The sequence below is a fragment of the Bactrocera dorsalis genome, chromosome 4, assembly GCF_023373825.1.
Source record: "Bactrocera dorsalis isolate Fly_Bdor chromosome 4, ASM2337382v1, whole genome shotgun sequence".
NCBI classification, from domain to species: domain Eukaryota; kingdom Metazoa; phylum Arthropoda; class Insecta; order Diptera; family Tephritidae; genus Bactrocera; species Bactrocera dorsalis.
The window spans coordinates 41,614,281-41,758,459 of record NC_064306.1 but is presented as its reverse complement, the minus strand read 5'-3'; positions in this window follow the sequence as shown (position 1 = coordinate 41,758,459).

The window sequence follows — 144,179 nt, the reverse complement described above, 5'->3', positions numbered from 1 at the left end:
GAGAACAGAAGAAACCGTTTTGATTGCCACGTAAAAACATTCGTGGCCCGTTTTTCCTGATCTTCAATTTAAGAATAATACTAATTTCTGATCCAAATAGGCTTAGATCGCCAGAGTAAGTCCGGGTTAGTTCCGATATCGTAGAACTTATCAGCCAGTGACCTTAATGGCTTCCTGTAACAACTTAATTGCAACAAATATATTTCACAAACCTTTTTCCGTGGCATCGGTGTTTGAGTAAGAATATAAGAATGAAATTAACAAATCTTTCAAAAATTTTGCCGAGTGTCTTCAACCATTCAACACTGCACTTCCACAACTGGAAAAAATCTAATGGCTGCACTGAGAAACTAACGTAGGATTAACTTCGATTCTAATAGCCAAAACAACCAGTTCCCCAATTCCAGAATCCACTCAGGTTGGAGTAAAAGCCTTTTGTTGCAATCCAACGCAGTGATTGCCTAGCCATGTTAGCAGTGGTTGCAAAAATAACAGTTTCGTTATGCTCTAGAATATATATATATATATTTGCTGTAATAATTTAAGAAAAGCGCTGAATTAGCCGGTTGACTGGTGCTCGCCAGAAAGGATTGCGAAAGCAGCAATCAGCGCTGAAGCAAAAATATGAAGGTGGAATATAGTTTAGAGCATACTCGTACACCTACATATTTACATGCAAACCTTCGTTTTCATACTCAGTTGCTACACATGAGCGACGTTTGTTGCTATTGTTGCTAGTTTGTTGGGGCTTACAATGGTTTTCGTTAACCATTTTACAAGCCCGAGTCAACGGTACTTTCGACACATGTGCGTCAAGTTGCTTGTATGTTCGCATGAAGAGTGCTTTACAGCCGTCTGATCCGCACTATTTATTAAATTACAATAAATCGCAAAAAGGGTTACGGCGACTACAATATTTACTTCTTCAGCCATAATTTTATGGCTGCGACGCATCAAACGCTTTGCATTGGACGATATGAGGAGATTTGGGTAGAAAGTACGACATACGAGTGATAAGACAGTGATATTTTTAATTTTTGATACTTTTTGTGTGTGAAATACTACTTCATTATTTCAAGTAAAGTTTGTAAAATTTTTAATTTAAAGTAAATTGATATTAGTTGTAGTTTATCATGCGATTTTTAATATAGAAAAAAAATGATTAACGAGTTTTCTTGAAAATTTGTGTTTCCAATGATATTCCGGCTACGAAATCGTTAAATATATTGTAGAAGTGTTGTGGATACGAATAAAAATAGTTGAGTGGTAGAATCTATTCAGTGAAGGTCATGAAGTCGTCGCCTAATGCGAGTTGTTCAACCCGCTCTCGATGATCATAACATAGAAAGAATTAAAGAAAAAGGGTTTGGAAATCGTGGTGTTGTCATCATATACATTGCAGAGGATCTCAATATCTGTTATGGATCCACCCAAGGGCGTCTAAATGGCATCCCAACCGAGACTAGACTGGGACAAGTATATGGGAAATTGAATCAACCATTAGCATGCAAGTATTCACTGAAATGGAGCCAATTTTTAAGTAGGTTTTGACAGTCCGGGTCATTCTTGAGCATATGGTAGATCTCATATGAAATGAAATTGATGAGTATGCTGAAAGTGGTAGTTGTAGTAATACTGAGTTATGTATAATATATTCTTTATATACATTTTTTTAGAGTAAAGAATTGTGCATATAATTCCTACCCGTTCACAGAAACTATATCCCACACAACATTGCCTGGTAGACCGTCTCGAACCCAATCAAAAAGTTAGACAGTTAGCCTTTGTAATGTATTAAAGGCTCCAAATTAGAGGTTTTTGAAATATTAGTGTCAGAGAGAGCCCGCTTGTTTCACTATATACTACTTCTCGTCCCACCGCAAATTAAGTTCTTCTTTTTCTTTTTTGGCGTAGACAGCGCTTGCACGGTTATAGCCTGGTCTTTCCATCGGAGTGGAGGTCTTCCTCTTCCTTTGTTTCCCTAGGTGGTTACTGCGTCGAATACTTTCAGAGCTGGATTGTTTTCAAACATTCGAACGACATGACCTAGCCAGCGTAGCCTCTGTCTCTTAATTCGCTTAACTACGTCAATGTTATCGTATAACTCGTACAGCTCATCGTTCCAACGAATGTGACATTCGCCGTTGCTAATGTTCAAAGGAACATATATCTTCGGCAGAACCTTATATCTTGAAAACTCGTAATGCCAACTCATCAGATGCTGTCATCATCCTTGCCTCTAAACGATTTATTATATTAGGACGAAGATGACGAGAGGACTTTACTTCTCAATTGCCTACTCAGTCCGAAGTAGCACCTGTTGGCAAGAGTTATTCTGCGTTTGATTCCAAGGCTGACATTGTTGTTGGTGTTAATTCTGATTCCGGGATAGACAAACTTATCTACGACTTCGATGCTATGGCTGTCAACAGTGACGCGGGAAGTGGCGAGTGCGACAAGTGTTCGTTTGATGTCAGGAGATAGAGAAAACAGAACTAACGACGTGTATGTTGAGACTAATGATAGCAATATCAGCGGCAACTGTACGTTCTTATAGAAGATTGTAGCTTCTCTATTGAAGAAGTCCCACGATAGGGAGTTGCCATGTCTGCAGCCTCGCTTGGTATCAAACGGCATGAAGAGGGCCTTCCCGATCCCTGATAGAGCTTTTGGTGTTGTTCAATGTCACCTCCTTTTTGTGCTGTCAAAAGCAGCTTTGAAATCGACGAAGATGTGGCGTGTGTTGATCCTCTTTTCACGGATATTTTCCAAGATTTTGCGCATTGTGAAAATCTGGTTAATTGTAGATTTTCCAGGTCTATTGTAACACTGATATGGTCCAATCAGTTTGCTGAGGGTGGGCTTTATCTTTCAAACACGATACGCTCGATAGAACTTTATATGCGATGTTGAGGAGGCTTATCCAACGATTGTTGGCGCAGTTTGTAGGTTTAAATTCTAATCGTTGGGCTTTCGTCTGACCATATTCAGCAAAAAAGCTGATGCATGCTCCTAATGCATCAATCCCCGCCGTTTTTTTGTTCTCAAGACTGGTAATTGCTATTCGAACTTTTTCATGGTCGGGCTCATTACCCGTCTGATCCATAGTTGATGTTTTGGGAATCGGGTTCACCATTTCCTGATGTTATGCCTTCAATGCCATTCAGCAGGTTGGAGAAGTGTTCCCTTTATAATAGACAATGTTGTATTTTGAAAATTAGCTTAACAAACAGTTCTCGTATCTAAGTGAAGTACATATGAAATAATATAGATACAATGTATGACACACATGTGAGTTGCGACAGACATGCTCATACATACCTTGTTATGTGCATGTCTATGTACATATATGTAAATATATACATAATATGTGTGTAGATATATTTTATTTCATACATTTTTGTCTGCGCTGTGAGTCTCTGTTTTCCTTGTGTAGTGTCTAAATTATAGTGCTTTTCGTATTTACTTATTTCAAATTCGAATTTGAGAATTTAAACATTTGGTAATTTTTGCCGCCGCTTGCCATACAAGCACGGCACCAAGTAAAGAAGCTCGGAATTATTGCGTGGGAAGTGGAATTATGTATGCGTGTTGCTCTTGCTGGAAAAACCAAACCAATCAAGCCTCATTTGTGTTGTAGTGTTGCTAAATACAAATCGAATTGTGGCAATGTCATCACCAGCCCCACCACTACCACCACCGCAAGAACTGTTGAACACTATCTTCTTTGATTTCGTTTTTTGCCCGCTTTTCATTATTGTTATTGTTGTCGACATATATATATATACATACATATTTTGCTAACCGCATATGTCATGTCTATTTGGCTTTTTAGAATTGTAGACTAGATATGCGAGTAAAACTAAGCCCTCACATCTATACTCACACGAAGTGAATCTAGAATTGCTTCTGCTGCCGGTGGCGGCACAAATTGTGCTTTTAATAAACACTTTGTGAACAATATTAATAGTAATAATACTGGTAGTAAATTGTTGCATGCCACATGCCTCAATTGAGTGCAAAACGTTTGAATTTACTGTTTATTGGTTAGACGAAAGTCTGAATGTTCAATTCTCTGTCTGCCTGCCTACTTCCCTTTTAGGCCTGCAAGTTTGTTTTTGCTTTTTGTAAATTCAAATGTTCACTTGTTTCTTGGTGTTTGCATTGTCTGGCAGCAGTTTGTGGCAAATACAATTATTAGACGGCTACAACGGTAAAAGTGCAATCAAATGAAAGCTCAATATTCATTGCTGTCATCAATAACGCGGCTGTTTAATGATGTCTTGTGCTATAATAATAAAACAGTTTGCTATAAAAATCATGACAAAATGAAGTGATGATAGTAAAAACTGTTGTGAAATAGTGGAGGGGCAATAAAAATCGTATATACTATATGTCTATATGTGTATATTTTTTATTTAGTTGATGATCCATTGATTATAGCGATTCTTCAACATTTCAAATCCATTTTTGTACATAGTATGATTTTGTTCTTTGTTTTAAAATAAGCCTCAGTTTCAGCAATCAACTCTTCATTCGACGAAAATTTAATCCCCGTGAGCATTCTTTTGAGATCTGAGAACAGGAGAAAGTCGCTGGAGCCAGATCTGGAGAATACATAGGATGCAAAAGCAATTCGAAGCTCAATTTATGGATTTTCGCTAAGGTTTTCACTGACTTGAGATACGGTGCATTGTCTTGGAGAAAAAACACTTTTTTTCTTCAAATGCCGCCGTTTTTCGACGATTTCTGCTTCAAACAGTTCAATAATGCATTGTAATAGTTTGTCTTGATGGTCCCTTCTTTTTCAAGGTAGTCAATAAAAATTATCTTATCCCAAAATACAGATATTATAACCTTGCCAGCCGACTTTTGTTTTTTCCATGCATTGGAGCGGGTTTATCGTGTGCAGCTATCTTGGAAGACCGTCGATTGGACTTCGGAGTAAAATTATGCAGCCATTCATTGCCACATCTCGACAATAAGACGAGGGTTTATTACACTTGAACATCTTCAAACACTGCTCCGCATCATCAACTCGTAGTTGTCAAAAGTGAGCTCACGAGGCATCCACTTTGCACAAAGCTTTGTCATACCAAAATATTCAAGAATGATATGATATACACTTGCAGTTGATATCTTTGGAGTAGTTGCTATCTCGAAAAGCTTTACTTTACGGTCATCTAAAATTATTTTGCGTACTTTTTTAAAGTTTTCGTCGTCCTTTGGGCGTCCACTGCGTTCATCTTCTGCGATGCTCATTTCAGCAAGCCAGTACTTAACAAGCCACTTTTCAACTGTTCTTTTCCCTTGTGAAGACGAAAATATCTACGAATTCGAAGGTATGACTGTCCAACATTGTTACTGCCAACAAAATGTGAGTTATTTAAATAAAAGTAAAGCGCAAGAGATTATGATATAAAAAGTATAAACCATCTCAAACCACTTCGAAGATCGACAGTCTCCGAGCAAAGGTTATGTTTTTTGTTTGGTGGGATTTCGTTTACTTTAAGCTTTTTCCAATGGCGCTGGACATATTGTGTTCTAGACCTCATACAAGTTTGATGACTCGCCAAAAACGTTTGTAGCTTGAATTGGATGTGCTACCAAATCCATAAATGAGCGAATTTCAGTGTTTTTAGATATCGGTCTAAAATTTTGCCCTCGTCTAAGAAACTGCTCGCTTGTCGGAATCGCCGATATTGAACCGCTGTAGTACACATGTATATAAGTAGGGACCAAACAAACTAAATTTGTTTAACGAAACGAGTTCTGAATTCTCTCGAACACTACATACAGAACAGATGCGATATTCTAATATAAATTTGTTCGTATACTACTGCGAAAGCAGAGAACTTGCCATCAATTAACTACCGACTTTCCACTTGCTGACCATCACCCTTTGGTATTCAATTTCAGTCAGCTTGATAAGCTATGTTTTTTAAACTTATTTAGTGCTACTTTAGTTTCTGTTACTTAAGGCATGTATCGTCATTACCATGCAGTACAATTATGGTCCCATTTCGTTCGATCCAAGGCATTTCCTCAGTAGTAACGGTGTCACTGGTGTTGCTGGTGCCGATCTCCTTGCTTCCACAACTTCCAACTATTTAGTTTTTCTCATATCACACAGTATTTGGAAACTATTGAGTTTGCCTGTTTTTTTTTTCAAAACTTTACTGACACACTATCACGTCGCAATTCCTCTTGCTTTCAGTTCCAACATGACTTCGTTGACTTATGGCCGCTAATCAACTTAGATGGACCGAACATCCGCTTTACAACACTTGGCTACTTCTTTTCCCTACAAAAACTCTATTATTGTTGTTTTTTTCAAATGAAGTCGCACCATGTTCTACGCATTGCTTATGACAGATCTAAATAGCAAGTTTACCCTCCTTCAGTATTCAGGACTCTGCCGTTATGGTCCAACATCACCCCCGGCTATTTGTTGTTGTTGCGTTCCTTGCATTTGTCCATGGACTTCGTGTTGTCATAATGCAGGATTTATGTTTGCTCATATGTCATTGCTATTGTGTAGCTGTCATAGCTATCTATTACTTCATTCGAGTTGGCGGTGTTGTTAGAGTCGTTGTTGTTGTTGTAAATCAAATGGTGCACCACTTGAAAATCAAATCAACCATTCAACTGTAAATCACAATAAATAATCATAAAAAAATATTTACCAACAACAATAATCATAATAGCAGTCAACAATGCCTGACACACACACCCACATTTAGTAAAATTAATGAAATTCTGCGGCATTTTATCTCATCGTGGGTTGGTGAAAGATACAGTGGAGTGTGCAATAATGGAAACCTGAAGCAAAAGCATTTTTAAATTACCGAAATATTTGAAGTGCTTTAAATGGAAGATCAACGAATCCTTATGGCGCTCAGGCTCCAATTCTCAACAGGGGCTGTTAATACTTTTAAGAATATTGTGATACCATATGGTCAAATTTGATCCGAACTGATCCATTTAAACTGGGCACGCAAGCTGAATCCATAAATAAGTATTGATCTTTCCATTCTAATCCAGGAACCTCAATAGAAGGTAGAGGAATTCATGAATGCGAACTTGAGAACTTGGGCCCTACCACACTTTGTATTGAAAGGGTTTATATCATGGGAAATCGTTCTACGTATGATCTTTATGGACTCAAGTGAAAAAACAACACGAATTAGAAACTACAGAGTCCAGCAAATACTGCCCAATGGCAAAGTAAATTTTGTTTATTTGTCTCATAGTTCTGTGAGTAGAACTTTAACCTTCCTAACTTAGAGGACTTCAGGTTTTCTTTGATTACTTAACTACTTTGTAATGTGATTTGTCTTAGGTGACCAAATTTCCACTTTCTTTGGAATCAGTTTATTTCATTAAGCAAGAGGCCTACAGGATAATTTTTGTAAAAGGTTAATATGGTAGGCCAATAATCCACGCACCAGTTTGGTCCTATGCTATTCCAAATAGAGTTCACTTCCCAAGTCCCAGAGGAGTAGTGATCGTTTAGGATATCTGCGCTTGACGCGAATTTTAACAGACTCTGCGGCCACAGTATCGATATCTCTTCCAACGTATCATACTGTGGGGTTAGACAATGCTGAGGATAAGTGCCTAAAGATGTTTGTTCAGAACAATAGCTGTGAAGCATCAGTGCATCAGAGAGGGAGAAAAATGTTTGAAAAGCACAACTTAAGACAAAACCATGCTTTTATATTACTCGCCACTGTACTACTCATTCATACGTTGGTAAATATGAATTTCTCCTAATAATTTTTATTGTGTGCTATTTTATTGACAAATCGGTACGCATAGCAGCAAGTGAAAAAGCATACTTCCGGCGGCGAAAAAAACAACAAATAAACAACAACAAAATAGAGTTAACAAACGACGGCAATGAAGCCATTTCGCGCAATTGGACACACAGAAATGTGTGTGTGAGCCGGACACGCTGCGACAAAAAAATTTAACAAATTAGACGCGTTAGAGGTGGCCACCTTATGACGAGGATGCTGTCAAGAGCAGTGACCGTTATGTTTGCGGTACTTCGACGCTGCATTTTTTTACACACCATTCTATTGTGCAGATTGTGGACGCTTATTTTTTATGCCTTTATGCGCGTTTTTTATTTTCCACACATTTTTTTCCACTCGAAGTACACTTATACACACACGCAGTCATTGTACGAGACGAGCATTGTCCGCGAAGTTAAGGGCACTCGTAAGGGTGACACACTGCTGGGTTGCGCTGGCGCCAGCGTCCATTGTAATACCTTTTGCGAAAGACGGGGTTGCTGTTGGAGGCGAGTTCGCCTTGCCTAATGGGCAGCGGTCACATAAATGCGTTGGTTCAGTTCGGTTCGGTTGGCTTGAGCCGAATTGTGCGGCATTTATGAAGTCATCTTTTGCGTTAGTTGGACTTTTCTTTTATTATTCTCATCTCGGTTGCATGAAGCGCGCTTCATTGATTCGCCGGGTGTGGGGGATTTTCATAACAAATGTACCTATCAGTCAACCAGTTCGGGCAGTCAGTCAGTTAGTCCGTTAGTGAAGCGCATTGTTTTGGAAGTGCTTTGCTCGTGTGACGTGCGCCAATTTGCCAAACTGACCAGAAGAATTAGTTTACTTTGTATGATTTTTTATTTACTTTGCTTTTCGCTTTTGACGTTTTTTATGAGCTGTTATTATTGTTGTTTGTTAAAGCTATCACTTGCGATTGAATTCCGGTGTAATAAAGTGGAAACAATTTTCTTGCACTTAAAATCAAAGACATTTCGGTGGTTTTTATTTTTGTAATGGTGGATGGTGGTATTTGATGGATATGTTCATGCTTAGTAATTCTATGTAGTATTATGAGAATCTGTAGCCAATATAATGTATAAAGTGCAAAGACGTGTACTTCTGTTTGGTGGATGATTTTTAATAATTGTTTTCTTTTTTATAAAAATTTATATATTTTGGTAAAGTAAAGAAAAAATTAGTTGTTAAGTTAGGTCACATATGGTAAATTTCGAGGCGGATCGCCTTTTGGACAATAGAAGACCTCCTTTATAATAACAAAACTACAGGGCATCAATCAAGAGACCTTCGTGTATCAACGAACCGCTTTATCACAAATTCGCTGTGATAGCTAATGGCGATTTCGGCCCAGTTGGTCGGACCGCTCACGTATATAGTAGGATATTTCAACCTCTTTAAACGTCTAGCGAAAATCAGTTCAGGAGGTTAGATGTCTGATGCTCCAAGATCGCGAAGTATCATAATTAGATTGCTAAACACAGTCCTTTGTGAAGTCAGTTAAGAACTCCTGTATTTGTATATTACTTCTCAACGAAGCAGCTTGAACCTATGAAAACTCTGCTTAGGTACTTTATTTCTAATTCCGTTACTTCACTTGGATGTCTAAAAGTGTGTCAAGAGGTATCTTGGTCTTGAGCTGGCAAAGTCAGATCTCCAGCCAGCCTCTCAACGAAGCGCCTTGAACCTATCACAATACTTCTTAAGTACTTTATTTCTAACTCTGTTATTTCACTTGGATGTCTAAAAGTGTGAGATTCGAGGTATCTTAGTTTCGTTCTGAAAAAAGTGGGACATTCTTCCTTATGGTACTAACATCCGGTTAAATTTTCCATCGTATCCATATATCTCATTCGGACAGTGTTAGTTATAACTAGTATAGCTATAGGAAGACGATCTTTACTGAGTCAGAGGCTCACTATACCTCTTACAATTTACCATTGATCAAAAGAATCACGCAATTACACAGGTGTTTAAGACCCAACTATCCAGTACTGAACCGCAAGAAGCCAGTGAAGCTCTTACCTGCTCCTATTCTGTAGTAAGCGCGACTAGAGAACCTGACATAGCGAGTTTATTAGCCTTGTAGTTTCCTATCATTCCGCCATTACCAGGCATGTACAATGGTTTACATACTGAAGTAGCTCGATGTCAAAGACTAATTTCTAGCATACGGTGAGTAAATTCAAGGTTAATATAGTCGCTTTACTGCCCTCCGTAGAAATAAATTCATTGCTACCTAATTTCCCAATTCGCCCTTTTATTAGATATGAAACCACATTTTCTATTGTAATGATATTGTCCCTCGAATAGAAAGTTGATAAAATTTAAGCGCTCACCTTAAATATATATCATACAGTGATAGGTATTCTAAATGGGCACTATTGGCACAAACGCGGTGAGGCTTAATATTTTGGAAATCGAAACTTGTCAAATTGCTTGGAGGAGTATGAGTTGGAAACACTTTCTCCTCCATGGTCCAGTTTTCGCTAGACCACAGTAGAAGCATGTCGCTTAACATATCTCCAATGAACCAGTCGTATACGCTGGAAATAATATTAGCCGCCTCAATAAATTTTTGTCGGACTCAAAAGGGCTTTGTTGATATGCGACGAAAATATCGAAAGATACACAACGGAGAGATGTTTCCCGCTGTCAAAGTGAGATTATTTGTGGCTTGACGAACATTATTCCGATTACCTAAACTAAACTAAGTCCGCTAGTGAAGAGAAAAAAAGTTACGAAATAAAGGAAAATTATGCAACTTTAATGATAGTTCAATTTATATGTTGGATAAATTCTATAGTAATCCGATCCTAAAATATTTTCGGAGATTCTACCGCTGTCTTGGACAATAACCTATGTCAAATTTCATGAAGAAATCTTGACAAATTAAATAGTTTTCCATCCAAGTACTTCAATTTAGTCGGTCAGTTTGCATGACATCTATATCATATAGGGGTCCGATATCGGCGGTTCCAGCAAATGGTCAACTTTTAGAGAAGCACAAAAAGTATACAAAATTTCAGATCGATGTCACAGTAACTGAGGGAGTAGTTCGGTATATACAAACGGACTGACGGAGATGGCTAAATTAACTCAGCTCGTTACGCTGATCGTTTATACTCGTATATCGATTTTATATGGTCTCTGAGGTTTTCTTCTGGATATTACAAACATAGTGGCAAATTTTATATGAAGTTCAGGGTATAATAACTGGTATAATAAGCACTTTGGCGTTTCGATATAGGAAAAACAAGTAAAGTGTTATGTTCTCCGAATTCTCTCGAAACTTTGAAGCACGTTTTCTAAATTTGTTAGAAGAGAGGAAGCAGAACTGTCAGTCTCGTAACGGTTAATGCCGATGAGAAAAAAAAATTATTAAGGTCATTGCCTTATGCAAATTTATTTTCAGATCTGAGAATATTAGATACCTATATACTATTATATTTACTTTCCATTCAAAAGAGATTCAGCCTCCGACTTGATTACATTTTTCGCATACTAAACATCTCCAAAAAAAAGGCTAATGCCCAGAAAAATTAGAAAACTAAAGGGGGTAAATAAAACAAAACGGTAGAATAGGCGGCAAGGGTCGAAGTGTGAAAATTTTAAAATTGACTTGTGCCTGCCACATCAAAGTGCGCGAAGGAAAGTTGCCACTTTTTGTTGTTTTGTTTTTTGTTTTTGGGGAACCTTGAACGTACTACTACTCCTCAAAATATGATTTGCATAAATTCATGTGAATTAGTGTGAGTGTATTAGTGTAAGTTCGAGGAAAAAAGGATTAATGCAAATTGCAAGGGATATATGTATGTGTATGTGTGTGTTAGAGCTATGTGTGCACACCTACACATATGTAAATGTAAGCTTATAAAGACATAAATTGGCAAAAGGTCACTGAGCACTCACACACCCACCTAAACATGCGAGTGGATTAGCTAACAAGCTGACATGTAAGTGTGTTTATTCAGCTTCCAGCACGTTCATGTATGCATCTGTGTCTGTCATTGCTGGTGTGTTGCTGTGTTTGTGTATTCAGGTCCTTGCGCCTGTAAAAATATTCCAACTCACGTACAATAAATTTGAATTATTTCAGTAGCTTGTAGCCTTTTGCGCATTTGAATATGAGGCTGTTGTCCTCACTCCCCCCTGCCACTCCTTCACCTAAGCTAGCCGTTATGCTGAGCCGTTAGTTTAGTTTTTGGTGTACTTGTTTTGTGAAAAACTATAAGTAAAATGGATAAACACTTAATTTATCAAAATTCAAGCTTTTATGCTAATAAAAGGCGTCGCAAGCCCATCACCACCACCGCCCCTCATCCACTACTTCCTTAAATCATATTGAATGGGTCGCCGAATGTTGGCACAAAAGCTAGAGGCGCTCTGCCCTTATGCATACTAACATATATATGTATGTATGTCCTCCCCTTCCGTTACCCTGCTCCGCCACCTCTCTTTCCACAATGCCCTCAACTTCTGACTACAACTCATTCGCTGCGCTGAGCTTACTATGGTAAGGACGATAGAGTCGCCGGTACCGGTGCCCATAATTTCGCTTATCAACATTAGCAGCTCATATGAGTTTATTACGAGCATTAGACGAGCATCTTTTACCCACACCCGAACAACAGATACACATACGTGTAGTGGTGGCAAGAAATGCAAATAAATTTACACACATAAAATTTGGCTACATGAAAATTCATATTTCTAGTCTTGTTTATAATATTTTATGTCCTGTGGCAGCCCTCGGCAGGAGCAATCAGCTCACCAATATATTTCCGCCGACACACACACATAAGCAAATATGCGGCCACGTCCAGCTAAAGAAACACGCTGTTATTCACTAGGAACAACATACCCACACACACACACAGTACATCGTATGTGCTTGCTCCTGGGAGACCTTGCTTTGGCAGCGTTCTATGAGCGTCGAACTTTTGTTGTGTGTCCTCGCTTCGAGCTATAGACGATTTTACAGTTACAGTTACAGTTGGCAGTTAGCAGTTTGGTTTTTAGCGGTTATCAAGGGAAAATTATCAGCTGCTTTGCATCTGAATGTACACAAATTTCCTCCACATGCGATACGAGTGCTCAGACGCTGGCATGGACCGGCCGTGGCATAAGAAGTATCCCATATGAAGTTGTAAATAAATATGAGTAATGCTTTGAGATAGCTGTGTGCTGGGAGTCACTTGCCAAGCAGCAAGTTTATTATGTGCAAATGTGAAGAAATTAAATTTAGAGAAATCTTTACGAAGGCTTTAAAATTTCTTTTGCCATAAGTGGTTGAAAAAAGATTTTGTATTTGAGCATGCAACAAAGGAAGAAGAAATTAAATTTTTAGAAATCTTTAGGGAAGCTTCTAGTATTTGAGCATGCAACAAAGATGGATGCCAGAAATGAGAAAATACTGTAGGCTTTGCAGCTTTTCTTCAATGAAGGCGAAATCGCAAGACTAGATGGCTGGTAACATGAATAATGTTTATGGTTCCGCTACTGAAACTGCCTATCATATGCAATGTTGGTTCGGTCGATTCCGTTCGGGTGTTCTTGATGCCAAACACGCAGCACGATGTAGAAAGGAAATTGTCGAACATATCGATAAATTAATGGAAATCGTCAAGTTCGACCGTTATGTAATAAGCACTGTAGATTACCCCTCAGGTAAACGTGACACAATTCGAGCCGGCTCTGAAGCCGATGGTTAATGGTTATAAAGAGAGTGTCACTACGACAACGTCAAGCGAAAATGGTAGTGGTCGAACCTTGGTGAGTTGACGAAAACGGTAGCCAAGCTAGAACTGTACGGCGGTAAGGTTTTAATTGTATTTGATGGGATTAGCTAGGAATTATCTATTATCAGCTATTCTCTTACGGCCAAACACTTTAGATCTATAAGTAAATGACCAGAAGAGCCCAGCTTGTGCCAATAGAAGAGCATTGTGTTCCATCAGGGCAACTTTAGACCACACACATGGGTGACCGCCAGAATATGAGGAGTTTGATTGGGAGTATCTTATCCTGCCGCTTTACAGTCCGGTCCTGGCACCAAGTGACTACAAATTAACAGAAGTATGTGAAAATCTTCTATTCAAGTTTTTTCCAATAGGGAACATCACGAGATTCATAACTCAGTACCACGACAGTCGGGTCTAAGTAACCGGAACTAAAAAAATTTTTATCCGATCAGGGAATATTAACTCGATACCATTCCTCGAAATAACTGCAGGAATGTTTTGAAAGCTAAGGGCTCACATACACTTTCAATAAAACTTCATGTAGCTGGGTGGATAGTTAAACGGATATTTTTGCTGCAGACTCCAATTATTTAAACTGTGAACGGCTTATCGGTGGAAACTCTTTTTATCTTATTCCTTATTAGTGTAGACATCGCACACGCGATTATAGACGAGTTTACGTCAGCGCTCCAGTCGTTCTTCCAATTGGAGATTCCAAGCGAAGCCAGGTTCTTCTCCACTTGGTCTTTCAACGGAGTGGAGCTTTTCCTCTTCCTCTGCTTCCCGCGGCGGTACTGCGTCGAATACTTTCAGAGCTGGAGTGTTTTCATCCATCCGGACATCCATCATCCTAGCCAGCGTAGCCGGTGTCTGTTAATTCGCTAAACTATGTCAATGTCATCGTATATCTCGTACAACTTATCGTTCCATCGGCTGCGGTATGCGCCGTTGCCAATGCGCAAAGAACAATGAATCTTCCGCAGAACCTTTCACTTAAAAACTCATAACACCGACTCATCAGATGTTGTCCTTTTCCATGCCCCAGCACCATACAGCTGGATGGGGATAATGAGTGACTATAGAGTTTGGTTTTTGTTCGTCGAGAGCGGACTTTACTTCTCAATTGCCTATTCAGTCCGATGTAGCACCTGTTGAATTATTTTTTCAGGAGTTGATTGAGGAAGTCGCACGATAGGGAGACGCCTTGTCTGAAACCTTGTTTGTATCGAACAGCTCAGAGAGGTCATTACCGATCCTGACGGAGTTTTTGGTATTATTTAACGTCAGTTACACAGCCGTATTAGTTTGGCGGAGATGAACTCTGTTTATTGGTTCGGAATAATTAATACTCAAATTGGGGTAGAAAAGTGCAAAGAAAATTTCCTAGGTTTTTGATAGTTGTGGCTTAGGGGCAATTAAAATATCAAACACCATGTTCGAAAAAAGATTAAGGCTGATATATCATTCGACTGAAAAATGTTTTGTTCCTTCAACCTAAGGCACCCTATAATCGCTATCGTAGAATGGGAACGGGTAGGTGCTCCTGCATCCTCCTGTTCTCTACTACTGGATAGCTGGGCCTCGCCGCTGCTCGGACAGCGATGGTCCAGAATTGGTACCAGCGCGGTCGCAAAGGCCTTTTGGCCCAAGATAGATCGCAGAAGATCTAGTGATCTCTTTACCCTCAGTAAGGCTAGCCTCTCATTAGTGATGGGGCTCTTGACGGGCCACTGCCCTATTGGCATACATGCTGTAAGACTGGGAACCTTACCGGACACCGCATGCAAAAGCTGCTTGGAAGAAGATGCGGTAAAAACTAGCCAGCACTTCCTTCTTGACTGCCCTGCTTTGGGAGGTCAAGACTTAGACCCTTGGGGGCACATAGCTTCAGACTACCCGCCTACCTGGCGGGCATAGAAAGTAGCGCCTCTGCAAATTGTATTGGATACTGAACGGTTTGCCGATATCTAAGTCCGAACGCGGGAGTTCGTTTTTCAATGGCTTTACAAAGGACTACTTCTATTAGTCCATGTGCGATCTCTTGATCAGCCATCTAACCTAACCTAACCTACTAAGATTGAACCTGAACGAAACTACGTTCCTCGTTAAAATTATCTATTTTCGAATTGATTCCAATTAGTCAAAATGCCAAGCGTGCAGCATAGTCTTGTCCGTTCTCTGGAAACAAATACTTTACATGAAAGCAGGAGGCTCAAATCGAAAATTTCCAGGATTTGAGCCTCCTGCTTTCCGAGACATACGTACATATATAATTTTAGATATTTTTTTTTTTTTTTTTTTTATTAAAGCTAACATAACAAACAAATTATTATATTAACTATTGTACGCAGCACTAGCATCATAGGCTTTCGGCTGGGATATTAGATATACTCAAACTTAGTGTACTCAAAAAATTACGCTTCCTAATTAAATATAATGCCAAGAAGAAGACAAAGAAAAGCAGAAAATCCTACCTTAACCCCAATTTAACGAAATTTTATAAATAGCACACACGCATCATTAAGCTCCCTCCGATCATTTGTTTTGCGAAAATTTCATTGATTAACATTTTTACTTACCTTCGAACCCTGAACTACTTAACTCACCGCTCTCCACCACCTTTGTGCTCTGTACTGTACTGTAATCTGGAAATTATGCGGGCACAAAAGCAATTTATTTCCAAATTGAATCGATTAAAATGCAATTGACGCAAACGAAGTGCCAACAAATTTCACTTTCAGCCGACACCTATGCACTTAACCCCCTCACACCCGGCCACAAACACATAAAGCAACTCCCTACATAACAAATCTTCTAAGTACAAGTGATTTGACACGAGCACGCATACATTCACACACACAAATCGTTTTCGAAATCATTTCAGTAGTAGAATTTCATCGAACACACACCACCCAAATGATTACATCATCAACATTATTGCCATCCTGCTGCGCTGTTGGCCCGCTGAAACAGAGCGATGGCGGGAGTTTATGTGAGCATAAGTAGATATAAATTTCCTTGAACCGCCTGCAAATCACATTGTCACAAATCTAATCGATTCGCCGTATAACATTGACTGCCAGCAAATGCTATCGAATGTCTTGAAAGCCTCGACTGCTGAGCGGACGCGGCGCCTCGCAGCTCGTATGTCGATTATCCCCATGGGTAAAATTTATTTGCTGTCATTGGTGTTGTAAGCAGCGACAGTTAAAGGATTTACAGTACAAATGCGCGTTGTGTATTGCTGGTGTGAGGGAGTGTCATGAGTGGGGGAACAGTGAACAGAAAAAAATACTTCGATCATGTTGCGGTACATTGAAGTTGCTTTATTAGTTTGTGTTGAGGAAGAGGTTAGAATTTTAACTGAATTACATTCACCCTACTCTTGTTTTCATTCAGGGTTTCAGATTAGATAAGCGACCTTCAAACAGAGATTAATTCTGTGAATTCTTGCAACGTCTGTCAACTTTGAAGTAGCGTACTTCGTATAACACACATCCTTGCGATATGTGTTGGGTTTTTAGTAGGGAGAAGCGTGAAAAGCCGTAGTCCAAAACTTTAATCCCCAAGCCTAACCTATTTCCAACGCAAGATTCTCCTACGGAACCACCTCTATTCGGAGGGATCTTAATGATTTTTTTGGTTAACTTGCTCTAATTAGAGGTTTTGTCGAGAACTTTCAGCAGAAACAATGGGGAAAAAGTAGCTTTTTGCCGTGCCCAGTTATCTTTAGGAACTGTGGAATACAGTCTAATGTGGTTGGTATTGACATTACGGAGACCGCAACTTTAAATACTTCAGAAGCTTACAAATTTCACTATTCAACATTTCACTCATTGATATTGGCTGTAAGACCATAGTAGATCGGACAGCGGTTGTTATGATAGCGGGTATTGCTGTCGATCGAACGGTGCTTAAAGTATAGAAAACAATGCGTTGATCAACGCCCCAAATAATACATGCTTTTTGTAGGTTTTTTTGGTTCCAATTTGTCGGGTGGAAAGAACACCTTTTCCACCTTGTTCGGGTTCGAGGCCAATCTTAACCTTTGCCGTGCAGTCCGGCATGCGGCCGCAGTGCGACTCCACAAAAATTGAATTTTATATTCCACCTGCCCTTAGGCTTAAACCACAGCCACCACGAATTTCCCCAAAGGGACCTATCCTAGGAGTAGTTTGAAGCGAACTTCAAGGGCTAACTGCTCCCCTGATTTAAGTCTCCATTCAGACCTTGTAGCTTTTGCTAGATTCTGGATAAATAGATGCTTAACCTGGGTCATTCCAGATTCGCGTGGTTATCCGAGCTCTTTATCGGCAATGGGCGCTAGTTTGACTCCAAGTACGCCATTCACTGAGAGACAGTCGATGAAGATGTTGATGGCTCCACTGTGAATGGAGGTTAGTGCATGTCTGAAGTTGGTTGCGTCCAAAATCTGGTCGGCTTACTGTATGAAATTGTCGATGTTATCAAGTAAAGACCTCTCGATGTTCTTAGAATACGACTGCGGCTACAGGGATGACTCCCATCACAGCTTCGGCAGCGTTTCACTACATCCAGGACCATATTATGATCATTCGGCAATTGCTTTGTATAGTATGTTGCCAACAACGTTTCTTTGGCCTTTTCCCAGAAGATACTAGCTAGTGGCTTGAAGATTATATTGTGGCTCTGTACTTTGAAGAGAATCACTGTCGTATGAGGAGTGAGGGATCACAGGCTGTAGAGTACACCAGCCTGCGAAACCCCATTTTTAATTATTCTTAGCTTATAGGTCGGGCTGGATAAATGGAAATTATGGACTTACTTATAAGAGTGTTAAGGTTTATTTTCGAAAGTTTGACAAAAAATTTGGGTTACTTTGTCCTAATAGTTCGAGCCGAGGCTATCATTAACGAAGTAGTATTTACATGTACTTCTATGAATACTTGAGAGATACTGTGTCAAAATAGTGGAAATAATCTTCTGGGATGAGCTACCCAAATCGAAGGAAGGATACTAGATGGTAACCTAACTACCAATAACTTCTTGTTAGATTCTTCGCAAAGTCTCTTCATTACAGACCACGACAATTTCTTGCTTCAAATATACGAGTACCTTCTTCTCTCGTTAATTATGTAAGCAGTTGTATTACCAGTACTTTTGTAAGCAAGACTCATGATGTTCTTTGGTGTCTCACTAATTAAACGCCACTTCACTTGAGACAGCATGCCATGCCATCAGCCATAATACCGGTCGTCAGCGCCTGCAAGTATGCTAGCATTTCCTTTGAAGAATATTTTTCCTCAAATATTTTTTCGTCTACTAACATCGGTACTAACTTCTTACTTATATAGTATGCAAATATATGTGTGTGCAAAGTGCTGCGAACTGTGTTGCCTTATTTAGTAGAGCGTTGCTTATTTTTAATTAAGTGCAGGAAAAAGTTGTGGCGCGTTTATTTTTCCCAGACACAGCAATGCGCAAGCTTCTTACTGTGTATACGCGCGTTTCTTTGCCTTCCTCAGTACATTTTTTTGTGACTTCTTTTTGCTAGCTTCCTAAAAGAGAAGTGAAAAAGTTAAGGCCTCACTAGCTTGTTAAACAGCGTGTAAGCAAGTGCCGCTAAATTAACGGTGTAAGTAATTAAAACCCTTTTTGCCAGCTAATGAACTCGCTGGAATCAGGTGAGCGCAGTCGGCAAATAAATACAAGCACAAACAAACATATACCCTCGAGTAAGTGCTAGTCAACTTGGCAAACAAGCAGTCAACCGACAAACCATCCAATCCAAATAGTCAGTTAGTCAACCAACCAACGGAGTGGCCAAATATTCAACTAAATAGTCAACCAACCAGGAAGTGGAAGTGTACTTAGCGGAAGCGGTGAAGGCTAAGTGTGAGTTTGGGGATCAGTGCTGTTTATTGGTCAACTATGTATAGCTGCTTGGGACTAGAGATTTTTATGCTTCATTCTCAGTGAGTAGCCCGTTAAATAGTTTAAAATATTTTTAGTTGACCCGCGCCTCGATCTGCTCACTGGAATAAATAAATTGTTTAAGCTTTAGGAGGGGAAACTCGTTTCAAATATGTGTATTATTTCCACATTATTTTGTTTTCAACACTATAGAGACCACTTCACTACAAAATTTAGCTTTACGAGCAGAGGTTTTCATACTTTTTCAATCTCCAGATGTTTCTGATAATGAGTGGCTTATATTTGGGTTCGAACTTCTATTAGGAGTGACCTAGGAAGTCTTAACTTGACGAGGTTACTTTATGGAATATCTGCTGTTTTTCCACATTATTTGTATCTCAACCTTTCTTGCTGTATCACTTTCTCCCTCTCTGTCACCATCTTACTAGCTAAAAGGTTGAGGAATGACCTCTTGATGCCCCTAGGAGGCAATTGCGTTCAAAACAGGTGACTGCAGGGATGATTTCTCCCAAAGAACCCCTGCTGGAACATTCTGAAGAGGAGTTCATTACGCTTTTTTACTGGGAGCATACGGACCTCACTATGTAGGTTTTCGATAGGAGACATCAAGAGGCATCCTATCGTAGTCCGGAGTGAAGTATTCTAACAAGTCTGAAGCTTCTTCGTCTGCGTTGCACTACATCCAGGCGACCATATTGGTGTGGCGTAGTTGAGGACCGGCAGGCCGATTGCCTTGTATTGTCAACGTTTCTTTGTATTTTCCCCATGTGCGGCCTCCAAACGACTTAAGGGTTTTGTTGCGGCTCTGTACTTTGACGATAATCGCGGTCGGATCGGATTCTTATCTCAATCAAAATTAGCTGTCTTCTTTCCAATATATAGATACTATCTTTTTTTATGCCAAACTGACGTATTCAAGTGAATTCTTTCAGTTCAATACTTATTTTAAATAATGCTTCTTGAAGTATACTTTTGGTTATTCACCACCACCACCTTAAAATTACAGTGATTCTTTAATTCACACCAATATTTTTATCAAATAATATTTTCACATGCACATAAAAGCCACTGACATGAAAAATCGACCAAATAGGCTTATCTACCATCGCAGAACGGAAAAATTAAAACACGAAAATTGCCTCGTTGTTTTTGAACTTTTGGCCGATTCGCTATAATTACTGCAATTAAAGTCAGCCATAGCAAACAAATATTTCGAATGCGTGTTGCAAAACACCCACACAGAAATGCATAAAATCTACACGTACGCAGGTAGTTTGATAAGTCAGTGGAAATTATAGAATAGAAAAAAAGAATTTTCAAATATTCTCTACTCAGGGTTTTCAAAACGATCTATTTTCAGTATCAAATATTCTTTAGACAGAGTTTTCCAAATGAACTCTAACTTCCACTATAATATTTTTGCTCAAGATCTCTCCAAAATTGTATCATCATCCGTAATATTATCCATCGCTGATTCGCCAATTCTCTGCTCGCTTCTGCTCTCTTGTCAATTATATCTAAAAGCAACGAGAAAGTTAGTGACTTCATGCAAGAGAGTATGCGTATATCTCATTAAAGTGGTATATCCACTATATCCAATGCAACCATGTTTGGTTTTGTATATTTTAGTTCAGTTTTGTTTTTACCCATGTTGGCTCAGATGCTACTCGCTTGCAACACAAGTGATACTCGCTTGTTTGAGTGTCTGGTATAGTTTGTTCTAATCGCTGGAGAGTAACGTTTGGTTTGACTTTGCACAATTCGCTGTAGAGTAACGCTTGGCGAATCGAACAAACTATACCAGATGCTTAACCCAAGCGTTACTCTCCAACGGATCGAAGATAGTTAATTTCATAATGTTGTGACTTCATAAAAATTATTCTTGTTGCTGGACGAATCCTCTACAGTTCACGGTGTAGACTTTTATTCAAATAAGACCGACCTTTGGGATTCTCAAAACATGTTTGTTTCATATCGTACGCTACAAGTAGCTCAAAACCAGTCACCTGAACTTTCGACCGCTGATCTGTAAGAATCTTTTTTGTTTAAAGCACTTTCGGTCGGTTAAAATGTTTGTGTTGGACATAATTCTGCGTATACTTTTAACTCGGGTTTATTACTTATTTTCTCAGTTTCTTAAAAGGTTACTTGGGTTTCCTCGGGTGAAAACCAGCCTTTTTTCAAATTTTTTTTTTAAAAATATCTGAAATTTTAGAAAAATATTTAAAATTGCGACGTAAAAATCTAAAGTGAAAAAGATTTTAGTTAAAACTTAAACGAAGAAAAAAAAATTGGATTTTTCAGTGAAAATTTTGCGACATTTTGTTTCAATTAGTTGTAATCGAAAAAAGCCCTTGGCCCAAGTTTTTAATAATTGTATCTCAAAAATCTGTGTAAAATTTCATGAAGATCAGTTTCGAGAAAAAGCGACAACGCACTTAGCTCAGCATCGAGAGCACAAGTTCTCAAGGCTGTATCTCCGAAACGGTTACTCGGATCAACTTGAAAATTTTGGGCAATATTCTAAAGATTTTTTACAATTTAATAGGACAATAAAAAATCGACTTTTGAATCCCGTTAACCCATGTAACCCCTTAACAGCGTTAAGAGTATTGTTTACGAAATATCGAGCCGCGCTGATCATCGTCATTACTTAGCTTAAAGTGATTACAGGTTGTATTTACAGTTGAGTATGACATAGAGTGATGTCACATATTTTGCATACGGCCCTCGTATGAAATCCAGCTACATATGTATGTATGTATGCATGTATGTATAGTTTACAAATATGCACCGGTTAAAATTAACGCCACATAATTTGCTTGTTGCCATTGCAACCCTTCAAAATAACTACAAGCCAACTGACGTAACTCCGAGTACGTAAATGGGAAAGCAAAAAAATTTTAATGGCAAATTCGGTGGTGAGTATAAATTAGCCTTGTTTGGGGGGCGCAATACGCGCTGGCAAATTGCATTGACGTCAAAAAATGGTTGTTTAATCAATTTATCAACATGTGCAATTTTTGACATATCAATGCCGTTACGGCAATTAAATCGATCATACAAGCCCACATAGCATTATAGGGAAAAATTAAAAAAAAAACACTTGTTTACACATGTATGTGTTGGGTAAAATACTACCGCTGCCAATTAACCTTATCGCAATGTTATTTTGAGTAATTGCCAGAATGAAAGTTTTTCCAAACAGCTATAAATAGCATACTATAACAACAACAACAATATCATATTCATCCAATTAAAATATTAGCCTTAAATATACACAGCACTCACCACAATTAGCACGCGCCTACACCACTTAGACCCCACTACTCACTCAAACATATTCGATTTGTAATCGAAGCCGCAACCAGTCGGCAATGTACGAAAAATCGTTTGTCATTTGTCAATCGACAAGTGGACACAATATTCATGAGTTGAAGTTGAACAACTCCCATGCCCTTAAACTGCACACGAACACACGATGCTCAGCTTCCCAGAGTCGCCGTCATTTGCCTGCCTTTGACCGAGGCAGCAATTGAGAAACTATTTAAAATCAATCAAATTTCGTTGTACGACAACAAGGGCACACACTCACACCCCACGCCCACCAACTGTGTGCGCACTACATATATCCACACATGAGTGTGAGAGAGAGTGTGTGGGCGATCGCACGCCTCTTTCGCCAATAACCCTTCTGTCAATTGGCTGACCAAACGTTTTCGGCCAAAGGATGTTTTGCTGCCTGTGTGGCACACGCTGGTTAACTTAGCTAACAAACAACAGTCATTAATAATTCCTGGCATGTTGTTGTCGTGCGCAGCGCATCTCTATTACACGCTTTCACCAGTGACCACCAAGTGGTCCTCTCTCTCGGTATTGAACCGCAAACGGAATATTCACATGGCGTGTTTTTGCGGTTTGACGCTTTGCGAAATATTCACACACACACTCGGTTGATATGCTTTGAGGTACTGTGTGCGCTTGTGTGTAACTGGAATTTCCATGCCACGTCTGCCTCAACCCCAGCTCTTTGTCCAATCATTTATCGATGTATGGTCGAACATGACTTTCGACTTTTTGGCATATCACAAATATTTCCTTTATTATCTGATGCCATGCTGACGGAGGACGGGCTAACGCATGGCGTTCATTTAAGTGGGTGGTTCGAAGAGACCGCTCATTTTCGGCTTCTTTTTCAACTCACTAATTTTTTGTCAGATCATTTTGCTTATATTAAGGTTGCAATTTTGGTAGGAAAGCAGATTGATCAGGTTGACCAGTAATTAGGAAGGTGAGAGAAGATTTAGTTAGTCTTCTGGACATGCTTCAATGTAATAAACCTGTTGCTAAGATTTGTTCCAAAATTTCACTACTCTAAGGAGCACTGTAATTCTACAAGCACTGTGGTATAGAAGATCTTAAAAGTTCGATTGAGTTCACCGCCTTAATCTGGAGCTAGAGAGATCAGCTCAAGATTAGATTAAGATTATACTGGCCGTTTGTCACGCCATTCATGGACCGCCTGTTTCTCAGTAATGTCAGATATTCCTCATTCAGGACATCAACGCTTTTTGCGAACTTTAGGAGCCATTTGATGTTTAATTTTGATACTTCGTCTAGTCTCTTGCACTGCGAAGCTTCTAGACATCTAGATAATGCTGAACAGTGTCTCTCTCATGTCTGCATTTTCTAAATCGTCACTACTTATGACTATTCGGCTCTGATGTGTTGGCAGTAGGTTTCGGCCTCGCATTAAGCCAACAACCGTCCTGCAGTCCTGTTTTTGCTTCGGGGCTCTTCCGCATTATATGGGCGATTCTCCATGTTTTTAAGCTTAGTCCTGATCTGCCTGTCAGTTCTTTCGAAAACTGTATTGTATATCGTTTCGAATCCCCGTTAGCCGGTTGGCACTTTTGTCAATCTCATCAGCTATTTTGTTTTTCGGAATTCCTACATGGCCTGCCTCCCTCCATTAGCCATGTTTTCTCCGTCTGTAAGTTCCGCTAGCAAGAGGTTTTATATAAGTTTATAGGTTAAATGAGAAAAGAGTTGTATAGACTTCTACTGCTCATTCATAGCAGAAATCAGCCCAAAAATACTCGGAAAAAATAGCACCAAAAGAAAAGGTTGGTAACTTCTTGCTTCTCATGAAAATATCTATCGAACTTTTGAGTTTCAGAGTGTCATTTTTCTACTCGTTATTTCAGAAAACCTAAACTCTCTTAATAAAGCTTCCAACCAGAGGCTACACTAAAAAAATTTAATATTTTCTACCCTAAGACCTTACTACTTGCAACCCATTTTATTTTGTATTCTTAGTTTTCAAGGCCTGTAAATACCTTTGATGAAGGAAAAAATATTTGATCAAGAAAAACTCTACATGAACTTTCCTATGACTTTACAACTTTATACCTTTGTACCAAAGACATTTGGATCGTTGCTGGTTGGTTGCTATACAAAGTATATTCGAAAGAATTTCCTTGTTTGCTACCAACTTGTGTAATTAAGTTCAAGCCCTTTTGCCTAGAAAATCAGATTTGCTATGAAATAAATTACTCCCTGGAGCTGGAATCAAATCAGACGGCTTTGTCATGTCACTGTTTGACATCTATAGAAGATCGAAGATTAAATGAGAATTAGACTACATAGGACCTGGATCTTAACTTTGATTCGAAAACCGGAAGTCCACCAAGTCATTCCCAAACCTCAAAGTATATTTCTGTCATGGAAGGGATTGTCATAATTAGCTGCAGACGTGTTAGCCTCGACAGCTCCTCTATTTGTTCATTAAAAATCACTCACATTCAAGTGACATTTTTGATAATTGGTGGCTGCTTTTTGTCTTGTTATGTTTGATACTAGAGCAAGCATCATTCTTCAGTATCATCATTACAAGAGTATAGAAGGTTTTTTGATGTATTTGATCCGTTTCTCAACAGAATACGGTATGTAATACCTCGGTTCATTGCAAGAGATTGTATTCTTCCAATTTGCTATTGCAATAAGGGCAGAAATCTAAATTTTTTGAGGGTTTCGAGTTCAAAGTTGCGTTTGTTGAAATGAACTACCGTTACTGAAACATCTTTCGAGGACTAGATGTGTAGTCATAACTCCGTAAGAGAATGACTTCCGTATTTATATTTAAGACTGATAAGAGTCTTCTGAAGATAGATCTTGGAGTTTTCGTCGATGTATTAAAATGAACTGTATATACGAAGCAGTCTAGCTGAATCTAAAATATTTGAAAAATATTTCGCTTGAAGTATTTTTGAACAACCCCTTAAAGCGTGGGTACTTTTTGAGTGCTTAAACTGTCATAGCGGCACTTGTTGTGTGAGTATGTACTCGCAGTGGTCGGTCAAGCAGGATCATTTATCATTTTTATTTTATCATCTTTTTTTCGTGCATAAAAATTGAACCAAACAATCTGTACGCAAATTGATGGTCAGTCATCAATTAAATTTGTGCGGACAAAGTGGACACCATATGCATAACGGAATATTTTCGAAATTACTTAACGCGAAGTGTTAAAGAGCGGGGGAGTGTCCATCCAAAGGAGGATTGTTGAAAAAGCGTGACGTCCATTTGTAAGCTCAATTAACTGATGAACCGACACGTGGCGTGTTGTGGGGAGTGGGGTCTCCATTGGCGCCGAGTTGCTGATGCTGCTATTTTTAGACACACATACGCGCACAGAGAGATATTTTTACATTTATAAATGCGTTTTTAATTTACACATAAAATTTGTGATTTATTAGATGATTTTTAAAAGCGTACAGGCGACAGCCAACGAGGCGCTTGGTGGGGTAACGAAGGATGGCAGAGTGCAATAAAGCGTAAAATATGTACGGAGATGTGGTGCTGTGTTTAGTGGCAAGCGCATTTATTGCACAATATTTATTGCCTACCTTACCCCCGGCTGTAAACGAGGCTTCTGCTCAACGCCTCAGCGCGCTGATGTCTTTCCGATGTTTCGCGAATATATTTTACGCTGCAACTGTGTCTTCGTACACAAGCGCACCCACACTTACGGTATTTGCATGTACCGCTCAGTATTAGAGCATTAACTTGTCAAGCCGCAAAATGTGAACATATTTTCAACATTTGAATTGTTGCAAGTTGCCAGCGAGCTCAACGCCACCCGCCACATATACACATTACTACAGTTGTATAGAGTAGTCAACACCCCAACTCTCTCTTTGTCTGTTGTATGTATGTACTTGCCGCGTTTTTGTGTAATGTTTCATGCCACATTTTACACTGGTATGCGCGATTTGCTTGCGCTCGCGCGATTATAAAAGCTTTTCGCAATATTCCGTCATAATTTATTTGCGCGCACTCGCACCCACACATACACAAATGCACATAGTCGTTCAAAAATCAAGACAGCGAAACCATTGCTTCCTCCATATCAACTCCCACACATATATTTTATTTTATTTTATAATACTTGCAACGCTGCTTTACTCCAGCAGCTATTGAACTCCAGCAACAGTTGCAAGTATTTATGCTTATTACAGCTATGATTTCCTACCCTTACCCCCAACCCCTGTCGCTGTCATATTTCCGACGCCGCTGTCTGTTGCGGCTCGTCTGGCAGCTCGCAAAAATGCGCCGCTTTGCTTTGGCGTAAAAAACCGCGAAGGCGAACATATTCAAATGAGAATTTATGGTTGCATTATGAATTTTTATAAAGTGCCGCCGCCGGGTGATGCTGCCACAGCCTATTTAGTTGCATATTTGCTACTTGTAGATGCGAAATTCATCCTCATCTGAGACTGGAAATGATTCACTAAATGCCATAAAGCGAAAGGCGTCGAATTGAACTGAGGGAATGAGAGGAATATTATGGTTAAAGTAGTGGAAATGATGGATGCTATTTTAGATCCAAAACTTTAAGTTGTAGTTCAAACATTCTTTGATTAGTGACAATTTAATGTGATCTGCTGAAAATGTCGAGATACTATAGTTTGGCTACATAGGCTCTGGATTTGAAATCTGTTCCCAAAAATGCTCGTTTCCTTGAAGTCAATTGCCAACCTAAAGGTACATTTGTGTCATGAAAAGGCTTGTCATAAGATCCATTAGCTGTAGACACTTAAGCCTCAAAGATATCGCATTAGCCCATTAACAATCGCTCCTTAAAAATCCAAGCGTCATTTGTAATTTCTGCAGACCTCCTCTTAATCTGTTATATACTAGAGCAAGTAAGAATGGCTGTAAAAAATTTTTTTAAAAGAAACCCATTGAAAGTAAGATGAAGCAGGTTAGAAGGCAGTAGCCATAATCAAGCGAGTCAAGATATTGTATTAAGAAGTAGAAACATCTTCCGATGGATCATATCTACTTGCTATATGTAGTTATTTTGTCATGATAGCTGATCTTAAACTATTTGATAAAATCGTACATATACATAAGAGTTAAAAGTCTACTACTGTAACTCCTTACATTAAGTTAGGTTAGGTTAATCTGGTACCCAAAAAGCCATCAGTGTAATTCTTTGTGATACCAGAAGGAGTTCAGTTGCTAAGTCCAAGGGAGTAGTCATCTTTTCGGATGACTGCGCTTGATAGGAATTTTAAGAAGCTCTGCGGACTCACTATCGATGCCTCTTCCCGTGTATCATACCGTGTTTCGCTGGTGCCTTGCTCTAGACATTTCCTGCAGTCTTCTCGTTCTGTCAGCCCCATCCTGTGGGTGTGTGTCGCCACTATACAGTGACCAGGTAGTATTTCCTAACTGTTTACATTAGTCTTCCATAGCAGTTCTGTGCTTAAACCTTCGTTGAAATTAAATAAAATTGACAAATAATGCTTGGAGGCCAGACATACTGGCAGTTCTGTTCCAATGTTTGAAGTATAAAAAAAATAAATTAAGATTTGCATTGTGTCCAGACGTCTAGTATGATCCCTCCTCTATCACTCAGACTGATAAAGGCCCAGAATTCTGAAGAAATCTTGATTCCTGTTTGTGCTGTTGCACCAAAATTCCCGACTCCGTGGCCTAAAACCGGCAGCTTGCATTTGAGACTATACCTACTTATATCCTTGTAACTTTCATTTAGTTTCTTAAGGCAAATGCTTTGAGATTGATTCAATATCTTTCCCTGTCCACCCACTCTTACTTATGGAATAGTTCCTATATGATACGGGGATCTACCGTGATAAGGGGTTTCTCTTGCATCATTCTAGAAGCTGGTGCCGAGTGAAAGAGTTCGTCGGCTAGATCGATCCCGACTACACCTTTGTGACCCGTCAGTTAGATAAGGTGAACTCGGTTGCAGGCGGATAGGATGCATAGACGTTCTATGAATTCTTTAAACTGTAGCGTTTTAATCTCGTAAGATGAGATTGCTTTTAGTCCTGCTTAACTATCGCGGAGTATAGCAATATGTTCATTGCTATAGTTACGCTCGATATTTATTTTAACTTATAACAAAAGCTTCGGCTTAAAAGATGTTTCGAAAATGTCCCATGGTTACGGAAAGTTTAGTGCGCGGACCATTCATCACCAATGCCTTCGGCCATTTTAAAGTCGGTGCTCCACTGGATAGTACTGTTGCTCAGTAGTCGCTTGAGCATAAAGCTAAACCATTCGACCTTATGTTGAAGGAAATTTAAAATTTTAGTTGCCTAGTTTTGAGATATCGACCTGAAGTTGCTCATTCGTCAGAACCCTCCATATTCGACCACTATAGAATATAGCGGTCATAGACACTGACAGATTAGAATGAACATCTTATATAGAGAACTTTTTTATTTGACAATTTATCTTCATGAAATTTGCCAAAAATTATTGTTCAACGCAACGCTAAGTTAGGTAGAATGGTTGATGTCTCAGCATGGCGAGGGATCACACTTAGACTGTTATGTTCGGTGCTTTGTGAAGTCAGTCGAAAAAGTCCTGTAGTTGGATGTTAGCTATAGGCAAAGCGGCCTGTACTTATGGCTCTTCTGCGTAACTGTTTTATTTCTATTTGCGATATTTCACTTGGATGCTTCAAAGTATGAAATCCGAGGTATATTTTGAACTGGCAAAAGCGCGATATTTGTGTGTCGATATTTGTGTTATGATGATGCTATCTCATCTTCTTTCACACAACTAATGCAGCTGACATCCAGTAAGATGTTCAATCTTACTGCATGAATGCCGATCGGACAGTGTGCAGTTAGAACTGCTACAACCATTGACAGGTGGATGCGAAGAGCGACCGATTACCTTGGGCTAAAAGGATCTGCGACTACCCAGCTGTTGGTAGTTTATCACCGCATGCTAACCTAATCGGGAGACCAACAGTCCAGTTGTAAAGCACAAGAAGTCAACATAGCTCCTATTTTCCGCAGTAATTGAGACTGAACTACTATCCGCTTAGCAAGCGCATCAGCCCAACAGTTTTCTACAATACCGCACCCAAAACAGTCTAATCATATTATAAAATAGTTCGATGCTAGAGATAAGAAGTGTAGACCTCACTTCACTACTTTTGAGTGCACAGTCAGCGAACTCAAGAAAAATTGCTACTCTAATTCGGAGTGGATAGTTACCAATCTGAAGCAGGCCTTGCTATAAGACAGGACAATTACTGCTATCTTTATGACAACCACATCTGCGTGGAGTAGTTTTTTCTAGCATCATAAGATTAACTATTGTTTCATAGATCCAAAGAATTACTTTTAGTGAGAGTCACCTACTTTTGCAAATAGCAGTCAGGGCAACTAATTGCTTCCAATGTTAAGTTTCAACGAGAACTTGCTGTCTATGATGAGCGCTAGAGACGCGTTCCGCTTATTAGTGATAAGAAGTGCGCCAAGGGTTTTGTACTTCCTATAGAATAAAAGAGGCTCAGCGTTACTGCGATTTATAGAGAGGCCGTTTTCAGCAACCCAGCTGCTTATGAGGTTGAGGTACAACTGAGATAGCTCATACTTTGTATTTAAAAATTTTCCCTCAACCATGAAGCTAGGAATTTCTGCAGAATAATAAGCATTGTATGATCAGGAGCTACCAAAATCCAACAGAAGCTAATGAAAATCATATCCTCTACTGCCTTTATTGTAACACGTAAGAAATAAATGAAACAAATATGTTATGTCCAGTGATGAGTTTATCTAACATTTGATATGCTGTCCAAGACCATACATACACTCACACTCATGTAAGAAAAATAGACAATAAGCTGAAAGGGACATTTCCAAGGGAGGGACCATTTGAAATTAAAATTCTGAAGTCATAAAAATGTACTTGGACATACACCCACCCACCCGCAAACACACTTGGCTGATGAAACACAGAGAACGTCAAGCAATTTAAGGGCTGAGTCCGAAAACAAAAGCCCCGTTGACAGTTGGTCGCGTGGCAACATTTCAACAAGCAACGACTGTGATCTAGGAGTGAGCGGGTTTTCCATGCTTATATGGGAGTGTGAGTCTATGTATGTATGTATGTATGTGTGCGCCCATGCACACACGTATAACATAACCTACGCGCTGACTTGATAAGCTGAGCGGGCAGGCGTGCAGAGTTATGCCGGTCACGTTGCACATTAAAATTGCCGCAGATGTCATCAGAGCGCGTTGCCGTTGATGAGATTTGAGTGCGACGCATATACAAACACACCTCTATATCCGCTATGACACTCCCACTGACAGTTAGTCAGGCGCCTAGTCAGGTTTGTTGCGCTGAAATGTTGGACACTTCGTAAATGTGAGTGACAGTGGGCGCTTAAGAGATTTACACATCATTTTGGAGTAACAAAAATTAGCACGGGAGAGGGCGGCGAAAGATATGTGCGTGTAAAAAATTGGTGAAATGCGAAGAAAAAAAAATCAGACAAGCTATGGAAAATGAAAATTAATGATTTGTCCGAAAAAATCAACGCATCAGTGGGCCTGACAGCTGCCAGCAAACGAAGTGAAAAGCATCACCTCTTTATATGTGTTTGTGTTAGTGGAAGCCTGATGAACTGTTGCCAGCGAAGATCCTCTGTGTGTGCTGTGCCTGAAATGAAGTAGTTGACATGCTTTTGGCTTTGGCATCATTACTGATTCTTCACGCAAGTGCAATTGAGCCACTCAGTCAGCTGATTATCCATATAAACATATATTTCCCCACCCAGGACTTGTAAGCGATGGGAAGGGAGGAAAACTAACGCGCCGCTTTAGTTGTACGCCACAAATACACACTGACAGATAAAATGTCGCTCGTCGTGTCTCGTCTCGTGGATGGAAATGCATAATCAGCATAATGACATGTGGCGCTTGTCAGCTGCGAAACGTGTACAACCGTTAGCTTCAGTTAGTGAGCGCCCACACTCTCTTTCCTTCACTCTAGCCACGCAACATGTCCCAGCAACAGACAGACAGCTAGAAAAAAAAATAACAAAACAAAAAAACAGTTAGCTCTACTTCCTGCTGTCACGTGGGCAAGGCAAGCATCAAAGCGCAATAAGTGAAAATTCGAAAATTTCATATGTAACGGTAAAAACAAGTGCCTTATCATTATCGTCGACACAGCGTTGATACAACAACAACAAGTGCGCCATCAAGCGTCTGACACAACGACACTTTCATACAAAGATATATCACCAACAACACATATCACCTACGACATCAGCGCCGCCTTTGTCTTCTCGTCTGTTGGCCAACCCACTGACACACACACCCGAAAACATATATGTATGTAGCTGCATAACTGTGCATTTTTTTTTTGCCTTTGTGCCAGCTGCTGCTGTCATATTCATTGTCGTCATCGTTCGTCGTCATCATCATCATCAACGGCCTCGCCGCATCAACTCGGCGTCATCAGGCAAATCAACAGCAGCTTAAGCGTTAGCTACTGTCGTAACATAAAAAGCGCACAACAACAACAATATAATTTGGAGTAAATTTTTGTCAAGACAATGTAACCGTTACAATTGCCACTGGAACCAGACTGTGATGCTCAGCGTTAGGCTATCGCAAAAACACCTGACAATCGTTATGAAAATGACAACAAAATGTTGCATACCTTACGGCGTGTTTGGATTCATATTCACATGTGCTCAGGTGGATAAATGTGATCTGGTGTGTCCTAAGTGGCTTGTAGGAAATTTGCAGCCAAAAAGTACTGAAAGTTTCTACAAGTGTTCCAGTATTCTTCTTCTTTATTGGCGTAGACACCGCAATTGGACATTCCAAGTGTAGCCAGGCACTTCTCCACTGGCCTTTCTAACGGAGTATAGGTCTTCCTCTTCTTCTACTTCCCCCGGCGCGTACTGTTTCGGATACTGTCAGAGCTGAAGTGTTTTCATTCAATCGGACGACATGACCTTGTCAGCATAGCCGCTGTCTCTTAATTTGCTGAATTATGTCAATGTCATCGTATATCTTGTACATTCCTCGTTTCATCGAGTCGGTATTCGCCGTGCCAATTCTCGAAAACTTTCGTATCTTCACCTTTTATCATCGTCCATGCTTCTGCACTATATAGAAGGAAGTGGATGATGAGTGACTTATAAAATTTGGTCTTTTGTCGTTGAGAAAGAAAAGGGTTCCCAAGTATGGTATTAGAATTTTTGAAAATCTGTTGTTATTTGAATTGACAGGACTTCGCAGAAATATATATTAGCTATACATATGTACTATAACCTCATTCAAAGTTTATTTGACTAAATTTTCTGCGAAGCCGAAGGTAGTTTAATTTTCTGTTTTGTTATGCTAAGACACTTAAGAAAAATATTTCCTTTACATATATCCTATTTTTATTGTCTTCTACCGCTACTCGTATCGCTATACAGCATTCTTTAGCCTCTTCTACTGACTGAGGGCATATAGAAACCCTTTCCAAGCGATAAATAGTGGTTTCAAGATTGTTGAACAAGATCTGTAATAGTATATCGGCTGTGGATGATTCTTGGCATAGATTTTCGCATATGCCACAGGAAACGACCTCCAGGTATGGTGGTTTTTTCCTAATTAAAGTCCATTCTCTATTGGATGAGCGTCTGGTGGCTGTGATGTCCAATCTAAAGTAACGATACAGTTTCTAATGAGTGTAGAGTCTGCTCCAATGTTTCGGATCCATTTCTTTTTGAGATATTCAATAATGATTATTTTTGTCTTGAGGAATGTCAGCTGACTTTAGTAAACCCTTTTATATAGTTTTTGTCATTACAAGGCGTTCAGGTTTTCTGTGATGGTCGTCGAAACCTTGAATCCATGAGCAGAGAAGCATCAGTAAATATGCACCTTTTGGAGGTACTTAACACTCCTTTGGATACATGTTTGTTCTGTTCTTAGGCAAACATGTCTCAATGGGTTGAACAACAGAAAAGTCGTTTCATCTGCAAATATTACATTGCTTCAACACGGTTTCTGTTTTCTTGCGTTCAATGCGACATGTGTTACATCCATTAGGCCATCGATAAACACCGCTGGGTCTACCAGTGTTGATATATTTATGATGTAGTTAAGGGGACGAGTCTCCTTTTCCCTTTGCCTTGTCACTGGTAATTTTCTTCTTGACGGTACTTGAAACTGACGGTCCATTAGTGTCCCCTCAGTTGGTTCTCTGCAAGAAGCGTGATACTTCACTCTTTGTGAGCATTTAGTAACCTCAGGAGTTTGAAGTCGATAACCTGACTCCGAAGGTTTCTAAATTTTAGGCAGGATCACACTGTTCTGCAGGCTGGATCCAACAGCCAGTATCCGCAGCATAGTGCCGGAGTGTTGGCAGTCTTCCAGAAAGGGTTCGCAATCCCTATTGAAATGGTATTTGACAAACTTTTTCGTTCGTATGTGAGTGGTGTTGGGACCTATAGAATCCGTGCCCCTGCCAAAATTGAAGCTTACCATTTACATGTATGCTACCTGGAGTATTAGTCCTAATATTGTCACTGCTGCTCATATTCGTTGATTGCATTTAATCATATACTGAAGATGGATGAGTCGTTCAGAGGGTATTGTTCGCTTCTTCCTTCTAATTCCCGAGATGCTTACTAGAAGCCATTTGGGGTGTTGAAACTATCATTTCAAAACAGCAAGCTTGAGGCTGGCTAATTAGTCCGATTTATTTATATTACTTTTATATTATGCTGGAATTTAGACCGATTCATATTCAGCTAGTGGTTAAAATCCATTTTAGGCCTAATTTTATTAATATAACTCATATATTAACTGACATATGCTGCATAAAGTCAAACGGATGTTCAAAGGTTTTATATGAGGTTAATTGGACTAGGAAAACCATTGACCCATTATCACATTTTACCCATTTTCGACATAAAAGAATATTAGTATGAGGAAAATATGATCTCTGAATATTATTATCTCAAAGATTGACCAATAGTTTCAGACATACTATGTGATTACTGAAAGTCAAATATTGGGTATCAGGAGGAGACTTGAAGAGTTATATTCAGATATGTCTAATCTGAAGCTCGTGGATTGAGCAATGCGAATTCTTTCTACTCTGACTAACTGTTAGTAAAATATACGATTAGAGTGCCTTGAAATATTTGGGAATTTGCCTTTTAAAAAGGTAACCAAAAAGGGAATTAATGAGTTATAGGTAGGACAACCGATAAAATCTAAATCAGCTATGTCTAGTCCTTAGGAAACTAAAAGTCTGAAATTACCACCGAAAATCCTCAGAAGAAATTCAAAGAAAGTATTTCCTACAGCACACGCTAGGTTTCTCAACACTTTCGCACGATTTCATCATATCTTTGCCCATTGTAAAACCTCTCAGGGCACCCGCCCAGCTGTTGATGTGTTTCCTTTGTCTTGCTTAGTATTTTGTTTTTCGGTTTTGGTTTTTTTCTTGTGTCGCTGTTCACTATACGCCTGTGTTTTTCGGCTTTTTTGTCGGTATACCGAGCACAGGTTGACTGCCGTTTGTCGCAGGAGCGTAACCACTTGCCACCTTTTCCCCAACCGAACAGCTTGTACAGGTGCTTATTCATCCATATATCCATATGTGCGTTAATATGATGAAGTTTAGTCAATTTCAAGCGAAAGAAGCTTTGTTTTGTGTTTTGGTGGGTGTGTGCGCTGTGGTTGTCATGTGTGTGCCTCTGTATGTTTGTACATATGTGTGAGTGTATGATTTTGTGTCATTGTTGTTGAGTTGTTGTTTTTTTGTTGGTTGATAATATTGGCCGTAAGGGTGTTGTTAGACGGTTGCCGGTCACACACACACACTCATCCACACACATATACAGTTGCTTACATGTCTGTAATGCTCCTGTGGCAGCTGCCTCACCGCCGTTTGTCGTTTTGTTGTGGCATTTTTTAAACTGCTTGCCGTGGTGTTTTCTGATTTTTGCCTTCCGAAAGGTAATTTCTGGTGGTTGACGCGCCATTTGATGGCTGTGTTGTTGTGCGTGGCGCCTCAGTTGGTTTCCGTCGTATGAGTTTGTGCGTGTGTGTTTTCGTTTTATTTGATTTGGCTCGTGAAATTTGTTTGTGGTTGCAGCTTTAAAGCAAATAAAAGCCGCTCAGCATTGAAATTCCTCAAGTGTCTAGCTTCGTTTTTTGTATTTTATTTATATTTATTCTCCCTCTTTTACCCATTTTATGGCTGTATTTGTCTTTTATGCGCCTTTAATCATCGTCACAAGTGGTCAAACGAAATTAAATAACAGTAACATCTGTCAATCGGACATTTCGAGCTCGACCAGCGAAGTTCAATATTTGTGCGTGAAGAATTTTTGATATGCTCAACGCGTGTTTCGAGCGAAAATGAAGGCAATCTGCTGCCTAGTAACCTCCCATATCCCTTCTAGTCGAACAACCTGAGGCCCTTGCGTTACGCGACCACGCACGCCCCATGTTTAGAGCCAGCTTTATGGCTTCAGGCTGACCGCTCACGCATTTGTTTGGTACTTTGAGTGCTGCAGTGCATATGTATACAGCCCACTCTCACTCCTTTTCTTATACTCAAATATATACACATAGTCACACTCCTGCAAATATCTCTTATTCGACAGGCAACATATTGTCTCTGCCGCTTCAGCGTTGCTTCCTTTGCTGTCTGCCAAATAGTATGCGCCACATTACTGATATTGTTGTTGTAGTAATTGCTGCTACTCCCTTTTATCACCAATAAATCAGTATTTATTTAGCTACAAAAAAGAATTAAAATGTTCAATAAATTTTTTTAAGTATCCGGCATGTTGACATAAGGCTGCCTACTGCCAGCGCTGCAAGGATATGCCCGTAATGCCAACACCAACATTAACAACAACAACTAATATTGCACAACAACACATATTGACGTTATGCCTGTTGAATTTTGAGTGCCAAGGCGCTTGCTGCCACCGGCGAGGTCGTCAGGCCGTCTTCAACTCCAGCATGCTTCCACAAATGGTCGCCCTCATATTAACCGGGAAGCTTCGAATGCGCGCGACGTGATGTGCATTTTTGTTGCTATATTTGGCTGTTATTAAATTGCCAAGCGAAGGTTGTCGGCAGAAAGCAAAAAGTGTATATTTGTATATATGTGTAATGATGTCCGTCGTGGTATTCTGCCTTGGCAAATAAAAAGGCAAAAATCTATTAAAAAATTATAAGTTAATCCCTTGTGAAATATTTTTACAAACATTTTGTTGCTTTAACGTTTTGTTGTTGTTGTTGTGCGTCGCTTTGTTATTGCCGCTTTTGATGTTGTTGTTATTGTTTACAAGACAAATTGCCGCCACGTGAGCTAATTGAAGCCATAATTTCTGACGGAAAATGCATTGGAGATAAGCTACAGAGGAAAAGGAGACGTTTGCATATTATTTGTTGGTCTATAAAGTATTTTTATTTTAATTTTATTTATTTATGCATATGTGCATATTTAGGCAGTAAATAAAGTTAGGGAAATTTATATAATTCATTTTAAATGAATTTCGGAGGCAAACTTATCAGTATGGGTGCTGTTTTTAGGGCAATATTTGCTAATTTTGGAAAATTAAGGGTGTTTTTGTAGACATGAGGTTCTTGAGAAAACCGTATATGAGCAATAACAAACCGAGCATTTTCTTCCAGGGTGTCAATCGTCTCTGGCTTATCTATGTAGAGAAGCGTCCTAACATAACCCTACAAAATATAATCCAGCGGTGTTAACTCTGGGGAAACTGGAGGCCTCTCCAGAGGCTCACGATGGAAGTACGGTGGTTTTTGCACCGCGATCTAAGTTCTATTATTCCTTCCTTTAGCGGTGACTCACATAGGCTTAGCACACTGATTAATTCCAATATTTCACACAAGCGACTAGATCCAAATTAAATAGTTGAGCTTGAGCTTGCAGTGCCCAGTGTAAAAAGTGATAAGTAGCTGGAACTTTTTTCTCGGGAGGTTGATCACATTTTTAAAACTACTGAGGTTGTAATTATCCATTACCAACTTTGTCTGACGCATGCCTGTGAGTTGTTGTTAATACTTTTCCCGTCACACTCTCCCTCCTTGCCGAGCAGCATCATTATGGTATAAGAACCAACCGCGATTCGAGATTCAGGTCCTACCATTCTATTAGTAGCTGCAGAGCGGTCGAGCTTGGCAGCCAGTTTCATTCCCAGCTATGCTCTTGTACCCTGGCATCCAGATAACGTGCACTTGGTTGCGACCTGATAGGTTATTAAGCTGTTCCATGCTCTTCTGCTTCAATAGCGATTTAATCATAACCTGAGATCGCCTTAAGTGCCGCTTAACTGTCATTAAGTTTGGCGATGCTTTCATTGCGTTAGTTATAGATTTATCTCTACATACCTACGTCTAAGCAAAGATTTCTGCTGGAGATGTTCGAAAAAGGTCCCGTACGCATGAAAAATTTGAGATCGGTCCTACGACTCCTGCATCAATTCCTACCGCCATTTTTTTGCGCTGTGCCATACATATATAGTGCCATACTTAGCAGCAGGTCAAGTGTGGAGTCAGCTATTCAACCTTAGTGCCAAGGGTCTAACTTCTTTTTGAAGTTTACATTTTGGATTATGCAGTCGCTTGAGAAAATGGTTTGGTACTCCATAATGTTTCAGTTAGTAATTTTGTTTAAGCTTCGTATAAAATTTTCAGTTGTCCTACGATGCATCACCCACACTGGAGACATTAAATTGTATCTAGTATTTATTAGGAACTGGAGTGATTTTATCTGCATTTTAATCATCGGTGGTGACACTGAAACAAGTGTGTAGTCTTTTTGAACCTTTGACCCTTGACATACATGATTATAATACCCGAGGAATAACTCTGCTTGCTGTAGACCTGTTATACTCACACTTTCAGTTTTATACTTGCTGATAGTCGGGACTTTTTGATTTTTGGATAAAGATTATAATTTCTCTTTGATCTGAGGTTGATTATAAAAAATCTTCACTTCACTCTCAAAAATGAAAACAGAAAAACAAGTAAAGAGGGACAAAGTTTGGGTGTTACCGAACATTTTGTACTCTCTCCATTTTTTAAAAATCAAAGGCAGGAAATATATACTTGCATGCGAGTATTGGGTATAAAGTCTACTAGAATATCGAAAGTCAGTAATTCGTAGACCGACAGATCCGACATTAGACGTTCATTTAATTTTGATAACATATAAATTGATCAAAATATACGATGTAAGTCAAGTAGAACTTTTTATATTAGATACGAGGGGATATACACATAAAAAATGTTCACTCGATTTATCCATTTTTAACACAAGGGTACGGAATTATCAGAAAAAGATTCACTTCGAATTTATCTTACAGATATTTTCGGTAAAAAGTCAATCATAGGCTATATAATCGGAATCGGGGGCTTGTCCTGATTTTGACAATTTTTATTTGTGCAAAGTTGTATCCTGATGTTTCAGTGGTGCTTGGTTTATATATTGTACTACAACTGTCTGTAGGAGGAGACATGTATTTTCACATAAAGATGAACATTGTCACCGCTTTTCTTTAAATTTGATACCGACTCTTATAAAGCCCTCTTATATAATTTCTGGTACAAAATTTGATACCACTACCATATTTATATATTGATTTATCCATCTTTTAGTAGTTTATAATTCGCTTTCACTGATTTTCTGACTGTCGGAGGAGGTGCCGAGTAGAGTTGTGCGGAACAATTTGGTTGTTTAAGTTTGTGGTTTTGGGACCCATGCATATTAAAGTCATGAGAGACCGATGCCACTACTACGATATCTCTGGGCCAAAAAAAATGATCATGTTGGGAAGGGAAGTATTAGTTTTCAATTAATTGCCTTTGGTGAAAATTACCCGATTTAGCTAATACGAGTATGCATTACCAAACTTTGTTGGGTGCCAACGAATACCTTTACCAGGTTTCATCACGATATATTTAATATTTATAGTTAAATTTTGTCTTAAACAGACAGACAGTCATCCGAAATTCTAGCCTACTCGTCATCTTGATCATTTATATATTTATAACCCTATATCTACCTCTAACAGCTTTAGGTGCTACATACAAATGTTTGGTGAACCAAACTATTATACGTTGTAACAACAGGTTTCGAGAGTATGAAAGCCAGAGTCAGTAGTTTCTCTTGATTTTTTCTTTAGAAGGATACTTACCTCTCAGATTAGGTTTTATTTTGTAAATTGCATTTACTGTTTTCACCAAAAGTTGCCATATATATTTTCTTAAGGAAAATACAGAATATAGAGGCCTTAAAACCATTAATTAACTTTAATTTGCACTTTAGAATCTCCCCAGATTTACATACGAGATTCGCAATACCTCAGTTATGGAAATATATTCACCCGACCAAATTAAAAAAAAAAACAAAATAAGCAATTTGCTGCTTCCTTCAGCTTTGCTAAATAACATCGCTACAGTTGTTGCTGTGCAGCTAGCAACACCTCCAGTGTGCACATGGCCAGCGCCACTGTCAATGCCAGCGCGTCACCAACTGATAACGTATGTGTCCCCAGGGTGTCATCGATTTTCGGAAATTCCATTATAACAAAAATTGCAAGTGTTTTGCTCTCATTCGCTCTGCGTCATTCGGCCGCATATCACTTTTGTTTACTACGAGTATTTCTTGCTTTGCTGGAGTTTATTTTTGGATCTGTCGCCAAAATAGCGCCGCTTGCATTGCAATCTCCGTAACGGTGTGTTATTGTTTGGCAATCACTTTCGGCATGTGCTGGCACTTACTATGTACCCACTGCCTTTCTATGCCCGAATCACAGGTACTCCGCTTCTATCCGCTCACTTTTCTCTTCCGCTTTTACTGGCCGACTACTGTCAGCGTTGCTTCGGATATGCACACAACGCTTGTCATTTCGCGCGTGCGAGTATTGACACTTTGACAGCGCCGGAAGATATATAGCGGAATTGCAAAATAAAAACATAAACTGTAACAAATGCAAATAAATGGAGCAAGAAAATCGCAACAATGTTGGTGATTTAAAAATGTTCGGAAAATATTGTGATTTTTTAACCAAAAATATTTCGTTGATTTTTTTGATAAAGAAATACAGGTATGTACGTATTATAAGTATGTTCAAATATACATATGTATTAGGTAACACGGTTACCACGGTGAGACCGTATGACTGCTCTAAAATCAAAAGTTTTTCAAACAAACTCGACATTAAGCCTTCAGGCGTCAAATAATGTACATTTTAAAGTAAAAAATATTTCGATTCATTGAAATGGACTAGGAATGATTCTAAACAGATAATATATTAAAACAAGATCAGCCGTTAACTTCAGTCGTTACCAACTTTTATTATCATTCCAAAGAACATTCTTTGGCATTTATGCAATGAAGATTATCTATCTGAAATGTTGGCCGCGGCTACGTCTCAGATGGTCCATCCATTGAGTTCAATTTTCGATGACTCGCTCGAGCATTTCGACTGATAACTGGTGAATGACACGCGTGATGTTTTGTTCCAAGACCTGAATCAAAGCGGTATTGTCCGCATAGACTTTAGACTTTACATATTATAGTTCTTGCGCAACCTGAATTAGTTAGTATACTAAACTTTACAGAACCTGAATTTCAGGCGTAATGTTTAGGAGTAAGTCTTACCATGATAAAATGCAAAACAGTATTAAACATAAATAACATATTAGCTTGACACGACTCACGAGTGACCGGTTGAAAAAAGTTCCTCTGCTTAGATCACCCGTTAAGTATATTCGGATATGGCTAAAACTTGGTCAGCATAATTTCCATATGCGCTAAGGTATCTGACGATTCCTTCTGGGTGCTACCAAGTTCGTGGGAAACTGAATATAATCTGTTCCCTGTTCTGTATAATATATAATTAGCTGACATATTGCCAGAAAGTCCAATTAGGCTACATCCAAATTAAAGGAAGTATACTGACATCACTGTTTTTTGGTCAAAGGGTTAACGTGTTCACTGATATTACTACACAGGGTCTCTGTGATCACCGAAAGATTGTTCCGCAATAAAAGGCAATCTTCCCTTAGGGTACTAATCGTTGCTAAAATAGAGTCAAGTTTCATGGTATCTTCCCTAGTCTTTCTCAAGTTATTGGTAGCAAATGGACGCTATATCTACTATTGATGAGGGCAAACTTCGTTGATACAAAAAGTGGGTTGATAAATGGGGTTCTTGTGCTGCAGCATATTCAACAGTTAATATTCAATTTCGTGGTAACTGCACTAAGACAAATGATGTACCTTTTTTAGAAAGCCCGCTAGACCCAAGACTGCTAGAAAATAAGAAAGCGTGACGTCTGCATCGACTGATTTAGTTTTTATCTATTTCGAACGATAAATTGAATGAATGACAATTTGAATTAGTCTTCTACGAGGGCTGCTATATATATTTCTGGTCTAATAATGAAAATAGGAATATTTATCAACGAAAATGGTTTTATTGTTTTTCAAAATATTCTCCATCAAGATTTATACACTTTTGCATGTGCTCAAACCAATTTTCGAAGCACTTTTTCCACTCCGATTGAGACACCTCCAAAACATGGTTTTTGAATGCTTCAACAGCATCTTCTGGCGACTTAAATCGTTGACCACGCATTATTTTCTTGATGCGTGGGAATAAAAGGAAGTCATTGGGTGCCAAGTCAGGGCTGTACGGCGGATGACCCATCAATTCGACGTTTTGGCCGGTCAAAAAGGACCTGGTTTGAGCCGATGTGTGAGAGCTCGCATTGTCATGGTGCACAATGATTCGTCTTCTCTTCTTCGCTTTTCGAATTTCTCCGAAGACTTCAGGCAAAAAAATGGTGGTGTACCACTCAGAATTGACCGTCCTACGTTGCTCAAGCGGAACAGTGGCCACATGACCAGTTTTGCCGAAGAAACAGGCGACCATTTGCTTCGAAGTGCTTCTTCCACGAACAACTTTCGTTGGATTTGGCTCGTCTTGGAAGACCCACACGGTCGATTGCTGTTTTGTTTCGGGCTCATATGCATAGAGCCATGATTCGTCACCTATGACGATCTTATAAACGTCTTTTGAAGCACCGCGATTGTATTTTTTCAGCATTTCTTTACACAAATTCACACCAGCCTTATTTTGAGCGATTGTCAAATTGTGCGGGATCCAACGAGACGCGGCCAGATGTTCATGCAATATCGAATGTATGCTGGTGGGAGAAATGCATAGGCATGCCTCTATCTGAAGGTATGTTACATGACGGTCTTGCATTATCAGTTCACGTACGGCATCGATATTTTCTGGCACATCGGAATTCGTCTTTGAGCGAGCGTCGGCCACGATTGAATTCGTTGTACCAGTTTTTCACAGTGCTATAGGATGGTGCTTCATAGCCATACAAAGATTTTAGTTCATCGATGCACTCTTGTCGTGATAATCCACGTCGAAAGTAGTGAAAAATTATCGCCACGAAAGTGTTCACGAGTTAATTCCATTTTTTGGCCGAGATGAATTTTTTAATTCCCTGTAAATAAAACAATTCACTATTAAATGACAAAACGTTCTGAGTGATGTTATGCTAAAAAATGTCAAACTTTCCAATGGAAATGTTAGATTGCGCCTGGCGACACTTAGTGTTGCCTAGTCCAGAAATATATATAGCAGCCTACGTAGTATTTGCCATTGACTGTAACATATTATGGCCGAGTTCATTTTGAATAAATATGAAACCATGTGACTTTTTGACGATGTAACGGCGTCGCAACAATAGAATAAAAATTATCAGCTCTCCATTCGACTAAAAGAGAGCTTCACGCTGATCAAAACATTAATGTGATTCTATAGGTGAGCATCTTCTTTTATTACTATTTACCACACATGCGCCGCCGCTTTATAGTCTTTCACCTGGATTTCGAAGCCCTCAAACCAATATACTTCTATAAAATCTTTCTTTGTCTTCGGTGCGCTTTGTATATCACCTCTCAGAAGGCGTTGGTTAGTAACATGGTGAAAAATCGATCCATAGATGTTCGAATTACCAAATATGCTGGACGATTATATCAACCGAAATTAAATGCTACCGAACCTTTTTTTGGAACGAAAATTGCACGATTTACAAACTTCGTTGCGGAGTAAGTCTGTTCATGGTAAAATGACCAACCAAACTAAGAATAAATCAAAGAATAGCTGTCAAAACCCAACTTCGAAAAAGTATTGCCTCATTTTAAACCAGTAGTTCAAAAAAACACTTATTAGTTTACTAAATTTTGCTATTGCAAATCCAGTTAAGGCAGTTAAATAATGTTATAACAATGAAGTGAAGCTTTAAAATAAATGACGATATACTCAACTACCCATTTGTATACATACATTCGACAAGAAGTAGGCTTTACAGCATACACATATGGAAAATGAGGCTAAAAGAGAATCTCTCTTAACTCACGCACAACTCAGGTGTGACTGGGACACAGCTGATGAAAATTATGCTGTCGACGCACTAAAAAACAAAACAAAAGGAAAATGAAGTCGGCGGTGTTTGTAAATGCAAATTAGAGTGACGCGACAGCTGTTGCAGCAACAAAAAATAATAAGAACAAAACCAAATGTGGAGATTAAATGTGCAACTGCAAGCACTAAACCGCTTAGCGTATATCTCTTGACTAATACATATGAATTTGAAATATTTTAAAGCTAACTGAGACTATTAGAAAAGTCCTTGAGAAATTTATTAAAATTTAAAGAGAAGAAATAGCTTGGTGGGACTGTAAGTTTGGCTTACGTTGCAATATTTCCACTTACCTAGCTAATAATATATGGAAGTGCATAAAACTGAGACATAAGTTGGGTATTTATACCATATGTGAGATATCTATTCTATGTATATAAATAAAAATGAATCGCCAAAATGTATGTACGCGCATCACTTTCATACGACTGAACCAAATTTGATAATTCTTTTTTTAAAATGTTCGTTGAGGTTCAGGGATGGTTTATGCGGAGAAAAAAACTCGAAAAATTGACGGAAAATCCCTAAAGCGGCCCTTTTCTTTTTCCCATAGAAACGAATGGATGTTTGTTTATTAGCAACGCTAAGGGAACGACTGAACCAATCTTGATGAAATTTGCAGAGAATGTTCTGCGTGGATTGGGGAAAGTTTAGAAATAAAAAAACCTCTATGTCATTCATGAGGAAAAAGTGAAAAATTGAACAATTCCACCAAGTTAATTTTTTCCATACAAATTTTTTATTAAATTTTTTTTTGTTTTGGTTTTCAATTATTTAAATCTTTCAAATTTGGCGTTTGCTTCAAAATGTTTTAAAATTATTCAGTGAAAATGTTATGTGTTTTCACACAAAGTGATCAATTACAGATTGAAATTTGTCACGATGCCATGAAGAGGTCGCGCTCATATCGGTCGGCGTTCTTTTTGGCATCAACACATTAGCAGCCCAAGGCACATGAACGAGTGCTCCCAGGATGCGATGACATTCGTACGGTATTATGGGTCGCGATCAATAAGAAAGCGATCGTCACGATGTCACAGCAAGACTTTTCAAGCAACAGCTTCAATGGACATTATCTTGAAGCAACGCATATATGTATGATGCTGTTAGATGCTAGATGTACCCTGTTGAGTGGCAAAAGAGAGGTTTGCCGCACGCACACATTCTTCTTTGGATGGTGGAAGGTGATTACATCAGATCAATTGATGAAATCATTCAAATCATGCGGCAATTTCCTGATGCAAAGAAAGATCCAGTATTATACGAAGTGATGAAAACCAATAAGATTCATGTCAATAAATGCACGAAACAGTATCCACGTACTTTTCTTTCGGAAACACAAACTAGAAATGATGGATATCCACTCTATCGGCGTCGCTCACCAGACGACAACGGCAGAACATTTAGCATTCAATTAAGAGGCGGGAGTATCGAAGTTGACAACACATGGATCGTACTATATTCTCCACTGCTGTCTAATTCACATTCAAAACGCATATCAATGTTTAGTATTGCAGTTTGGTGTAATCGATAAAATACGTTTGTAAGTACGTCGCCAAAAGACGCAACATGGCGATTATTGGTCTTGAACGATACGGTCGATACGTGAACTGCAATAAAGCGCTTTGTAGGATATTTACTTTTGCAATTCATGAACGTTTTCCGACTGTTGTGCGTCTCGCAGTTAATTTGGAAAATGGCCAAAGAGTGTATTTCAACCCAGAGAATACAGTATAGCCAGTGGAAAACATCGAGAGCAACAAAATTAACATTGACGAGTTTTTTCTCAACTTTCGTCAGTGATTCGTTTGTGAGAACATTGCTCTATTCGAAAATACCTTGGTATTATACATGGAATGCACCGTCGAGTAGTTACGCAGAAAGCAAGGCCAACCAGTAGATTGACATCCAGGTGTCTTATCAACTAATGCATTAGGACGAATTTACACAATCCACCCGAAAAACGACGATTGTTTCTATCTTCGGTTGCTATTGATTAATGTACGCGGTTCAACTTTATTTGAGTCATTGTTTACTGTGAATGGTATATGGGAATATGTGAAAGTTTTGGAGAAGTAAGCCAGCAATTACAAAATGCTTGAACCCGTTAATCACTGGAATGAAAATGACGTTCGCATATTTTTTCGATATAAACATCGACATGTCAAGACATTTTACATCGTCTTCGCTAAAAAATTGGAAATGGTACAATAACGGTGATGATACTTCCGGTGGTTCGATATCAATTCCATCTTCCCTTTATCAATTCACGAAAGATGAACTCATCACAAATGTGTCGGACATTGGCCAAATTATCGTAACTACGATTCCTTAAGTGCACGTGCAATGTTAGCTGCCAAAAATACCGATGTTTTTGACTTCAACTGAAAGATTTAAAGTCAAATCCGGGAGACTTGCGCTCATACAAATCGATCGTCGTATGAAGACGACGCCGTGAATTATCCAGTGGTAGTACTAAATTCTTTAGACATGCTTGGTATGCCACCGTATCATTTGCGTCTCAAAGTAAGATCCGTCGTTATTATATTTCGCAATCTTCAAGCGCCGAAAGTGTGTAATGGAACCTGACTGATTGTGACACACCTATCGAATACAAGGAGGAGAATGCTTGATTCTACGAATTCTTTTGAGGTCTAAGGATTTCTCTTTTTAAGTTCAAACGTATTCCGTTTCCAGTGAAAATTGAATTTGAGATGTCAATCAACAGGACCTAAAATATAGTCGCATAGTGCGAGGCATAAAATTTGGAAATGCTATGTTTTTCACACGGCCGTGGCGTGCTCACGAGTTGGAAAAACCATCTTTTCTGTACACCGGAACAGAAACCGAAAAAATGTTATTTATAAAGCTGCGTTACATTGAAAAAAAAATGAAATGAGAAATTTAACTTTCTTTTCATTACAAACCATATAATTTTCACGCAGGACAACGGCTGCGGGGTCAGCTAGTGTATATATAAATGTGCTCTGGCATCCTTCTTCTGTCTTCTGTCTGCAACGCAGCAAATCCATTAATAAATTTTGGCAGTTGTACTCCACTTGTTAGCATACTGAAGCGCAGCCAGCCGCACATATGATTTTGCGAGCGCAAAGAAAAAGCGAAATGAAAATCCACAACAACAGTAAAAGCGCCGGATTGTCTTGGGAAAATCATTTACATGCGTCTACATTTGCTTCACTTTTCCGCCGAGTTGTTTTGCGTGCCACACTGACATACACACACATACACTGACACGCGGTTGTGTGGTTTCTTGCAATGCTGTTTTAACATCAAAAAGTCAACAACAACGAAATATAGACACAACAAGTCACAGTGCAGACGGATATGGTAGGATTTGGAAAAGTGCAAGCATGTTCCACATACGCCCTGTTGAACCCGCCATTGAGCAACTCGGCATGTGTGCCAATGCCAGCCTGTCGACAGAAGTCGTGGCTGACAGTAGCACTGACATTAGTTCAGCTTCTGTTGTTGTTGCTGTTATTGCACAATAATTTCCGGCGCTGCTAAAACAAAAGCCATGTACAGCCAATGAATATATTTGAATATGCAAAATGCAGCGTCGAACTTATTTTCGGGGTTTTTGAGACTCTCTGCTGTATTATGCAGTCCATAAATGTGTAGATGCGTGTTCATATGACTTTCTATTGCATCTTAACTGATATTTTATGGCGTTGCTTTGCGTGAAATTAGCTTTGCGACGCCAAGTTGTACTTTCACAGTTAGAGCGGCGCTTGTCTACCTGCATCAAGCGACAAGCGGAAGAAAAGGTCAACGCTTGAAGAACACACATGCTTTTATATATCTTTATATACGTATTGTAAAGAAAGTGTTTTGCTTCCATATTTCAGCGTCCAGTAAAATTCATTACCGAGCAAAGTTTTCAGCTTCAACTTAACCTATGAAGATATACATATGTACCTTCCTTTAATATATACATATTTACATATATTAGTTGAGTGCATAGAAGGTCATTACTAAATTTGTCGCATAAATTCGATACCTACTAATTATGGGATGCAAAATTTTGCTCTTAATCAAGTTTGATTGAAAGACAAAGTACTCTTTAAACTGTATTGAAGCTAAAGCAAGTTATTATTTAACAGATTTCTCGTAGTTACCTTTGCAAGTCGTCGAAAATACTTATACTACATGCATTAGGGTAGGCCGCTTTTATTACGAAATTTGCATTTTTTCATTTACAAAATGCGTTCCAAAGTAAACAGGACTGAAAAAACAATACAAATGGTTTTTTCGGCAAAATCAATTTATTTTATTCAAAATAGTCACCTTCTGCTCCAATACAGTTTTTTACACGGTCCAAAAGCATGTAGAACGAGTGTGTTAGCTCGTCGGCCAGTAAGGCCACCAGTATGCCGGTGCAAGCCTTTTGAATGACCTCTACGTCTGCATAACGCTTTCCTTTCATGGGCAAATGCATTTTTCTGAAAAGGAAGAAGTTGCACGGTGCCATATCAGGTGAATACGGGTTAATGGTGAAAATATGATTTTTAGTCAAATAATTGTCCTTCGAATGTTGGATTATGAGCAATTTTTGGTCGCCAGTAAATTTGTGCGGAACAAACCGCAAGCCCAAATGTCCGGTCAAAACGCGTTAAATCGATGTTTTCGAGATGTTCAATTCCATTTCCATGAAGTTAAATGATGAATTTGGCTGATTTTTGATGAATTCACGCACTTTGAAAACATTGAAACTTTGCTACGGGATAGGCAATCATCGTCATAAACTTGTTCCATCAATTGAAACGTTTCGGTAAAAGTTTTACCAATTTTAAAACAAGATTTAAAGACTTAAAGTTGGCTTTTTGTTCGAAGCTCATTTTCGTACCGATAACACAAATATACTAACACTTGAGTTGATCTTTTGACAGACTCAGTGGGATTCGCATTTCATGATGATTTGCACTTCGTTTACACTGGTGGATTATGTGTATCCTCAGAATCGGTGTACAGCTGGGCAGCGGCACCTTCCCAATTATGAGACTGGACATTCCAGGTGCATGCCACCTTAAGTCGTAATCCTTAACACATTTGTAGGAATCATCATCAAAAGGGGGGCCTCACATCCGAGGCTGTTTTCTTCTTTTCTTAGTGTTTTTACCTGGCTGGTCCCAAAACACTGGGGATGGGATGTTTCGGCCTCCCACTTTAGCTCGCCTTCAATCGGATGTTTTTTGGCTACCCAGAGGATACTTGGTCTAAGACCGGAAAATGTGAGCTCATTGAGCCATAAGGAAAAGACTCGTTTCTGGCTGCTCCCAAGTGAATCAAAGAAGTTTCCTCACATGCGTAAACTTCTACACATGACTTCATCCTCCATTTTTGGCGTTTAGAGTTATGAAAATCTACGAGCCATTGTTGACATGCCTTCGTCCTTAAAAAGTCACTGTTTGGTGTGCTCTAAGGCCTTAATGTTACAGTGAATGAGGAACGTGAGAGACAGGATTAATGACTTTTTCATGCCTGAATTTGAGGATGTTGATGTGAACAAGACGGTAATAACGGGTGATTTTTTTGAGGTTAGGATTTTCATGCATTAGTATTTGACAGATCACGTGGGATTTCAGACATGGTGTCAAAGAGAAAGATGCTCAGTATGCTTTGACATTTCATCATGAATAGACTTACTAACGAGCAACGCTTGCAAATCATTGAATTTTATACCAAAATCAGTGTTCGGTTCGAAATGTGTTTCGCGCGCGTGTTTTGTTCAGCGATGAGGCTCATTTCTGGTTGAATGGCTACGTAAATAAGCAAAATTGCCGCATTTGGGATGAAGAGCAACCAGAAGCCGTTCAAGAACTGCCCATGCATCCCGAAAAATGCACTGTTTGGTGTGGTTTGTACGCTGGTGGAATCATTGGACCGTATTTTTTCAAAGATGCTGTTGGACGCAACGTTACGGTGAATGGCGATCGCTATCGTTCGATGCTAACAAACTTTTTGTTGCCAAAAATGGAAGAACTGAACTTGGTTGACATGTGGTTTCAACAAGATGGCGCTACATGCCACACAGCTCGCGATTCTATGGCCATTTTGAGGGAAAACTTCGGACAACAATTCATCTCAAGAAATGGACCCGTAAGTTGGCCACCAAGATCATGCGATTTAACGCCTTTAGACTATTTTTTGTGGGGCTACGTCAAGTCTAAAGTCTACAGAAATAAGCCAGCAACTATTCCAGCTTTGGAAGACAACATTTCCGAAGAAATTCGGGCTATTCCGGCCGAAATGCTCGAAAAAGTTGCCCAAAATTGGACTTTCCGAATGGACCACCTAAGACGCAGCCGCGGTCAACATTTAAATGAAATTATCTTCAAAAAGTAAATGTCATGAACCAATCTAACGTTTCAAATAAAGAACCGATGAGATTTTGCAAATTTTATGCGTTTTTTTTTAAAAAAAAGTTATCAAGCTCTTAAAAAATCACCCTATAGATGTCAAAAAGCTTAAGTACCAATCTGTTTGTGGAAACAACTTTAAGTGAGCGCTTTGTCTTGAGTTGTGGACCGGTGACATGGCCTCCAATATCATGCGATTTTAAACAGCTTGGTGTTAGGTAAGGTCACTTGTCTACGCAGATATGTCCAAAACGTTCAAAAGAGAATATTATTGTTGCCATGCGGTGCCAATAGCTGCAAAAAGTGACTGAAAAGTGGGATCACTTGTCTGAGGTATAAAAATACTTCCTCTTGAAAGATAAGAGCCCTATTCTGTAACTCGATTCGAAAAATAATTTACTCGAATTCGGATTTTTTATTCTGTAACTTGATTTTCGTATTTGCAAGCCAATTTTCGAATAAAATTTTCGTTAGCCTTCGAGTTGTAGAAAGATTTTTTTTTAAATACTGCGGATGCAGCGCTCTGCGGCTCTTCAACTTTCTTTAAAAATTTATCGATTCTTCGCTTTTCGATAGTCAAGTAATAATCAGTATAAAAAATGCCTTTCTGTTATCTTAGACTTAAACGATTTTTTTGGGTTGATGGAAATTTCGGATAGTTTCTTGAAAACATTAGAAAATCCGAAATGCGACTTACTTTGGAGAGGTATGCATTTACTCCGATTGCCCAGCGGTATGCTGGCTTTGAACCTGCTGACTGTGTGCTCAAAACTAGTCAAGGAGTGCTTCGCCTCAATAGCAATAGCTTCTTCCATACGAGACTTGTAACTATAATGACCCGGTCACATTGCAAGCGCTAGAAACTATAAAGTCGATGAGCTTGCTCGGGAGGTCACCCTTTCCCTTATTTCATCGGTTTTTCGATACCTTCTTGGGTTCTGGCCCCTTGAATCTCTAGTGAGCTCAGCAAGTGCTGCCGTAGTAGGATTCATCGATTTCGGATCAACCAGAAAACCTAAGCTATTATAATGGGATGACAGCAGCACTTTATCTTGTGTTACTAAGCATACCCTAATATTTATTCGTATACACATACTCATATTCAAATATATAGCAAAAGTACTTGCAAATTTAACAACATGTAAAGATGCTTGTCAATTTGGTACCTTAATAGTTTCTTCACCACATGTGGTCTCCATCAAATCTGTTAACTTTCAACCAACCTCAGCGTTGATGTGCCTGCCAAGTCTTTGTACCGTTTTCTCAAGTTAAACGCTTTCCAACAACCACATGTATGTATGCGAACACACCGCATTGTCTTCAATGCTCCTCAATCGGTTTTGCTCTTACCCACATTGGAAATTCAATTATAAATTTTGTCTCCGTAGAATGCAACTCAAATGAATTTATGGCGAAATTTCGCCATATTTTACGGACTTAAGCCAAAGATTGAGAGCAACTAAACTTAACGGCACATACTCGCATGTGTAGTTGTATATCTCAGTTGTAGTATATTTCTATTAAAGTAAGTTGTGTGCCATTGTTATTGTTTTTGTTTGCAATTTGCTTGCTTAAGCGATTTATAAGCAATTTATAGACTTAGACTATACAGAGATGAAAGCACTTAGAAGATTCAGCTAAAGGTATTGAAGCAAATTGACTTATTTCGAGTGGACAAGGAAGGTCAAAAGCAAAAACGACAGGAAGACAAGTAGATACTATCTCAATATGAGCTATTTAGGTAAACACAGTAAATAAATTTAAAATGTATAGAATGTAAAAAGGGTTTTGCTGTAGTAATATGGAAGCCTCCCGCTCGTCTTCAGCTACAATGGTTCGGTATCTTATCCACATAATTCATTTAGTCGTTCGAAGCTCCTAGATATTTAAAATGTGGTCTAGATAAGCCCGAAGCAGAGAAGATGTTGAAAGGTCTTTCTCATGCTCTTCAACATGTGCCATCATTATAATACCCGCATGCCTCCTACTTGACTTTTCTTCTTACCTAGATCCTTTTCGAAATCTACCTTTTGTATAGTTTTTATCGCCTTCCGTATTCCCTCTACTGGTTGACACTTCTGGTAATCTCATCAGCTCTTCCGCTGCGCCGCCACTTTCCAACAGACACTATATCTAACTTCCCTGCTTCTAAACTTCTTCTCTTGCGAAATAACTACGATGTGATCTTATTGCTTCAATTTCCGCTTGGCTATCGACGCTTATATTGAGGTCCTTTATGCCGTTTCCTGTGTTAGTAGCTATCTTAGCTACTTTCCTGATCGCAAAGACTTCTGCGTAGAAGATTCTGCAGTATTCCGGCTGCTATTAAGGTTGCCCGAGATCTAGCGTGTCGCAGTAGATTCCGCATCTTACTCCATAAGGCATTTTTATCCTACCTTTTTCAGTGTAACTTGAAACCCTCAATCCAAGATAAACCGTGAAAGTATTGGATCCCTTTTATCCACCAACCCTCTCCTTATCGAGGTATTCCTGAAGTTATTGTGGAAAATGCAGCTTTCCACGTTCTGGCTCAGCTGTTGGAGTCGTTCATAGTGCTCCTTATGCAGCGAAATACGAGCTGCTGTATTCGCACCAAAAGTTTTGTGTGTAAAATTTTCATGGATGGGGCCCACCACACCAAAGCACTGTAAAACAAAATTCACGTGATTAGCGCTGTATATGATGGTATGTGGTAGGCCCAAGCATCTTCTGTACGGAGCACTACTGATCCCTTCTACCAGCTCTTTCACATTGAGTTTCTACAACAGTTCGCTGTTCAAAAACGCTGCCAGATACTTGGTATGGTTTTTAGTTGTTAACTCTACCTTGTTGAGCCTCGGACGTTTCCATGACTGGATCATGTACCTTTTTGTAAACAGTATCATATCTATCTTGCAGGCATTTTGCTCTAGATGAGACGATATTTTCCATTGGTGTATGATTGTTAGAGCGTTATTAGTATCTAACAACTTGATCGTCACTGGTGTAGCTATGTCTTATGCGTCAATTATCAACTTGAGTGCGCTACCTTCAAATTATAATCTTACAGTATCAGAAATATGACAACTTCGTCAGAATGGACAACTCGTATTTTTAACGACTTAATCCTTACTTAGAGTTATTTGCGAAATCCATAGAAATACGTAAACTTCGAAATTTTGGGCCAATTTGGCCAAGGATTCTTAATAAAAAAAATGTTCTTCTTGCTATACTCATACTACATCCAACTAAGCAAAAAATGTATAGGAAGCACGAACTTTGAAATTTTATACTATGTAAGTCTGTTTAAGTGCCTCAATAACAGGCCGAGTACGCTTTATCTACATCCTTAACAAATTTGCACTTCATGTTCTGTTTACCCACACCAACCGAACTCAACTGACTCCAGCCAGCGGAATAGCCTGATAGGCCATCAAAATATTTGTTTAAGGTCAACGCTGAGCATATGGCTAAGTAAAGTGGCACTGTAAACACCTCATGCCACATACTCGCTCTCTCAGTCGTTAAATGCCGTTCTAATAACAACAACGGTGGCAGTAGCAACAACGACCGCAGTTGTCAATGGTCTCTCGTGCCGCGAAGCTTAGCGAATCTGCCAGTGGAGACACTGCAGACACGCTTAGCAAAATGAGGATTCCCGGTGCGTGGGCTGTGGCGGTGTGAGGGACGTGTGCGCAATGCACGCATAAAAAAATCGCATATCTAAAAAGGCGTGAAATTAATTTACATAATTTTATGCTATTTGATCGCTTCAATTGCCTCGCCACGCAGTCAAAGCGACGAGCAGGCTCTGTGCAGACATAGAAGCAATGTAGACCGCTGAGCTCTAAGTGAAGTACAATAAAGTGGAGCTATGCTTGCGAGTGTATTTTGTTTATTTATGCATTTTTTGTAACAGTTAATTCTCTTGTTTTACTTCTAAATAAGCCACTCTGGAGCCCTGTGCAAATTTACGCCTCCCCACGCTCGTTCAAACAGTCGAAATGGGTCGTTGCCTCGACGAATTGCACTCGAGTTGCTTGGCTTTTGGCGAAAATGACACTTTAGTGGTTTTTGGGGCGTGTGAAAAGCAACAAAAACAAGAAGGCAAGGAAGGCTCTAACTAGCTGCGCAGTTGGAAGGGGAAGTGAAGCGTAGCATGGGGAGTTTTGTTTGGATTGGCGTTGTGAGTTTGCAAATATGAAATGGGCTTTGGGATTTTCGCTTTGGCGGCTTAGTTTGCAAGCTTGTGCAGAGAGTTTTTACAAAACTGTGTCAATACATATGCTAATTCGAAAGAATTTTAGTATGTTGTTTTTGTAGCAATTTAATTTTTATCACCGTCAAAGGTGCCATTTAATCGATTTATTACCAGTAACCTTATAATTAGGATATACGATTTTCTGTGATTGAATTAACAGAGGTGCTGTATTTAAATTTGCACTATTTCTAGTAATTTAAAAAAAAAGGTTCATCTCGGCTGTACTGACTCCATAATACCTTTCACATACACAGATATTCTTTACAAGAACTGTTTTCTATAGGGGACTTGTGTTTGAAAGTTCAGTTTAAATAGTAGTTATATGCTAAAGTGATTCGATCTCGAAAACATCTTCTGAGATGGCAAATTTCATAAAGTATCTCGTAAAATAAAAAAAAAACTTTTCTGTAGAGAACTTGATTCTGATCGTTCAGTTTGGATGGCTATATGATATAGCTGTTCCGATAAATGTACCGCTTCTTGAAATTAATTCTTGTAAATTTTCATTTGATATCTCAAACCTCGAGAGACTAGCTCGTGTATACATTGGCAGAGACACGATTAGGGCTAAATCGACTCTATCTCTGATATTTTGTCGGCGAATATCGGATCATGTCTAATTTTCCTCCAACAAATTGACTTAATGAAAAGTATTGCAAAGTCAGGCTTCACTTCTTCCTCGAGTTTCGAACCTCGGGCTTAACAATGATACTGATTATATTATTATAATTCTTTCATAGAGGTTGTAGAATAGTATACTACCTAGCTTATTCCTCAGCATAACGAGACGAGACTGTTATGTTCAGTCCCTTGACGTCTTGAAGCTATCACAAATTTGCTTAGGTGTTTTATTTCTGTTTTCAGTATTTCACCAGTATGTCTAAAAGTATGAGATGGTGAGAGGTGAATTGAAAAACTAAGTTGTATAGAGTAGATTACTTGTCGTTGTGTTACTAATCTTTTTCAGTTGATGAATAAGAGGAATATAATACCTAGTAAAGAAAAAAAGAAACCAATTGTAACAAGTAAGGAAGGGCTAAGTTCGGGTGTCACCGAACATTTTATACTCTCGCATGATAAAGTGATAATCAAGATTTCATTATCCGTCATTTACATATTTTTTTTTGCTGTAAAATTAATTAGAATTAAATTCCGAGAGATTTACCGATATTTTCGGTGAAAAATTAGGTTAGGTTAGGTTAGGCACTGAGTTCTTCGTGTTCGATATCAGGGACCTTGAAAAGTTATAGTCCGATCACGACAATTTTTCCACAAGGGATACCTCAGCTCAAATACCGTATTTGTGTAAAGTTTTATTCCGCTATCATCATTGGTTCCTAATGTATATATTATACAGAGAAAGCAAATGGAATTCAAAATAGCGTTATATTGGAAGAAGGCGTGGTTGTGAACCGATATATAAATATACCGCCCATATTTCGCACATGTCATCAGGGTGTAAAACAAATATTATGTACCGAATTTCATTGCAATCGGTGGAGTAGTTCCTGAGATATGGTTTTCGGTCCATAAGTGGGGGATGCCAAGCCCACTTTCAATTTTTAAAAAAAGCCTGAGTGCAGCTTTTTTCTGCCATTTCTTCTGTAAAATTTAGTATTTCTGACGTTTTTTGTTAGTCGGTTAACGCACTTTTAGTGATTTTCAACATAACCTTTGTATGGGAAGTGGGCGTGGTTATTTTCCGATTTCTTCCATTTTTGAACTGTATATGGAAATGACTGAAGGAAACGACGCTATAGAGTTTGGATGACATAGCTATAGTAATTTCCGAGATATGTTCAAAAAACTTAGTAGGGGCGGGGATACGCTTACTTTTCCAAAACAATTACGTCCAAATATGCCCCTCTCTAATGCAATCCTTTGTGCCAAATTTCACTTTAATATCTTTATTTATGGCTTAGTTATGACACCTTATAGGTTTTCGGTTGCCGCCATTTTGTGGGCGTGGCAGACGGACAGACGGACGGACGGACAGGCAGACATTCGGATTTGAACTCTACTCGTCACCCTGATCACTTTGGTATATATAACCCCATATCTGACTCTTTTAGTTTTAGGACTTACAAACAACTGTTATGTGAACAAAACTATAATACTCTCCTTAGCAACTTTGTTGCGAGAGTATAAAAACTACGCTATATGTTGTGGGGTCTGTGTGGTTTGAATATCGGCGGGCATCCCAGTAAGTTGTCATAAATCCTAAACGGACAGTGTCCTGTTAGAACAGCAACAACCATTGCTGAGAGTGGTTGCCTAGACCACGTACGATTTACCCTGGTTCAGAAGAACAATGCGACTGCACAGCTACTGGTAGTTAACTAATGCTTGCTATACTGGTTTCAGGACCAACAGGCAAGTAGGTGATCGCAAGAAGTTCTAGCAAGCTCATCAGCCACACAGTTTCCTGAAATACCACTCTGAAGGAGGCTACCCTTCGGAGCAGTAGATCTACTGACGCCTGTATGAGAGCCACTTTCGCTTGGAAGACGCTGAAGTGGTTAGGAAGCCAAAAACTGGAACTGATGGAAAGTTGTTGGTGTGATTCCTAATGGTGTATATTTTGTGCATGAATAGATGTTTCGAAAAAGAATGAACACATTGCCGTTTTAAGAGTTTTCAATACAAAATTATCATGTCAATGTTGAAGTTCTAAATTCATAGAGAACTTTGTCTGCAGTTATTCAGCCGGATGTCACCAAGAACAAACTTAAGATAGTGTTGCGAAGTTATATTTCTCTGGTTATTCGGGTTACGAGGTGCTAATTGTACTTCCCAAACGCCAATATCCTTTACTGATTTCCAAATTGTTTGTAAGGTACCAAGCAAATGACAGGGACTTTGTTCGTACGCCATTCCCAAAGAGGCTTTACATCACCTTTGTAAGAACTGTAACATTGTGCAATGAAAATTGTACTACTGTCTAATCAATACACGTATGTATATATAAAATAGTTTGGATTTGTTTCAAAACCAAGTCTAGGTTAGGTTAGATTACAGAGCTAATAAGCGTACCAAAATTTGTCGAAATTTTTTCCTGGTACAAATTGACTGTATCTAATTTACTACGTTGTTTTGCTTTACCTTTTCTTCTCTTGCCTCATTTAATGTTCATCTGTTGGAAAATACTTTTCTAGAAGAAAACCAAAATGATCTCTGTCACGAAAAAAGTGACCAGAACGTATAAGTAACGATATCTTCAGTGAGCTCAACTTAGTACTAGGCACAATGACCGGACAGTCTTAAGTTTGGTCACGAGAAAAATTGGCAGCAATTTCCCTGGTAACGAAATATTTGAATATTTGAAAATATAAACAAAAATCGGTTTTTTTTATTTTTAGACAAGAATATCGTACCCCCTTAAAGTGAACTGTTTTATAAGCTAGCGCTAAGCAATATGGTTTTTTGTCCTTTTTCCCTTCTTATATCAATTTTTATATCAATTCTTCTATCAATTAAATATTTTTTTAAAGTCTGCCTGACCGCAAACACATTTTTAGCATCGCATTAATAATCAATTCGAGTAATTAATCAATGCCACTAATTAAGTCCAACGGAGTGTGGTCAATAGAAAACTTCAGCTTTTCAACCGATTTGTCTTCGGCTCTTACAATAAAGCTTTAATGTAACGCCAAACCGACGGATGAATGCATTCGCCTTGAAAATTAAGTTGGCCAAAGGAATTTGCTTAAAAATAAAATTTTTCATTTCCACTCGCAGCAGCCACGAATAGATGGGGTTCATGCTTGCAAGCGACGAGTGGGTGCAGGTTGCGGTTGTGGCGCTACGCGCTCTTAAAAATAAATTACGCGTTTGCCACAACATGCACCACATCAAAGTGACCACTCAATCAACGAGACAACAAACAAAAAGAAAACTGTAAAAAAAGAGAAAAGCAAATAGCAAGCTAGAACAGCAGAGAAATGAAAAATAAATAGAAGCTAAAAAAATTAAGGCAGCTAAATAGCAACAGCAGCCACTTGGACATCATTAAGAAGCAGTGCCGCCGGGACAAGACCCAAAGCCAGCAGCCGCTAGCCGCAGAGCGTAAATAAAATCAACAACAAAGCCGAGCGGCAAATTAACAGTGGACCAAAAGCGCAGTCAGTGAAGAAACTCTGAAGAAGCTGCGATGATGGGGTGGGGGTGACGGCAAGAAAAATAGCCTTAATTAACATTAATGAACGCTTCACTGATTTTTGCTGGCTAAAAACGCATAAACACGCACTTAAATTGCCGAATATGTGCGCATTAATTTCCTGCCGAATGCCCAGCGCCTAAATGTGTGCATGCCTAAATTGTGGCATATACGTAAATAAGTGTGTGTTCGCTTTGTTTACGTCTATGCGTCTGGTGTGGGTGGCAAGTATGTTCCTCAAAAACGACTTTGCGCTAATGAAGTGACAGCTCGAGAGGCAAAAAATTTCGTTAACAAATATTTAAAACGCCAAACAAACAAAGCATGAGCAATTTGACATTGGATTTTTGGGTAAACAAAATTACAACAACAACAATACACTCAAGTGGTAGTAAGCCTAAAGTTATCCACAAAGTGGACAAACCACAAATTAAAATATGCGAAAATTGAAATGGCAGCACAAAGCATTAATGGGCACTTCCGTTGGCGCGCGCACAAAAGTAGACTACGTTTAAGTGTTGTACGGCACATTTTACCGCTATAAACTCCAGCCTGTCTAGAAATGCTAAAGTATGCTCTTTCACTTGGTCATGCACATCAAACATACATACTATTCAATTATTTGTATGCGTGCCACACTTAATTTCGCCTAAAAGTATGCTATACACATTTTTAATGAGCATTCCCCGCGCGAGCGCGTGTTCCTTCCGAAAATTAACTTTTGATTTTGTCATTTTGACCGTTAAATTTTAATAACAGATTTTTCAGCCACTCAAACTCACCGAGCACATACACAGTCGGTCGTGTGTACCGTTATTTTTGACGACGCATAAATGTATGCATTTAACGCACCCGAACGCACAAAATAAAAGATTTAATTTGCAACTAAGCGACGCATAAAAGAAATGCCAGTCATATTTTCGACAACAGCAACAACAACAAAAAAGCGAGCGTCATAAAAGGGGCTTTCAAGTGCTCGAGTGTTTTTTGCGTTAATTTTTATGAGAAACATTATTTTGAAATTAAATTTCACCGCAACTCTTCCTGCCAGTCGACGACAGTTGTTGTTGCTTTGGCTGACCGCTGGCCGCTAGCGTCATACAAATGCGTGCCCCAATCTTTCTCTATCCATTTATCAGAATAAGTGTGTGTTTGTGCCTTCTTAAGCCGGTTTTTGAAAATATGTTTCCTTTTTTCTAGACATTTCCACCCCTTTTTGGTCCCGGCTGAGCCCTTAATGGAAATGTACGCGCAACCTTTGTCATCATATAAGTACCCACCGCCTCCTTACCTCTCTGTTAACTGTGGATTCCAAAATCACATTAAAAATCGTATTCAAAAATTTTAATCAGATTTACTCAGCACACATATACAGTCACATATATACGCAACGCACGCATTTGTCGCCATGTCCAACTACACAACTCACTGCAAGCCTTTCACTACGGTCATCTCCTTGACCCTTATGTCCAACCGTTCGCTGCCATTTTAGTGTTCGGCTTTCAGCACTTTCTATTCGTTGTGATTTCCCAGTTGCTGTCAACCTTTTTTCCAACAAGTTTTCGTATGTTTTTAAAAGCGTGCATTCCGCAGCTCTATTTGCCCACACCCCTGAGAGTAATTTCAGCCGAAAATATGTGTTAATGCCATTTCAAGTGCTTGAGTGTCCCAAGCTCGCAGTGGCTACACCAAATGGACCACATAATATTGACCATTGTTGTTTCATTTGTATTTAATTTATTTTTGTGATTTTTGGAGGCTGGTTTTAGTTTTAGATCTATGGAGATAGCGATAGAGAACAATGGAACTAGAGGTGTAATAGACATAGAACATAGACACAATGCATAAATTACAGAACCAATATTAATTAACTGAAGTCATAATTAAGACCTATGTTGGTCACTCGAGCAGCTGTGTAACACGTTACTGCCTAAGAAATGTTTCCGTTTAGGATAGAAGCAATGCACCACGGCTCCATTTGTATATCGTCACCCGTTTACACTCCTTTGACTTCATACCGGATCACTTGGATCATGCAGTCGCTAAACCGACTCTGCTTCTTCTCTAGCCATATACCGACCAGAGAGTTGTGGGTAAAAAAAACTCTTTTACAGAAGGGTTAAAACTTGGGGGAAGGTTGGTGGAGGAATTTACTGCCATCAGCTCTCTATCAACTCCAGCTTCAGACGTGACTGTGACTATTGCAGTGTCGTCCAAGCCGACTTTGCAGCCATTAATGTGGTAGTTGATCTTCTGGTCCGGAGTGCAGCCTTTTTTAGAGAGGTGACCATTCACTAAGATAGCAGATCGGATATAGTTACTAGCCTTGAATTCATTTACAGTGCTTTCACAGTTGGTCGAGGAGTGTCTAAACTCGCTGTGAATAGCATCCATTGTCGTTGTGATAAGACTGGTAAGTGCGCCGAGCCATAGCGGAATCGCAGGAAACTGCAAAGCTGATGAGCTAGGAAGGAAAGGCTATCGGTACAAAGGGAGTGGGTCGGTGCTCGCATATCCCCTTTTGTTCTACTACTAAATAGCTGTACTGCCAAGACTCAAAAGCCTTTTGACCCAAGATCGCAGGAGTTCTGGTGATTTCTTTGCCCTCAATAAGGCTAGCCTCTCCCAAGTTGTGGGCCATTTCCATAATATTAGGTTGGGAATCTTCACAGACGCCATCTGCAGAAGCTGTTTGCGTCACAGAGAACTACATATATAGCAGTCTACGTGCTAAATTTCAAAGCATTGTTCTAAAGTAAAAGGTGGCATGATGAAATGGCAAACCTTACTGAACACACTGACAAAATTTGACACAAATCCTTAAATAAACATGATGGCCACGAGCTGGAAAATTCAATGCATCCGTATTGGTAGAGCCTTCAAATACAGTTATAACCAGAGTCTCTTTGCTTGTTTTTTTTTTGTCACTGATGACAACTTAGCGTCAAAGCTAAAGGCAGTTTTGACTACCTCTGATTTTAGCCTTAATAGCGTAGACTGGATCATTCTTACCCACGAAAACCGGCAGGGAAAAATAAACTGTATTCCAGTGAACTAAAAAAAGCGTTTTAGGAGCTTCTTTTCATACTCATCACAATCTGTAAGACATCGAGAAAGCCATCAGATAAGCCTGCCGTGGGGTATTGAACATATCGGGAACGATAGCTGAAGTGAGCTGAGGCGTTTCCCTGTGATAGTAGGTACCTCCATTTTTCTGATAAGCTGAAAAGAATAAGCTTCTTTAAAAGAGTGCTTCTTTATAAAACTGGGTAAGTTGTTATAGAATCTAATTAGCTGTCCGGGTCCTACTTCCTATAAGTATTCCTACTTCTCTTCACAATCAGGACTTTTCATTCATTTTTGGAGTCTTGTGGAATAACGAAAGTTAGTTTTATATCAGTGATTTAGTAAGGATATATTACATATATACATATTTCAGATTCCTTCCGATAAGTTTCAGAGTGATGTGGTGCTGGTGGTATATGAGTATTGTATATTACTTTTACTTTATATTAATTGGGATAATATTTTAATACTTGGAAAGGAAGCCAGAAGATTTGAAGGTTGACTGGATAATAAATTGGTGGATAAAAGCTGTGAGATTTTTGTTAATTTGGCTATCAGCTTCTGCACGGATCGACATACTTGTATACATACATATTTAACACTTAAAAATTGGAAACCTAGTGAAAGCTGGCAACAATTTTAAGCAGATTCCTCTAGTCATTATAATGCCGTTTCGATTCATTTACCACCAATCGGTAAAGAACAACAAAGTGTCATCCAAGTCAAATAAAAAGCTCATTTAAAGCTAAGCAACCGACCAGTGGTTGAAAAGCACAAATCAGACATGGATCACTAAAGAGTTTTTCATTAAAAAAGTAGTAACTGTGTATATTCATGAAACCAACACAGCAAAAACTCAGCTGCTCGTCTGCTTTTTATAATGACCTCTTCCTCCTCCCATTGCGACTGTTGCTATTTGGTTTTTGGACGCAATATTCGTACGAATGCACACATAGCAGTCAACACTTGGGCCTTGATTTGGCAATCCCCTGAAATGCAACAATTCATATACATGATTTGTTGTTGATGATGGCAGTGGAATGAATATTTTGGCTAACAAGTCGTGAGTGTTGACAGTGTGTGTCCCAAAGGGGTACGATGAGGTGTTGAGCAGCGTGAACAGCGCTGAGACCGAGTGGTGGACATGAGGGGTTAGAGTTGTTAATCATGCGCTTAGAAACGTATGGGTTGAGGCTGCATGTTCACGGTGGATTAATTAAATAAAAAAGGATAATGTTTTTGTGTGAAATGAAAATGAAAGCAGCTGTCCAGTTGCGACCACATTTTCGAATGCTTTCACACGCCCAAAACGTTTTGGACAATGTAGTAGAATGAATGGATATGAAAAATATAGATACATTGAAGATATTGTGATATTTTGTTAGGACAGTCCAAGTTTAAGCTAAGAACGGAGAACATTTTTGGACAGCCAAACGACAGATCCAATTTTTTTATGACTTCATTTTGGGGAAAGTTCGTATCATGTCTCTGTGGATTGAAATATTTTATTGCAAAATATTATTGATTGAAAATTCCTTCCTAGTTAATCTGAATTTGGTCGTAGCGCTTATTTTTAAAACCAACCTAATGCATATTGCATATTCCAAATTGTAAATGCTAGTTGATAAAAAATCTTGGTCGATGTTGAACGTAACAGCTTAAAAACATCGGTTTCGTTCAATGTAAGAAATCAAAAACTTCTAGTCTTGATATGTACTATAAAACTCTAGAATGGTCTTTCGACAGATCTGTCTTGGTCTCTAATTCCCTTAAGATCACTGAGCTCGATTACCGCAATATATTCTATTAGATGCAAGCTTCAAACACCGACATCCTCACTATGCTTAGTGAGCCTTTAAAATTGAGATCAGGTATGTTAAGCGTAGCGGAAGACATTATAAGGCAAAAATTTAACTTAACTTCGTGTAGCCACGCCCTTACCCACTAGGTGTTTTCATTTCAACAGAACCTTTTCCTTGAAAGCCCGTAACGCCGACTCATAAACTGTTGTCATCGTCCATGCCTCTGCACCGTATATCACGACGGGGATGATGAGTGCGATGTAGAGTTTTGTGTTTTGTTGTCGATAAATGACTCTACTTCTTAATTGCCGACTCAGTCCGAAGTCGCACCTAATGGCGGAGTTATTCCCTGTTTGAATTACGGGGCTGACATTGTTATTGGTGGTAATGCTGGTTCCAAGTTAGACGAAATTATCTATGACTTCGACATTATGACTGTCAACAGTAACTTGGGAGCCTAGTCGCGAGGGCGACGACTGTTTGTTTGATGACAGGAGACGGCTTGCCCTCGTTCATTACCAGACCAATTTGCTTCCCTTCTTTGTCCAACCTGGAGAAAGTAGAACTAACACCGCGGTTGTTACGGTCAATGTTATCGTTCTCTATTTGACTCTGGAGGTCGACTTATTTTCTTCATCAAAAGACTGAAGAAGTCGGACGATAGGGAGTTGCCTTTTCTGAAACCTCGCTCGGTATCGAACGGCTCGGAGATCTACTTCCCGATCTTGATCTTGAGGGAGCTTTTGGTGTTGCTCAACGTCAGGTTTCATAGCCGTATTAACTTTACGGGGATACCAAGTTCAGACAAAGTGGCATAAAGCGATCTTCCTTTCACGGGACTTTTTCAAGATTTGGCGCATGGTCGATTGTAGATTTTCCAGGTTTAAATCTCCACTGATAAGGTTTAGTTAGTTTCTTGATGGTAGGCTTCATCTTTCACACAGTACGCTCGATGGAGGCTTATATGCGATGTTAAGGAGGCTTCTCTCACGGTAGTAGGCGCAGATTTTGATGTCTCCCTTTTTGTGAATTGGGAAGAGCACACTTAAATTCCAATCGTCGGGCATGTTTTCGCCTGACCATATTCCGCCGGCAATCCATCGTCCCCCGCCGCTTTGTTGTTCTTCAGACGGGTAATTGTTACTTGAACTTCTTCATGGTCGGGCTATGGAACTTCTGATCCATCGTTATCGATTGGAGAATTGGGCCAGCTTGTCATGTTCTTCATACTTAAACTACAAGTAGTTCGTGTATATACAGGCAGGCGGACAGACAGAGGGACATATCTAAATTAACTCAGCATGTCACGCTGATCAACTATACATATATGCTTTATAGGTTCTATGACGTTTCTTTCTGAGTTTACAAACTTCGTGTAAAAAGAACTCGAAAAGATTCTGAATGCTAGAAGAACGACTCAGCTGTTGACTTTGAAAAGTGAGCAGGGAAGGTTTTGCTGATTATGAGAAAAATTTGGACACACCCTTTAATTTTGGCTACTATGTATAAGAGACTTTTGACCAAAATTAACTGACTTTCTTTGTAATCTACTAATCGTGAAACCAAAAATTTAAAGTTTCCTAATTACAAGAAACCATGTCCAACGCTCACACAGTCCTTCATGACTAAATTATAGCTTTAAATAGAAGTCGGTAAGCATTTGCACTTCGTCTTTTGATATGCAAATTTATTGCCTGCAATTACTTAGGCATATTAATTTCAATAACTGCTTTTGAAATGCCCACAAAACAGGCAACGAAGTGTTTCGGATGTTTCGGACAGTCTGTGATGTCCGTGAAGTTACGAGCCAGTCACGCATGACTGATGCATACCAAAATTCAGTAATTTACACGCGCTTATCTATGTATGTATGTATGTGTGTGTGAATGGGCATTCCAATTCGCAGAAGACGAGTGCCAATGACAGATGCAGTGACCTAACGCTGACCAAAACTAAATATAAATAAAATACCTCGAAGCCGGGGGTTGCTATCTGCTGAAGGCTGCCGTGGCTATGGATGCAAGGACTCTACGAATTACTAAGTGCAAATGACTTTCTTATGGACCAAACGAAATTACCGCAACACATATTTTTAACACACACCCATGAACCATTAGAGAGGAAAGGAAAGGAGTAAAAAAGGATGTGAAATCACTCATCCACGAAATGGGTGAGCAGCAGCGGCAAGGCAAGGTACTCCTGCGTGCGTGTGTGTGTGCTTTCGATAGTTTTTGGCTTTCTTAAGCTACACGGAGAAAATAGAGAAAACATATGTATGTATTTGTAAGTTAAAGTTCTTAACATCCTTGAAAGCACACGCAAACAAATAAACAAAACGAATTACGACGAAGCAGTGAGGAATGTCCTGTCCAAATGTCCTTTCTGTGCTTTATGGCTGGCGTAGGGGTATTTTCTTTTGCTGCACGTTGTTTTTATACCCTTAACGGGGTATATTTGGTTTGTTATAAAGTTTTAAGAAGAAAACGATAGAAGGGTCGATTTAGCCAGCTTCGTTTCTATGTCTGTATATATGGGAACTATTCCCTTAGCTTTTGAGATATCGATCTGAAAATTTTCGCGCTTTCTTTTCTCTCCAAGAAATTAATTTTTTATCAGCACCACCGATATCGGACTACTATATCATATAGCTGCCATACAAACTGACCGATAGAAATAAAGTCCTTGTATGAAGAACTTCTTTATTTGACAAGTTATCTTCACAAAATTTGATACAGATTCTTGTCTAAAGAAAGGCTATAATCTTCGAAGAAATTATTCAGATCGGACTACTCTAGCATATAGCTGCCATACAAACTAAATGATCGGTATAAAGTCCTTGTATGAAAAACTTTTTTATGTAACGAGTTATCTTCGCAAATTTAGCACGGATTCTTGTCTAACACAAGGCTATAATCTCTGAACAAATTATTTAGATCGGATCACTATAGCATATAGCTGCCATACAAACTAAATGATCGGTATAAAGTCCTTGTATGAAAAACTTTTTTATGTGATGAGTTATCTTCGCAAAATTTCACACGGATAATTTTCTAAAGCAAGGCTACATTCTCCAAAAAACTTATTCCGATCGGACTACTATAGCATATAGCTGCCATACAAACTAAGCGATCGTAATAAAGTCCTTGTATAAAAAACTTGTTTATTTGACAAGATATTTTCACAAAATTCGGCATAGATAATTGCCTAAGACATGTCTATAATCTCCGAGGAAATCGGTCAGATCGGTCAACTATAGCATATAGCTGCCATAGATACTGAGCAATCAAAATCAAGACAAACATCTTTTTATACCCTTTTACACTATAAAAGATACATCTATGAATGGCATTATAGCTTTGGGCAGTAGAAGTTAACATTTTTATTGTTGTTGTTATTGTTTAAGACATTTGTTTGTATGCAATTTGTATGCTTGAGAGCATTTTACGACTTGGAAACTGCAGGACACATGCTCATACGCAACAACAGACACACACACGCACATCAACATACAACCTTACAGTGACTACAAATCGCATACCTTTAGTTTCATTTGTATGTGTGTATATATATTTTTATATTAAAAGACCAAGTCTTAGAAGCAAACAATTTAATGCGCTGTAAGTGTCAAACTACAATTTCCACACTAAAACACAAACGCAACAAATAAACTTACAACACCACTAACAACGGTAAACTGCAAATAAAATAGCGAGTAAGAAATAATATTTATTACAACAACAGCAGCAAACAATTTACAGTTAAATGTAAGATTAATACCTCATAGCAACTCTCTAGCGACCTCCTGGTCCAGGCCTGCTAACTCACTCCCTCACTTGTCTTCCAAGTTTGCTTTGCTCTGTCCTCTCTGCTTGCCAAGCGTCTACAAGGAAGCACCAGCTGAGGAATTTTCAATTTTCTTAAGCTACTTTTCGACCCACAATCTGTCTTTATGACTGCCATTGCATGTTGTGCCATTTGCTGCGATTTTATTCGCATTTTATATGCGAGTCCGAGTTGGCAAGCGAGCCTGGAGTTACTTGCATGTACGAGTATGCATGTGGCACATGACAGTGCGTCCGCTGGTAATGCGAAATGCGATTACATGACCAAGACATGGGCATTTAGAGTTGGCTTAAAAGGTCAATATTTGGTGGAAGGGTTTTGGAAGCTCACGTTAGTTGGAGTGTGTTTTGTGTATTCTTAGATATGTGCATGTTGCATTAGGACTCGTAAAAGTCTGTTCAATAAAAATAGTGGACAACTACAAAGTAAAGCAATTTTTTGAATTTAAGGAAGGTGTTTTAAAAAGACAATTAAAAACTTATATTTTATGACGAGAGTAGAAAAGTTGGTTGGTATGAGTTAGAACAAATACCACCGTGACCACGTTAGGCGACAGATTTTACTAAAGTACTAGTGTTTCTAACCTTATATTCCCAACATCGACTTTAGAAACCTTTGTTTATTTCCGATCTACCGTTTTACAAATGACTTTTGCAGTTTTGCGCCCAGGTAGATTTTCCGTCGCGTTTTGAGTTTCCTTGTCATGCTCCTGTCTACATCGTCATATAGACAATGCAATGTTTAAAACGTTTTTGGGTGATATCCGTATAAAACTCTTGGCAATCTTGTCCACTCTATAGCAAAGACCTCTACTTGAAAGATACTGCAGTGGTCCGGCAGCTTAAAAGGCTATGCCTAATTCTGGTCGGCATATCCCGCATCAACTCCGTCCACCATTTTCGAGCCATAAGTATAAATGTTTAATGTATTGCACGCAGCTATCATACCTCTGCGCCAACCGACATTTTATATGTTTACCCTGAAATTCATTTCCCAATTGAAAAATTGGGATCATGTAGTCGGTGCATGCCAAACCGCCACTGCCCACCGAGCTTTTTTTGAAGATTCTATGTGTACCATAAATTCTACTGCATCCAGTGGTCGCTCCGCTGATTTTGCCGCGCAGCTTCCAGCAAAGGTCTATATGTACAGTCTTAGCACTACTTCAAGAGCCACCGTTGGATCGGTTTTTAGAGCTCCCGTAATGCACAGCGTAGCGAGCTTCTGAACCCTTACCATTGATTACCGGTAAGTAGAATTTTGAAAGCCTGTCCATCACACTACTGTACCGTAGAATATAATTGGTCTTTCAATCAGCGGAAGCGGAAGAAAGCCCCAGGTTGTGCCGAGCATTGCACGCAGATAAGGTATTGTTCGCCTTTCTTACTCTTTCATCTACATTATTCTTCCACATCAGTTTTCTGCCGAAGACAACCACAAGGTATTTGGTGCGGTCTTTGGGAGAGAGTTGCGTCCTATTATTCGAAAAAGACTCCGTGGACGGGTTCTGTCTTTCTAGTGAAAACTAGCAGATCTGTTTTTTTCTGGATTCAATCCCAGACCCGTTTGCATTGCCCAATTCTGTACTGTATTAAGAGTGTTGATCATAATATTGCTAATGGTGTATAGGCATCTTCTTCATATTAAGATGGCAATGTCGTCTGCATATGCCACTATCTTGGAGGAATTGTCCTTCTTCCTTAACAGTTTATTCACCACTCATCATCGTAGAAGCGGAGATAGCACTCCACCAAGCGGAGTGTCTCTATAGACCTCCTTGATTATTTTGGTGTCCTTTTATTCAGTTCTTGTCCTTCTACAGATCAAGCCTCTTTTGACCCATACCTATTGAGATGTCCAGAAACACTCTTGTCTTTCACATTCAAAATTTTCTGAAATGCTTTCAACCGGAAGAAAGTTAAGCTTATAGGTATTAACTCTTTCGAGTAAGTTGAGTTATTTCTACCTGTCTTCTGTAGGAAAACCACCCTAGCCTTTCTCCATGAGTATTTACTATTCACACTGTAAGTTATTCAATTTCTTTGGGTTTCTCTTCTGAGCTTTGTCACTAATATCAAAGTCATAATTGTTTGGTGAGTTCTTGAATCGGTCCGCAGTAGCGGATTAATCACATTTCGTTGATTCAGGAAAATTAGTAGTTTCTTGGGGAGAAAAAGACAAACGTTAAATATGAGATCGATATCTCATAACTGAGGAATTAGTTCCCAAGTATAAGACAGACGGACGGATATGGGTTAATCGATTCAGCTCTCCACGGAGATGATTTATATTTTGAATATTCTTTATAGGATCTTGGATACTTACTTTTGGGTATTGGACCTAATAGACCCTGTTCAGGTATAAATATTAATGCTATACATAGACATGTATCTCGCTTAATTTGGCATTGATCCAGACCTTTATAATACATAGCTAAAAAGTGTATGTCCTTTTTCGAAATGTTAGAAGAACTTCATGAACGAGTTTTTATATTCAAACAAATCGAGCCGCACTAATGTTATCACAATTGCACGATATGGTTCGAATACACTCAATAACTATTGCAAGTACGTGTTTTGCTTTGGTTTTGAAAATAATAATTTATCAAATTTCAAAAAAATTCCAATTACGTGCATTAGCAAAGTCTTGCCTTATACTTAAATAATTTATCAAAAATTTAAAACGATTATTCGAAATACACTTTAAGCCATATTTTTCCTAAAGCAATGTGAGCAATAATCTAACCCTTTTAAGCTTAGAGCACAGATACATCTTTCGCCTTCTCATAACAATGTTCTTAAAGATTTCCCACACGCAGTTGGGATTTATTTACGGCTGTCGCTTTAAATACTTAATCACTTTTTTCCCTCACACACACCTCAAAACAAAAAAAAAATTAAAAAAGATTTGTGTGACCAAAAATTAAAAGAGAAAAATCTTTTACGGTAACGAGCGCTTCCGCCGATGCTGATTATCTATCGACGACGACGGCGGCACCAGCCGCACAGTGGTGTCCGCTGCGTTACCCTGGGTTACTTCCGCGTTGAACGGTTACAATTATAATTACATTTTAATTAGATTCATTCGGCTGTAAAGTGTCCTTTTGTATTTTTTCTGCTCTCCACTTTCACCGCCAACACCTTTGGCGCGCACCACTGTGTCCGATTTCAGTTCGCACTTGGTCGCGCTTTTTCTCGCGTTCGCTGTTATTTTTTAACGAATCGCTGCCGTTTTTGTATTTATGCTTCGGTTTGCGCCTTTTTACAGTTGCGCTTTCCTTCATTTGCTTTTAATTTTTTTATGTTTTTAATTTTCTTTGTATTTTTTTTTTGTTTATTTCTCAGCTGGATTTTTGCATTTTTAATGACTCTGATTTATTAATGGCGACAAGATGATTAAGACAGCTTGATATCCAGTAAGCCATGGCGGGCAACAGTTTTTGGGGGTTGGCGGGAAGTTTGCGGCTAGAAAGCAGGACTCTGTGGAAAACTGGTAAGTTTAATTAAGAAATTGGAATTTTTAATACCATAAAATACTAGAGGCATAGACTGTTGGGATCTTGGAATGCATTCATCCAATAGCATATTGATCCTTAATTTGAAATCTGCTTATGTGTTGAGTGTTATACATATATCAGTAAGGGCAGTTATAGACTGTCAAATACGTAGAAGTCATACTAAGAGTTATATGTCCAGTGCATTTGACTCTAGGAAAGAAAATTTTGGTTAAAACTTTACTTATTAGAATACTAAAAATCAGAAATGGTAGAGCTGAGAAGGCTTTTTTATCTCACTACGTGAATCCTTTGCGATATTCTTCTTCTTCTTCACTACTTACGCGGTTATAGTCGAGTTTACAACAGCGCCCCAGTCGTTCTTCCTTTTCGTTGTTTGGCACCAATTGGAAATTCCAAGTTTTGTCAGGTCCTTCCCCACATAGTCTTTCCAACGGAGTGAAGGGGTTCCTCCATTTCCATCGGTGGGTACTGGGTCGAATACTTTCAGGGCTGGAGTGGTTCCGTCCATTTGAACGACATGCCATTGTGCTAGCATACATCTTACACTGAGCCTTTCTCTCGAAAACTCATAACGTCGACTCATCAGGTTTTTTCATTGTCCATACCTCTCCACCATATAACAGGACAGGATATACAGTTTGGTCTTTGTCCGCCGAGAGAGAACTTTACCTACGACTTCGAAGTTATGACTGTGAACAGCGACTTGGGAGCCAAGTAGCAAGCGCAATGACTGCTTTTTGATGACAGGAGATATTGGGTCTTGCCCTCGTTCATACCCATTTGTTTCACTTCTTTGTCTAACCTGGAGAAAGCAGGACTTTACGGCGCAGTTGTTTAGACCAATAATATCAATATCAAAGGCGTACGACAGTAGCTGTTCACACTGCCTTCTTGGTAGTGCTCTTATAGAGCAAGAATTTAAGTAGAGTACAAAATTGTTCGGTTGTCTGCTGTGACTGCAGCCCCTCGACGTCGAACCTTCCTTGTGTTTGTTGTCGTGCATTTTTTACTGCACTGGTGCGTATCTTGGCTGCAACAAGACAGTGGTACGAGTCGATGTTAGGACCTCGGATCGTACTCACGTCTAAAACACTGAGGACTGAGAACATAATCGATTTTCTTGGTGGCTTTTCGATCCGGAGACAGCTTGATGAAATCAAATTTCGGGCCCTGGCGAAGTCGGTCAACTTCAGCTCATATGGCCGTTGTGCCAAAGATACCTTATTTCTCCAACTTGGCGTTAAAATTTCCAAACATGATTTTGATATCCTGACGGGGGCAGCTCGCTTAGATGTGCTCTAAGCCCTCAAAGGTCACATCGCCCTTCTCCTTCGTCGGGCGTGGGCGTAAATTAGCGATATGTTGAAGAACTTCGCTTTGATCCACCGGGGTGAATGCCAGGACTCGGCGACGGAGTCTCTCTCCCACCACGAATCCCACAGTGAATTTGCGCACCTTTATATGGTCACAAGGACCTTGTCCCGTCCATCGCACTTCTTGGACGGTGGTGATATCAGCCTTTACATTTACGAGGACTTCAACCAACTGGGGAACGGCTCTTTCCCAATTAAGGGACCGCATATTCCAGGTGCATACCCTTAAATCCTAATCCTTAATGTGTTTGCCGTCATCAAAAGGGGGGTCTCTCATCCAAAGTATTTGTTTCTCACGAACAAGAGAATAACCTTATTCTAATAAATGATTTAAAATTTGAGATATCTGACCATATACGTACTTTTGCCTTTATTAGAACGATAAATATTGAATTATAATATTAATATAGTACCACTTTTTTACTTTAGTACCAAATTTGGTTGTATCATGTGCTCTGGTAAGATCACAAAACATATAAAATTTCACTTTCAAATGAAAACCACGGTTAATAGACTTTACTAAAGTCAAATGTTATATGGTATTATTATTCTTGATAAAATAAGAAAGGTAGCTCCGACGAACTACTTCTCAATGTATTTACCATCTACACAAATTCAAATACAAATTTTTATTATCACCTCCTAATAGACTACCGAGCTAATACAAGCATGCCTTGCTTATTCCAATTTTCCATGCGCTTGTTATAAATCCCGGTGGTTAGCCGACAGGCAATTCAGCGAATTGTGTTTTTCGGCTTTGGCGCATTTTTACACCGCCATTCGCCTTATTGTTGGACAGTTTCGTCGTCATATATATGGGTTTGATAACAGTAGGGTCCAGTAGGGCGACGTTGGGAAGCATTTTTTATGATATCTACTAGACTTAGTGATTCAGGCCTTTTGGTAACAGTCTCACATTAAAGAGTCTTGCCGAGCTTACGAGTCTAGCCCCATCTTCGAGCTTCATACCCAAAACATTAAATAAGATATATTGTGCCGATCCACAGGTTATCTAGAGATCATCTGATATCCATATGAATTCAACAAAAGGTTTTCCAATCCGTATATCCGCGGTCTCTCAGTTTTTGAGACATCGATCTGAAATTGGGCGTACTTGCCTTTCTTCACAAGGTAATGTTCATTTTTCGGATCCACCCATATCGAACTACTATAGCATATAGCTGGCATACCAACTGAACGTTGCAAAACCGGACCTTATATGGAAAACTTTTGTATTTAACAAGATATTTTCACACAATGTGGCAGGGAATATTGTTCCTAAAATAGTTACAATTACTGGACAAGCTATTTAGATCGGACCACTATAAATTGCGGCTGTCGTTTCAACTGACCAAATAAAATCAAGTTCTTGCATGGAAACGATCTCTTCATTGGTACATAGTGTTTTTAATCAGGCGAGTCCCACACCCAGCGCACAGCCCTGGGAAGATAATGTTTCGCTTTCTCACTTTAGCTCGCCTTCAAATGGATATTCTTTGGCTACTCAGAGGATACTTGCTCTAAGACTGGAAGTCGTAAGCTACTTGAGCCATATGAAAAATAATAGTTTCTGGCCACTCCCAAGTGGATGGCGCTCACAGAACTTTCCTCACATGTGTTTCACAAGTTCATATACTACGATTTTTCTCAGTGTATATATACCGTATAAGTACATTATGATATAGCTTTTAGAGAACTCACCAGCTGGTTTATCGTTGGCAATCAATTAAAATTGATATTGCGTGTTCGGAATCTCCGCCACTTCCCACTCTGTCAGGCAAAGCCATCTTCTCCGCGCCCCAATTTCCTTTTTTTGCAATTTTCTAGTTTTTCTCTATTTTTTGCACCCTTCTTTCTCCGCGTGGCTTAAAACTCTTTATGGCGCCCTTAATGAGTTGTCACAACGGGCGTTGCAAAATCACTTTAAGCCTTAAAGTATGCTACGAAAACTGTAAAAAAAGAGCACTTAAGACAGTAAAGTGAAATAAAGCAATATGACGGTAATTTCAGCTGTATCTTTAACAATTTAAAGCAGCTTTCCTTGAAATTATATAGCATTTTAGTCTACTAAACGTAAGCATTAGCGCACGGTTAATGCGAAAAAATGTATAAAAATACAACAATAGCCACGCTTATTGTAACAACAACATTTACATTGTCAATTGCGAAGCGAATCCTCATAACCCCTTCAATCAACTGTTTTGCAAAGCAAGCGAATATCTCTCTGCGCTGCTCATTTTTTTCTTGCATTGTTATTTTTTCGCTTTTTATTGTATTTTATTGCTGCAACAACAATACTAAAGCGATTAATACATAATCTCAAACCCTCATAAAATCGACAATCACAAACGCTTTCTGTTCCCCCAGCGCACCCGCATAAGATTTGCACTGCAAGAAAAGTGCTCAGCGTGGTCCAATTGCGCTCAGCGCTGCGCTGTCGAAGGGTGGCATGCGACATTGGTGAATTGGCAAGCTTAAGCGAGGCATAAACCCTTTCACCCATGCGGGTCACAGACTCATAAACATTCCGGAATTTTTCTTTACAAATATCTCCCACGCTCCAGCGGGTGAATCACTGCTTAGCAGCACCGGCTGCGGCAGCGGCAGCGACAGCATGTGCGGCTTTCAACTTTCACTTGCCACAAATACTAGCATACATTCGATCGCAGGCCCACAGGTTGTGCTCGACTACTCGCCAGCTATAGCTAGCTGCTGGTTGACGCTGCAACTATTGCGACAAAGCCGACTGTCTAACGGTAGTGACGACGACGTCTGTAGCAAGTGAGCCGAGCATCATTTTGAAGTTCCACGTCGTTGATTTTATTAGTCTCAAGCGCACAATTCGAAAAATTTGCCAATGCATTCTTTTTTCTCCTCTTCTCCTGAAGCCATGTAATTTCTTACTTTTTTCCAGCGTCGCGTCTTCAACTCTTTTGTCAGCGAAGTGTGAGCAAATGAAAGGATTCTCGCCACTGTCAGTCTGTAGGCACAATATTCTCGTTTTTATTACTCTTTGTTGTTTTTAAAGATATTGTGTTGTTGTTGTAACATATTTAGCAGTCTTGTGTGCCTTTTTAGCGTTTTCTCGTAGTCGTTTTTCTACTTTTTCTTTTTATTTCTGTAAAAGTTGTTAAATTGTAAAATTGGAAAACAACTTGTTTTCGGAAATTTGTTTTATTAGGCTGTGACGTGTGCTGAGACGGTCTTATTTGTTCAATTCCCTTCGCTTACGGTGTCTATATTTTTGTGCGTGTGCGCTTAGTTTTGTCTCAGTTACAACTAAATCGAACATAAAATTACATTAAGACATCGTAAAGTCGTAAAGCCTACGGCTCATTTACCTCGTTGAGCCCTTCGCACAAGGTATCCTTACGCTTTCTTTTCTTTTCAAGCATTGAAATTTGTTTTTTTTAACTTTATAATTTATTTCGTTTTTCGTTCTTGACAATATTCATTTGCCTCTCATCTCTCAGACTTATAATATTACCATTACTTTCGTGGTTCCCTAATGGTTGTAATACTTGTATGTTCTCTAACATGACTTAAAGGCCAATCAGCCTGACTTCTTCTTCTTGTGATTGCGGCGCAAACCAGGAGTATGTGCTCTGATGTCTCTGCCCTATGGCCCCAGAAGCGACACAGATTCGTAGAACAGTACCCCAGTCTGTGCAGTTAGCACGGCAGCCCGCAGTGACCTGTATAAAATCAGAGATGTTGAAATTTTTACTGTAAAGAACAATTAATTTGTGAATCGCTTTGTGTTAAACTCTTCCAGAAATAGCTTCCTCTGGGCCGTTCGTCTTTCCGTAGTTCGTCTCGTAAAGTGTGGACGAAGAACGGTTCCTACCTAATCGGCTAGCTCATTTATATTGATGCCTCTTTACCCAGAGATTTATGCTAGTAGAATATTGTTTTCAGTGGCAGCCCTCTTAAGCATTTTTACGCACTCCAGTACCATTATTTATTTGATTAAAAGGAACGAAACTGCCTGAAGTGCATCAAAACATCCCAGCAAGTTCTCCCAGTTTTTGCCGAGTCATCAAAGATGTGTGTGGTTTAGGTTCGACCAAGCTAGAGCAGCTCATAACGGATTATCCCTTGCCAATTCCACCAAATACTCATCATAACTTTTCGAGGCGTCATTCCTGGCTTTGCGACCACGCTGGATCCATTATTAATCTCCTGTTACCATTCGCTTCAGAAATGGTTCGATTTCATTTCGTTTCGGCAAAGAATCGCAGATGTTAATTCGGTCCATTAAATTTTTCACACACAATCCATGTGGTACCCAAACATCGAGTTCCTTTTTGTATCTAGCCTTTCTTAAATGGTTCAAAAACGTTTGATGATGAATTCTTTAGTTGACAAAATGTTTTATTTTCTACACTTTTCTTGGAAAACTCTGAAGCCGCTCGTATTTCGGGCTCTTGAAAAGTTCTAAGAAGATCCCCCGTTTGCGAACCAAATTTTATTCAGCAAGGAGGACCATTTCTAGCTCAATGGGTATAATTACGGTCAATCTGATGCAAATCCATTGCTTAGGTTATTTACCAAATATTCAAAATACGGTCAAGTCTCGGTCTCAGGCTTATGTGCTGGTAGCATCTGTTCTTCGTTTTACAGCCGTTTAGAAAATGAAATTAGTTATTCCCATTTCCAGATAATATTCAATCATCTCGCCATTACAGAAATGAATTGCAGCTGATTCTATAAAGCTATTGAATCCAAAGAAAAACCTTGATTTGCCAACTAAATCCCTGTAACATCCATTTACCTATCCGCTCTTCTATTCACTCACATTCACTGGCTTCTTTAATTAGCCCAAAAGTATTTGCATACAAACAAGGTTCTAAAGATAAAACCAAATTGCTTGTTGAATAAATATGGAAATCACTTAACAATTTACCTGCTACAATTACTTCATTAAGAGTATTTAAGCATTTGCCGCCAGAAAGTCGCTCAAATGACTAACAGTATTCTGTTGCTTGCGCGAGCACACCCCCCAAACCACTATTTATCTATTTACTTTTCACTATTCTATAATTCACTTCCGTTTGCGACAACCGCCTGCGCCCCGCCTCAGCCTTTGCCACCACCACCACCCCTGCATACATCTCCGCCGCAGAGCCACTAGGTCGCTTTATCTAATTACATCAATGGCCATGCAACGCCTCAGATATCAAAGTGAAATTGTCCGCTCTACTTCCGTAGACTCACCACGCCTTCCGCATACCTCACCCCGTGCTCGCTTAAGATTTCTTGTTAGACAACTCCTTGTGATGTCAATTTCTTTAATTCACCAGCAGCGTTCGACGTCTTTCACTTCTACCTTTTGACCAGCCAAAATTTGCCAGGAAGAAAAAGGCGAGTTACTTATATTTACAAAAGCGGCGAAAGCGCATCCTTTCGTCGCTTTTTGATCCTTTCAGTGTTTTTTCTTTTACCCAAAGAATGCTTCGAGCCAAGTTACACAAAATGAGCTGCTTTTAACACTTAAAAATGCGTTTAATGATACTTTGAAATACAAGGCGCTAAGGAGTTTAGCGGTATCCACCATGTAGCAATGGATACTCAAAGGTATCCAACAGTCGAGTGATGTAAGCATATCCTGCCGAGCAACAGCAGCGGCATCACCTTCGACCCCGTTTGTGAGTGGGTGCAGAGCTTTGAAGAATTAAGTCGGTTAAAGAGTAGTTGTTCTTGCTTTTAATTTTGTTTATTATTTGATAGAAACTTTAATGGATATCCGATGTATCTTGATTAATTTGAATCATTAGAATGAGTCTTCTTTTAATACGTTTAGATAACATATTCTTGACAAATAAGTTATAAAATGGTTTAAAAGTGTTAGGAATAGTCTCATCAATATCCTTCCATGGCAGTCCTCATTTCGTTTTTCTTTTAATAGTAATCCTAATGATATGTACATATCTACACTTTGTATCCTCATATACCAGAGCAGTAAAGGGTGATCCATTTCGAGGTTCCATACTTTTTTAAAGAAAAAACACAAATCTATTATCGCGGCTACGTCTCAGATGCTCCATTCCTTCAGTCCAATTTTCGGTGGCTTGTTCGAGTTTTTCAACTGATAAATGGCGAATGACACGAGTGATGTTTTCCTCCGAAGCCTAAGTCAAAGCGGGCTCTTTCGCATAGACTTTAAACTTTACATATCCCCAAAATATCAAATGATGTGTTATACAATAACACGATCTTGGTGGCCAATCGGTCGGCCCAAAATGTGAAAGTATCTGCTCAATAAATCCATTGATTGATGCGATGTTTGGGAAGTGGTCTTTAACTTTAGCCGCTGTGGTCTTTAACTTTAGCCATCAAATAATGCCGCCATAACGGTCGCCATTGACCACTTCACGATTCATGGCTAACAGAATTTCCTCGGCCGTCAATTTACTGCGAACTTATATAATTTAACTATTCTGGAGACCACTGTTATATGCATATCATGACTCTTATTCCGTTACCGTTTCAATAGTAAAATTTTGGAAACGTGAGTAATCTTTGTATAAGGTGAGGTAGCCAACTCGTATGTAGCCTGGAGGTAGCTTCAGTGGAGCCAATTCCGATATATATGGATTACGGGTTCGCTTAAGTCTAATTGCAGCGTCTGTTCACCAGAAGTGCGGCTGCGAGCGGGCGTCGGTCTTGAAACAAGCAGCTTGCTATATAAATGGATATACAACTTTTTACTACTCCCCTAGCGAGGTTGTGCGCTGGGCTTGGAGCAATCTTTCCCACGTTGAAACCTATCCCAATGTAAAAGATTTGAGATACTACATTATTTAAGTGCTACTACTACATTAAGAGTGTTAAGGTCTTCCATTATTTGATGTGGAATAACACGACCCTCGTTCTTCAGGGTTACAAGTTGAACGAGCGACTCTCATTGGCACTTAATTCATTCTACATATAGCGCCGTGGACAATTCCGGCAAATGCATTGCTATCAGACTACGGAAAGCCGGACTCATTAAAGCTCCCATTTCACTTCGTTTGGGCTCCTGATAAATTGGATCATAGCGCCGCGGAGCCTACACCTCGCGACATCTTCTCCCCGCACGTACCTCCAAGGGATATTTAGCAAGAGGCGCTGTGAGCTTTTTTACGGATCGGTCAAAGCTCAATAGGAAAGTTTGGGGAGAAGCCTGTTGTCGGGATCTCTCTTTAAAGTTTTCTTTTTGACTGCAAGACTTTTTTCGTATCTTTTAAGAAGAAGTGGTGGTAAAGTAGCAGCAGATGTACTTCAACGAATTGCGGCTTCTTTTAGGGGCATATTCATCTATTCTGATAGCAGAGCTACTGATCTCAAAACTAGTCAATGAGGGTATGACCTGACTATCGTGAAACCGAGCAGGTGTATCTTCGTGCACTTGAGCGCTGGATGTATGGGCTTTCGCAGGCTCAGTGAACATTGGTCAGCAACCAGCACTTGTGCGATTGCGGAAACCTTCTGGCTCAGGGTGGAACGTAGAATATCAATGAAACTGCTAACTCTTAGCAAGGTTCATGTTGGCAGGATATAGGTGTCCTGATTATTTCCTTGAGGCTGAAGTTTATGGAGGATGCAACTAATCAATGCTACAGTGAGGAAGATGAGGTAGAAACATATAGACAGTGACCAGCTTACGACAGAAGAAAGTTGAAGCATCTTAATATACTTTTTACGAACCTGTAAAATTGGATAGAGTAGATATTAATCGACTCAATAAATTTGTGGCTGGCTCTAGGCGCTACGTAGATAGATATTTTTTCCATACTTAACATAACATACTGTCCAAGTGGGACTATTCGTAGCTATAACCTAACCAAACTTAGCATGACATTTTCTTGGTTTTAGTAAAAGCTTTATACAAAGTGGTCATAAATCCAAAACATGAAGCACAATAGTTCTATCAAACATTTTAGTACTATCATTAAATTAATTAAAGTACTACTTCGAAAGAAATCTGGATTGAAACCACTTAAGACACGTTTGAACCTTAAAATTAGTATCAGAAGATTGAAGAAGGTGGCCGTTAAAGAACATGGTAGTTACGAGGGAATGGCCATCAATGATGAATAAGACGTCGTGTTCCCACGATCTAAGTACCGAAACGGACCCCGATTATTATTCGTTCAAGGACTGTCAGCACCATTCCTGAAAATTATTTCAGATATGACTTCTGAGGCTACAACAACAACAACGACAGAATATTATGAAAGGAAACCATGGTACAGCTGTAGCGGAAGCGGGTTTTGGATGTTATCGTAGCTAAGGCCTTACTTCAAATATAGATTTCATCATTTAATAGAAATATTAATCATACAAATCCTTCATTTGCGTTCTTCTTGATAAATATTTTTTCAAAAACAAAGGTAAAATTAAAATTCAATTATTGTTCCCTTGTTCAACTATTCTTTCGTTCAAAAATGATTCGTAAATTTGCTATGACCAACGACTTCCTTTAACATTCTTTGAAAATCTTCGCACTAGTCAAGTTTGTATTAAATTCTTTCACTTCTACTTGAGTTTCTTACACTCATTTGCAGAAAATTTATTTATTCAGTGCCACATTTGTAAACACAAACTTAATTTCCTTGGTACACACAGCCACTTGAATGAATGCGTAGACTGAGACAGGGAAAGGTCTTCCACCACTTGACGCCAAAGGGGTTCTTGAGCACGTACTCCCACACAGCACAAACACAAGGCACGTTGAAGTCCGTGCGCACTTTTGGCCCGAAAATGCAATGCCCTCATGGGATAGTCCGAAACACAGCCGCAAATTTCCACACACACACACACACTTACACTCAACTACATACAAGCGCCCTTCACAGCCAATAATAAACACCTAAATGCACACACTTATTTGCAATTATATGGAAAATCACAGCCATTTCTTCTGCGCCACACAAGTTTCGACTGCCGAAGCCAAAGCATTAATTGTGTAACTATTATGTTTTTCCATTTTCGCAAGGCTTTTGGCGGTATGCTGCCTTGGTTGGCGGTAAGATCATACCACAGAACTCATGGCCGCACACACACACACTCAGCCGCTCAGTCAACGCTACTTAGGCATTCATATCCCCACAAGATTTCCAATCAGCAGTTATTTTACGAGCATATAACTAGGCGCTTTGTCTCGTCCATTGCCTTCCACTTGCCACCCCGACCACCGCTAGCATTTTTTGCAAGGGCTAACATTTTGCAAATCGTGTGTTTGTACAATGCTGACTGATTTTGTTTCTTCAACATTCTTCCAGCGCATTTGCCACATTATCTGCTGGCATTGATGAACTCACACACACACACAGAAGCTCACATTTGTGAAACACACTTCCGCTCACACATACGTACTGCCGCTCTGACTCCTTCCACTCGATTTTTGGGGTTACTTAATTTTATTTTGCAGTCGACCTTTTCTCGCTCTTCAAGCACACACACACATATATTATTAGATATACATATACTTATATATATAAATATATGTATTTTACTGCTTCATTTCCAATCGATGTGTGGCTCTTTCGCTTATTTATAGCCTATGTCTGTGTCTGTGTGTTTGCTTCGGCTTCTGTCTATGGTTTGTAGCAATTTTTGGTTATTTTCATTAATTTGGGATAAATTAAAACCTCAGCTAGCAAAATTTTAAATGTATTTCAGTCGGTGGAGGAGGGTGCAAGCGCGTTCAGGGTGACGACAGCCGTTTTTCTGTTGTTGCAGGATATCCTGCATGTGTTCACTCTATGCATCATGTCTGTGACTGTGTGTATTTCCCCCAAAAGTCTTGATGAGTTCGGTTATGTTTGGCTCTTAGCGTGTATTTTGGGTATTGATTAGATGGCACAATAGATTAAATTGTCTTTAAAATGTGCAGCCAAAGTGGCTTGCTTGACTTCCTTAAAGTGGCTTGTAGCAGAATGATAGAACAGTATTTAAAGAAGAAGCTACTTTCTAATGTAGTAGAATAAAGACGAATTTACTTTTTTTTAGAAATTTTGGTTCATTAAATTAATAAACGTTTAATGATTTCCTCAGCACTAAGACTAGGCTACAAAGAATTTCAGGGATCGTAGAATGAACCGTTTGGTTTTAGAAGGTATAGTAAGTTTAATTATTTATATCCACCGACAAGTTCTGCTAAATCTCTAGTATTAATATTTCTGTCAGGATATAGCGATGCTGTGCATATCTTCCTAAACAAGGCAATTGAAGTATTTTGCTTTTGGTATCGAAAGTCTATCCACTGTAAAATTTGTATTAAGTGAAGTGTGAGAAAATTATTTTTCTAAACCAAATGCATTTGGGTAGGAGTAATAGGTCAGCTTGTGTGTTTAAATTTATATTTTGAGCCACTGCATTTCTGATGTCAACCTGATAATTTTCAAGCATTGTTTCTCTAACTTTTTCGTTGTTATGGTCATAAACAGAGATGGATAGACGATTCGCACAAAGTCAGTTTTTGATGACTCCATGGCCTGTACTAAATGCTTTGTGCCACCCAAATTCTTGGGTTTCTTATAAATTAGACTTCTCAAAACACTTCTCCAAACATCTCAGTTGCCATGATTTCATTGAAAACTCCAAATTTCAATGATAAAAATTTCCAGACCATCTCTCACTTCGGAAAGAAACAGCAAAAAATTGCCAAACACACACTAACAGATAGAGATCAAACTTCACGCCATTACCAAAAAGTTATGGAGGAACAAAATAGCAGGTTAATTCCACGGCCTGTCACATAGATGTGCTTCTGGAATTAGATCGATATGATTTTCAGTTGGCTCTAACCTTCAACCTTCGGATCATTAGTTTGTGAATTATCATTTTGAGTCAAGCAACTTTTGTTATTGTGAAAAAATATAATTTAAACAAAAACTTCGCATGATGACAAATTTTGTTGACATCCCTCCAGGAAAATCAACCATCAAGGACTGGTTTGCTGAATTTAGACATAGTGAAATGAGCACCAAAAGAGGCTGTTCCGACGAAAACATCAAAAAAGTTAACAAAATAATCCAAACCAACGACAAGTTAATGATACGGAGCAGTGTTTGGAGATGTTCAAGCGTAGTAAACCCGAAGTTTTGCGTCGATATGGGACAATGGATGAAACGTAGCTACATCATGCCACTCCAAAGTCCAATCGACAGACTACACACGATGAAGCCGCTCCAAAGCGTGTAAAAAACATAAAAATCGGCTGGCAAGGTTATGGCGTCTGTATTTTGGATTGCGCATGAAATTATTTTTATTGACTACAGTGAAAATGGAAAGACCATCAACAGCGACTATTACATAGCGTAATTGGACCGTGTGAAGGACGAAAGAAAAAGTGCTGCTACATCAAGACAATACACCGTGTCGCAAGTCAATGAAAACGGTGGCAAAAGTCTATAGATTGAGCTTAGATTTGCCCTATTCTCCAGATCTGGGCCTTAGTGACTATTTCCTGTTCTCAGTCCTCCAAATAATGCTTTCGTTGAATGAAGAAGTGATCGCCGAAATTGAGGCCTGTTTTGAAACAAATATTAAAATAGCTTTTAAATTGGCCTGCTATTTATCCTGGACCGGGTCATATCAGATCTAAAATGAAGAGGATTCTGATGCTAAGTATTTCAACCGGACGAGTCACAAACATTAGTTTACCCCAATTTTTCGGATGAGATCAAGGCGCACATTGAATACTATCGTCAGTTATGGCAGATGATATATCTATTACGCTTTAGGAACTATTATAACAATGAATCAGATGAGCCACGGCCATAGATTAAGATGCACTCCGCTTGCTATCAAAAGTTGTCTCAATTTGGTGTCCTTTTCTGTTGATGAGGCTTCAGTACATATTGGTAAAGTTGGTCCTTAAGCTTTGAATGTGTTTAGTAAGAGTTTTTCTCTCTGACTTGAAATAAGTTATGAGAAGTCTATGGATATATTTTCCTCCAGTAAAGTTCGACTTTCACTAGTTGTATAGTATAGGGTTTGACTGCTCATCGGTCAATCAACGGCGATGAAAACTAAAGGGCTTATCTGATGATAGGTATGGAAATTATTTAGAAGAAGGTGAGGCATACTCTCAACCTAGCTTGTTTGACTTGAGTCTCACATCTTCAGCTATTTTAGCAAACTAAATTCCATAGAAATCACAGACTTATGCTGATTTGTGATGGTTTTAAGATTTTATGGGATTTAACTACAAGATATCTCAGTCTTCCGAAATGGAATATCCTTAGCAATCTGAGTGCGGTAACTATCTGGGGAATATGTTTATTATTTATTCAATTCAACCTTTCATCGACAGTTAAGCTAGTTCCTTGAGGTTCTACGATTTGTTGTAATTACAAATAAAGTAAACTATTGGAAAGCCAGCAAAAGCTAATCAAAATCATCAAAAAATAACCATTTATTAAGTGGAAAGTGAGCTTACCAAATATGTATTAGCGCAGCTACTATGCCTCCAGCAAGAAAGGAAACAAGTAAGGAAATCAGTAACCAACGATTTGAATTCACCAATGTAAACAATAATAGCAACAATAACCGTAAAACGGTAATTTTCAATAATTCACCAACAAAGCGAACAAATGAGCCGGAAACGAGCTGATCAAGTGGAAATGGTAGAGTCCTTGACAAATACTTTGAGCTTATGGCGCGCATAATAGGCCTATTAAGTAACAGCGAATACATACAAACATACACACATACATACATACATCCACACAAACATAGGTACGAGTTTATGAAATGACAAAAGGCACGCAGCATAATAAAAAATGTTAATAGCAACAATAGGCGCCGAAAATGGCAACGCAGCAAATGCAATCGACGACGACAAATTACATTATTCAACTAATCTCGAGCATAAAGTTGACGCACCTGAATGCGAAGGAATGTTTTCCTATGTATGTATGTGCTAGTGTGTGCGTTCGTATGCGACATTTGACAGCGCACAATAACTTCTCAGAAAGCCAAAGGCGAAAGTAGTGAGTTTGCTCAAATGTGTGTGACTTTGTATGCATGTGTGTGTGTGTGACTAAACGTCAAACAGCGAGTCAAAGGTGCAAGAGCGAGTCAAGTGATTCAATCGAGGCAGCAGCGCGCACTCAATCGGAAATTGAATTGAGCAATTGCCAGAGCTACGCATACACAAACGCACGCAGTCAGACGTACAACCACACGCACACACACATACACATGCGCTTCTATAAAAGCAAGCATTGAAGCAAAGAAGTCCCATACGGAGCTCATACTAGTTCTATAAATATGTAGCTATGAGTGAGCATGTTCACATTCACATACACAAATGCCTTGCTGCTGTATATGTATGTGTCTGTGTGTGAGCGCTTGTCAATTGCCGCAGCATATCAACTGTTTTGCTTCCAAATGATTTGATCTCAATTGACTTTCATACAATAAATATCAGCATTTGTAAGCAAATAGCAACAACAAACCATAAAAAACTGACTTCAAAAAAAGCAGCCGAATTCTACCGTTATTTACGGCAAATAAGAGTGTGTGGGTGAGATGGTGGGAGATTGCTGTTTGATTGCTGCGGCGTTAGGATATTCGCTGTTAGCGTTGATTTCTTCTCACAGGAAGCGAAATATCAAAGTGATAGGCCTGAAATATCCGTTTGACAGTAATTTGTTTAGACGTTGGAAGTGCAGAAAAATTTAGTTGAGGAGGTCAATGTCAAATAAATAATATTTTTGTTATATTCAATTTGCAAAAGGATCACTTAAGCACTGTCAGAGGAAGTTTTTTAAATTGGCTACATATATTCTACCAATTCCTTTAATAACTTTTACTTGTACAGCGAAAATAAATACGTATACCTCTGATAGATGTTTGATTGATGAATTTTTGTAGTTTTAGTGTCATTGCGAGACTTATGTAGGAAGACTTAACGAATCTTTCCAATACTCTCCATTCATTTAATTTGGTTTTTAGGGACACACCTAATGTAAAATTTTAATGAAATCACTTTGTCATTTTCCGTTAGTCCATATCTTTGAAAATAGCACACTAAATCGATATTTCAAATAGTGTTTGACTTTTAAAGAGTATTCCTTGAAACTCAACATTTTTACTGAAACAGTCTAGTAAATTTTTTCAGCATGTTCTGTGCATAGGGAGGCCTAAACCGACCAAAATTTCGCACATTCTTTAATTTTTTCCGACTTTGTTCTTTGTACGGACAATATCTTCTAATAGAGAGTTTTTTGACGCTGCAATTCCTCCAGCAGAGAATCTTTTCTTTTATATGCTGCCAACAAGGACATGTCTTCGGTTTATCACAACATGATCGAGCTCGATGACTTTTTTTAAATTTTTTCTATGCTGGAATCTTGTACCACAGATAACCATATTTCGGCCCTCGGCGAACTCGATCAGCCTAAACCCATGGAGGCTGAATTTAGCGACCGTTGTGCCCAAGATACCTTCATACCTCCCATCGACCTTCTATTTCGTCGGAGCGTGGGCGCAAATCAGCGCTTTAAGGAACTTCGCTTTGATGCGGATTGTGGCTAAACGTTCGTCCACCGGAGTGAATGCCAGGACTAGGCAATGGAGTCTCTCTTAAACCACTAATCCCACACCGAATTTCTGGTTTATTATATGGCGCCGAAGGTAAATGCCACAAACCCCTATATGTCTCAGTTCTTGTCCCGTCTCACTTCTTGGACTGGGCAGCGGCAACTTCCTAATTAAGATACCGGACATTTTAGGTAACAACATTATAATCCTTAATTCCTTTGCCACGGTCGTCATCAAAATCTCATCCAAGGCAGATTGATGTTTATTGGGTGCGTTTTTTTACGTGGCGGGTCCCAAACCCAGCGCACAATCCTGCGGTCAAGCATCGTTTTTGCGTTCCTTACTTTCTTCCTTTAGTAATGCAATCATATCATATCTGAGTGCTTAAACTATTTAAATGTTACAATCAAGTATCGAAGCTGTTGCATAATTAGACACTTACACTGACTTGCGCTAGCCGTAGAAACTCATCTTAAACTCCCGCTTTGTCTCTACCACTTCAACTTTCAACTCTCTTATTGTTAAACTCGAACAAGAAATTTAAAATGCAAATTTGGCGACACAGCAACACCACTCATTAACCCTTTCGCGGCTTCTTCGGGTAGCTTGATTAAATTTCTCCACATTTCAGCCGCCGAAGCTTACTTATCCACACGCCATCTCACTTGACAACCTCACTGCATTATGCGGCGTCCGAGAGACAGCCGCTGTGTGGCTTTGCAGTCTTCTTTTATGGAGTACCATGCATTCCAAGGAAAATGTGAAACCAAAAACCCGCCGCGTTGCCATGTGGAGCACACACAAAAAAGAAACGAAGCCAGCGAGCAGATAAGAACTTTAAAGGCGCACAAAGTGAACGCATAATTAAATTACGTTCGAACGAAAGAGTTAGGCAAATAAGCTCAGGTATTAACCTCAGCCCGCACGAGCGCCCACACGCATATATACGGTATTCCACCGAAATCTTGCACTAAACCCGCAGCTGAGGCTGTGAGAATTTGCTGACTATGCAACTGCAGCTGGCTGCCGGTTCTAGCTGCCGGCTGGCAGCGTCCGCTTAGCTGACAGTTGCTTGGTTCCTCGGCTGCTTGCCGGCGTGCTACGGTTCGGTTGGTGGGTGGCGCTTTCACAGCACTCATTAATTCGATTTCCATAACAATTTATTCATAAGACAATGTCTGGAACCATTTATTTTATCTCGTCGCTGAGCGCTGCGATGCGGTAATGCTGCCACTTACCGCAGAGCGGCTACACACTCGTTGTGTGAAGACATTGCCATAAAATATTTTTTATGAGCAGCGAACGCTCACATAAATGCGCGCGGGGAGTAGAGAAAATGCTTTCACATACACACACATATATTTTTGCATATCCTTCCATATGTGTGAACATGTGTGTATTTTAGTTAGCGGCTTTCCTTAAAGCACTTGCGCCCGACTTTCCAGCTGCCTGGCTTCCAATCTGCCTGCTCTCCTGTCTAGATCAAATCCTCTCTGCCTGCCTCCTGTCTTTCGGCTTACTTCGCTTCTTTGCATGTTGCCCCGACCCTCGTTGCTAAGTTGAGTGGCTCAGAAATTATCTTCAACACCTTCGAACTTTAAAATTAAATGAGGATTAGCACCGGCGACTTTGTTGTGAAGCAGTCGAAGGAGCAACACTGTGCAAGTGCGAGCTTATTCTCTCGCCATACAATTAATGTATTCATATGTATATATGTTTGAGTATCTATGTGGGTTCGGAAGGTGTGCTCTTGGGTAATAAAAGAAAGTGAAAGCCAAGGCTTTGGAGTAAGAAGTACCGGCGTCATTTTCATTTTACTAGGTGTCTAAAGCTTCCGTTTGTTTTCAATATGTGGAGGCATTAGTTCAGTTAAGGAACACAAAAATTTTGCGAAGATTTCTATATACTATATATCATTTATAAACCATACCCATGAAGTAAAATATTTAGACTATTTTTAATTTCGTACTGTAGCGATTATTGGAAATAGAATATAAAAAGGTGTATGTTATTTTCCTCTTTATTGGCGTAGGACGGGGCCAATGAATGACTTGTTCAGTTTCGTCTTTGTTCGCCGAGAGGAGACTTAACTTCTCAATTGTTTACTTAGTCCGAAGTAGCACCTGTTAGCAAGAGTTCTATATTATAGATCAAGTTTCTTAAGGGATGTCCGTCATCAAGTTGATATAATTATCTCAAATAATTGGCTTAATCTTGGAGGATAAACCCATTTAAGTAGCTCGAATTTTCGGTCTCATTTAAGTCCAACACGGAATAGATTATCTTTTACTCGTATTGTCTTCTAGTAGTTTATTTTACTTATACTAGAATCAAGATTTCGTGGTTATGCTTCGCTCAAGCAGATCAATATTGGGACAGCATACATATGTGTATTATTTCTTCAGCTTTCTGCTAAACCAACGCTATATTTACACGGTCCTCAACTTAAATTTTACCGCTAAGAAAAGTACAAAGCCCATCCATTTTGAAGGTAGTTTCACAATGGCACTCTCGTGGAAACCCATCGGCTTAAATCGCCATAAATTTGTACTATACAGCCGATTTTCATATAATTACCATGAAACGAATTTTTCTCCACAATTTTTATAACAAGTTCCAGGGCTGAACCATAAACTGAATGCATAACAACCTCCCAACCAAGCTAACGGAGTTACTAATGTATAAGTAACAGATATAAGCCTCCTGTATTAATTTTTGGTGAATCTGCAGCGATCCATACATCGAGCCTATTTTTGTATACAGCCTTATTTAAATGACTTTTTACGGGTTTTTGAGCAATGCTTACGTTAGTTCCTAGGTAATCAAAACAGTGCTTGCATGACCGTCGGACTCAAAGATTCCCATTGTTTTAGCAATATTTTCGACAAGTGATCTTCTAGAGCGTGTTACATCTTATTTCTCACATTTTGCACCGCGTTCCTGTCATTTTTGCCCTTATTGAAAATTACTGGCGCTTTTTCCCTTTGTTATTCTCCTTCTATGAGTGCTGAAACAATACAGAGTCAATCAAATGCAAAACTATCTCAGAAGTCAGCTAAATTTGTTTATTTTCCTTCTGAGAACCTATTTAGTGCTGAACTACTTTACTGTTATGACCGCATTCTCTCACTCCGAATTCGGGTCCTCCCTATCTCATAATAATCCTTTCTACCTGACTTGAATAATTTTGACATCTACTCTTATATGAGTATGAAATGTCATAAAACCGACAGTAACTGTTTCGGACTTTTGGCAATCGAACCCTTCTCCGTGAGATATTTGGTTTTCTGATCGATTCCCAAATTCTGGTCTTCCAATAACGAGAAAGAGAGAGAGAGAGAGTGTTCAGTAACAGAGAAGCTATAATACCATTCAAAAATACAAAAGGTTTTTAAAGAAACTTGTCACTTGTAAGTTTGTATGGCTGCTTTATAACATAGTGGTCTAATCTGACCAATTTCTTTGGGGATCGCACTATGATCTTAAACAATAACCCACGTTGAATTTCGTAAAGATGTTTCGTCAAATGAAAAAGTTGCCCATACCAGCATAGTCTAAGCTTCGCGCTTAAACTATATTGTTTGTTGACAGTTCGGCTGGTCGGAAGGAACTCGGAGAGAACCTCACCACGATAATCGAAGAAAATTGTCAATATAAACTTAATTTTTGGCCTGCTTCGACGTTATTTTTTCGGCTTGCGCCCACCTTTGCCATAATATTCAGCCGATTGATCTTCTGTTTCCATACCATCGCCAGTAATAATATGTTTCATAACTTCCTGGTACTCGGAAACCATTGTTTCACAAACAGTAACGCGACGCTGTTTCTGGAAAAAAATGTGTTTATGGAACAAATCAAGCTTTCACTTTTCATGGGCCCAAATGATCTTTCAAAATGGTCTTCACTGATCTTTTCGACCTTTCAACGATGCCTGTAAAAACTCTGACTGTTGATCGTCGATTCTTAAGCAGCAATTCCTCTGATTTATTGACCTGTTGATCGCCAGTTGATGTTGATGGTCGTCCTTGACGTGGTTCGTCGCCAACGATTTCTCGACCCTCTTTGAATAGTTTATGACAATAAGAAAACACTTGTCCGCGACAAACAATTACCACTGAAGACCTTTTCTAACATTCTGAAGGTTTCGGCACCAGAATTTTGATCCCGTACTTAAAATTTAATGCAACTTCTTTTTTAGATAATTAAACTCATCACAAAAATCTCCGACTGCAATTTATGTATAATACTTGAGAAAGTTAAGCGTGTGCCAAAAACTGATGATTATTTTGATGTCACATTTAACGCAGATGTCAACGACAGTCATACCAGTCTAGAAAAAAATATTTCGACGAATGGCAAACTTAATATGCCTTCTTCGGGGTATAAAAATATTGGATACTCGAAAAAGTTGTTTCTTATTTCTAATCAAACTTCAACCTATTTTTTTATATTTATAACTTTAATAAACTAAATATATACCATTTTGTTGGAACACTTTTTGCCATTTTTCCGCTAAAGACATTATTCTATCAGTGTAAGACTTGTCTGGTTTCTCGGCGAAAAACTGCGACAAGTAATTGACCAAAGCAAATGGTAGTCCGATGGTGCAAGTTCAGAGCTATATGGTGGATGAATCAAAACCTCCCAGCCAAGCTTTCCCAGTTCTTGCGAAAGAAACGTGTGTTGACCAGAGTTGTCCTTATGGAAGACAAAGTCCTTTTTATTGATCAGTTATGGCCGTTTTCTTCGATTGCTTGATTTAATCTCATCAGTTGTTAACAGTAAAGTGTAAAAACAATCATTCGACCAGCATGGAGCAGCTCATAGTGGTTCCTTTTAAATCCTTTCAAACACTCAGCATAACCTTTCCAGGCGTCAATCCTGCTTTGCAACTATTTGTTGAGCTTAACCACGCTTGGAACATGATCTTTTTCGCACATTATTGTCATATTTGAGCCACTTTTCGTCCTCTGTTACCATTTGCTTCAGATATGGTTCGATTTCATTTATTTTTAGCAAAGAATCGCAGATGTTAATTCGGTCCATTAAATTTTTCACAGACAATTCATGTGGTACCCAAACATCGAGCTTCTTTTTGTAGCCAACCTTTTTTTAAATGGTTCAAAACCGTTTGATGATGAATGTTAAGTTCCTTAGCGATGTCATGGCTGCTTATGTGACGGTCCTGGTCAATATTTTCCATAATTCCATCGACTTTTTCAACGATATGTCGGCCAGAGCGAAGTGCATCTTTCACATCGAAACTTCTAGGAAGGAAGCGATCGAACCATTGTTGGGCTACACGAACTGAGACAGCACCGAAATTAATTATTTTTGGTTAAATGAAGCCTAAAATCTTAGCTTACCAATACTATTTGGTATCACTCAATGTGATTGGTAGCACTTGAGCTATACGACTGCAACGTTATCTATTGACAAAATACGAAAAAACTTTTTCGACTACCCAATATATTTCACAAAAATTTGCTTTTGCTTGTTGTAAATAACCTCAACAAAACTAGTATGCTCGGTGCAGCATGTCGCAAGATATTATCCCTAAACTTCACTTAATTAAAGTGCCACAAAATGATTTTGGTGAATATCCGATGACTGCTCAAAATCATTAATATTTCCGCCTAAATCCAAACGAAATAAACCAGTGCCAGCATTTACTGTTCAATATTCTATGAGCCCTAAGCGCTATAAACTTAGCTAACGTGAGTATGTGTATATATATATTATACATGTGTGTAAGTGTGTGTTCGTTGGAGTATTAGTGTTTATGCCACTCTGTTACAATGTTTATAGTATTTGCGGTTAATTAATTCCCATTTACACCTGCAGCACACACAGACGCCTGAACAAACAGTTGTAATGGAACGTTTAACATTCAGACTTTAGACGGCACAGTTATTGCTTTTGTTATTGTATGGATGCTTTAAGCGCACACCACAAATGTGCCGCCTGTATGAGGTGGCAACGCCAATGGCGAGGGGAGTTGTATATACATATGTATGTGTATGCGTTTTTATGCGAGTATGTGTATGTGTAACATTAACCGTTAGGTGTCGACAGCGCGTTAAGTGAAAATGCCATTGCAACAATTTCAATGAATTTTGCACATATTTTCAGCCAGTATGCCCCACCACTTCACTTCAAAACACAGCACATGCTCCCAACACCACACACACACACACATACATGCGCATTCACTCAACAGCCTATTAAACCCGCTGTCAACACAGTCACTCGGTTGTATGCCACGGCATTGCGGCAGGAAGCACTAATTTCTGTCAAAGTCATTAGCAAACGAGAGCGGAAGCGGTGAAGTGAAGAGCGCGCGGTGGGAGAGCGAGGCACACTTGACAGTGGGTGTGGCAGCAACAGGCGTTAATTGCGAAATAAACTCTAATTTAATGTCTGCTTTCGCTACTACCTCTCCTTAGTATTGCTATTGTTGTTGTCAGAGTCACAGCGCTGACATTTCACATGTGAATGAGCTCCAGCAGGCAGCCAGGCAACTGATTCCCCAACCAGCCGAACCCCTAACATCACATTAACGCACCAAAGCACCCATTAACCAGGCCGCGCTGTACAAACACATCCACCCACATTTCCACTGTTAACTCGAGTCGCCGCTGTTGACCGGAAGCACCTCGACAAATGCACATATCGTCGCCGGTTGCCTCCGTCCACTGGACGCTGTCGCTGATTACTCTGGTCAGTGGCATCAACCCAACGCTGCTGCTCGGCTGGTCGCCATTTGTGTGCGCGCGCCTCACTGCGTCCAGTGATTTACTGCGGCCAGTGGTTAGAGTGCTGCGCGTTGCCACCCTCCGTCCCGCACCTTTGCAGTGTTCTCGTTTAGTCAGCTAAACACAACAAGAACAAAAGTGTAGTGGTCGCTGCGGTTAGCGAATATACGCGGGTCGAGTCAACATTTGCTCGCCACACAATGCTCTGTTGACCACGTGAGTCGTCTGACCCCGCTGGTTGCTGGTCGCTGATGGCTGGTCACTGTTGGCTGCGCTGGCCGCTTGGGTCACAGAGCACTCGTAATGTTTAATTTGGAGCAAATACGTTTTGCGCCTCCTTCCTCCTCGGTCAGCTTAGCTCTTATGGTTTTATGACCACAGTCGCAATTCTTTCGCATTGTGCTAAAATTCCCCGGGGGCTGTCCAAAGCAAACACTCTTACACACACTGGCATAGGTGGCGCGTTGTGCACATATGACCGCAATTATAGCTAAATATGTTCATTTGCCGCTGCTGATTATCTGGCGAGATTTGGTAGAGGACCTCTTTCGCTCGCTCGCCCGCTTACCTGCTGCGTATTAAATTTTTCTAAAAGTACAAATAAATTGTTATAAAGAAAGGAGGTGAAAAATCGCTGCAGTGATTTGGTTGACGGTAAATTCGGACAGTGAATTATTTCGGAATTTAAAAGGGAAAATGTAATTATTGGATTCTTAACATTTAGTTCGAGATGACGATATATTATATGTTGGAAAATATCGGTAGTAGATCCTTAGCCCAATTTTAGCTCCGAGAACTAGGCTTTGTAGAAATACTGCTTGCTTTCACCAAAGACAGGATAAGTAGGCACTGTTGGTACAGCTTGTAGATACACCCTTTGCCTTTGGATTGCTCTGAAACGACAAGAACATATTATTTTTTAGGCAAGACCAAACAATATGTGTTTTAAATAACAACATCAGGTATATTCAAATCCCCAGGAACCCTTATCAGTCGATAACATTGCCTTTGGATACCAGTTATTGGACATAAAGACTGCTTCATTTTACCATAATATTTTTATTGAAGGATCGTGTTACGGTTCGGCCACTACATGACCTTGTATGTAAAGTACACCTCAAACCCTCTGTAGAACGAACTGTCTAAGATTCTAAAAAAGTCTATCTTCTTCATAAGAGAAACGTACAATGCTCGTAAAGCAGGGCACTGACACTTAAACTACCTTTTAGGTTACTTTATGCTCAGGACAAATGTTCTCAGTTTTGACCATATGATGAAACATTTGTTGACATCTCGTACAGAAGATCTTCAGTTCCTAATAGTCATCGCTGGCACCACTTTCTTTAGCACAATAAATGTATATTTGTACTGCTGGTCAGAAGATGAATTGGCTTTCAGTGTTTCCTATCTGAAGTGCTAACAAAAGTCGTTGATTATGAGCAAAAATCTTAGCTCCATCTCTGCGTCTGAGCTGACTAATTGGACACTACTTCAGTTTAGTAGCTGGAACGAAAGGGTGTTGTTAAGTTCGTGAAGAATATAATGTATTTCACTATGTGATCATTTCTGTATACACATCACCAGCACTGCAGCCGGCGGATGCTGTGGGGATATACTGTCTAAAGTTAGGCATAGCCCAGCCTTTTAAGTTATCGGATCTCTGCAGTATCTTTCAAGCAGATGCCTTTGCTTTCGAGAAAGCCGCGGAGCTAGTTTCTACTGCATGCGCGAATAGATCCACAGTTAACATCTATGAAGCCAACCGGCAATCAAAGCAGTAACCTCGTTTCGCATATCGGCCAGAAGTGTCTTAGGAAGCAGGGCAGCAATGGAGAGTATCGCCAAAGAACTTCACTTTCACTGGGTGCCAGGTGTTGAAATCATCGATGGCATTGAGGTAGGGGACGATATTGCCAAGAGATCTAGACAAAAGTATAGCAAGGAAGATTGTAATTCGATAAATGATCTATCCGTATGCAAAACTGCAAAGATCATGTACAAAGCGAGATGACTGCAGGAAATGGAAAGAGCAAGGCACCAGGAAAACAATGGAGCACTTGTCCCACATTTGCAAGGCAGCCGATCGAACATTTTGCGGTTCCACGGTATGATATACTAGGACACTAGAACACTTGAGGAATCGATAGTAAGGCCGCAGGGCCTATTGCAGTTCTCGTCAAGCACTTGCATCCTGTAGGATAACCCCTTCTCATGAACTACGTAATGGCTCTCCATCTGACGTCGCTAATTTGGCTACGGTTGTTTGGCTCACAAGCCTACCATAGTAGCCTATAGAAATAAATTTGGGGTTCATAAACCTGAATCGTTGAGCTTGACTCAACAAAGTCGGATTTACGTAACCGAAACTCGTATTTTTATCAGACCAAGGACTGCCAACTTGGCAGCATTACTCCAAATTGCTTCAGGGATGTTTTCTTTCACTACAAAAACATAAACGACACGCCGTCGCACATCAGTAACCTTTTTCCAGCAAAACTACCAGGTTGATTAAGTACTACCATTGTTCTGGGTAGTTATAACCCTATGCATATTTTAAATAGAATTACCACAAATATAGCTAATCTTATTTATACACGAAATAGGTTACTGGAAGTTCCAGAGCTAGTCACAAGGAAAGATCTTAAGAATTTATTTTATATGAAAAGGAAAGTTGAGTGTTTGAATGGACATGATGGACGAGATTTGGGTACTTAGTGAAACGAGGATGCGATAATCCTTATATTATATCTGCTATAAAGACCACACGAATGCGCGAACTCAAGCTCACTGTAAACCCTGCATATGCGAAGACATTTATCGGCTCAAAGTGCACTCAGCTCCAAGGATGCTGCAGCTTAGCGAGGAAGGAGGCCACCGTCAACCAACCATAGCGCCATGCAGCGTTCTTTGTTGCGTTCCGATTATAAAAGCCGTACTCTATGTGTGGCGAAATTTCAATTTAATGCGGCAGTGGCACGCGTACACGACGCCGCACACACCACAATGGCTGCTCAAAGACAAAGAAGATGCGCTTTTGTTGTTGTTTGTGGTTATTGTTGTGCACCAACACCGCGATTGCCTTATTTGTGGTCTTTTGGCGGCCACAACAAAGCGCCAAAGATATGAGTGCAACAAAATTTGCCACCAAGCACACATACACACACATGTATGTTTCTGCAAACAGCGATTGCATTGGTATGGGTTCACTCGGCTCACATATTTCTTATGTCTGCGCTTTTATTGGAAATTCATGTGGAAAAAACTAATTTCCGTAATTCTTTGCTCTTGCCGCCTGCTTTTGTTTCTGCCATAAATACTTGTAGTTGCACAATAAATGTGGAAAATGAAAGCGTAAAAAAAATATAACGGAAGTAGTCGTGTTAAAAGGCTGGCAAGGCAGTCTTCTGTGATAATCAAAGTAAATTTCGGTAATAAGGACGAGTGAGGGAAGAGGAGGAAAAGGGGGCTCTTACCATATTATAAAGCTTAACACTTTATATGAAGCTTGTCGGGTTACTCCCAAACACATAAGATTTAATTTAACGCATTTTAATTAGTCTCGTGAAACCACAGATAAGACTCGTTGATTAAATTTAGAGCTAAGCCAGACAGATTAGTTCACACTCGGTGATTTTGCTTATGAATTTAGGAGGCTTGAAGTTGTTTGAACTTTGCTTCTCTGTAAATTTAAGTATTTCTTGTAAGAAAGACAATAATATTATATTATTTCGACGTAATATTCAGTTCAATCTATTCAGTCTTTAAAGTACTCTTAAATCGCAGCACAACTTTTCGATACATCCTGGTCATTCTTCTTTTTTTTATTGGCGTAGACATCGCGTACGCAGTTAAAGCTGAGTTTACAATAGCGAGCCAATCGTTCTTCTTTTTCATTCTTTGGCACTAATCGGGGATTCCAAGTGTAGATAGATCCTTCTCCACCTTCTCTTTCCAACGGTGTGGAGGTATTCCTTTTCCTCTGGCTTCCCCCGGGGGTACTGCGTCGAATACTTTCAGAGTTGGAGTATTTTCTTTCATACTGACGACATGACCTAGCCAGCGTAGCCACCGTCCTTGGATAGCTTGGTGGTACCCAAAACTTCCATATGGTTGATCATAAGACTCTCGCAAATGAGACGGCTATTGTCAGTTTCGGTTATGTATCCTGTCGAAGATTGTACTGAAAAGTTGTTCTAACCATACTCTTGCAAAAGCGCAATAATGGTGAATGAAGTGTCTGGATGTTTCCACTTCACCTTCCTCCATACACCTTTAACAACTAGACCGACAAAATTTTCGGATTTACGGCATGAACACCGATTGAAAAATGAATCAAGCCTATGCAATTGCGGCTAGATGAACTTTGCTAAAAGCAAATGGAAGATCGGAAGATCTCTTGCATTCTACTCGAAACCAAAAGATACTTACAGTCGCACGGAAGCGGAGTTGTCGTCCAGCTAAACTCACTCGCAGTCCATTAATCTAATACTGGAATGCAAGATGACAATGTAGATACAACTTGGTTCCATTCCAATATGAGCATGACAAGGGTGTCCACTCTGGTGAGCTCATCAGCATTACAGTTCCCAGCAATTCCGCTATGATCGGGCCCCTAAACGATTCAGATGCTGAGTGAAAATAATGAATTTGAATGTTTTATAAAATAGGGAAGAATGCCACGCAAGCCACCAATGAAATTTGTGAAGTTTACAGAAACGATCAGTATCAGTTCGTGAAGCACAACAATGGTTCATTCGATTTCGTTTCGGAAATTTCGGTGTGAAAGATGCACTTCGCTCTGGTCGACCTATCGTTGAAAAAGTCGATAAAATTATGGAAAGGATTAACCATGTCCGTCACATAAGTAGCCATGATATCGCTAAGGAACTTAACATTCATCATCAAACGGTTTTGAACCATTCCAAGAAGGCTGGCTACAAAAAGAAGCTCCATGTTTGCGTACCACATGAATTGTATGTATAAAATTAAATGGACCGAATTAACACCTCCTATTCCTTGCTGAAACGAATGATAATAGGAGCCGAAAAAGGGAATCAAATACGACAATAATGTTCGAAAAAGATCATGGTCCAAGCGTGGTGAAGCTCATCAAATGGGCGCAAAGGCAGGATTGACGCCTCGAAATGCTATGCTTACTGACTTCCATCAGGACAACGCTAAACCGCACACACAGTCATCAAACTCGGCAAAAACTGAGAGAGCTTGGCTGAGAAGTTTTGATGCATCCACCATATAGCCCTGACCTTGCACCATCGCACTAAAACTTGTTTCTGTTAATGCAGAACTCCTATGAATATTCAAAACCCATTCTTAATGAGCATTTGTGCTTTGCAAGTCAAAATACATAACTACAATTTAGTTCTAAGCCTTGTTAGCTAACTTCTGGCAGTTAGGCCATGTCACTGTCGATGTAATTTAGGTTGTCAAAACCAGCCAAAATCCAGTAATGAACTAAACAAAACCAGCCCTCCTTCGCAAAAGTTGCAGCTCATTTTTTTCCACATCTCCGCCGATACCGAAGCTATTAACTAATACGCTCTGACGCCGTCCGTTGCCACGCTCTCCTGTGTGTCCCGTTTACTGACGCGTTGTGGAATATATTCGTTTTTATTCGAAGGCGCAACTCCGTAAGGAATGTCGATTTTCATTACCACAGTTGGCAGCAGAAACAGAAAAAATGTTGCCCTGCCACATGCCACCCACATAATCTGTCAATATTGTTGCACATATGAGTCTGTTGCGTAGTGAAACCCCTTCTGTATGTTTATATTTGCACTGCCGCCCGCCACATTTCTTGATTCATTAGTTGGTTATTTTTATTTCTTCTCCATTGCTTGGTTGCGTTATTATTTAATTACTTGTTCGTTTGTATCATAATTTTGTTTTTGGGTTAATTTAATTTTTTTGTTACGGCTTTTTCCCCCACTTGTTCTTGCTTTTGCGTACGTGCGTCTGTCATTGACGTAATTCCAAATCAATTCGATTTCGATTCGTAATTAACCGTTAGAAACCGAAGAATGTGTTGGAGGTATATACATCATGGCGCACAGTGGGTAGATTCAGTCATACCTTATTCTTTGTTGGCGTATACACCGCTTAAACGGTTATAGCCGAGTTATAGTCGTTCTTCCTTTTCATTATTTGGCGCCAATTGGAAATTCGAAGTGTAGCCTGGTCTTTCTCCACCTGGTTTTCCAATGGAGTGGAGACCTTCCTCTTCCTGTACTTCTCCCGGCGGGTACTGCGTTGAATACTCTCAGAACCGGAGTGTTTTCATCCATTCGGACGACATGGCCTAGCTAGCGTCTCCGCTGTCTCTTAATTCCCTAAACTATGTCAATGTCGTTGTATATCTCATACAGCTCATCGTTCCATCGAATGCGATATTCGCCGTGGCCAACGCGCAAAGGACCATAAATCTTTCGCAGAACCTTTGGACATGTATTTTGGAATCGGGTTCACCATCTCCTAGTGTACGCTTTACAGCAGGTTGGAAAAGTGTTCCTGAAATAATTTCAATATGCGTTGGGTATCAGTCACTAGACCTCCTGTGGGGTTTCTAAAATAGTGTGCTCAGGTCTTAAAACCCTCTGATAGTCACCGCATCTTTTCGTAGAACTTTCGAGCATTACCCCTGTCAGCCAGTTTGTCAAGCTCTTTGTATTTACGCATTTCTGTCTCCGTCCTTTTTTTGTCTCGAAATGCGATTCGGTTCCTCTTTCAAATCTCTGTATCTAACTCAACCCACTCGTGTTGTGGTCGATTCAGATATAATTTTTACTTAATAATTATTGCCAGTGGGATTGACAATAATATCCACTGTGCGCGAGCCGTGGTAGCAAACGGAGTTGCAAAGGTGAGTTGCTTCACAGCACTCTCGCAATCAGCTTCGATATTAATGATTTTCTATGTGTTGTTTGTTTGTACGGGTGTATCAATAATTCTTACATCATTTTTAGTTTCAAAATAACACTTAATGATAATCAATCATAATCAAGGAATGCAATTATTTCTAATACACACATACAAACATATGAGTGATACACACATACTAAATACTATTTATATGTAGATATAAATAGCTATGCATAGTATGTATGTAATAATAATACATGTTTGTATTAGTTATATGCGTCAGATTGACTCATTTGTTCTTAGAAAAATTTTTGGTTCATAAAAATCATTTATTTGAAGAGTCCTGAAATTGACAGTGTTGCTAATGAAATGAAGAGTAAATGTTATTGAATATTTCCCAGTTAATTGATGTGAAGCACATTTTCTCTTACATTATTCCATTACCTACTGAAACTAAGAATTAATATTAGCTTATAGTAGCCTCTTTGGGTTCATTATGAGCTACTAGTCACAGGAAAAGCAAATAGAAAGTTAGCTTTCTTTAACTCAGGATATTATAATAACTGAGCGCTGTCAACTCACTATCTAAATAGAAAGTCCAAGTTATAAAAAATACCTTAGCATTCCCTTTTTACAATTCACAGAAATCGTGGCCTCTTCATTCGCTGAACTATGTATGTTGAGGGCGACATTTCTATAGAGCTCATCGCTATATTTTATGAGGTTTTTTTCTCGAATACCTTCGAGCTCGTCGACTTAAAAGTTGTTATCCTACTGCTATCTTCTATAAATGTTTAAACGGTTTAGAAGATTTTACTGCAGAAAACATTATCGTTCGTGGTTCTACTTGTAAGAGAGATGAACTGATCTTCAACTTCGAAGTTTTATCTTTGAAACGAAACTTTGGAACTTGTAAGCTGTGCTTTAGTTCAGAAACCATAGTTTGAGTTATGCCGAAAACACAAAACGTCACCAGTTGCCTCTAAGCTTTGGAAGGTCACTCCAGTTGTACATTCCAAGTGCTGGTAAGTCGCTATGCTCTTCTATTGGATGAATGGACATCTTTGATTCCGTTGTGTAGCCATGGAACTGAAAAAGCTTTTCACTGGAGCATCATTTTCCATTCCAACATCTTAACTATATCCTTACGCCATAGAGCTCATATAATTCGTAGTCCAATCTTTTTCGATACTCATCGCTCACGCGGACGGTGCCAATGATGTTGTAAGGAATAGTTTTTTCGAATGCCCCAAGTGCTTTCTCATGTGCGGAGCCTACTCCTAGCGGCATATTCCTCGCACACATACCTCCAAGCGATATGTGGGTGGGTCGGAGTTTCTAGAGAAGTAACGCAAAAATTGGGAGTCATCAAGGTAGTAGCAGATGTTTCTCCGAAGTGTGGCTGCTATACCAGCCTTGAGATTGTTGACGGTTAGTTGTTTGTATGCCCGGCCACAGCCAGTCGGAAACTATAAAGCTGATGAGCTTACAATAAAAAACACCATAACTCAAATTCCAACAGGATGGGAACGAGCGAGGATTCTACTGTCTTCTTGGACGGGGACGCTGGACTTATAGCCCTTGCGCGAGATGAGTTTGCGTTGGTCAACCGCCAACACATGTGGAGTTGCACAAGCCTTCTGGGCCTGAGTGGAACCTAAAAGGTCGACGGAACTACTAGCTCAGACCAAGGTTCACATGATCACAATGGTAGCTGCCCTAACTTGATACTGACCCGTTGGCATTCACACGCTAATACTAAAGACCTTGTTGGACTTGACTTGTCAAAGTTGTAGAGAGGAAGATTACGTAGAAACATCTAGACACTCCAACTCCAGAGTAAGGTTGAAATATGTAGGTTGCCATACTTTCTACCGACCCAGCGAATTGGCTAGAATTGATATTAGTCGCCTTAATATATTTGTTTCAGATTAGGCTTTCTGTCGAAGATGTTAAAGCTGGACCAGTATTTTTTAATATTCGACTTTGACCCTTACCTCTTTTTCTAACTTCGAAAAAATAGAGACATTACCTCCCAATATTTCACTGATGAACTCCAAATCCAACTTTACCTCTGTCTAATTTTAAGACAATACTTAAGTCGGTATTTCCTAAAGACTATTTCATCTTTAAAGAGCTCCATAAAGCATCCTTAAGGAACAGAAAAAGCAAGGATTACATTTGATAATTGTATGCAAATTTGATTTGTTGCAAAGAACCTAAGACAAAAAAGGCAAATAAATGCCTTAAGGGCTATAAAAATGCCATGGGGAATAAAGGCATGGACAAGCTTGGGACACAGGAAGGTAGTAAAGATTCCGACAATCGCCCAACTAGTATCACTGATACACATATCAATGTCTCTTTAAGGCAAACGTGCCACACGCCCACAGTCGCTATCACTTGCCTACAATGTAGCTGCCACTTGTCCGAATGCATATTATCCTTTTAGTGCCTTAACGCTTGTAACTGTTAGTGTAAACAAAATAGCTGAGCAGATGAAGGACCAAAAACAAAAAAAAAAAATAAATAAATAAAATTAAGGTGTGGGCATAATGCTCACGCGCCCGAAGAAAGTCAAAAGATAAACGTTCGTTTGCTTTGAGGATTTTTTTCCTTGGTCCTTTTGGGAAGACTTTTTTTGGGCATATTTGGCAGTTTTTCCACCCTTTCTGCGATTTTCCGCATTTTTCCTTGTAACGGTTAAGCATATAGTTGGACATACACCAACACAGACACACGCGCTGAGGTCGCATCCTTTTTCCGTGAAAGGGTCACATCTATTGCCGTGGGTAGCGGCTGTCAGCACGCTCGGCTCAGTCGCTCACTAGTGGCGCGTTGTAGTTTAGGCATGCTAGTGTTGTTGCTGCTGCTGGGCAGGTTGTTCGCCACTTGTTTCGCTTGTTCGTCGGTAATTGTATGCCATTTCCAAAGATTAAGGGATTTACCCGGCATAGCTACTTTGAATGCCAGCCATGTCCCTTTCGTGCAGTTTTTGTTGTTGTAATGTTTGGCTTTTTTTTTGCGAAGCTGTACCCCCTCCTCCACGCAGCGCTTGGAATGCAAAATATGTGTGTATGCATACATGTATGTGTGTGTGTTTTCTCAGTTTACGATGGTCAGCGTCATCTGCTTTGCTTCTAGGTCTCGGTCATACAGAGGCGATGTACCCAACAACAACAATCGCTTGCTACTAAAGCCATAGTACAAGCATAAGCAATATTACATGTTGTTGTTGCTGTTGTTGATTTTATTACAGCTTCCGTATTTTTGAGGAATTTTTAAGTAGCAAATGCTTGTGTTAAATACTTTTATTGAGATGGTAAGCCTTTTTATTAGCCTCGCCTGGCCTCACCGGCTCGCCTTTCCCGGTTTTTTTCTCCGCTGCGCCCTAAATAAATATGCAGTGAAAATATTTATTTAAGGCAGATGACATATTCCTGTGGCCTTTTGCCTTTGCTTGCCACCACACACACACACACACACACATATACAGTAGATAGTGAGCGCCGCAGCTCCATCTCCAGCCATTTGTTTGGTAAGGATCCACCGTTGCGATACTTTTGTTGCTATTTTTGTTGTGTTTTTATGTTGTTACGCTGGTAATTAAAGTAAATCACCGCACAAAAAGAATGTTGTCGTTAGTCCCGTTAACTGCTTAGCGTTTCCCGTTTATTTTCCCGTTGTACCTAAGCAGGCCAAGTCCTTGTTTCGCTGAAAGCTTAAGAAAATGTTTTCATTTCAGCTTTTTTTCGCATCGTGTGAATAATTAAATCTTAAATAAATTGCTCCAATTGGCTTAAAGTAAACGTTCGCTTCTAGTCAATTGCTGTAATTTATTTTGTTTTTGAAATGACGGTACACCAATAAAAAAACTACCGTTGAAAGAAAGGATGCTAAATAAAGCTTCGTATATATTACGGTTTTAAGTTTTTATTTGAAAAAACAGCTCAATTATTTAGTACCAGTATTTCAAGGATTTCTTTAGGCTATTACCGAAAGACTCTAAATCGGTATTGGAACGTAACAAGAATCAAAGATGTGGGAAGAAAATGTTTCATAATATTTATTAAAATTCTTAATTTATTCTTCAATTTCCAAGCTCAAGTAGTACTCCTGCTAGTTGGAGTGCACCTCAATAATCGAAGAAAATTTGTATATAATCTTGGTTTCTAACCTGCTTCAATGTGGTTTTACGGCTTCGACTCACCTTTGCCACGATATTCGGCCGATTTATCGTCTGTTTCCGGGCCGTAAGCATAGAATGAATGACATCCTCGTAGTCGGAAACCATCGTTTCACAGACGTCAACTCGACACTGTTATCCGAAAAAATGAGTGATTTTGAAACCAATTGTGTTTTCACTTTTCTAAGGCCCAAATGATCGTTAAAAATGAGTTTCACTGATACTTCTGTCCATTGGCGGTTATCAAGCACCAGTTCTTTTATGTTATTGTCGTATTGATCGTCAGTTGGTGTTGATGCTTATCCTGAACGTGGTTTGTCGTCAACGAGTTCTCGACCCTCTTTGAATAATTTGTAACAATCAAAAACACTTGCTCGCGACAAATAATTATCACCGAAGGCCTTTTCCAACATACTGAACGTTTTGGCACCAAAAATTTGAATCCGCACACAAAATTAAAGGGGGTATTCTGGTCTAGGATTTTGAAAAAATCGATTTTTTAGTTTAGAAATTCATATTTTGATAGTTTAGACTTTCAAAAATATGACCTTGGAAGAATTTTTCAAAATTCGACTGCTTGACTTCTTTTTTGAATAATTTCACTCATCGTAAAAAACGCCGAATACACGATTTATTGCAGCCATCTGGTCCATCTAAGTTGAATTTTTTCTATCGGAATTTCCGAAATTTTTCCCTCTTTAAATTGGCGTGGCTCTCGGGACAAATAAAGGATAATTTTGTTTAAGTATTCTAAAAATAAATCTGACCCCAAACTTTTTTATTCTTAAACAGAAGTCTCAAAATTACAAAATATCCGATGTCTACCGTAGACGGGTTGTATGTTCACTTCATAATTCTTTTATTGAATTGATCTTTAAATATGTACGATTATAGGTTAGGTTAAGTGGTCGATCCTAATAGGGATATCTCTTAGACAGCTTATAACGCCGGTCCATTGTGGCACCTATAATTTCTATAAAATTTATTCCAAAAACACTCATAGAATAAACGAAGCGCTTTAAGCTGATCACAAGTTCGTTGAAAAAACTAATGTCAGTTTCGGCTATTTTTCGTAATCAACCTGCCGATGTGTTTCAACCTCAGTCTTACACAGGCAGGACAATTCAAAAGAAAGTACCAGGATGTTTCCACCTCACCTTCCTCCAAACAAAGTCTACTGGATAATGTCCTGTAAGAACTTTTACGATTAACAATTGTCGCACAGAAGATGTGGTCATTATTTATAGGTACTATTACAAAAATTATAGAAATAGTTAGTCACATTTAGCAATCTTGTGTTGCTATGGTTGCAGCGCCGGATTCAAATGTACTTGAATCTAGAACAGTATATCTACAAGTATACAATTACATTCAAAGAACCAATGTCATGAAGGTGTATACTAAATATCTAGTTAGGAAATTTCTTTCTAAGCGTTTACCAATTTCAATCTCAGACTGGCAAAATCTGGGGAATTCAGTAGGTAGGGCCTAAATGGTTTTACCTCTCCTTCATTCATACAGCTTTGTCAAGGCATACGAAAGATATTTAGCCACGTCGCTTGTAAGCCCATTGGACAGTAACCAATTCTAAACATTTACTATTGTGATGAAATGAAGTTTGCTAAAAGCAAAGAATCGCCAATCTCGACCCGAAAGATCTTCAACGGCCAACTTGAATAACAAAGTAGCTTATAGTAGCTATTTCTGACACTCCTTGACTTACCTTAAACGTATTGTCAGCGTGATCAAGGCGAATATTACCGCTCTGCTGTCGGAATGAAGGCACATCTCTCTGAGTGGAGCTGTACTTCGAAACAATACATATACTGTTACCTTGATGGCATCCACGTCCGCGTGAAAAACACTGCAGCGATCTGCTGGCCTAAAGTTAGAGTTGATGGACAGCTCCCAATATAAGATTATTCCTCCTGCCTTTCTTCTAAACCTCAAGGCATCCATTAACAAACTCACTGTACATCTTTCCCTCATCCCTCAATGGAATGTACGCGGAGAAAGAACTAGGGAAAGGTTCCACGATGCAATGGTTTCGATTGTCAGCGATGTAATCGTAGTATAAGAGAATTTTAGAATGTTGTTTGTGACCCCTCAGGTATCCAGCTTCTCTGTAATAGCAGGTTTCTTCGCAATGGCCTGGCTACATACTCACAGCTCTATGCTTTTTAGTATTAGCGATAGGGAAGATTATGGGGTTAAGACCGATTTCGTTGATATACGGATCGTTAAGTTTTCATTTATTTTTGACATTTAATGTTAAGCAGAATAAACTGAAGAATATAAAATTATCTCTATGACATTTTAAAGGTTTTTATGCATATGTAAATTCACTAATCACTTAACCTCTCTGCATTAGCGGCTGAGATTTGCATAAAATCCTGTAAACCAAAAATAATATTGACTAAAAAACAGCCACCACTGACTGGAAATTGAGATTTGAGCGCTGCCACTGGCAAAAAAAATTTAAAAATATACATACATATCGTCACCTGAAATGCAAAATAACGTAGCAACATTTTTGGAAATTGACAGTGGCATGAATGAAACACGAAATAAAATGGAACATGAGTGAAACTAAATTTTAATATTGGTTGACACAGGTTTATATCTGACCGCAGAACCTGATAATGTTGAACTTATGTAATATTATGTATGTAATTTGAAGTAGTGAAGCGTAATCAATAAGACACTCAATTTCGAATTTTTTGATGATACGTTATTTTGCATTTCAGGTGACGATATGTACATATGTATGTATGTAGTATACGCTCCCCCACACACACTCCCACCATATGTGAGAGAGCATGCCTGCCGCCTATGCAGACACCCACAGCGCCCGTAGTAACGTGTAACGAGCGTTCCATGGCCATAACGACCTCATTAGCATAATAACCGCTAAGCGTAATGGAGGCAAAACACCATTAAATAACACTTTATGACTGTATTTCATTTTATTTTATTATTCGCACGCACTTTTTTCGCTTCTTATTTTATTAACGTGTGCTCTTCTCTGTTATTTGTTATTGTTTCAGCTTTCGGCAGTTCCACACGCGCTTGGAAATATGGACGCCAACTCACATGCATCTGTTGCTTTTGTTTTTGCTTTTCGGTAAGTGCTCTTTTTTATTATTCCATCTCTTATTATTTTAAAACGTATTTAAATGTTGTTATGTTGTTGTTTTTATTTGTGCACACACACACAGATATTCATGCAAATCTTTTAAATTCTGTAAGCAAATGTGTTAAAGTCAATAATGTACACATATGTGAATGTGTACGTGATTCCTTCTAAAGGAGGGTTGCTTGGTGTTATTCAGGGCGCGGGTGTCTTTATTGAGCCACGCGTTGCTCTTGACATAATCAATCTGCACTTCTGTGCTTTAACAGTCAACTTTATGTGTGTATTTAAAAGCGAGTGGCATTCGCGAAATCTGCCAAATCTGCCACGAGTGCTTTATTGCGCCACTTTTTTGAAAAAGTTATTAAGTCATAACAATTTTGGGATTATTATCTACTTATGTGCTCATATTTTTTATTAGTAATCAAACTTATATGTTCTTGAGAGATTTTTTAAGGAGCCGGGGTATCGGAAAAACAAATTGTTATGTGCCTTCTAATGTATATACTTATATGCATACATATACGTATATGGATTTACTCTTAATAAATAAGACAGTAAAAACATATATTTTAACCATGGAGAACAAGAGCCACCATCTTCAATACCGGACATTGTTAACTACTTATTATGGGCTCTAACCATCTTAGTGATTTCCGAATCCACATTACCTCGTCTTCACATTTCATATTCTGCGTCGAATACTTTCAGGACTGTAGTGTTTTCTTCCATACGGACAACAGGGCCTAACCAGCGGTAGTCGCTGTGTCTTAATTCTCTGAACTATGTCAATATCGTCGTATATCTCGTACAGCTCATCGTTCCATCGACTGGTATATTCGCCGTTGCCAATGCGCAAAAGACCAAAAATCTACCGCAGAACTTTTCCATAGAAAACTCGTAAAGTAAACTCAATAGATGTTGGCATCGTTCATGACACTGCACTATATAACAGAACGGGAATGATGAGTGTTTTGAAGAATTTTGTCTTTACTCGTGGAGAGAAGGCTTATACTTCTCAATTGCGATGGTTTGTTTGGTGCCAGGAGATATTTCGTTGTTGAGGCCAATTATATCAATATCATCGTATGTTTTCCAAGATTTCAGTTGTTGAGTTTCTAGGCCTGAAGCCGCACATAATCCAATCACTTTGTTGACGGTGGTCTTTAATCTTTCACACAATACATTCGATAGAACCTTATATGCGATGTTGAGGAGGCTTATAACACTGTACTTGGCGCAGATTCCCTTTTTGTGAATTTGGCAGAACACACTTAAATTCCAATCGTTGGGCATGCTTTCATCCGTTCATATTATAACTACAAAAAAGCTGAAGCATGCTCCTTATCAATTTTTTGCCATCGTATTTGAATAGCTCGGCCGGTTCCATCGACCCCAGGCGCTTTGTTGTTCTTCAGACGGGTAATTGCTTTTCGAACTTCTTCATGGTTAAGCAATAGACCGTCTGCTCCATAGTCATCAAGTGGGGAATCGGGTTCACCTTTTTCTTGATGTTATACTTTCACAGCCTTTCAGCAGGCTGTAGAAGCGTTCTCTCCATAATTTCAGTATGGTCTGGGCATCAGTCACTAGATCAGCTCGGGGGTTCTACAAGCGTATGCTTCGGTCTTGAAACCTTCTGTTAGTCACTGCATCCTTTTGTCGAATTTTCGATCATTACCCCTGTCGACCAGCTTATTGAGTTCTTCGTACTCACGCATTTCTAGCTGTATCTTTTTTTGTCTGCAAAGGCGTCTCGCTTCCCTCTTCAACCCTTGGTTTCAAAGCGACTAATTGCAGATAATTTAGAATTTACTCAAATTCCGACTGATCGTTATAGTCGAGCAGGAAATTTTTAAATACTTGTACTAGTTATAATGATACTTGTGTGAATGGGCCAATGGTACATAGATCGTTTAAACATATTTCCAATTGTAAAGTCAACAGGTGAAAGAGTAGAACTTTTTTCATTTCCCTTCTCAGTAGCACCTTATAACTTACCGTTCATGGAGATATATCTCGTAATTTTTTTTGCGCAAGTTGTTGAAGAACCTCTCCGAACAGGTTTTGTAAGCAATTACAAATGATGATGTCTCCGCTTCTTTCGAGATTTTATACACAACGTAGAACTGAGAATATGGCAAAGTCAGACAAAGTAAACAAAAAAAGTCGTCACTTACAAGACATTGTTATTTGCCATCACTTGAAGAATATCTTATCTTTTTAAGAACCATTTTGAATTTGGGATGAAAAACTTATGCCTCCATTCAATCAAGAACAAATCATTTAATCATTTTTCATTGTTATCTTTATAATTTGTGGTGGTAACAGTGAGAACTACAGGGTAGGCCATTTAAAGTTGACCCATTTGTTTCTAAAAAAAAAGAACAAAAGAAAACAATATTTTTTGTTCATTTCAAAAATAATTTATTTTGGTCCAAGGGATTTGTTTCAGCTAATATTTAAAAATTAGATCGCGTAAATGGGCACCTTTAGCTTTGACAGCTAAATGCACTCTTTTTTCGACATTTTCCATGACTTTGGCCAATGTTTCGGATGATATGGCGGCTGTTTCACGTCGAATGTTGGCTTTCAGTTGAGCTAAGGTCTTTGGCTTATTAGCGTATACCTTGGATTTCAAATAACCCCACAAATAAAAGTCTGGTGGCGTCAAATCTGGTGATCTCGGTGGCCAGTCAACATCACCATTTTTCGGTATCAATCGCCCGGGGAAAAATGGTCGCAATAAATTGATTGTTGGTCGAGCTGTATGGCATGTAGCCCCGTCCTGTTGAAACCAGAAGTTATCCATGTCATTTTCGCGAATAATGGGTATCACAAAATCCGTTATCATGGCTCGATAACGCTCACCATTGACTGTTGTCGTGGCTCCATCATCGTCTTCGAAAAAATACGGTCCGATGATCATATTCGCGCAAACACCGCACCAAACTGTTACTTTTTGGTCGTAAAGAGGCTGTTCTTCAATTAATTGAGGATTTTCGGTGGCATGAAATCGGCAATTTTGCTTGTTTACGCCTCCATTCAACGAGAAATGTGCCTCGTCTGACATGATGAGTTTTCGCCAAAAGTCAAGTTCGTTTTCAGCCATTTCGATGGCCCATTTGCCAAAATTAAGGCGTCGCGGATAATCAGCTGGGTTTAGTTTTTGTGCCATTTGAATTTTATATGGAAACATCTTCAAATCGTTATGAATTATGCGTCGGAGAGTGGTGCGAGAGATGTCTAATTCCTGAGAGCGGCGATAACTCGATGTCGATGGAGTCTCCTCAATACTGGCTCGTACAGCTTCGATATTTTCATCAGAACATCTTGTGCGTTGTCTGGATGCATGACTGGCATTACTGAGATTACCGGTGTTCACAAATTTTGCGTATAAAGACTTAATTTTTTTTGCGAAACGCACGTTGAGTTAACACAATTGAAAAGTTATTTTGAATATAAAGCTGAACAATTTCAGCGCGTTCTTTTGGAGTGTACTGTTCCATGGTATAAATTGTCTTCGAATGACGCTTCTAACGCGGTATGACATTAGCCGATTTGTCAGCGCTGTTAAAAGTTACAGCGTTACCAGATGGGTCAACTTTAAATGGCCTACCCTACTTGGATCGTTAAAGTAGAGCCTTTTCAATACTTTCTCTAAGATAAAACTCTGCTCGAGAAATACCTTTTTATCTCTTGACTCACCAACTCATACATACGTATAAACTTGTTTTCCTTGTCGAAATAATGATAAACCAAATAAGAATAGATGTTGCTTGAAGAGGAGTTATCTTTAATGAAAGTTATTACTTCTGTGCTATTCAAAGTATCCAATATTATACACATAACGGTTTCGAAAACGCCTTAAAATTTAATTCCAAATTTGAATAAAGCCGCACTCACACACCCACACGCATAAACGCTCACCAAAAAGGACACTTTAAATATTTTACCAGCTGTTCGCTGTCGTTCGACTTGATTAGCTCCGCTGTCACATTGTTGTGGTCGCATGCCACAACCACCGAATTTGCGTGGCTAACACACACGCACGTACGCGCAGGACGACAAACGTGCTTGCAACGACGCGCTCCAACATAACCACAAAACTTTTCCATTGAATACTTAAATAAGCGACGGCAGCAACAACACAGCAAACAACGCCAAAAATATGTCCCAAATGTTGACTGAACGCGACCACAAAACGCAGTCGCCCCAGCAGCGCGAAGACGACGACGACGACCGCGAAGAGTGTCATTGGCACTTGGCGGCTACAACGCCCTGCTCTTTGGGCACAGTTGTCTTATCTGCTCACTCACCTTCGAGTTGGGGCTCGCCGGCTGGGGTACCTGAGATGGTGTGGTGGGTGGCTCGAGGCAATCTTGGCAGTCCTAGCCGAAGAAGTTGCTTGCAAATGGACTTATTACGAAACGTTTCTGTGTAAACATTTCAGTTGCTTAAACAACCTCCAAGCGCGGCAACAACACTTTCATAATTTCTCCATCTCTTTAGTGTTAATACGTATTCCATATTTGCTTTTGTTGTTGTATTATGTGTCGCCGTGCTTAAGCGTTTCCTGCGGTGGTCGTTTGCCGTCCAAAGCGCCTCCTGCCACTAGCAACCTGACCAAAACATACCAAGAATTTTTTCCGCCGTTTGCTCCCAACTCGCTTGCCTCCCGGCTGCATCGGGGCGAGTCCCAGCGGTAAAGTAAACGCGTTTGCAACGCAATTCGCATATTTTTGAGCGCCACTTTGCACAGCTGTTTCGCGCCAGCAAGCAGGAGGGGGAGAAGATGCTGCCACAGTCACTGTCTACTGCTACTTAATTACGTAGGGTAGTCTGTGTGCAACATATTTGTGGTGCCTCACACCGCCGCCACCAGCCACACTCGCACAGCGGGGTTACTTACCCTCCTAATAGAGATAGGTTGACTCCACCGGCCCGGCAATGGACACAGCTGTGTGTGTCGTCATCTTAAAGTGACTTTCAATATGCCAACATTAGCGTGTGGCATGCAACAGCGTCCAGGGAAAAGCGCGGTGGCGACTTTACGATTTTCCAATTTAAATTTTTATGTCATCGCACACACACGCGCACACGCATGCACATACGCGAACTTGCCACACCACCCCACAGCGCACTTGCCACATTTCGATGCAAGAAAAAATGTTCTAATCCACCCAGCTAACGGTAGTTGTGGTGTTGGTAAGTCAATTTCTACAAGCAAATCCACTCAGTCGCCGAGGTTAAGCACACTTCGACTGCAAAAAAATCTCAAATAAAAAGCACAAATTCAATCGGCCAGCTTCGGCGTCCGCGATACGCCCCTTAAGTCGGTTTGGTCCATGCAGCCAGCGCATTGTCGCCAGCTGCTTCACTGCGAAGCTTGTTCAATTCCTTATTGTTCAATTGCGTTTTCTTTATCTGACGTTCTAATGAATGTCATAAATTTATTGTCCGACTATGCCGCCAGCGAAGTCGAAGTCACAAAACATGCAGCTCGCTGTGGCCCTTAGCCATCTAATACACACAAAATTCCTCAATACAATACAAATCTTATTTCACAATTGGCTTCGTTTGCCTTTGCCGTGATTCCCACACAAGTCCGCTTACGTCTAAAAGTCCGAGTCCCAGTGTAAGAGATTAAAACTGACAAGAGCAAAAATATTTTCAATTGATTTGTGATTTCTTTGCCTCTTTTGTATGCTCCTCTTCTGTACAACCAAGCTACACTCGGACTTCTTGTAACTCTTGTGTGCTTTCTGAATACCCTGAGGGTTTTCTTCGCTTTTAGAATGTCTCTACAAACCTGCACATAAAAATATTCGCACAGCAAGTGGCTGCTGGGAAAGGATAAAGACTACTTGGTGTGCTGTATGATTAGAATTAATTTTCGTACTGAAATTTTAAATTGAAGTTAGATTAGTGGAATTCCTTAAAGCTAGTTTCCATATTTATTCATCCATAAAAATTAGCCTTATACTAGTTGTTTTCTTATAGCTTAATTTATAAATTAATCCGTCTAAAAAACTTTAATTGAAGTCCCAACAGTAGACGCTCATTTCTAGTACACGATTTGAAATTTTCAGCGAAATATTAGTACAGCTTTACTTAACTGTCTTATCTTCTGAGTTCAGTTTGTCTTTAACCTTTGCGAAGTCACGCCAGTTGTACATCCCAAGGTGGCTATGCGCTTGGTCCTTCCTTTGGATCCGTGGGCGCTCTTGCTTCCGTTGTTCACCCATGGACCGCAGTAGCTTTTAGCTGAAGTCCACATTTTCTGCGGACAACATGGCCCAATCAACGCATTCGTTGGATTTTATGCGTTTAACTAGTTAAATCCATGTCACCGTAGAGCTCATACACTTCGTGGTTTCATCCTCTTCGATATTCATCGCTTACGCAGACGGTTCCAAAGATCTTGCGGAAGATCGTTTTCTCGGATGCCCCAAGTGTTTTCTCATTTCGGTTCGTCATCGTCCACATCTCTGCGTCATATATTAGAGCGGGAATAATGACAGATTTACAGAAGATAATTTTGTTCGTCCAGAGAATAATCTGCATCTCAATTGTCTACCGATCCCAAAGTAACACCTGCTGGCATGAGTTATTCTGTGCTTGCTCTCCAGGATTAGATTTTTGGTGGAGTTTATGGTGGTTTCGAGTTATACAAGGTCCTTAACCTTCTCAAATTTATAGCTGCCAACAGTAACGTAGTTTCCCAGACACGTGGCCAAACAGTACCCAAAATAATATCCTACTTTCGGCTTAAACAATTTTATTCAGTGTTGAAACGTCCGAGTCGCAACTGATCACTTTTCGTTGGGCTATGTAAGATAAGTATTATTCGGCAAAACTTTACCAGTTTTAGAGTTTCAAATAAGAGTATACGACCTCAGTTTCTAGATCTTGATTACCTCGAGTAGAATAGTTAATATTAATTTCATTTACTAGATTGTTATTGTTTCGTTCGAAACCTTGCTTAAAGTAAAAAAGGAGTTCAAAGTCTTAGAGTAGATGGTATGTATATTGATTTCTTAAACGTTTCCTCAAACTATTTGTGTAGTTTATTAACCGGAGATGCACAACCAACATTATGCGAACAATTTCAAGGTTTTAAGATATAAAAAATACATTTGTGGAAACTTTCAAGAGTAAAATATATATATGAAGTCTAATAGCCGTTCCGAACATGCCGTTTCCAACACGCTGGAAACATGAACAACTAGGAATTAAGCAAAATTTATGTAAAGCTTTAAACTGAAATAAAACAAGAGGGTTTCCATTTCAAAACTGAAAGCAGCGGTTGCTCTCTACAGATGCAGGACGATACTAATGGTAGAATAACGATACTGTGTTTCTATATAAGCCAACAGAACGGTATTCAAACAGGAAGAAGACTGTGAGTTAAGGTGATATAAGATCTGATTCTAAATATATACTATAATGTGACCCTCAATATAAATTATTTTGTGGACCAAATTGGTTGAGTAGAACTTCGAACCTCTGATAAACATTATTTCAACCAAATTTTGTTTTTCCAGTGGAGATATCTCTAGCTTATCTATGACTACTGCTACCTCTTTCTCCAAGCGTTCAATGTTATGAATAATTGAAACATCAAAGTTCGATGAAACTGCAACTAATGACCTAAATGGCTATAATTTCAGATCACGGTTATATTGGAACGCTTCCAATGAATTTTCGTCCTACTATAAACCCCAGTTGTTCTAGCTGTACGTCAGCTTATGTTGTGGAGTTATTGTGTCGTCTTCTCGAATAAAATGAATGACTTAAACTCTTTGGGGTATATTTATTCACAAACTTTTTTTCTTATTATAATATCTATAACCGGTTTCGTTGATCGAAATCTGATATCTCGAGTTATTAGGAAGACGAATTGAGTTCTTTCGAAGCAGCATTATTAATTAAAACTAACTGGTTGCCCACAAGCCAATTATTTTGTAATTCAATTTCAAACCTCTTTTAACAACAATCTGCTATTTACCTAAGCAGAAACTACCTTACCACAACAAAAAAGACTAGCAAAGTGTCTTAAGTGCAAACTACAGTACTTGGTGAGCTTGCGATGTCCATTGTCTCATCGATTAAGCAGCCACTGACCAAATGATCAATGGTCGGATTAGAAGTTGTTAGCATGTAGAGTGACATTACAAAGCTAAAATAGAAAAGTAAGTAAGCAATAAAGACAACAATTGTGACAAAAACAATAGAACAACAAATAACGAGAAAGATGAAGTGGGGTGACGGAATGATGTCAGACAATGGCTGCTTGACTGGACCATTTGGACAATGTAGTGGCGCATGTTATCCGATCAAGACAATGGTGCACAGAATTGTACTTGACGAAAGACATGAGGCTATGCGGTTGTAGATACATATGTGTGTATGGGTGTGTGTGCCTACGAGTTCCTCATGCAAGCATGAATACACGATAATCACATTAAAGCACACAAAGAGCTGGGTGAAATGGCAGTGTGGAGAGACAGCGCTGTAAGCACTAAGCAATGATTTTTTTGTTTTTGTATTTTTTTTTGTTTTTTGTATTTTTTTTTTGTTTTTTGTAATTTTTTTTTGTTGCACTGTGATTTGTCATTTATTGGACACTTATTGTTTTGTCCACGTGAAAGATGTCAATATGAGTGCTAAGCAAGCAATTGACGGGCTCGCGTGAGCTCCGCAGTGGTGGGTGGGTGGTTGTGTGCGTCAAGCCAGCAACACAAGTTTTGCAAAGAAATAACAACAATGCGGGGGTACATAAAATGTCACTCTAAGCATAACAGCAATTCCTTACTTGTTTTTGTACACAAATTTCTAAGTTCGGCAAGTGGCGGATTTAATTGATGGAGAAGTCTTTGTTTGTGTATTTTTTTTTTTTTTTGGTTTCACTTTGTGATTTTTGTAATATTTTTACCCTGAACAGGGTATACTAAGTTTGCCACGAAGTTTGTTGCAATCAGGAGATGACGTAAGAGACAAAATAAAATATAATATTATATCATAATAAGCGTGATGAGCTGAGTCGATTTAGCCAGGACCCTATGCCTGTCTGTATATACGCGAATCGAGGCTCTCAATTTTTGAGTTATCTATCTAAAATTTTTCACACGTTCTTTTCTCACCAAAAGGCTCTTCATTTGTTGGAATCATTGCTTTCGGATAACTATGAGATATAGCTGCCATACAAACTAATATATCAACCTCAAGCTATTACACGGAAAAGTTTTTTATTTGACGAGCTATCGGCACGAAATTTGGCATGAATTATTTTTCAAGGCATTGGCATAATATCTGAACAGATTATTCAGATCGAACCACTATATCATTTAGCTGTCATACAAACACAGGGACCGAAATCAAGTTCTTGTAAGGAAAACTTCTAAATTTTAAAAGATATTTTCACGAAATTCGGCACAGATTATTTTTTATAGCAGTGGTATAATCTCCGAAAAGATTGTTAGGATCAAACGAATATAGCATATAGCTGTCATACAAACAGACCGATCCAAATCAAGTTCTTGTATGTAAAACTTTTTTATTTGCTGAGATATCTTCACGAAACTTTGCAAAAAATATTGTTAAAAATGAAGTTATAATACACTGAAGAAATGGTTTAAATCGGACCACTATAGCATATAGCTGTCATACAAACTGACCCATCCAAATCATGATATAAAATTTGTATACACTTTCATGCTACAAGAAATTCATTTATAAAGGGTATAATAACATCAGTTAACGTTTTTTCTTGCTTCTTTTATTTCTGATTTTTGTAATTTTTTTTTTTTAATTTTTTTTCAATTTTTTTTTTGTGTATTTCGCCCCCAAATGCCTATCAATAACTTTTAATGGGCGCATTTGAATGAATGCCGCACAAGAAAACATTGTATGACAGTATTTTGAATAAAGTCGGAGAAAAGTAAATACAATAACAACAAGTCAACAGCTGCTTAATAACCAAAAGCTACTAAAAACAACAACAGCAATAATTATAAGAAGCTGGGAGGGCGTCTCACGGCAAGGCATGCCAAGTCTCGAATAATTGAAAATCACAATAAAATTTTTTCTTAAATGTAAATGTATATGTGTGAGTATATATGTACATGTATGTGTATGTGTGTGCTTGTAGTCGTGCGCTGCCAACCACCCAATTGTACAAGAAATCAATGCCAGCGCAATAAGAAATCTAATTATTCATTTCCTTGTGGGTGTATGTGTGTGTGTGTGCATTTTTTCCTTAGCATTTTGCTCGCAACTTTTTCTAATTTTTCTTTTTTGCCATGTTTTGACTAACATTTTCTTGTTTTGATTTTAATTTTGTTATTTTTAATGTGTTTTCTGCCATTTCTCGAGCCAACACACACACACACATATACTTGTATAAATATATGCTTCGTACTAAAATTGATTTGCGCTTTGTTTTCATGCGAATACGCAAATAAAAACGTGAAAAAATATAAAATAGCAGCAAAAACAAAAAGCATTTCTTCTGCTATTAGCTGTTGACTTCTCCGTAGCTGGCCAATGCTTCACGCTCCACTAATTAGCTTTGACTGTCTGCAAATGGCGCTTTTACCAATGTTGTTACACTGTTGCTGTTGTTGTTGTTATTGTTACTGTGCTACTCAACATATTTCGGTGAATTCATGAGGGAAATTTTAATTACATTTGACATGTGGCAGACAGTGAAGGAATGACGACGCATCAGCTAACTAACTGACTGACGCGCTGACGGACTGGCTGAGTGACGGACGCGCTTTCCGGCTCTACTTGCTCGGTAGTTGCCACTGACGCTCGTATCAGCTGAAATTGTCGTGTTGACTGGATTTGAAAACGAGATTTTTAATAGCAAGTCTCCGTGGATTTTTAAGTGTAAAATTTCATAATTTAAAGTCTAATGAACTTAAGGTCGGTCGTTGTGAGTGACGTACAGTTAGAATTTCATTTAAATTTTCAGCTTAAATTTCATTTAATGTGATGCTGAATATTTGTGGCAGCTAATTTAAATGGTTTTCGTAAGAAATTTAATGTTTTTGACGTCAACATCGAGGATTTGTAATCAACGGTAATGAGATTTTTGACTGCCTTGGCTGAAAAACTAAATGAAGTTTGCTTAGAATCGCAATTTTATTTCTTTTTCTGGATAGGCTTTCAGTTTGTACTAGAGTATGCCGTTTGACGTTCAACCATCCCAAGATTTTGTCACTTTTTTTTTGATAACTGTCCGAAAAAAGTGAGTCTATGGAGACTTTTCTCCAACAGATGGCTTCAGTAATCTGCATCTCGCGTTGTAACGGGTGATTTTTTTGAGGTTAGGATTTTCATGCATTAGTATTTGACAGATCACGTGGGATTTCAGACATGGTGTCAAAGAGAAAGATGCTCAGTATGCTTTGACATTTCATCATGAATAGACTTACTAACGAGCAACGCTTGCAAATCATTGAATTTTATTACCAAAATCAGTGTTCGGTTCGAAAATTTTTTATCGACAAATTTTTGTTCAGCGATGAGGCTCATTTCTGGTTGAATGGCTACGTAAATAAGCAAAATTGCCGCATTTGGGGTGAAGAGCAACCAGAAGCCGTTCAAGAACTGCCCATGCATCCCGAAAAATGCACTGTTTGGTGTGGTTTGTACGCTGGTGGAATCATTGGACCGTATTTTTTCAAAGATGCTGTTGGACGCAACGTTACGGTGAATGGCGATCGCTATCGTTCGATGCTAACAAACTTTTTGTTGCCAAAAATGGAAGAACTGAACTTGGTTGACATGTGGTTTCAACAAGATGGCGCTACATGCCACACAGCTCGCGATTCTATGGCCATTTTGAGGGAAAACTTCGGACAACAATTCATCTCAAGAAATGGACCCGTAAGTTGGCCACCAAGATCATGCGATTTAACGCCTTTAGACTATTTTTTGTGGGGCTACGTCAAGTCTAAAGTCTACAGAAATAAGCCAGCAACTATTCCAGCTTTGGAAGACAACATTTCCGAAGAAATTCGGGCTATTCCGGCCGAAATGCTCGAAAAAGTTGCCCAAAATTGGACTTTCCGAATGGACCACCTAAGACGCAGCCGCGGTCAACATTTAAATGAAATTATCTTCAAAAAGTAAATGTCATGAACCAATCTAACGTTTCAAATAAAGAACCGATGAGATTTTGCAAATTTTATGCGTTTTTTTTTTTAAAAAAGTTATCAAGCTCTTAAAAAATCACCCTTTATATAGAACATTCTATATAGTCTAGTTTCGCTCTAAGTCTTTTAAAATATAAGATTTTGTACTGAATAATATGCTCAGAGAGTTTCTGATTGCTAGATTCTGTATTGTTTGGGCATTCCTCAAAGATGGCCGCCGGCATGTTTGACAGCTGTTGTGCGCTTAAGGTGAAAAGGCCAACCAGGTGGCTAAGAATATGAATAGTGGTCCAGATAATCTAACAGCACTGAACATCAAGCCTAAATTTCTTTCTTTCTGGCATAGACACCTCTTACGCGGGTATAGCCGAGTTTACAACAGCGTTCCAATCGTTCTTCCTTTTCACTATTTGGCGCCAATTGCAGATTCACCTGATCTCTCCAATAGAGTGGATGTCAAAAAATGAAAATAGTTGATTCTGCCAATCAAATAAACTGCGTTTTGATTGCCCAGGAGCTAAACATGGCATAAAAATCATTTTTCAGCATTAAATAGGAATAATAAGTTTGGGTGTAACCGAACATTTTATACTCTCGTAACTTACAACGTTCAAAGCCGAGGAAATACTACTCAACACAACAATATTTTACTCTAATTTCAATACCAAACCTTACAGATTTATCGATTCATATTTTGGTGTCTGAGTTCTTGCAAAATTATGGTCCGATTTCGACAAATATGATTTATTCAAAGTTTTATTCCGATAACTTCATTGATTTTTGATTTCAATATTTTATTATAAAGTGAATCAGAAGGAATTTAAAAGTTTGTCATATGGAAAGTGGGCGTGGTTATCATCCGATTTCGCCCATTTTTAGAGTGTATGCTAGAATTATATAGTATGTATGTAGCAGTCGTGTAGTCGTATCAATCTGCGATCCCGTATATCAAATTACAGTTAAACTCTGTAGCAACATGTTGCAAGAGAATAAAAATAAGTTGGATGTAGAGGTACCATACGAGTTACTTCATGTGCCGATTTTCCATCTACAACAAATCGATCCATTTCTGAAGCGTTTGGTTGCAGGTGATGAAAAGCGGATCACTGACGACAACGTCAAAGGAAAATGGACGTAGTTGATTCACTATGAACCGTTGTAAACGATGGCCAAGCTGGGATTGACGATCAGGAAGGTTTTGCTTCCGGTTTGGATCGGCTGCAGGAAGCAATAGCTCAGAAGTGGCCAGTTTCGGCAAATAAAAGAGCAATTGTGTTCCATCAGTACAAAGTCAGTCCACACGAATCGGTAGACACTCGCCCGAAGCTTCCAATGCTTTGTTGAGAAGTTCTGCCTATAGAAAAAATTTTTTTTTTTTTTTTTTAAAACTCGCCTCAAGAGAAACTTGTGAAAACCGACTGTCTTTGTTTCTTTTGCTAACATGAACTAAGTGAAATATTTCCAAAATGACAACAAGTTGACGAAAAAATCAGTTTATATTTGACTTCATCCTTCTAACTATTCTATCTTTAATGCAATGGATTTGTTTTTACTAGATTTTATATGTAGTCCATTGAAATGTATCTCTGGTGTACTTTAAGAATTATTTGTACGGAGTAATGTTAGTTGTCTAAAGAATTAGTGAAAGCAAAAAATCAGCATATTCCCAACGAAATGGAAGTTCGGCAAAAATAGGTGTATGAAATTATTTGAAAATTAGCTAGGAAGGAAGGATGGGTAGATGTCTAACGACGCACCTAGACCTTTTGGAAGTCCAACGTAAAAGCACAAGGACTAAAATCCTTTATTGTGCACTCTCTGAACCTTCAAATGATGAAGTTCAACAATACATACAATACATATATTTGAAAAGTAAGTCTAAGCAATCTCTTGCAACTGTCATATGTGTGGTGTATCAACCTTATTTTTTTAACTCTACTATAAAGTTTTTTATTAAAATTTTTAAAACTTTGATTTAACTACAAAATATTTCCGTTATGTGGTTCTGTTTAAGTTTGGCAAGTATGTGGCATCGCTGTTCTATTACCTGTGGAAGCCTGTTCAACCCATTGATGCAGTTGACAAAAGGTTAGGTTAGATTTCTGGTGCCAATAAATCGTGTACGAGTATAGACCAGTTTGGTCATGCAGACTCTGCGGCTTCACTATCGATACTTCCTCCAGTGTATTATCTCGTGGGGTATATTCTTATAAGTCTTGCCAACGCGGAACAAGTGCAGAATCTGTCAGCCCCATCATGAAATCAACACCTACTCTTTGAGATATGAAGCGCTTCAATATCAAATCCGTATCATTTCTCGGTTTTGCTAAGGCATGAAGTAGAAGTTTCTGATGCTTACCTCATTGTTAAAACTATAAAAGCCATCACTCAGCTACCTTACGTACTAGATTGGACTATTCTTGGGACCACTATAGATTAAAGCTGCCATACAAACTAAACGACCTGAATAGAGTTCTTGTATGGAAAACTATTGAGCTTGACGCAATATCTTCACGAAATTTGCCGTGGCTTATTGGCCAGAGCATCCCTTCTATCTTCGAAGAAATTACTTAGATCGATTCGTTATAATACAAAGCTTCACACAAATTGATTGAACAAAGTCTATTAATCGTACAGAAATTGTTTTATTGATATTATGGTTTCAGTTCCGCTGAAGTTAAGATTTTTTCTTATTTTTGTTTCCCTAAGCTAAAATATCGCCACTTAGGAAGTAAAGATAGTTGCAAAAGACCTTCATGGTAAATCTAATTTGAAATTGTATCAATTGTATTTTGAAGAAACCCATTATGACTGGCAACTATATTGAATTTGAATATTTAATGAATTTTAAATTATCTGCTGTGATTACTTCTCACAATTTCCTTTGATTTTTTATTGTTCTATTAGCGAAAATTTTACACAGCTTTTTTGTTGGTAATAACATAGTCCTCCTGAGTTGATTTTTATTTAAAAAATGTTATTTATTTTCTATTTCCTCTTGAAACACTTTCAAATGAAAATACAAAAAGTCATGTTTTATAAGCCGCCGATATCCTTACTACCTTCACGCCGTCGGTGAATTGAAATTGAAAGCATCTTTTTCTTTATAATGCGAAATTTGCCGTTCTCAGTGTTGTTCTTCTCAAATTATTTGCTGAATTCACAGCTATTTGCAAACTAAGAAATTCTACAAATCCATCACTGTACTCAATAAATCAAAAAATTTTTCGCCATACCCTCAACATTCACGCAATACTACTCAATACCACGAAAACCGTCGCCAACAAACCAGAAACACAGCCGCAAGCCGCGCCGAGCACAAGCCGCCCCAGCGCATAGCATTCGCATACTAAATGTGCGGCGAAATCCGAAATCGGAAACAACACCAACAACTGGACACCGAGCGGTAGCGACTCCGAAAACGGCAGCAGCGCGTTATGCGCATGCGCCAAACCCAACAAAGCACAGCAAAGCCAAAAGCGACCGAAGGCACAGCCCATTGCTGCCACAACCACTGACACACAGCACAGCACCGACGCTTATGTACAATGATTAAGCCGAGCTGTTGTTGCTGTAGGTGTAACATGCCTATGTCAATGCTGTGCAACAGAAGAGTAACGGTAATAACGGGAAATGGCAAAAGAAAAATCGTAGGTGTCCTCCCTGTGAAAAAGAACGCCTCCCTGGACTTCCAGTGGCAGCGGCGCTTTACAAATACATGGACACAAGCGGGTATGAGCGTTTATATGCGCTGAATAATGTATTCAGTGCTTGTTGTTGGGCGCGCGCGTTGCATTTTCCAGGCGAAAGCCACAGCCAGCTTACAAGTGTAACATAAATAGTACATTGTGAGTATATGGAGAGGTATATATAATAAATTTCAGTGCTTATGTACAGCTATGCATATATAACTGTATTTTTTATTGTCCATACCACGCTGTGTATATATGTACACCATTTATGTACCACATATAATATATAGAAGCGCTGGTGACCAGCATGTAGGCGCCTGGCTCTTTCGCTCGCCTGCTGTGGGCACCGGGGCGTATGTGTACCCTCACATTAGTTACCTTTTTGAAAATCCATCAAAGTGCATGTCGCCCGCCGCCGCACCGCACCGCGTCGCACCTCAGCGCTCGGCGTAGCTCTTCAGGCGCATGCTGTACGCTTATTGCATTGCTTTTGTTTTCACATCCGCCATCATCTATACATACAATATTTGTTTGTTGTTATTTTTGCCACTCTGCTTTTGATATTTTTCTTTAATCATTATTATTTTAATTAATAAATAAGCGCTTGAAAAATAGCATCAGCAAGCACAACAGGCACAAGCGCTCTTGCACTCTGGAGTGTTGCAACAAGCAAACGCATTCACACACACACACACTCGCATAGCCTGCATATGTATTACAGGTTAGATGTCAAGTCACCTGCATTGCCAACACAATAAAGCGCCACTAACTCAAATTTACTTTACTTAGTTAGATATTCCCTAAAAACGCCGCCAGTGCAGCGCAAGACCAGGCAGCGGACGGTGCTCGGCGTTGGCGGGGTGCGTGAGGCAGCGGCAGCTGACGCTGTGGCTCAGAGTTCAGCAATCAAATTAAATTTCTGGTTATTATTAAAAATGCCATTTTAGACAACACACAAAAGCATACAAACACACACACGCACACATGCACATACAAATATGCACATTCCTATATACAATAATATATATGTTTATATAACGGCACTATTCCACGTCCTTTATTGTTCGTCAGCGCACGTCAATAGTGAAATCCGATTAGAATTTTAGCTTAACTGCAGTTTTCATCGGTGTCAAGCAGCCTTCACTAGCAACTCCTCCCTCCTTTCTCTTTGGAAATGCAGCGTTTTAATTGAAAATTTTCAGCGCTTCTTTTTGTGTTTGCTCACCTCTCTGGGTATTCTCTATATTGTATAATAGATTAGTGCGGATAGTTCGAGCGTAAAACTTACTTGTGTGCTTTTGTTGTTGTATGGTATATAGGCATATCTTATAATAGCGGATTATCGAAATTGCATTTAACACTCATTTCAAATAATCGTGGAATATTAGAAATAATTCAAGCAAAATTTTCATCGAGATTTGCGTTCTTGATTGATTCGAAGGCATTCGCTTGGAAATCGTTCATTCGAAATGATAGAGAAAAATTTTGAATATTTATTTAGTGTGGAATATTAAAAATACACTTAGAGGTTCCCTAATTTAATTTAATGGGGAGTGCTTATTATCATTCGAAAGAACATTCTTTGGCATTTGTTTTTTGAAGATTATCTCTTTCAAATGTTGACCGTGGCTACGTCTCAGTTGGTCCAACCGTGGGCTCCAATTTTCGGCGACTCGTTCGAACACTTCGACTGGCATCTGGCGAATGAGACGCGTGTTGTTGTTTTGCTTCAAGGCCTGAATCGAAGCAGGATTGTCGGTATAAACTTTTAACTTTTCGTGTCCCCAAGGGAAAGTTTAACGGTGTGATATCACATGATTTTGGTGGCCAATTGACTGGCCCAAAACGTGAAATTATCTACTCTCCGAAGTGTTCTCTCAATAAATCCATTACTTGCTTCGATGTGTGTTAAGTGGCGCCGTCTTATTGAAAGCAAATGTCTCCGAGATCACGATCTTCAATTTCAGGCATCAAATGTTCAGTTATAATAGCGCAATAACGGTCACCATTGATGGTTATATTCTCACCGGCATCACTTTTGAAGAAATATGGACCAATGATTCCACTAGCACACAAACCTCACCAAACTGTAGTTTTTCTGCATGAAACGGCTGCTCTCTTCAGGTTGCTCTTGGTCTCAAATGCGGCGATCATCGCTGAAAAATGTTGGCTCAAAAACGTGGGATCTTCTTCAAACTTTACGAGAGCCTATAGAGCTAAGCTATCTCGCTTGGGAAGGTCAAGCAGTTCAAGGCAGTTCTTGTGGTAGAGATAATCTTTGTATTCAGTTGTAGGGCTAGTAGGGTTTGTAGCTTATTAAAGGTATATATGGTGCCAGACATTTATGAGTTGTTCGTAGGATTGTTGCATTCAAAATTTTATGCTACAGGTTATTTAGCAATGCTATATTCATAAGTTTTTAACTCCTTGCGTTCAGAAACATTTCTGTTCTCTGAAAATCTTTCTGTGATAAATTTGAGTTTTAAAGTGTCATTCCTTCTGAATTATGGCATAATATGCATTTTTTAAATAAATCTCTTTTTGTGCAAATGACAATTGTCAGACTATCCTTTGGATGCCAAGCGACTCATATATAATCGCACTTGGACTGCTAGAGACGCTTTTCCGTTGTGATACCCAGCACTCCTAGGTATGGTTCAAAAAATCGTCGTATATCGGCAAAATGCCTAGAGACCAACACATATTTATTGAGTCAGCAATAATCAACCCCAGACCTAACAGTTCAAAGGGCTTTTTATATTTCACACTGGTTCAGAAAACTTTCGATACCTGGTTGTTGACTAACGCTTGTTGAATTCGCGTGAACCCTATAGAGCAAGCGTCCGAATACACGAAGGCAGGAAAACCACTGCTAATTCTTATTCTAATAGAATTTGGTTATGGGTCCTTGAAAATTTCGTAATATATCTCTCTCTATGACTCGTAATGTTGCCAGTTTCATGAAATCTGATAGCAACCTTCGCAGCAATGGATCTGCGGGCTACATATGTTCAAGGGTAAAAAAAAATTAGTCAAACGTTTACTTGACATCCAACTCTAAACTACGGCGTGACCACATAAGAAATTACTTTTGTGGTCACCAGGTATTTGATGGGTGAAGTAAGCTTAGACGAGTTCGTAGAAATTTTAAAAGTGTTTTCTGTTTGCTAGTCGATATGTCATTTCTCCTTACTTATTCCGAGATAGAAAACACTTTGTTACCAATTTATATTGTTTCTAACTTAAGGTAGGAATTTTAGATGGCGATATATACTCTTTGTGTAATGACTGTAAAGGAACATAATTCGTCTCCGATTAGCCAAAACTTATCGCTTTCTCTCAGCTACAGCTGCTTTATTTTTTGCTGGACGAGGTCTATTCTGTCGAATATTATCTAATAAGTAATGCTGGGTCTCAAGATAGGCGATGGTGTTGCGAATAGTATGCTTAGTAGGCCGATTTTGTTGATAAGTTGAGCGAAACGCGCGGAACATATACCTTACAGAATGATTTGTAAACATTTTTCAGGCGTAAATCTTTCCATTATAAAATGCCAAACAATACTAAACAAAAATAACATAACAGCTTGAAAGGATTCACGTGTGATCTGCCAAAATAAGTACCTCTACTTGGATCACCAGTTATAGAACTAAACACCTTTCTTAATTTATTGAGAAACAATTATCCATTCCTCCTTTGCCTGCAACCCTTAAGTAAATTAAAGTCAATGGATCAAGTTAAAGGGTTCAATCAATGAAATCGACTAAGACAAATACTCACTAACAAAAACAACAAACAAGCAAAAACTGAAACAAAATGTAGCAATAAAAATTCAATAAATAAAGGTTAAACGTGCTGCATGTTGTGGCACAACGTGTTTCTAGGGCCATAACTTCAATCTAAATCGAATTAATCGATTATAGGGCAACCGACAACAAAGCGACATTTCGTATCCGCAACAAACAAGCGAACCGAAAAAAACACAAAAGTCTGAAAAAAATCAACAGGAACACAAAAACAACAACAGCAGCTGGCAGCATTACTCAAAACTATGGAACAATATGCAAGGCTTTCCTGCCTCAACTTCAGAAGCTCGACGACACGCAACTGAACTTAACCCTAAACCCGAAATGTAGAGTCGCCACGCAAATGTCGCACCGAGTCAGACCGAAAGGGTTGAAGATTTATGACGGGAGAGGGGTCGTCAGCGTACCCAGCAGACGGCAGCAATGGGCGCCCGCCTGACTCGAAGGAAATGCCAAAGAAAAGTCAATGGAAAGCGCTGGCACGGAAACGCACACACATCGCTGAGGGACAGCGGTGGGGTACGGCGTTCTAAAGACGACCGTCAGCATGACTTAAAGCGGATCAAAGCGATTTTTATAACGTGACAACATGCAAGCCGTGACGCGCTTTGTTTTTTTTTTTTGTTTGCGTTCTTACCGCTTAACAGCCCGAGCTCCATAAAACGCTTATTTAACGGTATTTGATTAAGTAGCGGCGCACGGCGCCCATTTTGATGGTGAAGGTAGCTCACTTGGCTCCACTCGGATGCATGTCGAAAGACAATTACGTAGTGATTTGCGGAAAAACAATCAGCTGGCCTCCTCTTCCAAGTAAGACAACAACAAAATAACACAACAACAGCGTACAACAAGCAAATGCAAATCTAAATGAAGAAATTTCAACGTTTTAATTTCTCTGCTCATTTAGTTTATTTATTCAAAACATTTCGCTCGCTTCTTGACTTCCATGCTGCGGTAGCATTATCGCCATTTTATCGCGTCGCCAAGCCGTGCGCCAAGTGAGGCTTCTTCAGGTCGCTAGCGACACGACTTTGTTTGTTTTGGCTCGCGGTAGTACCAGCTGGTTCCGGGGGAAAGGATATCCAGCGCGGTATGCGTGAAGCTTGCACCTGTTATCCGGCGAAAGTTGCTGTTGTTATTATTATTGTTGTGCACATTATTTTTTGGGTGTAATTTCTCATTAGTTGGCAGTTGTTAATTTCTGTTGTCACGCTATTTAAAGCGCAATCCAACGTCATCTATGCAACGGCGACGACCACGAAGACGATGACGACGAAGCATAAAGGGTTGACGAGCGCAACGAAGAAGTTGCTGTCGTACAGTTTTGTGATATATCGGCATGTCGGCAAATAATGAAAAAAAGGAAATTTATTTGTTTTGATGAAATCAGTTAAGTAAACTGCGGCGCTGTTTTCTTTTGGCTTTTAAAGATTTTAGGAAACCTTTTTACTTAAGGTCAACCACTTCTGGCTGGAGTACAAAACCTCGAAACACGCGATCAAGGTTCTGTGAAGAGGCAAGGATAGAAGTATCGATTGTCATTGTTAATGATATCTCAAGAAATTTCGCATCTCTAGAATCGGTAGTGATGACCACATGCCAGCTTCAGATTCAGTAATAGAACCTGACCATAACCCTATTCAGTCATAGAACCCAAAAGTAAGAGAATTCCCTCTTTGTAAAAACTACACCGGATTTTGTGTAGCTTATATTCTATAACGTACAAATCAAAATTGACCTGGACTGATAACACTAGTTGACAGTCTTTTTGCCACTGTCATGTTAGGTACTTTTCCTTACTATTTTTGGGTTACTAAAACCGATAGCAAATATTTCCTAAGGTAGGATTTTTTGTGTTGTAGTCAAAGAGTGTAGGGGCCAAACACAAGCATTTACCAAAGTGACAAAACTATATATAATATAATGGAAAAACAATCTCTGTTAATGACGATAACAACGAAGAAGTCAAAGAAACAGTTCTTGAAAATCGTCGTGTTAGCATTAGCGAGATAGCAAGGGATCTCAGATTGCCTATGATACATACATATGTTAATTTAGGTTAATGTTTTGGATACTAAATGTGTCCATACTGATTATAATAGTTTAGGTGGTTAGACGGCTGATCAAAGATCGCACGTGAACTGCTATATGTAGCACTCTGTGAAGCCATCGAAATGAAGAACTCCTGTGTTTGAACTTTTAAATTAGCAAAACGCTTGGTAGCCAAAACAAATTTGCACAGGCGTTTAATTTCCACTGCCGCCAGTTCCGCCGGTGGGATGTCTAAAAGAATACGCTTTCAAGGGTTTAAGTCTTGACCTTCCAAACGCGGAAAAGTCAAGAAGAAAGTGTTGAGTTGTTTCCACCTCATCTTCCTCCATACAGCTTCTGCAGATGGCGTCTGGTAAGATTTCCAACCTTACATCATTGACACCAGTAGGGCAATGGACTGTTAAAAGTCCGAAAAATAAAGAGAAGCTAGCTTTACTGAGGGCAAAAAGATCACTAGATCTCTTGCGTTCGATTTTGGGCGAAAAGACTTTTGCGACAGCGCATGTATTGATGGTGACGCAACGGTGGCCAAGCTTCCGTGAAGCACAGCTATCTAGTGTTAGAAAACAAGAGGGTTCAGGAGCATCGACTCACTCACATTCTACCGATAGCGGTTTTAGGGTGCTTTTCCTTGCCAACTCATCAAATATCTTTGTAGTTTCGTGAGTTTCCACTATGGCCTGGCATCCATACTAATCTTATTACAAAGACATTCGATGCTATTGATAGCGAGGTTAGGCACGCCTTGACCAACCCAGAATGCACTGTTAATGAGTTCAAGGCTAGTTTCGCCGCTTTGCTATCTAAGTGAAATCTATATCTATCTACGTCACTTCTCTGAAGGAGGCCGCACTGCGGAGCAGTAGATCTGCTGCTAAATACCTTATTGGCTGCAACCTCAGCTTGGAAGATACTGCAATAGTGTAGAAGTCTGAAACTGGATTCGATAGAGAACTGCTGAATGTAAGCCCCTCCACCAATCTTCTCTCCAAGCTTTGACCCATCCGTAAAGAAGCTCACTGCTCCTCGCCTCCAACGGTTTCTTCCCCCTACAACTCCCTCGTCGTTATATGAGCAAAGAAGGAGCCGACAGAGTTCGGTTTGCTGACTCCATGATCCAAGTAACCCGGTATGAAGTCAAAGTGTGTGAGAATATCCGAGTGTTCAGATACGTGTTCTTTTAAGAACCCAAATTTTCTGAGTCTGATAGTAACCTTCGCAACCATACACCTTCCGACCATGTTTATGGGCACTATGTGCAAGATGACGTTGAGAGCTATGGTTGGAGTGGACCTTAGTGCACCACACATGCGGATGAGCGTCGTTCGTTAAACGCTCTCCAGTTTCTTAGCAAGTGTGGGGTTTTCTAGAGCCGTCCGCAACATAAAGACTCCATAGATCATAATGGACTTCACTATGGTATCGTGGAGTGAGAGGACCACTTTCGGTGAGAAACCCCACCTTTTGCCAATGACTCCTCTACAGCAGTATAAGACAATTGATGCCTTTTTTAATCTCTCTTCGATATTCGACTTCCATGAAAGCTTTTTATCGAGAAGGAGTCATAGACATTTCATTGTAACCGACGGTTCCAGACGGATGACTCCCATTTGCGGCAAATTTTCCTGGTTTTCTAAACCGATGATACCAAATAATAATATGGAAGTTTGTTACTATTCATGACATGGGGGTAGAACTGCGACTCTGGAGGTGTTCAAAAAGTATTCCTCGAGAGAATCAAGGTCTGATAAGGGCTGGTGGAAAAATGAGAATTATAAGTATCTTAAAAATCCGATAAATTCCTTAAAACAAGGTCTCCGAAATGATGGCAGATTATAGGTACATTTTCGCTGAAGTCGAGCAAAAGACTTGATGTGGGCTTTGGACAATTTCAGAAACCTAAAAAATTTAAGACTGAAAAGAAATTGGAAATACTTAGCCCTTTTTTAAAGAAATCCAAATTTTCTTTCGATATCGCCTCCACATCCCAAAATTAAATAAAAGATTGGACTGAGCAAATCAAAGCCCGCTGCCAATTACATAAATTGCCACACACAAACACTCACAGAAGTGTCAATCGTCGAAATGAGCGCAACGGAAAATCGTGACTTATTGACTTTCGCCGTTATATCAATAGAACCCGCAAAAGGGTTCATTTCGTGCGCCACATCACATTCGGCCAGTCGTAAATATCAATAACCGACAATGACACGCCACATCACGACGAATCAACATATTCATAAATTTCTTCCGTTTGTTTAAACACACTCCTCGCCATTTTTTCACATAATATTTGTTGACTCACACACACACACACACACACATGCAAACATATACAATTTTATGATTATTTTCATTTTTTTATTTGCAACGACCATGGAAAAAAGGGGTAAACCGAGAAGATGCCCCCGGAAAAACAAATTGAAATCAGCAGCAAATAAAAAAGGACGAAAGGAGTGTGTGGGGGAAGATTGAAAAATTGTGGTGAGGGTTGTGGGATGGCATTCCTTGAGACACACAATGCAAATTGAATGACTGCTGGCCGCCTCAACGAACCCATATGAATGCCTTTGTGTGTGTGTGTGCAGGACATGGCGTGTGGCAAGGAAGTGGCTTAGGAATGGATATATGGAATTTTCGAAGCGAAATGCCTGTGGGCTTATGGTGTGGTAATGGTGATAAAATATGCAGTAAATTTGTGAATATGAAAGCAGGCATCCGCATTGACTGCTTACACATTCAAATGTGGAAAAATTACAAATGGGAGGGTCGCCGGACGACACAACCACACACACACTCACACATCCGGAGATTCATAACTACATATATGGGCGCATATGATGGACGGGCTGACCCAACGGGATGTGGATAACCCAAAGGCATTGCCAGTCACACACACATACATTCAAGCAAATGTATAGTATGACTCTCTGTGTGTGAGTACTTGTGCGCCGTGGATTGCTGGTTGGCGTGTCTAAGTTTGCGAATATGAAAATTAATGTATGCGCACTGATTGATTTTATGAATTCAATTGAATGCTTCGATATATTTATTTTTCGCTTTTATGCTTGTTTTATTCTTTTTTTTTCGTTTATTTTTATTTTTTACTTTTCGTCCACAGTTTTGTTTACTTTATTTGTTTGGCACCGCAGCCATTCTTGGCGCCCTCTGGTTGGTGGTTGGGCGCTTTGTGGCTATTGTGTGCCGCAACGTGTGGTTGTGGGTGGAAAGAATGACCAGTCAAGTGTGTCAGAAAAATGTGAAATCCCAAGCAAATATGTGAATTACGCAAAAATTTTGCGAAAATTTTTAACTTTTTTTGTGGCTGTAATTTTTTAAACCCGGCGCACATATTGTGTATCATTTATATATATTGAATTTTCCACGATGTTTGTAATACTCAGAAAGAAGATGCAAAGGACTTGTAATTCTTATATTCTTCAGAATTGTCTAATAACTGGCTCCCATCTCTGCTTAAAGCCTCAAGTCACAAAGTGGTTCCTCTTTGGTACTCTCTGAAGTCTATTTCGCCTCTTCAAACCAATTTATTTGTCAATGGGAAGATATGTATGTATTATACAAATTTGATTGAACCTGACTCTAACCCGGAAAAAAATTACATTTTCATGTATTTTAACGGGTTATATGGGGTTCCTCGGAGAAAAAACAGTATTAGTTTTTAATGTTTTCCTCATATACAAATGAAATATTTTATTAGATTTTTTTAATGCTACGGACGTACTCGTACATTAATAGCAAAGAAATTCAGAAATTTTTGCCAAAAATATTTTTACTCGGCTATTGCGACGCCATTTCCGGTGACCCCACGAAGAAACATGTGCCAGCATTGGCAGATTAAGGTTAAGGACGATCTAAAGTGAAACAAGAAAAAACGTTAACTTCGGATGCACCGAAGCTAATACATTCTTCACAGGTGCATTTCTTTTGGGAACTATGTGATCAGTTTATGATATATTAATCCGATCTGAACAATTTTTTCGCAGATTATATTATTACCTTAAACAGTAATCCATATCAAATTTCGTGAGGATACCACGTCAAATGCAAAAGTTTTCCATACAAGAACTTGATTCTGATCGTTCAGTTTGTATAGCAACTATATGTTATAGTGGTCCGATATCGGCAGTTCCGATGAGCAGCTTCTTGAAGAGAAAATGACGTTTGTACAATTTCAAAACGATATCTTAAAAACTAAGGACTAGTTCGTATATATACAGACGGACATGGCTAAATCGACTAAGCTCAACATACTGATCATTTATATATATCTTTTATAGGGTCTGGGACGCTTCCTTCTGGGTGTTTCGAACTTCGTGACAAACTTAGTATGCCCTGTTCAGGGTATAAAAATACGTCTTTTAGTTAAGTTATGGTTTTAACTCACAACTTGGAAGGAACTTACGAATGAAAAAAACTGAAAATTGTATTATATTTTTGGCAGACATTTTTATAAAAAATGAGAATTTCTGTGAAAATTTCGCGATTTTTTTTTTTCAAGTAGTTGTAATCGAAAACAAAAATCCTTCGTTCAAGTCTTTAAGAATTGTATCTCAATGGTATGTGTAATATTTTCTGAAAATCGGTTGAATAGTTCTCGAGAAACCGACTTCAAAAAAACAGTTTCGAGAAAAATGCATTTAAAGACGGTGCACTTAGCCTAGCTCAAGTTCTCAAGGCTGTATCTCCAAAACTATTTCTCGGATCAATATGAAAAATAATGATACGACAATAAGAAAAATCGATTTTTTGAAGCCCGTAAACCCATGTAACCCCTTGAAGTCTCTAGTCACCAAATTTTTTTATCAATGAAAAGATACATAAGTATTCTACAATCTGATAAAATTTGACACGGACGCGATATTTGAATACAAATTTCTATTGTCATATCAAAATAGACTACTGAGTCACTAAAACCTTCTCAACGCTTACTAATCCAATTTTTCATATACTTGTTATAACTCCCGACTGATCATAAGCTTTGATCAGCGAATTTTAGTTTTTTTTTCAGTTAAATTTCTCTTTTGAATCGCCATTCGCTAGATTGTTGAACAGTTTCGACATCATTCATAAACCCATGTCTTGTAGCCAGTAATAATGTGTTTAATAAATGATCTCTTTTGCGACTTTCGATAAGAGTATAGCATTGACACGCTCCACAAAAGATGTTGAGATCGTCTGCTTTGTCACTGATTCCAACATGATGATTTTATGTATTATTTCCTTAACTTTTCCTTTGTTATCGTCAGTAGGATGAACGATTCGTTTTAGACAAGACCACCTTGCCCGACATTCATGATCTTTTGTGAATGTTTAAAGCCATTCAAATTCTTATTTTATAATAGAGTCCCCAAAATACCTCTGCATTTTCAATGATTTCGTGGCCGTGATTTCTTTGAAAATACATACAAAATTTCAAGCAAACTAATTATTCACTTCATGTACCAATATAAAAGCTAATTATTTGGCACAAAGAGATCAATTTGTACATGAGCATAACATAGTGTACCAATCATGGAAAAATTATTTTTACGATTCGATTTGCGCCCGGTTTGAATTGGAATTGATCAGTATGATAGATAGAAAACTGGTCGGGATCTACTTATACCATCCGCTACATCTCCAACTACCATAACACCGCTACCGAGTTGATTGTCCTTGACCAGATATAAAATCGGGGTCCGTTCCGGTACGTAGATCCCTTTGTCGTGAGGACGGCTACCACCCAAGGTATATTAGTAAGGATAACAGATTTGAGAAGATCTAGATTATCGGCTACCGATTATCCAACGATGTACGGGTTTTCTTCTGACTAAAGAAAAACACAATTTCTACTTTTCTGTAGACTATTTCCGGTTGAGTGCCTGAAGTTTAACTTTCGCAATGTTTATCGAAAATGATACATGGCTATTAGTGGACGTATAACTTGAAGAACTTGTGGTACAGACAAAAATGGTGTACTTTTTATATAAACACGTTCAATATCTGATTTTGCTCGAATGACCGGAGTTCAATATTAATTGAACAAAATGATTTTATAGCCCAAGCATCTAAAACTGAGACAAACTTAGGATCTCTGAGGCGCCAGCTCGGTAAAATGAGAGATATTTATGTAAAGGTATCGAAAATAACAGATTAGAAGCCGTAGCCCTGATCTTGATCTTTACTTTGTTACCAATATAAAAAAGCTATTTGTCCACACTAAAATGCTGGTGCGTTGGGTACAAAAGTAAGTGAATATTCCGCTACAAAATATGGATACTTTCCATGTGGATGTTGGGCATACATGTTTACTTAACACATACATGTAGTCACATATACAAACACACTTACATATCTGCCAATGCAAATGTCATTGGCATGCGTGACCGCCGCGAAGAATGTCACGCGTTTATAGCTTCTTCAGAGCACAGCATCCCTCCTCCCCCGTTCAATACAATTCGCAGCACAATATGCAAGTTCTATGAAGACTATTCAAGCGCGCAGAAATGCGTATGTCGAAATACAATAAAATAACAATGAAGTGGCGTATTTTAGCAAATAACATTTGCATAAAATTCAATTTAAAAATTTGTTGTTTTGCTATGTGACCGTTAGCCATTGTCGCAACAGCTCAATCCACAAAGAATACCAGCAGCAGAAACTTATAAATAAAATAGAATGTGAATAAAATTGTTGTTCTAAAGTTGAGGAGCGAAATTTGGCAAGTAGGCATTTTTAAGTTGCCACTGGAGGCCCTTTATGTAACAACAACAACCACTACTCGTATTTGTTCTTTTTGCAAAAACATCCGCAAAGTTTTTCGCTACAATGAAGCTTTGAATTTATAGCCACGCCATGGATCATTGTGCAAATTTATTACACGGATTTATTTTCCTGAATATTTGACACAAAAGAAATGAAATATTGCTGGAAATGATGCGTAGGCAGAAACTTTGAGTTTTTTAGGGAAATCAAGGGAATGTTCCTATAAAAAATTAAAAAAAAATTTACATTCACACATATGTAAGTAGTATTATATAGATATATGTACGAGTATATATGCATAAAAAACATTTTTTTCTGGTCGTCATCTATGTTTCGAATTTTAAGCACCGAAACCCTAACTATCATATATTCACTTTATCCAAATCCATAAACCAAATCCAAACACTTCACGGCACCTTACATGAACGCCATCATAAGCAACCCACCATTGATTGTTGTATTGCAACAAATACCGAACTCTTTTTCTGCCTTTATTAGCAGTTCAGATTACTTACATATCAAGGCATTTTCCTTCCTTTCGTCCCCACTAATACTTGAATTCTGTGGGCTTTTAGGAATTTCTCATTTTGGCTCCTTTCTTATACCTGCCTATCAACACTTTATTCCCCGTGTGTAAAAATATCTAACTATGGATTTTTTGTATATTCTCGTGTTTGTTGTTGTAACGGCGGATAAAAATCCGGGTCTGGCCCGGTTACGTACACCCGACTGTCGTGGAAACGGTTGTAATCAGCTCGGAGAGGCCTGATATGTAGTCTTTAGTAAGTAGAGTTGAGTTGGCTTCGACAGCAACAGCATTAATGGCGGAGATGGGACCTGTGTACCATCTGATCAAATCTGACAAAAAACTACTTTTTCACATATTTTAATACAAATATATTTACTATATATACATATATGAATATATATATTAAGAAGCATTCCAGCCCTTAATGCTGTTTTCCATAAACTTGTAAGAAGCTCAGCTGGCACGGCTTTCAGTACCTTCAGCGAAGTTTCGGTTTAATTTTGGAGCACCATTCGCTAGGTTGTTGGATGTTTTCAACGTCAGATCCGTAAAGCCACATTTCGTTGCCAGTAATGACCTCATGATTGCCATTCAAATACCTCTAACCGCTATCACAAACCTTTCACTTGAAAATTTTTTGGTTCGATCTACTTTAGTCTTTGGCAAGATTTATTGATAATATTATTAGGCTTACTATACTTGTATCATCATCATCCCAAAACGATCTTATCGTCTTATTGCTTTCCTGGAAACCTTGAGCCATATGAAAGCAATACATACTTTATTGCTTAATTTGTATAGGTTCTGTCAAGTGCTGAAGTTTTAGACCGCCGAAAAAAAGTTCTACGTAATCAAATCAATTCAGTTCACGCAGAAAGGAGAACAATGTTAAAATGTTAAAAAAAAAATTATATATGCGGTTCCACATTGACAACATTAAAGCAAAGCAAAAAATAGATTAGAACCTGGGTACCAAGGCGACCTTTTGAGTTGCTTTGTAAAATTCAGGTATTTTTTTCACAATAATGTGTGAAATAATCACTCAACTTGAATTGCGTTCTCTTAGTCAACGATTCTTCTCGCTTTGATTTTTGAATCTTCATTTGTCTGCAGTCCTCTTAGATCATCTTACGAGTTGTTAATGTATTCACATAGAAAATGTTCTATAATATCTTTTTTTTTGTACCTCTTGACAGCTTCTACAATAGTATTATATGGTATTCCCATTATGCTGGCATATCTGCCAAGTAGGAAGTGACCTGTGTTCATATGACATTTTCTTTGAATTTTAATAATGGGCAAGAGCGTGCCATATGCCTTTTCGGAGTCTAATTTTTTGACGGTGCTTGCTCGAATCGATTGCAGGTTAATCGTGAAATAGGGTGTTAGATTCAATATCTTTGACAAAAGTGGCTTTCTTGTTCTCTCTTGAACACACGAGAAGGAGAAAGCTTACTTAAATGAATGTGATATCCGCTTAGAAAATACTGCAGTGGTCTGGTAGTAGGAAGGCGATTCTAGTATATAATTGCTGAAAAGACACCACGCCACACTTGATTTTCTAATTTGGATCCATCCGTATAGCTGCTTATCTCTATGTGTCGGTCCACCTCAACTTCCCACTCTTCTCCTTAGGGAAAGGAAATACTTATTTGAGTCAGAACTTAAATTTAATTCTGTGGTATAAGATTTAAAAAATGTATGGTATTGTGTAGAAAGGAGAACTTACTTACTTAGAAGCAATACTTACTTTGAACAACACAACAACACTAGCTTTATCTGGCACTTAAGGGATCGTCTCAGTGTAACCCTCCGAAAAATCACAGACTTTCGCGGTTTTTTTCAATGTTGAAGTTAACTAATCGGTCAGATTTTTTTTAATAAATAAATACATTCATGACGAATGCAAAATAATTTTTTTTTATGTTTATTTATTGGGTGTAAATAAATTGTTGAAATGACACGTAAAAAAATGTGTCGTACGATGTCCACGATTGCGGCACAATTTTGATCTAAAACAAAAATTTCAAAAAGATTATTAATCTGTATGCAAAACAGCTTCCATAGCGCGATAGAGACTGGCGTTAAAAATGTTCTTTCCACACTAGAACTAGATAGATACCTTTAAAACTCTTCCTTTGAGATCGGAAACCGTTTTGAAGAACACCACTCTTGGAAAAAAGCGTTTAAAGATGAGAGTTGCTATGTTCTCCACTCTGTTCCCTTTCTATATAGAAGAAACGCTGTAGCGACCGTAGTAATTTGATTTTTGATTTCAAAATTTGTGAGAATGTTTATTATAGTCTATACTATCCCATAATGCTACAAAATAAAATGCTTTTCCAAAAATTTCACACTGAGACGATCCCTTAAGTTACGTCCGCACTATATAGCCCATCGATTTCTGACTTTAATATTGTTTGCATAAGGTTAGCGAGGGTATTTGGAAATTTACCCCTAACCGAAACCGCCACATTATATGCCTAGATCACAAATTGTACCTTCATATTTTTTAGATCTAAACACATTTTACTCATCGTGTAGCTCTTCTGCACATCGTTGAGACTCTGAGTTTAACAAATACCACGAGAGGTTCAGAGAAGGCCAGATCTTCCATGTCAAGAAAGACCCGAGGGCGTATACTTTTACCTCCGGAGATTTTCAATCTCTGTTACAACATACCTTATTGCAGTTTTTGCGATTTTTCTTTATAATATTGCGAATTTATTTTATATACATATCTATTTCTAACAACGGAATAATGTAAGACTATTGCTCGGAATTGCTCTATATTAGATGCTAGAATCCTAAATATTGATCCTTAGTTTAAGCCTAGCGGTTTGAGCCTTCTTGATAATATTGCCTTAAAAGCGTTCTAAGATATCAAACCGCATTTTTTTAAAGTAAAGCCAAAAGGTTATTCGTAGGTTTCCATTATTCGCCGCTTTTCGAAATCATCTTCTTATGGAATTGGCGTAAAACTCGGCGGCAAACATTAATTTGTTTCACTTTCTCTTTTGTTTATTCGGACCACAGACGCACCTTAAATACTTATTCTACAAACATCTTAAACATTAAACATTTGCCACAACAAACAAATTCCAGCGAAAACAAAAGTTCGGCACAAAGCAGAGAAATTTTTAATTGGCTTTAAAGCCATTTCCTCAACTGGCTTCTGCTATTGATTTTCAGACATAAACGCCGACTATGACGTCACCGGCGCTCGGTAGCGGGACGGTGCCAATGACTTTTGCTCGATTAAAGTTTGCGGGAAATAGAAAAAAGTTATGGAAAAAGTATAAATTACTTGCGACAAAACCCAGATTCGCCATTTCTAGGCGCGCGTCTTGTGGCAAAAGTTAGCTTCTTTCGCTTTCTTCACAACACGACCGCCGCCGCGCCACGCCGCCTCCAACAACATGAGTTACTTGCAGCGTACCCCGCGCACGCGCCCAAAACTAAGTAAAATTATTCAAAACTTTGCCGACTTTAACACACAAACACACACACACTCATACATAACCAACTCCCCTTTATGGCCCGACTGCAACTCTTGCCGCGCGCCGCTCATTTAGCACGCTTATTACACTCATTCATGTTTTTAACTTTTGCCGCTTTCCAGCGCTTTTGCCTCGCACTTCCGCTTTTAAGTGCTCTGAAATTTGCCAAAACAAAGCGAGCAGCTACTGAATTAAAAACAGCGCTTAGATAGTGTGCTCACACTCGGAACGAGGCTGGTGGTGGTGGTGTTGTTGAAGGTGGGCCGGCTGTCGAGCCGCTTCATGCCCCGGGGGCGTACGAGTAACCCGTTTTTCAAAGTCAGCCGCCGCCTCTGCTGCCTGAGTGTGCCTTGGTGTGATAACGGTGCGTTGTTCAGCCGTGCGGTGTGTTGTCAAACTTTGCCGCCGCTGTTGGCGTTGGCAGCGGCGCGCAGCGCACTGCCGCGCCTTTAGACGTCACTCATGGCAAACTTATGAAAATTCAGTGAAAAGTAAAGCAAACTTTTTTGAGAAACTTTTCACTTTTTTTGCTGCTTCTTTTGCTCGGCTATCTTCATTTTGATAAAATTTTTGGCTAACTCGGTAAACAATGAATGATAACGGCCCGCATAACAACAATAATATTTAGAGAAAACAAAAATGCTGTAAACTTTAATATTTGGCTAAAAACTTGTTAATATAAGAATGTTCTAAAGCTTAAAGCTGAGTAGCACGGATTTGAGAATTCTCGCTTATGGCAGGTGCATAAAAAAAAAAATTATTCGTGCAACTCATACGTATTCTAATCCACAATTTCATATTAGTTTGATCCTCTTCTCTTTTGGAACCCAATTCAATTTCAATAGGCTTCCGTTGACATGTGAGGCTTTTCCAAGCTTATGGAAAAAATTAAATAGCCATAAAAGAACTCCAATCTGAATTCTTCTTCTTCTTAATTATTAAGGACCTACTCGTCTCAGTTCTTGTTCCATCTATCGCACTTCTATGACGGCGGTAATGCCAGCCTTTACTCTCATCTACAAGTTGGGCAGCGTCACTTCCCTAATTAGGGAACCGGACGTTCCAGGTGCATGCCTTTAAATCATAATCCTTAAAACGTTTGCAGAGGTCGTTATCAAAAGGGGGTTTCTCATTCGAGGCCGTTCTGTCCTTTTCATTGGAGCTGTATTTATACGTGGCGGGTCCCAAACTCAGCGCACAACCATGTAGAGGGGTGTTTCACCTTCGAACGAATATTTTTGGCTACCCAAAGGTCTAAGGCCGGAAGTATTGTGCTGCTTGAGCCATATGTAAAAGAATCGTTTCCAAATGAACAGAACTTTCCTCACTTGCGAGAACTTCTATACATGGCACCATTCTCCAGAATCTGAATTACTGATCTAAAGTCAGTCAGTTCTGGTTCCCAGTTAGATAAAAAAAAGATAAGAAATAGAAAGAATTTAATCAAAATAAATCCTATATTTTTTAATTCAATTTATTCAGCATAGTTAGAATGATCTCAATTACTTATATCAAATATCCACTTTTCAATAACTTGTTGACATTCTGAGGATAATTTCATAATGCCACTCCCATTGGCACTCAACTTGTATTGGAAAAAACTGAGACATTCGATTTTCATAAACTTCCTTTGAGACGAAATATTCACCAGCAAATTCGTTCGCTCTAGACAGAAACAGATAGAACTTGGTACTTGATGCCAAGTCCGTGCTAAAGGGTGAATGCATAAGAACCTCCAAACCAAACTCCTGAGGGTTATGGTGAGTCACTACCAATGTGAGTAGCCTAGCGTTGTCTTGAGAGAACATAATTCCTCTCCTATTGGCCAAAACTGACCGCTTCTGGGCGATTGCTTTCTTCCTCCTAGCTTGGCCAGCGCTTGTGGCAGCTCATCGCAAACCGACCACTGCCGTCATCGCTTGATGTTGTCGTAAGTTACACACTTTTCATCATTAGTCACTTCCCCTTCGATTCGATTTTGTTTCGATTCAGCAACGATTGCATTACAGTCGTATGGTGATGTATACCAGCTCAGGGTTCTAATTCCCATATTCTTAGTTTATTTTTAGAACTATATCAAGGAATATTACTTTACATATACAACTCCAACATCCACTACAATTTTGATGAATCCTCTTCTCTTACAAAGTTTTTATCCAAAATACCTTTGGATTGTAAATTGGATCGTTTCGATATCTCCTTAATCCTAGCAATCAAGACCATAAGAGTGATATTCGTTCAAGAAAATTAAGATGACACTATATCAAAAGGCCTTTATAGCACTCAATAACTTTCACCACAATTTCATCACAGTATTATCGAAAAGTTGTTCTGAAAACTTATCCTTTACCCTACAAACACCACTCTTAAGTAAAAATTAAGTGATGGTTGTTTCGTTGGTTGGTTAAAAGGTAGATGATCTCACATACTTTGCAAAGTGGGTTCTTTCGTCTTTGGCAGCAAATGTGGGCGACTCAGTTGATGGATACACATATATACATATGTGTTAGTTAATCGTTCTTTCATAGTAAAACAAGTATGGAAGAACTAAGTTTAGGTTCAGCCGAACATTCTATACTCTTGAAAGTTGTAAAGATCAAAGACCAGAAAATACTTTCAGGTACATACGGCTTGTTAAATACAAGTATATGGAGTCAAAGGCAAGTTTTCACACGATTTTATTCATTGTTAGTACGAAAATGTACTGATGTTCAAAAATAAACTAATTTTATTTTATTAAGATAACTAACATATTGGCCATAAATGCGATATAAAGTCACCCAAAAGTTCGAATATCTTTATATTGGGTATATGGGGGCTCAGGGAAGTATTGACCCGATTCAACTCATTTGTATCACACTTGTATCGAGAAAAGGATTATCTTTGAATGTCAATTATAAATCTGACACAATGACCAATATTTTAGGTCAAAAGTCAACTATAGGTACTGGGGTCAACAATTCGGCACCTTATGGACTGCAACAGTTTTGGTTGGATTTGGACAATGTTTGGTCATAAGGTGGCATATCTGAAAGAAATTATTATTACACAATTTTATCCCGTTGTGTTAATAACTTTTTGGTTTTTGTACTGGAAAGTGAAAGAATCAAATGAAATATAAAATTGTTTTATATAAGAAGTAGGCGTGGTTGTAGTTCGATTTGGTTGTTGTGGCTTTAGTGATTGAGGAGATATGTTTAAATAAAATTATTAAAGGGCGGGGCCGCGTCGGCTTTTTCAACATTTTTTGCCCACATGTTCTCCTTGCTACTGCGATCCCCTGTTCTGACCTCTATGGAATTTGGTAGGCGACTTGTTATTAAAATCGAAGGGATTGCGTCATTTTTAAAAAACCAAAAGTATCAGCGACTGACCTTATATGCCCTCCCGCAAAAATAGGAAAGGAGTTCATATTTAAATTTTGTTCTAGGAAATGACTCAGTAGGCTTCAAGTGACTTAGCTAGTTTACGATAAGGTTTTTTGCTTAGCATTA